General features: G+C 46.8%; 6 protein-coding genes across 10 annotated transcripts; 3 read left to right on the top strand and 3 right to left on the bottom strand.

Moving 5' to 3' along the window:
- Positions 1–5,492: 5,492 nt before the first annotated feature.
- On the bottom strand, positions 5,493–21,652 carry gripap1 (GRIP1 associated protein 1). Of its 3 annotated transcripts, none has more exons than XM_052054417.1 (29): positions 21,012–21,652; positions 20,462–20,528; positions 20,313–20,374; positions 20,212–20,238; positions 19,474–19,581; positions 19,231–19,393; positions 18,662–18,828; positions 18,549–18,582; positions 17,946–18,112; positions 17,769–17,816; positions 17,667–17,698; positions 17,110–17,157; positions 16,922–17,021; positions 16,752–16,829; positions 16,522–16,614; positions 16,067–16,201; positions 15,796–15,891; positions 15,155–15,265; positions 14,939–15,040; positions 14,762–14,875; positions 13,714–13,791; positions 11,638–11,733; positions 11,369–11,425; positions 10,667–10,766; positions 9,167–9,297; positions 8,971–9,087; positions 8,760–8,853; positions 7,800–7,972; positions 5,493–6,767 (listed from the first exon to the last, which is right to left on the bottom strand). In XM_052054417.1, the coding sequence occupies exons 1-29, from the start codon at positions 21,051–21,053 to the stop codon at positions 6,687–6,689; spliced, it is 2,721 nt and encodes a 906-aa protein (XP_051910377.1). In that variant the 5' UTR covers positions 21,054–21,652; the 3' UTR covers positions 5,493–6,686. The 3 variants fall into 3 exon arrangements, with proteins under 3 accessions (XP_051910377.1, XP_051910391.1, XP_051910386.1); XM_052054431.1 differs by having other exon boundaries at positions 17,946–18,016; positions 21,012–21,634; XM_052054426.1 differs by lacking the exon at positions 16,522–16,614 and having other exon boundaries at positions 21,012–21,646.
- An 831-nt stretch (positions 21,653–22,483) lies between these two features.
- On the top strand, positions 22,484–25,620 carry ptpn18 (protein tyrosine phosphatase non-receptor type 18). 3 transcript variants are annotated; one of them, XM_052055952.1, is made up of 5 exons: positions 22,491–22,607; positions 23,193–23,275; positions 23,698–23,855; positions 24,878–24,952; positions 25,469–25,620. In XM_052055952.1, exons 2-5 carry the CDS (start codon positions 23,214–23,216, stop codon positions 25,528–25,530), a joined length of 357 nt encoding a protein of 118 aa, XP_051911912.1. In that variant the 5' UTR covers positions 22,491–22,607; positions 23,193–23,213; the 3' UTR covers positions 25,531–25,620. The 3 variants fall into 3 exon arrangements, with proteins under 3 accessions (XP_051911903.1, XP_051911921.1, XP_051911912.1); XM_052055943.1 differs by lacking the exon at positions 25,469–25,620 and having other exon boundaries at positions 22,484–22,607; positions 24,878–25,267; XM_052055961.1 differs by lacking the exon at positions 25,469–25,620 and having other exon boundaries at positions 22,489–22,607; positions 23,710–23,855; positions 24,878–25,267.
- Positions 25,621–29,781: 4,161 nt separating this feature from the next.
- On the top strand, positions 29,782–72,353 carry plxna3 (plexin A3). Its single transcript, XM_052054116.1, has 38 exons — positions 29,782–30,063; positions 40,199–40,587; positions 40,658–40,848; positions 41,628–42,175; positions 42,849–43,013; positions 43,926–44,108; positions 49,397–49,537; positions 49,618–49,718; positions 52,749–52,872; positions 53,198–53,348; positions 53,410–53,509; positions 53,611–53,725; positions 55,560–55,760; positions 60,194–60,290; positions 61,311–61,501; positions 61,574–61,722; positions 62,403–62,523; positions 62,645–62,781; positions 62,861–63,031; positions 63,107–63,200; positions 64,050–64,169; positions 64,317–64,436; positions 64,505–64,648; positions 65,201–65,435; positions 65,530–65,672; positions 65,782–65,937; positions 66,095–66,195; positions 66,280–66,346; positions 66,542–66,688; positions 66,775–66,934; positions 67,053–67,156; positions 67,253–67,349; positions 68,068–68,145; positions 68,281–68,393; positions 68,499–68,668; positions 69,947–70,159; positions 70,419–70,569; positions 70,697–72,353. Exons 2-38 carry the CDS (start codon positions 40,274–40,276, stop codon positions 70,787–70,789), a joined length of 5,706 nt encoding a protein of 1,901 aa, XP_051910076.1. The 5' UTR covers positions 29,782–30,063; positions 40,199–40,273; the 3' UTR covers positions 70,790–72,353.
- Positions 72,354–75,464: 3,111 nt separating this feature from the next.
- On the top strand, positions 75,465–80,107 carry bcap31 (B cell receptor associated protein 31). The gene is made up of 8 exons (XM_052055699.1): positions 75,465–75,630; positions 76,083–76,178; positions 76,567–76,667; positions 76,764–76,908; positions 78,351–78,486; positions 79,096–79,222; positions 79,279–79,379; positions 79,698–80,107. The coding sequence occupies exons 2-8, from the start codon at positions 76,087–76,089 to the stop codon at positions 79,722–79,724; spliced, it is 729 nt and encodes a 242-aa protein (XP_051911659.1). The 5' UTR covers positions 75,465–75,630; positions 76,083–76,086; the 3' UTR covers positions 79,725–80,107.
- Positions 80,108–80,734: 627 nt separating this feature from the next.
- slc6a8 (solute carrier family 6 member 8) lies at positions 80,735–95,231 on the bottom strand. Its single transcript, XM_052054801.1, has 13 exons — positions 94,407–95,231; positions 89,638–89,769; positions 88,824–89,091; positions 88,104–88,236; positions 85,720–85,854; positions 84,883–84,986; positions 84,665–84,789; positions 84,464–84,576; positions 83,964–84,101; positions 83,784–83,886; positions 82,735–82,835; positions 82,489–82,659; positions 80,735–82,195 (listed from the first exon to the last, which is right to left on the bottom strand). Exons 1-13 carry the CDS (start codon positions 94,738–94,740, stop codon positions 82,061–82,063), a joined length of 1,992 nt encoding a protein of 663 aa, XP_051910761.1. The 5' UTR covers positions 94,741–95,231; the 3' UTR covers positions 80,735–82,060.
- Positions 95,232–96,437: 1,206 nt separating this feature from the next.
- slc35a2 (solute carrier family 35 member 2) lies at positions 96,438–106,204 on the bottom strand. The gene is made up of 6 exons (XM_052055371.1): positions 105,911–106,204; positions 103,946–104,128; positions 103,555–103,706; positions 103,106–103,228; positions 101,357–101,910; positions 96,438–96,608 (listed from the first exon to the last, which is right to left on the bottom strand). Exons 1-6 carry the CDS (start codon positions 105,969–105,971, stop codon positions 96,581–96,583), a joined length of 1,101 nt encoding a protein of 366 aa, XP_051911331.1. The 5' UTR covers positions 105,972–106,204; the 3' UTR covers positions 96,438–96,580.
- Between the last annotated feature and the right edge of the window lie 1,290 nt (positions 106,205–107,494).

Genomic DNA, 107,494 nt, shown 5'->3' on the forward strand with positions numbered 1-107,494 from the left:
GACTCCCATTTGCTTCTGTGGACTGAAACGGATTCTTGAAGACTCAAACTCACGCATACGGACTTGTAGAGACTCAAACCGACTCTTCAAGACTCACAATGACTCCTACAGAGTCACGCTGGATTCTAAAAACTCCAAATCAGATAAGACTCCCATTCGCTTGTGTGGACTGAAACGGACTCTCGAAGACTCAAACTCACGCATACGGACTTGCAGAGACTCAAACCGACTCTTCAAGACTCAAACCGACTCTTCAAGACTCACACTGACTCCTACAGAGTCACGCTGGATTCTAAAAACTCAAAATCAGGTAAGACTCCCATTCGCTTGTGTGGACTCAAACCGACTCTTCAAGACTCAAACCGACTCTTCAAGACTCACACTGACTCCTATAGAGTCGCAATGACCTGGCAAGACTCAAACCGAGGCAACGACACGCCGACCCGGAAAAACAAGGCGATTTGTACACATTCCAAGTGGCTCGCTCGAGACGAGATGGTATAGGATCAGCCGGGCTGGCCTGTGCTGAAGAGAACCACTGTAATAAATGTGACATGGGAGAAAAGTAAATCATAAAAGAATAAAAAATAATAAAAGGCCATGTTTGCATTAAGGCGGACGTCGCAGCGTTTTATGAGTTCCCCCCCCCCCTCGGCCCCCCTGGAGGATGCACAGACAGCGGCAGGCGGAGGAGAGGAAGGCCACCACTGCCGCTGAGATGATGATGAGAACACTTTCGACCGTCGACGAGCCGAGGCCTACCAAAGTCGAGGCCGGGCCGAGTCTAAATTTAGGTCCAGCTCGGGGTCCGAACCGAACAGTTTAGACCCCACTACAAGTCTTTGTCGTCGCCGATTCATCTGTCCCCTTTTGGCCCCCTGAAACAAGATAAGTAGAAATAATCCTAAAAGTCCATCTGAGCAGCAGTAATTGAGCAAATGTCTTAATTGGTCGTGACTGAGCGGAGGGCGAAGCGCATGAAGGTCGCATCGATCGTCAGCCGAGTCCGAGTCCGACTCATAAATAATGCATCGGGACGAGCGGGAGGAATCGCGCCGGGAAAAATCAACCGCAAGCGCTTGAAGCATCCTCGTGTCATTGGAGTAGATATTTATGAGGATATTACGATTATCGCACTGTAAAATGTAATGTAGTGCCGTTCTTGTTACTTGTTGCTCACGGTTTTTAAGACACTTTAGGCCTACAATATTCGAGGCAATCCAGGTCTACGTGAGTTCAACTAAACCGTCGGACTAAATCGAAAAGAAAAATATACAATACATGCTGATTTATATAGCGCTAACGCTAACACGTCACGCCACCTATTGTAAGTGTCAACGGTTAGCATCCATAGCCAATGTGTGATAAACGACAGATATCTGAACGCAAATGTAGACAGACACTATCGCAATGCATATATTCTTTATCCTCAGCATAAAAGGACTAATTTTTATTTTTTTATTGAGTCGTCGAGACTACCGGTGACTCTTTGTCTGTCTGTATGACTGCATTATATGTTTTGCTGTCTACTACTGCCAGTGTAGTGGTTCACTTGACAAGTAGAGTCACTGCTACCGCAGTGGTTCATTGCAAACATGTCACTGGTAGTTTAGCGGTTCGTCTGCCCGTAGTCTGTTACTGATTGTTGCTGTGGTCCACTTGCATGCGGGTCAGTACTGCTCGCGAAATGGTTCACTTGACTGCAAGTTGGATTAGTCCAGTTTTGCTAGTGTAGTGGTTGACCGCAACAGTCACTACTAGTGCAGTAGTTCACTTGACTGCAAGTTGCATTCGTCCAGTTTCGCTAGTGTGGTGGTTGGCTGCAACCGTCACTACTAGTGCAGTAGTTCACTTGACTGCAAGTTGCATTCGTCCAGTTTTGCTGGTGTAGTGGTTGACCGCAAAAGTCACTACTAGTGCAGTAGTTCACTTGACTGCAATTGGCATTCGTCCAGTTTTGCTAGTGTAGTGGTTGACCGCAGCAGTCACTACTCGTGCAGTAGTTCACTCGACTGCAAGTTGCATTCGTCCAGTTTTGCTAGTGTGGTTGTTGACCGCAACAGTCACTACTAGTGCAGTAGTTCACTTAACTGCGGTTAAGAAAGTGCCACTGCACTGGTTCTCTTACTCTTAGTGTTTGAAGCTGAGAGCTACTTCTTCGGTTAGCGATGAATAAAGAGGGCTACCCATTTGATATGCACTTTCGTTCACTTGGCTGTAAGTGACTCACTGCTATTGCAGTAGTTCACATACATGACTACAGTTGAGCCACTGGTGGTGTAGTGGTTTCACTTGCATATAGTCCAGTACTGTTCATGTCGTTCACCTGAATGGAATCATGTACCTACTAGTGTAGTCGTCTACTTGCATGGTGTCAGTACTGTTAGTATAGTGGTTCACTTGATTGAACTACTACTACTATAGTGGTTCAAACACCGATGCTGATGTCGGTCCACTACTATCGCAGGAGTACAATTGACTGCGGTTGAGGCAGTGATTGTTTTCGTAGTGTAGTGTAGTTTTCGCTCGCGTAGTGCTTCACTCGCCTGCGATAGATTCACTGTTAGCGTAGTGGTTCACGAACGCAGCAGAGTCAATAGTAGTGTAGTGGGGCCGTGTACTAACCATCAAACGGTGAGCACCTACTGCCGCGAGAGGTGGGAACAACCTGCGGGACAGGAAAGTAGCGTGGCGTGGGCGCCGTCATGTGATCGCACCAGCACTACTTCAATTACAGCTAACAACACACACACACACACACACACACACACGGGGAGACACGCTCACGCGCCGCAGTGCCACTTCTCCCTCTCCCACTCATGCTAAAAACAAACATAAAGGCTCTCATTACAGTCCGATCAATGCTCCTCGGCTGTGTGTGCGCGTGTATCTGGTTGTTTGTGCGCGCGCGCGCGTGCGTGTGAAGATGTCCACGTTGTGACGCATTCACGTCCCCTTTTCTGTTCAATGCCAAAAGTGTGTTTATTCGCAGCACAAGAAGATGAAACGGTTGATGATGTGTTCGCTGTCACTGTGGAAACGGGAGTGCCCTTTCCTAATAACAGTTGCCTGTTCGGGGCAGAGGAGGAGGCGTCGGTTATGTTGGGGGCGCGCGCGCGCACACACAATCTATATTTAGCTGAGCGATGCGAGAGAAAAACTCGTGAATTTTTTAAACTTTGGACTCCCGACTTCCTCTGTTGGCTGCCAGACGTTGGGAACGCCGCGGCAATCCTTCCCTTCGCCGTGCCAGTGACATCATCGCCGTGTTTACGATAACTGGTCACAGCCGCCATTTTGGAAGGCCCCCTTTTGGAATTGCTCGTCGTTGGCTCTTTTCGAAGCTTCCAGGGGGCGCTGCAAGCAACTTTTTCCCCCCTTCTTGATGTCCAACATCCAAATCAAATATAAAATTGAAAATAAGCATTACACACTACATTCTTTTTTTATAAACCTTTGTTGATGCACGTTGTTTGTCGGAGTCAAAACATTTTGTTTTATCTGAGACTAACTTTAAATACCGTAAGTGCAATTACGTAATATTTTGGAGCCATCTAGAGGAAGAGGGAAAAAAACTGAACTTCATGACTCAGCAAAAATGCCATCGTTCCAATTTTGACCTTTGACTATCATGACCTGAAAACACATTGATATGAAAGCTGTTTTTCGTACTAGTCTGTGTAGTCCTGAGCAAAAACACACACTAGTTGGAGTAACACAAAAATTGAATTGTATGTAAATAATACGATGTGTAACTTTCTCATTTAAATGTCAAGGACTTGCTCAGCATTTTTTTTTGTGGGTGTTTGTCCATCGTAACAGGGGGTTTGACAAACAACAAAATGTATGCTCCCAAAATTATACAGTGAATGGTTGAACTTACATCGTCATCCAATTTTCAAAATGACCCCGGGACATCGTTTTGAATATGATTGAGATCGCATATAATGATAAATACAGCAGGCTGCCGCAAAAAAAGAAAAAAAACCCCGAATTGTTTGATGTTGATCAGCATATAGCCCAAGTAAAAAAAAAAGTTCATATAGTTTGAAAGTTGTAAAGGTTAATGACATCACTGATGCATGCCGAGTATTTAGCGGAAGTGCAGCCTTCCCCATGAGCTTGCTTTAATTAACAGCGCACCCAATTAACCCTCAGCCAATCAGATGCCGGCGGACCAGGCGCGGCGCTCACCTCTGCAATATCGTGCTCTCGGCAGAACGGCAAGACGCGGATGGTTAATTAATGTCGCCTCCCCGCGGACTCCCGCCGCCGAACTTTGTGACTTTTTACTCCAAAATGTATGATGTACAGGAGGGGGCGGAGTCACAGTCCCCAGTATAGAAGAAACTTTTTCACTCAAATTGATTGGGAGATGGGTTGAGATTTTCTTGCCTTTCCCCAGCTTGAGAACATCTCGCTTGCCCGTGTTGTCGCTGACATCACAGAATTGATAAATTATCATGACAAAGGCAATGTTTGAAATAACAAATATAAAGTCATGTTTTTTGATGAACTAGCAGGTTTTTTTTTTCTTTTAAAGTGACCAAGAAACCTTGGATCGCCAAACACATGGTGTCCCGCAAATTAATAAAGGTTGGAAATTTTGACCCCGAGTACCCGCGCTGGGACTCTGAAACAAAAGACGCATGGAGCTGTTTGACAGCTCATTTTATGATGTTTACTTGTTGAACGCTCAAAAAGTTAATTGCATCGACATACATGTTTTGACAAAATGGCAGGGAGGGGACTCTTTCACATTAAAAAAAAAAACCTCTAACCCTTGATTTTTGTGGGTGATGGAAGTTAATGCAAGGAAAAATAAAAAGGTTTAAAAAAACACTTGGGTGTCAAACCGGGAGAAATAAAGCAAATCACAGAAAGGAAAAAAAACTGAGCATAACCATTTTATTTTTCTTGTTTTATGAATAAAGGCAAAAGAACCTGATTCAAATAGGACGAAAGATTTTTTGGGTGTGTGTGTGTGTGTGTGTGAATATTTTGAAAACGGCGCGTGACAATTGTCTGAAAAATAAAATCAGTTTGTGAATCAGACACAAACGCATATTCAACACAAGCTGGATTGAATATTTAAAAATGATACAGCCACGATAAATGCACACACAACATGAAAAAAAAAAAAACTCGTGAAACTCGCGCCTGTATTTGTGCATCTGGAAAAACACGGGAAAATCATGAATGCAGATTCACATCAAAGATTTCCTAGCTAGCTTTCCCCCTGGTTTACAATCGCAGCCGGTATCACAAAATATATCTGTATATATATATATATATATTTTTTTTTTAAATATCCGGTGGACCGATCAGAAGCAAGCATAACGACCACCGGTATTCACCATTGTTGTGAAAACGCTCACTTTACGGCCCTATCGTCAGCCCTAGTCAGAAGTGTCGGATACCAGGAATTACACCGTGCCCATGCAATAGATTAATTGCAGTTTAGTGTAACCAAAGACACAAAAGTACAAACGTGATGTTTCACTCACTTTATTTTTCTTTGTGATAGAAATCATCACTTTCCTATTTCATTTCAAATGACTTTCTTTCTGAGGCCTAAACCCCCCCCAAGAACACGTCAGAACCAAAAACCGAAGCCATTGGGGGATGTGACAGTCCAGGAAATAGTCTAGGACCATGTAGTGTAGAGTGATGGCAAACACTCCGTTTTCTTTTATAAATAAGACCTGAAACGGTAAGCAGGACATAGACTGAGCCCGACAACAATGAAGACAAGTCCATTTACAGGCGTGATATCGAACAGTTTTCAAAACAAAGACGTATGATAACGAAATGATAAAAGTAACCGGAAAAACTGTTCTTTTTCATATATATATATATATTCATATCTCACTCACATTCATTATATGCTTTTGATTAGGCGTAAAGAAAGTGCAACAACGCATGCTCTGGCAGAGTTGCAGCCACAAAGCAAAAGACTTTGATTGTAAATGTCACGTCAGAGCTCCTGCTCCTCGGCCAGCGCGTGGACGCAAGCCGACACAGCGTGAAGGCCTGAAGTGACGGGACCCTAGACACGACACACCTCAAACGGGGATTCTTTCTTTCACTGTAGGGGCTCTGTACAACGGATTCTTTGCAATGGAGGTCGTCGGGTCGTAGCCAGGGTCCAGCGCAACCGAATCACGTGACTTTTTGGGATGATTCAGTGACGGTACATTCGTTAAGAAACAACGATAGGCTAAACATTTCCGTTTCCTGCACGCTTTGGATGGATGGATGGATGGAGACATTCCAGCATTTAATCATAGCCCAAATCAGTGATTCCCAACCTTTATTGAGCCAGGGCACATATTTGGAGTTGGAAAAAAAAAAATAATCTCACGGCACACCACCCAACAGAAACGTCCCAAAAAGTGGCGACGCATGTCCATGAGATACTTTCTGCCATCTAATAGAAGATCATTTATTTGTTCTGCCCGTCACCAGTCACGAGCATAGATGGATGATAAACGATGAGAGTATTTTTTTAAAAAATCAATTATTTTCTGATCAATGACGTGAAATGTGCCTCGGCACACACTGGTTGGGAATCACCGGCTAAAATAACGCTCGAGGGCCCGCAAGACATCAGTGGCGGGTGCTCGTCTGACCTGGTCTTCCATCTGATATTTGGGGCAAATGGACGGATGACTCGGGAAGTAGTCTCAACCGGAGCCGGCTGAATTAGCATCAGGAGCTGGTTCTTTACTGAGACGGACTAATTCCTGGGACAAAACCTCCATATCCTGGAAAAAAATAAAAGACAGACAGACATTTGTCTTCTGTTTTTCCTCTGTTGGGAGGAGTGCGGGCGTGCGGGGAACGGCAAACTCTCGATCGCAGATGGGGGCCGGTGGGTGTGTCGACCAGTAAATGGACTACAAACCACAGTGATTTTTTTTTTAACCACCTCAAAAACACTTAGCTCTCCAAGTAGCATCATCATGTCTAACATTAAGATAAAATAGAGTAGGCCTATGGGGTCATAAAAATGAGATCTTATTTCTGAGCAGTCTATTTCAGATTATTGTGAGCCACTGTAGAGCTCCGATGGTGGGACGTTGTGAAAGTTACCCCCCAAAAAAATAATAATCTCCATGAAAAGTAAAAATATTTACTGTTCAGGGTTAAAAAGAAAAAAAATCAAAATCAAAAATATTATACCATGATGTGTGATTTGATCACGAACACTGCTCAAAGTTTAGGAAATAAAAATACTCATTGAATAATGATTCATTTGAAATGTGTCGCACGTAAACGTTAAATAAAAGCTATTCAAGACCATAAATTCTTCAAGTGTAGTCTTCCAAAGTTAAATATAACTGAAGTGTACTGTTCTTGAAAAGTAAAATGTAAATCATTACTGTACTCAATTAAAACAAATTTAAAAATGACACAATTATATTATGCAGTTTACATTAACACTCCATTGAAATGATAGAAAAACAAAAAATTAAGTCGTTAGCGAATCAGAGAAAATGTATTGAAGATAAAATAATAATAAATATAAAATGTATTTTTAAAATTTATATATTTTTTACAAAAATAAATAAAAATTGTACTTAATTAAATGTTTTAAAACTGTTTCAAAAGATTACATAGTTTAAAGATTAAATACAGCTGAACTGTACAATAAGAGTGTGCAACACAATCAGTCTTCCATCAGTGATCCTTTCCCATACCACTAGAGGGAGCACTTTGAGAATCGTTCCCCTCCAGCAGGTTCACACTAGCGCAGCGTTGAATGTTAACATTAGCACGGGCGCGTTGGATTTTACCTTGTGAAGGTGCATGTTCTTGGTCAGCTGCTCCTCCAGCATGTTCTGCAGCTTCTTGTTCATCTCGCGCAGGTTCTCGTCGCCAGATTTGACCAGGTCCCTCAAGACGGACCCCAGACCTCCTCGGTCAACCTGAGCCGCTCCGTGACCGCCCGCCGCCCCGCCTGACACGTCTGAGCGCAGCGGGGGAGAGGAGACGCGCGGTGAGGACACGACGCCGCAGTTTTTTTTTTTTTTTTTTTACAATTAAATGGTGAGTTGATTTACTGCAAATAATAAAATCAAATAATTAAAATTATTTTTTAATTTTAAATGTTTTTTTTTTACAATTAAATGGTGAGTTGATTTACTGCAAATAATAAAATCAAATAATTAAAATTATTTTTTAATTTTAAATGTTTTTTTTACACCATTCATTTTCAATTGAACAATTGGTGAATTAAATTATGGTAAATAATGCAATCACAATTCCATACTTTTTAGTACATTTATCCCCCCCCCAAAAAAACTTTCTCCAATACTTGGTTGACTTTTAATAAATACAATAAAAATATTATATTGGTGCGACAAAGACCTTTTTTTTGCGATTTTAAACCTTTTTATTTATTATGTAAATCACACATTTTTCATTTGTCAAATCATTGGTTTGGTTTGTTGATTTTTGGTCCATAACGAAAAATAAACAGCTTTAAAACCTTGAAATAAAAAAAATAAAATAAAAGTATTAGGAACAAACAACAATGTTTAAAAATTAAATACCGGTAATTGACACCATTTCAATCTATCATGAGTACCGTGATCTTTTGGAAATAATAGAATAAGAATGATTTTGTTAAAGAATCAATGGGTTCATTATAATTCATAAAAATTCATTAAAAAATGAAAGGTGAATAACGAAGCATTTTTCGTGGGCATTTGAACCGCGATTGTCTGCGTGTGCGTTTGTCGGCCTGCGGTCACCTATGCGGCTGTCCATGACGTAAGACTCGATGATGGCGCTCTTCCTGCAGATGTCTTCTGCCATGGACGAGCAGCTCACCTCCAAATGTTTGACCTGTCAATCACATTTGCAGTGGTCACGTGACGGTTTCTGATGCTGATCTAGCTCCGGAACTCAATGTTCTGTCGGCCTTGAAAAATGCGCCGAAACGAGTTAGCGGGCGCAACGGACCTTCTCCTCCAGCATCCACTTCTCCTGCTGGACCTCGGCGAGCCTCTGGAACAGCTCACCCAGCTCGTCGTCGGACAGCTCGGCGGCACGCTGACACTGAGGACTTCCTCCTCCCGACTGGCGACGACGACAGAAGGAGAGAGTTACACCCGCGGCTCCGACAAACGCAGAGTCGGTCGGGCAGGCCGCCGTCCACCTTGTTTTGACCGGCGCTCTGGCTCTCCTTCATCATGTCTCGGTAGGAGAAGGACGAGACCGAGGACGAGTCTCCCGTTTGCTGAGTGCGACTGGGACTGTTGATCTCGGACAAGACCAGCTCCTCCAAACCTGCGGGTAGAGCAAGGCCTTTTATTAATTACGTTCTTCTCAAAAGGAGCATAGCAGCAGGGAGCCATCTTAAGAGCATGGCAGACACAGCGGAAAAATATGCCAGGATGCAGCAATAAGTGCATTTTCCGGCTAAAGGTTTTGGAAATTAGCTAGTAGGTGACTTTGCCAATGCTGAGGGCTTTTCTGTCATCTGGAGTCAGCACACAAAGGCCGTCTCAACGCCTCCATTTTTTTTTTTTTTTTTTTTTCAGTAGGAACATGCCCATCTGAAGGCAAAGCTGACAAAGAAACATTTTCGGCCGGGGAAAAGCCAATTTTGAAAAGAGTGGCATTTAGGATGAGGACACACCCCTTTAGGACTAAGCCCCGCCCCTTTAAAGGCACACACACACACACAGATTGCACAAGGACTGCCCCTTTCACAACAGAGAGACCTTTGAAGCAGATTTATCTCTCTGGCATAAAGTCAAACAAATAGAATGGTCAGATAAAGTCAAATTACTCCTGTGGTTGACCAAAAAAAAAAAAAGTGTTGAAATGAATCTGCCAATGAATCGGCTATTGGAATCTCATTCTTTCAAATATTGAAATCAGCATCACCCTTAAAAAAAAAAAAAAAAAAACTAAAACTCCATATTGGTTGGACCTACTTGAGATTTCTGATTGTCAGCTTTATCCAATGTCCAGAAATGCTCTTTAATATTTAACTGTACTTATAGATTATACATGGTACTCTTTGTGTGTGTGTGTGTGTGTGTGTGTGTATAGCAGAGGGAATCAAAGCGCTCGATCAAATATTTAGGAGAAGGTTACAGAATGAAGCAGAATCTCCTGACGAGTTGACATGATCCTGCTGACCTTTTGGATTCTTTCCCAACTTAACACACACACACACACACACACACACACACACAAACGGCATCCTCCCTCTTTGGGGTCTTCACTAGCCTGAAAACTCATGTACTCTGGCGAAAACTAGGTCCTTCAGGGGTCCCCAAACAAAAGTCCACAAAGCTCACTCAGAAGCACCCTATAGAAAGAAAAAAACAAACAATTTGATGGGTCAACCTTAAATTGGTGGCACATGTCTGTTATTAACGGGATGCAGCAAAAACTGAAGAACCTGACCAGAAAGTTGGTCATCTGGGTCTGATGAGACCATTTTGGCCAAAGTCATGGGTTTCGGATCAGAACATTTTTTTGTCTGCAGCCATCCGACAATGTTAGCGCAGCACAACGGGCGTCAAAGTTCCGACATTATTTCATCAAGGATTTGTTGTAGAAGAGGAGGCGTGAGGTTGGCCCCGCCCCTTTTTGGCCGCTTGCGGCTTTAATGAAGCGATTGCGAGGTGGCTCAGAGCGGTACCTGTTCTGCTCTTGCTGTTGGTTAGGATTTCTTGAAGTCTCTCTTGCAGTTTGTCTGCTCGCTTCCTTTCCAGCTGCAACTGTCTCTTTAAGTCCTTCAACTACAAACGCACACACAACAAATCTGCAAATGTTGACTTTGTTTTTTTTATCCACATTGCTAAGGTATTTATTAGATATGGTTTTCAACACAGTGCCATAAATAATGCACAGATTGGCTCAGGTCCTTCCAGGTTCGACTGTAATGTCTCAAAATCAGAGCCGACATGATGCAGGACCAATGGCAAGGATTCGTGAAGGCAAATAAATTCCACGCACGCAAAGAATTAACAGCCAGAAAGTATTCACAGTGTTTGACTTTTTTCACACTCATCCTAAATTGGAATTCGTCCGATTTTCCTCCCACATTAACGAAAACATGTACGCTAGGTTAATTTCACACGTGAAATTGTTCCTTCGGTGTGATTGTGAATGGGTGTTCAAAAAAAAAATGTATATATTAAATTTTGGAATCAGCCTGTCACAATAAAACGCGGAAAAAGTCAAGCGACGTGAAGATGCATTGCGTCATCGCAGTCCAAACAAAAGCATGTATCTGCAAATCCGCTTTTTTTTTTTTGGTGTGACGCTTTTGGCTTTCGCGCATCCGTCTTATCAGTTAGCATGCGCGCGAGCACATGCTAATTAAAAAAAAAAGGCTCACCGCCGCACTTCCTTTCTTCTCTAAAATCCGCTGTCCATCCACCGTGTCTTTGATCTCCTGCGGAAACAGAAGACGAGTTCTCCGGGTAAACACTTTTGTCCGTTTGCGACGTGAGCATCACCGATTCAAGCACAATATTGTCCTCATCTGCCGGTGACAATTTCATGATACAACAATAAAGAGATAAAGAATACACTGGGGGGAGGAGGGGGGGAAGAATCTGCAAGGATACAATCAGTTGCAAGATAGATCAATTGTACGATGCCGACCTGCTTGAGTTTGGCGATGGCGCCGTAGTGTTCATCTCGCTGATTCTGGATTTCTAACATCTGCCCGTGGACGGCTTCCGCCTCGGCCTGCTTGGCCTGAGATGAGCACACGTGACAACAAGCCGCACTCAGTGCCCCGAGTAATTGCACTTTCGACATCATTGAATTTTGTTAAGGGGGAAATAAAATACCGTAAATTCCGGATTACAAGCCGCTACTTTTTTTTCAACACTGCGGCGTGTAATATGAAGCGACTTTTTTTTTTCCATCGCGGGAAAAACATGGACCAATAAAATGAATGAGTCTTTCACTGAGGTCCAATGAAATTGTATGATTAGCGGTCATCACAACTTCCTTCTTTCAGTCCTACCCCGTTATGTGTTTATATCTAACTAAATCATTTTTATATCAGTCAGAAAAGAAAAAGTAAGAAGAGTGTTTTGATCCGCGCAGCATCGGGCCTAAAGTTACGATATTCATTTTTAAGCGGCTGACTATAGAAATTAATTTCATATTTCATCTTTTCCCATTGCTATGATTTGCATTATTCTATTTAAAGCCTAGTGGGCTGCAGTATTTCTCCTCGTAATTATGCAAATGCACATCGATGCCTCTTATTATGCGTTTCGGCGTCATTCCGTTGTGCAAATGCATTTATCATGCTCATAAAAATATGGAGATTATTTTAACCTTAAGAAATTTTGCGGGTTTTTTTCTGCGGGGGTTCAGCGGGGGACCGCGTCCGCGGCCTCACCCGGAGGCGCTCCACGGCGGCGGGGACGCAGAAGCAAACGCCCGCCTACTCACTGGCCAGCGGTTTATAGTACGGTGCAGCGCATATAATTACTAAATTGATTTTTCTTCATAAATCTGAGAATGCGGCTCTTAATCAGGTGCGGTCTGTAGCCCGGAATTTGCGGTAATCGAAATACTCTGCGGGTGGCCTGGTAGTCCAGTGGTTAGCACGTCGACTTCACAGTGCGGAGGCACCGGGTTCGATTCCAGCGTCGGCCTCCCTGTGTGGAATTTGCATGTTCTCCCCGGGCCTGCGTGGGTTTTCTCCGGGTGCTCCGGTTTCCTCCCACATTCCAAAAACATGCGTGGCAGGCTGATTGCACACTCTAAATTGTCCCTAGGTGTGAGTGTGAGTGCGAATGGTTGTTCGTGTCTGTGTGCCCTGCGATTGGCTGGCAACCGATTCAGGGTGTCCCCCGCCTACTGCCCGGAGACAGCTGGGATGGGCTCCAGCACCCCCGCGACCCTAGTGAGGATCAAGCGGCTCGGAAGATGAATGAATGAATAATTATAAAGCGAACACAATCACCAACAAGAATGGCATGGATTGTATTTTCACAATTGGGGGTGTGGTTTTAAATAAAATACACATTATTTGGCGAATAATGCGTACAACACCTGAAATGGTCTTGGATGGGTGGATTACCTCGACTTTTATTTTATTGTGCGTTTTTTTTTTTTTTTTTTTTGCTTTGTTTTACATTTTACTCCTAAACAGATTTTATTATTCCAAAATCACTTTGCTGTTGAAACCGCAGTATTTCTAAACAGTTGCAGTACCGGTAGCTACCTCAAGAGATAGTTTAGCTATCTTTAGCTTGCTAGATAGCAGCGTACGTAATTTTATTTTATTTTTTGTTGCCCATAATGCAAAATTCCCTGTTGCGTTAATCTCCACCATGTCAACGTGACACAGCACAACATTTCATTTGTAATTGAAATCATATATCATATTAAATCATTCATGTCATTATTTATACATATAATAATCATAATAATAATAATCAAATGATGTGAAGTAAAATTGTAAATAGTACTGCGATTTATCCATTGTGTTCATATTGTATTTAATTGAAAGATGTTTGTTGTTGTTTTTTTTTTTTCTCTTTCTCCTTTCTTCTTTCTACATACATTCTTGCTGCTGGAGGCTGTAAATTTCCCCAGTGTGGGACGAATAAAGGATATCTTATCTTATCTTATCTTAACTGTACCGAGTTGCCTTTTATAGGCACTGCACACACACACACACACACACACACAAAGTCCCATTTTGTCCGTTACCTGTAGATCAAGTGTGTGTTGGTCCTGGAGAGTTCTGATCGCTTCCTGATGTTCCAGCGTCAACTTGTCTGTGTTTTCCTGCTCGTAGGCATGCACGCACATAGCGAAAAGAAACGGCGGTTTATATCGCAAGGCGTCAAGTTCTCAACCCACCCCCAATATCTTTTCATGTAAATTAGGTCGAATAAACAAATGAGGGACAGTCGGTAGCGTGCGGAGACGCGTGTCACCTCAGACTTTCGTGCTTTTCACTTCAAAGAAGCGGAAGTCAATCGGAAGTACGCCGCCCACAATGACATCTAACAGCCTATTTTACTGCAGGCGACTCGGCTCCTGTTCGCTGGGGCGGGGGCAATTTTTTTATTTTTCCTCGGACTCGCTATGCGTCAAGAATTCCTCCTCGGACGTCAATATTTACAAGCAGATGTCATGTCTCGTCACCGCAATTAGATTTCTGGTCGATTGATGGTGACCAGCAGTGTTTCCTCAATGGGGGTCGCTCGTTGCTATGGAAACCAGCACAACACGTGTAAGATGAGTAGAGCCCCATCCAAGTTATGGGTGCACGGTATCGGAAGATAAGAAAACCTTTATTAGTCTCGCAATGGATAGCGCTAGGAGAAATGACTTGTAACTACTTTTGTATTTTTTTTTTTCATACCATAAAATTGCACCATCGGAACGAAACAGCGATACGAGCATCGTCAATGTACACAAGTTGAGTAATAACACAACAACGTTTTTAAAAAATGGCGGCTCCGTTAGCTCGAGTGTTAAATACAGTGTAAATATCTCAGATTAAAAAAAAAAAGTATATATAATGTATTGAAAATTCGATCTGTATTGTGGTCTGTGTTCTATCCATGCATGTGCCTTTAAGAGGCGGGACCAGACAAGGTAGCGTGCGCTGTCGGGTGTGTGCAATCGTCTCGGCGTGACCGTGTTTGTATTTGACTGTTCTGTCGGCATGAAATGACCGCGGCTCTCACTTGTCGATTCATTATCACCCCCCCCCCCCCCCCGGCCCCCCGCCCCCTCCGATACCCACCTGGGCCTCATTGAGCCGCCGTTCAAACCATCCTTTGGTTTCTTCCATGGACTGTAGCTGACTGTGAAGTTCTTGCACTTTGGCCTGAAGACTCTCCAGCTCTTTGCTCCGAGCCTGAAGCGCAAAACATTGCATTCGTATCGTCCCTCAAAGCTTCTCATTCTTCTTCTCGTTCACCTTCTCGTCTCGGAGCTGTTGCCGGATGTCCTCCTCGGAGCGATTTTTCTCCTCGTGAAGACCTCGCAGTTCCTTCTCATAGCGCCCCCTCACGCCAAGCACCTGAATTTGTTAAAAGTATTACAATGGATGGCATTGGGGGAGAGTTTCCGCGTCTCGAGCGCACTGTGTAAAAATTCTGGAGGAAACTTTACGGGACTAGAGCGCAGTGCTCACCTCCTTCTCGTGCTGTAGTTTGAGGTCCGACAGCGCCTCCTTGTGGTTGGATGCCTCCTGGTTTAGCTGAATGGCCATAGTGTCCAACATGGCCTTCCTTTTCTCTGCCGTCTGCAAACAATCATCCATCACAGAGTACACACACACACACACACACACGTACACACACACACACACACACACACGCACACACACACACACACACACACACACACACACACGCCATTGTGACTTGAAGAATAGACCTGCCGTCGTTAAAAAAAAAAAAAAAAAAATACAATTAATAGCTAACTGCTCAAAACCTTCAATTCAGTTTTAGCAGACGTCGTCGGTTATCCTGTGTGAAGTTCGCTTGTTCCCCCCATGCCTGCGTGGGTTTTCTCCGGGTATTCCGGTTCCCTCCCACATTCCAAAAGCACGCATGGCAGGTTAATGGAACACTCAAAATTGTCTCTAGGGGGCGACTGTGAGCGTGGATAATTGTTCGTCTGTGTGTGCCTTGCGATGGGCTGGCAAGCGGTTCAGGGTGTCCCCCGCCTACTGCCCCAAAGATGGCTGGGGTATCCTCCAGCACCCCTCACTTTTTGAGGATCGGAAAATGGATGAATGGTGTGTGTGTGTGTGTGTGTGTGTGTGTGTACCTTCTTGCTCTCTTCCAGCTCCCTCAGCAGCTTCTCCTTTTCTTGTCCTTCTTCTGTTAATTGCTCCAGCAACTTCCGGTTTGCAAAACTTGACTCCTGAAGGCGGGGACAGTCAAGGACACAGGGAAGGAGACAACCGTGAGCCCCCTGAAACGAGTTTGATTTCTGCAAAATTTTGCTCAGAAAAAATGAGTAACGTTGCTTTCAAAGTAAGCAATCAAATGAAGCAGTGACGGCATCGGTGTCAAAGTCGAATGAAGGTCAAGATCACCTGCAGCTGCGAGTCCAGGTCATCCCTCTGGGCCAGGAGCTTCTCTTGCTCCGCTCGACTCTGCTGCAGTTCGGCCGCCTGCGCCTCCTGCTGCTCGCGCAGCAAGGTGACCTCCTGCATCTTGCTCGTCTGAATCTGCAATCAACGGGTGAGACCTGACAAAGCGCTCGTTCGTCTCCGTGGTTGAAACCGAGAGGATATTTGCGCCTCGCAGACTTTAGAAAGCACAATAAGAACTTTGAGGGATCGGAAGGAAGGTGGACAGAACTTGAAGATGCAAGCAACCGATGAGGCATTGTTGTGTATTTTCATCTCATCAGCTTCAAGGGCTCGGCCATATGCTCTTTTTTCTTTCTTTTTTGTGTTCCCTCCTCCCCCACAACTCCACTGTTTATATTTTTTTATATTATTCTTTTTGGAGTATTTCTTTAAAATAAAAAAATTCTACCTGTTACCTGTTCTAGAGCAGCTAAATTAGTTCTCAGAGCATCGTTCTCCTGCAGGATGTTGTCCACCTGCTCCTGACTCACCGCACTCTGACTTGCTACCTGCAGTGTAGGCGCATCACCAGCAGAGGGCAGCATAGAAATAGCAGAGAAAATGGTGGGCAGAAAAACAGAAGAAAGTCCAGTCTGGTGGAAAGAGCAGAAATCGAAATCGCTTGCCCAAACAAGTGACAACTGACCTGATCTCTGAGAGCGTTCACAGCCAGCTGGTGTTCTTTGTCGCTGGATTGAAACTTCTCTCTCAACTCTGTTGTCACCTGCCACGGAGGGAAAACAACCCGTATGACCCTTCGCGTCACCAAGAAGACAATCGTGACCCACGTCGACCATCAAAACATTGCCCTCGGACCTGATTGGCCGCCGCCAAGTCCGACTGAAGCTTCTGCATTCGCGTATTCATCAACTTGAGCTCCTCCTCTTTCCTCTGGTTGATCTCCTCAATCTTTGTCCTGTCGACAAAGTCGGCCACAAGTTCACCGTGGACGTGTCTTGGATTGGTCGCAGTGGACCCGTGTGACAATCACGTGTTGCTCTGACCTGCTGTCATTGTACAGAACCTCCTTCTCCGCATGAAGACGCTGGAAACTGCAGCATACGACAAAAAAAAAAAAACGTGAGTCCGGCAAGAATCAATCAAAACTTTTAAAAAATAATAAATAAATGAAAGGAGAAACCCATATTCGCCATTGGTTGAGTGCTGGCTAATTTGCAAAAGAAATTTGTCTCGAAACAAGCTAATTTCAGTCCAGGTCAAAGAAATGTTAAGTGTGTTGGGATTCTTCATCTTTGGCGTATTTTCACAGATGTTAAGACACGTAAGAAAAGTTTTTTCAATTGTGAAAAGAACTGCTAAGTAGGTTTCATAAGATAAGATAAGAAACCCTTTATTAGTCTCACAATGGAGAAATTCCAATTCACGGCAGCAAAGTTATGAAAGGAAGAAGTAGAACAACAAAATATAGGAGCTGCTGTAAAGCTAGCCACTCTCACGGCGCCATCTTGAAGTCAAAGAAACAAATTAACACGACACAACACACACAGACAAGACGTAAAAGCAACCGAAATAGGCCGAAAAAACGATGAAGACGTCTCACCTCTCCTGTTTCTTCCTTAACTTGTCCGACAGCTGAAAGACAAACGTTGCGTCAGCCCAGGAACGGTCAAAGGACCGGGTCGAGGCACAGGTGAGCATTTACCTTTGACAATTCATCCTGCAGTTTGGAGACTTCGGCCTGTTTGGTCACCTGCACGTTGATTGGACAAAGACTTGAAGTCACATGACAACAGACGTCGTGCTTACTCACATGAGCAAGCACTTACTATGTGAAGATGATGATGATGATGATTTATCAGGTGTGTGTGTGTGTGTTTACCTCCAGGTGGCGCAGTTGCTCCCTCAGCAGCCTCTTCTCCTCGGTCTGGGTGTTCAGGGCGACCTCCAGCTCTGCTCCAAAGCAGTGAGTTATTGGACACAGTGCAGCCGACCAGCCTAGCGCTGAGTGCTTAGCTACAATCTCCTCTACGCTCTTCTCTGACAGGCCTAAAGGGGAGGGGGGCGCCGCACACAGCAGGGGGCAGTCTGACAGTTAGTGTGCCAGACAGACAATAAACCATTTACACCATCCAAGGTCGGGATGCGTCAGCCCGGATGGAGAGTGTGTGTCTGCCTTTTGTGAAGGCTTCGCTTGTGGTACCGTTGCCGTCGTGCGCCGGCAGTGGTTCAGTCAAGCCAAATAACGCAAACGTCTTTGTCAGTAGAACAAATCATCGTACCGCGATAACAATAAAGCATATTGTTTGTCATTACAAGTCAATCTGAAGTCATACGGCTCTGTTTGTTTTGTCACCGCTAATGACTCTGGCGGTGGAATTTTAGCACCACCTGGTGGATTTGAACAACAACTACATGTTCTAGCCACTGTCCGATGAGCTTATGGCTATCGCGGGGTGTATTGAAATACTTCAAACGTTCTCACCATGTAACTGCGTTGGTTCCAGCTGAGCTTGGTTCTGCAAAAAGGAAGGAAACGAATTCAGTCTTCCGCAGTAACTTGAGAGCCAGTTGACTCAGACGGTGCCTGCCAATCACCTGCTGCCCGCTCACATCGCCCAATTCTGTTGCAGGCTCCTCCCCTTTGCCGTGGATATCAGACACGCCGTTGGCGCTCGCCGCCCTGTCTGGCTGTGAGGTAGCATTTTGGTCGCCCTGAGAAAGCGCAGATCTCGGCTGCTCGCCGTGACAATGCTCCTGAAGAGCTGGAAGGGAACGACACAGGTCACATATGGAGCTCCAGAGTCAAAAACTAACTGAATGTTACTGAAAAGGAGACGTAGTATACACTTTCAGACGCTTTTGCTAACGAGGCATCTTAGCTTTTGTGATGCATCTAACTAGTAGTTCATGTTGCAATTATATGACGTAAAACACGACATGCGTTGAACGACGCCTGCTATAGCGACCTGTCAGACAGGTCAATAAAGTGGCCCAGTCTGAACGCGGTCAATTCTGAGAAAGAAACTAAAACGAAGCATTTTAGAAAAAAATGAAAGTTACTGAAAAAATAAAAATGCCCTGAAAACCAATACATTTCTAAAAGATGCCCCTTTTGAAGACGAGACCCGAGTCCTCCGTGCGTAAAGGCGGCCCAAGAAACAAACCTCGCACTTTCTTCAGCAGCGTGGCGTTCTCGGCCTGGAGGCGCAGCAGCGCTTCATCGGCAGGACTGGAGGTGGCGCTGGGGCTCAGCCGGGAATCTGCGTCCTCGCCCTCTGCCTTGAGATGCCGGTTTTCCTGTTCCAGCTGCTCGATTTGCATACACAACTGGAAACGACGGAGACAACGGGAGCGGGAAATCTAGACCCGATCACATTCTTCCGTTTGAAGTCAACACGGGGCGGCACCTTGGAAAGTTCGGCCATGAGCGTGCTGTTCTGCAGTCGAAAGTCTTCTTCCTGACTGTGAAGTTTCCCCTGAAGCATCTCATTCTCGCTCAGCAGCGCTTCCACTTCCTGCGGATGGAATACTTTTGACTTCACGGGTCCTTAACTCATTCACTCCCAAAGACGTTTTTAAACGTCTTTTGAGACTTGGTCCGGAATTGGCTGCTACTGTTTGGCGAATGTTGCAGTAGTGTTGTGCTACCAGTGCACTGCTTCGGTAGCTTTGTGCTACTGTACTTTTGTAGTAGAGGTGACATAGAGTAATTGTGTAGTACCACCATTATATCGTGCTATTATATTTTATTCTCGCAGTAGTGTTGTAGTAAGTTTGTGACACTGTGGGACTAATGTTGACTGACACTGGTAATGCGTGGCTGTTGTGGTAGTGTTGCTATTGTTGTGCAACTATTATGTAGTGAACGCCTACATAATCGTATTTGTCCATGGGTGATTTTTTTTCCCCCTTAATCGTTGTAACAGTTCCCTACTTGCCGGTTTGTGCTCAGGCCAAAGTCATTGCTAATTAAAAAAAAGGAAGGTGCTTTGCTGCAATCTTGTCGCATTTGTAAGCAATTACAAAACTTTTTGTGTGGGCATCAATTACTCGAAAAGCAGAGGTTGATTCTGATATGTAGTGTCAGAGGTCAACCACTAGAGGGGGCACTGGTAACCATGGTAACAGTCGAGAGGAACACTTACCTGGGCTCTTTTGCTCTTATTCAAAGCCTACGGACAAAAAAAGAAAATTCAACATAGCTGACAATGATAATATCAATAATATTTATAATAAATAGAGTTACTTTCTGTGCTTTGACAAAATCTCTTTCCAACACCACATTTTTCTGACGCAGGTTGGTCAGCTCTGAAACACACAGCACGCGCATCGTTCTTCATCATCATCATCATCATCACCATGTCACATGCACAAAAGAGAAGCAGCTTTGTTTACCAGCAGAGTTCTTCCTCAGCTCATCAGACAGCTGGTAGTTGTGTGTCCTCAACTCCAGTAGCTGAGCCTGTGCGACACAAACGAACACGTCATGCCAAGTCATGTGATTAGCATCGAGCTACTTTGTCGCGCTAGTGTACAATCGGTTTTTAAATTTCCATCTTGAAATCATTTCAACACTTGGGCTGATCAGTGACATTGCATGAAACGGCATGTAGTATGTGACTGCTTTCTAATAATAAAACGTTTGAGGTTGAGTGCTTCCGTCATGCGGATGTTGGTTGATGCTGACACGGCTAGCAGAGACCGCAGCGTTGACCGTGCACGCCACCTTGTTGAAACACTATATGGGTCACAACAATGACAAGAAAACGAATGCCCCTTTGCGTGCGTTACGGGGTTACTAGGCTAAGATAACTACATAGTCGTCGTGCCACCCCGAGGGGGCTAACATTAGTTAGCATCCAAAACAATCAATCGGCGGCTTTGGGATAACGTCGTCCGCAAATCGGCGCGGCGTAACACGGGCGTGCCGTCGTGTTGTTCTTACCTGCATACGGTGAAACTCCTCCTCTGAAAGCGCCTGCGACATGATGCTGACGGCTAGCAGGTCGCTAGGCTAAGCTAAAGGGAACCCGTCGAGCTAGCAGCAGAGATGGGATGAGGGGGCGACCAAGAGACAGAGCTCTCGCTCGGTCGCTTCTTCCCGAGCGAGGCATTCACCTGCCGATTTATGTGACGTCATTTTGGTGTATCAAAATTTCTCCTTCACTTCGAAACAATCACATATTTGGCCATTTTCTGAAAGAAGACAGCCCCGTTTATTATCGCACAGCACAAAAGGAGCGCTCACCGGTGTGTAATTGGCGACGATAAGCACATGACGTCATACTTTCGTCACTCAGCATACACAAACAAGAATGACCACTGCTCTCCACATTTTACTGCTTTTGAATGACTTGTCCTCGCTTTAGTAAACTTTTCACTTTTGGCGTCCACTCACTTTCATCTGAAGCAAACTGATATGGGAACCCTGCCTGGTACTACACTATTTGTGCAACAGTAGCACAAGAGTATTTGTACCACAGCACTACCACAACAGTGCTGCGACATTACTACAACAGTAGTCTGGAAACACGACGCCAACAGCACCACAGCAGTAGTGAAAACCTACTGCTATGTGCAGGAATGCAGTAATACCACAATACTATCATGTATCACAATAACACACGACCACAACAGTACCCCAAGATCAGCTCAGTGGTAGAGTGGTTGTCGCCCAACCAAGACATTGCGGGTTCAATACACAGCTACCCCGAAGTGTCCTTGAGCATGACACTGAATCCCTAATTGCTCCTGACACCGCGTCATCAGTAAGTTAATGCGGTAACAGAATGTAGCGCTTTGAGTACCAAAGTTTAAAAAAAAGCACTTTACAAGCGACGGCCCAGCCCACAACTACAACCACAACCGCACTACAACAGTTCCATAACACGACTACAAAATTGGCGCAACACCGAGCATAACCGCCACTTGCTGCTTGTGAGCAGATTACATCAGCAGATTCGGGCAGTGCTGGATGTTTGTGTTATTAAGGACACAAGTCATGATGGCATTTAACTGATGCTTTAATAGCATGAAACGCAACTGACGGTAACGATGGCAAGCCGCACCTTGCCTCTTGGGTTATACCATTTTAACTAGCCCGGGGGGGGATAGTCCCCAAACACTGGAGCCTATCCCGGGTGACTTCGGGCAGGAGGTAGACTCCACCCTAAACTGGTCGCCTGCCAATCGCAGAGCACATATGGAGACGCACAAACATTCGCACCCACATCCCACACCATCACTGAGTGGTAACCGATCCCACCCTGCCCCCACACAAGCCAGGCAAGTGGACCCCGACACTATCAGCGACCATTACACATAAGAAGGGCCGCATGAAATGCAACGTTTGGCTAGTCCCTGATTGGTTGACAGTTGTGAGGGCAAAATGCGCGCGGCGGCACGGCCCAGAAAAGCGGAAGTGAAACTTCCTGTATGCAAATCAGACTGTTGGAGAGAAGTGAAGCTCCTGTTTGGCCAGACTTTTTTTTTTTTTAATCTTTAAGAACGACAAGCATAGAGAACGAAAATCCACTCACAGGTTGGTGTATTTTTTTTTCTTGACCTGCGCGTTGGTTTGTTTTGTGTGTGATTGTGAAGGTGAAAAATAAAATAAAAAATGGCGAATACGAACACACTCTGTAGTGTGTCGGCGTCGAAAAGGAAGAAGAAAGCATGGAAAGGAAACGAAGAGGGAAAGTGAGCGCGGAAAGGCAAGAAGCAAACAAGGACAGAAGGAAACGGGTCACAAGTCGAGAGGGTGAGAAGTAAAGGAGAAAAAAAACGGGGAGGAAACAAAGTGCGAAAATGGAAAGAACGTGAGGATGTAACAAAAGGTGACAAGGGAAGATTAACAAAGGTTGCTGAATAAAAATAACAACAATAATAATAATTAAATGATGTGAAAGAAAATTGTAAATAGCACTGCGATGTATCCATTTTGTGTTTATATTGCACTTAATTGAACGGTGGTTGTTGTTGTTTTTTTTCTTCTTTCTTCTTTCTACCTGCATTCTTGCTACTGGAGGCTGTAAATTTCCCCAGTGTGGGACAAATAAAGGATATCTTTTATCTTTAATCTCACTCGATTGCCTTTCGCATTGGTGACTTGTCGTTCTCACTACAGAGTTGCAACAGAAATGACAACATGAGTGAGGTGACGTACGCCGTGGTCAACAAGCCCAAACCGCACCCACCACATGAAAACAGGTAACCGCTTTCCTTCCTTTTTCATATCCTTCCTTCCTTCTATGCTTCCTTGGTTTCTTCTTTCCTTGTCGCCGCCTTCCTTCTGTTTTCTTGTCTTGTTCACTTGTCATCATTTCCGTCCTTAAGATCTTCTTTCCCTGTTCACATATCATCTCTTTCGTTTCTTTTTTTCCATTTTTCACTCGTGCCCTCTGTCGTTCTTTGTTCTAAATGCCACATTTGTCTTTTTTTTCTTTCCTTCCCTTGGAACATTCTTCTTTCCATGTTCACTCATCACCTTCTTCACTTGTCACCTCTTTCCTTTTCTTTTGTCCTTGTGTCGTATGTTCCCTGTTTAATTGTGACGGCATTATTTTCATCTTCCCTCATTTCCTCTTCACCTCTTTTTTTCTCTCGTTTCCTTTTTTTGGGACGTTCCCGAGAACACTTCACAGCTCCCATCACTATGACAACGACCCACCAACGACAACAGCGCCGTTGTACAGCGTGGTCGGAGCTCCGGAGGGCGCTGTGAGTTTGAATCCCGCTGCCAACCGCAAAGCGGGATTAGTGGTTAGCGCCGGTGTGGAGCGGGTGTCAGGTAAGGAGAAACCCACCCGGGAACACGGTTAGCAAAGTGTCATTTTCATAAAGTGTCCTCGATTCCCTCGAAATGAGTTCACAAATCAAAGTCCTGATGATTATGTGCAGGCAAAGTAAAGAACGACATTCTTTATATTTTATTATTCATTCATTCATTCATTCATTTTCCGTACCGCTTGATCCTCACGAGGGTCGCGGGGGGTGCTGGAGCCTATCCCAGCTGTCTCCGGGCAGTAGGCGGGGGACACCCTGAATCGGTTGCCAGCCAATCGCAGGGCACACAGACACGAACAACCATCCGCGCTCACACTCACACCTAGGGACAATTTGGAGTGTTCAATCAGCCTGCCACGCATGTTTTTTTGGAATGTGGGAGGAAACCGGAGCACCCGGAGAAAACCCACGCAGGCCCGGGGAGAAAATGCAAACTCCACACAGGGAGGCCGGAGCTGGAATCGAACCCGGTACCTCTGCACTGTGAAGCCCACGTGCTAACCACTGGACTACCGGGCCGCCTATATTTTATTAGTCCACTCTTTTTGTGAGTTTACTACAAGAGTTCTTAACTAATTAAAAATATCCCAAGATACTAAATATTCATACAATTGTATAAATTATTATTATCAATCCATCCATTTTACGATCCGCTTATTCTCACTGGGTTAGGCAGTAAGTTCAGGGACACCCTGAACCGGTTGCCAGCCAATCTCAGGGCACACACAGACAAACAACCATCCTCGCTCACACTCACACTCCGGGACAATTTAGAATGATCAATTAGCCTATTAGCCTGCCCTGCAAGTTTTTGGAATGTGCGAGGAAACCAGAGTACCCGGAGAAAACCCACACAGGCCCGGGGAGAACATACAAACTCCACACAGGGAGACCGGAGCTAGAATTGAACGCGGTACCTCTGCAATGTGAGGTCGACGCGCTAACCACTGGACTAGCGAGCCGCTATTTTTATTATTATTATTATTATTATTGTTGTTATTATAAATGATTACACGCTCCTTCTAGGCACACTCAACGATTACGAAGACTTGTCCACCTCGGTGACTGATATGAACGACACGAGTGTGCGCGACGGCCTCGGTCAGTGGATATTCTTCCTGTTTTTCGAGCTAGCTAGGGAAGATGTGACAAGTGAGCGAGGAAATGGGTGATCGGTGACTGAGAAAATAGACGAAAAGTGAGTGTGGAATGAGGTGATAAGTGAAGGGTGGAAAGAACATAAGGGAGGGCAAAGTGTACAAGGACAGAAGAACAAAATGAAAATAAAGAGGTGACAAGTAAACAAGCAAAGAGCTGAGGAAAACAAGGAAAGGGGTGACTGACAAATGAGCAAGGAATGCAATTTAGCGAAAGAAAGAATTAACGTGATGACGTGTGAATAAGGAAAGAGCATAATTTAAAAAAAACTGACAAGTGAGTGAGGCAAGAAGAACACAAAGAAGGAAAGGTAGAGTCGTTGAGCAAAGAAAAAGGTGGCGCATGAACAAGGAAATAAGATATTATGCTAAAGTGGGATATATGCTGAAGTAGCATGTTAACATTTCAATTGACAATTCATTAATGGTATGTGTGCATTTTATTTGGGTTCTGTTTTAGAATTTAATTACCGGGTTCGGAAGCCAAGAGGACCAAGAACGCCACCTTCTGGCTGGACCTGAAAATCGTCCATGAGGCACAACGAATTAGTCAACTTTGGAATGTGTATCATGTACGTTTGTCGTTGTCTGAAATAAAATGAATGTTGTAAATCTTCTCTGAAAGATGAACACGAATTTGGAGGAGCGTTTAATCTCTCATTGTAGCAACTAGAATTGGGAAAATAGAGTAACATCAACATTAGTTTTTTTATTAAGGAGACCCTGCACATAACATTAACAAGTGTCATAGTTTAGCGAGCATTCCATGAGTGTTGAGGACGTTTGAGTGTTTGAGCTTGGCAGCTAGCCCCGGAACAGAGAGGAAAATTCCTCTTTCATAGTTTAGGCAAATAGCTGATAAATATGGAGCAGCCTTCGGCGTCTTCATTTGCAGCTCCCTCCTGATCATAGAGGAGCATTTAGTGTCTTAGTTTCGCAACCGGTCGCTGAGAATTGAGGAACATACATCTTCTTAGCTTAGCTTAGCAAGTAGCGCCTAAACATGTTGGAACATTTAGCATCTTAGTTTAGCAACTAGCCACTGACATACTAGTACATTAATGAACCAGCCAGTGATGGCCGAGTGGGCGTGTCATAACTAATTGACATGTTGAGTGGGTGTGTCTTAACCTCCATGGCTCCACCGAACCCCTGAGACTGATTCACCGAACCTCTCAGGTTCGATTGAACCCAGGTTAAGAACCACCGAGTTAGCGTGTATCCTGTCTGCACCCGTACGCAATTAGCATCTTAGCTTAGCAATAAGCTGTAGCGTAGACCTAAATGTAGAGAGAAGCAGAAGTGAGACTGACAAAACGAGCGATGAGTGATTCGATTTCACGTGATGATGTGATTTAGAAAGCTCGAGCTTGTTGCTAGGCAACAGAGCAGCTCCCCTTTCAAGTTTCCCCTCCTTGTTGTTGTATATTTTAAACATTCAGGTCAAAGTGAAGCTCATAGGTAACCATGGCAACAACCTCATCATCACCGTTGCACAGCCTCCGTCCGGCCCTGCTGCTCCGTCACGAGTTGGAGGCGGTCTTGTGAGGTGTCCATGTTGCAAAGGAAGTAACCGGTCCTTGTCGCCATGTCATTTCCTGCTTCTTCCAACCACAGAAGCAAACATTCCTCATCTGTGGTTCTTTTTTTTTTTTTGTTCCTGGCCATCATTTTTGTCTCCGTCCCTCCTTCTTCCACTCTCAGCCTGCCTCCTCGTGAGTGTGTGTGTGTGTGTGCGCGTGTGTGTGAAAGTGGAAAAAAGATGAAAACATCAAGTGAAGAAAATGACAGGGGGGAGACGCGGTGGAATGATTACAGGCTTCCATGTTCAAACCTTAAAAGTCAGCAGACGTTATTTTGGGGCCCGGGCCTCCGCTGAGGAATGCTGCTGGTTCTGCTGGCTCACACCCTGTGACCACGTGACCCATCAGTCCTCACTCATGAGGAGGCTGTTGTCATAGTAATCAGACCTCCCCCCCCCCCTCCCCAACACACACACACACACATATTTTATTATCTTCGCATAAACCTAAAGCCCAATCAATTATATGTATAAATAAAACGGGGATGATCCAAGATATCCATGAGTCAGCAGTCTACTCTGAAATATGGACACTGTGGTTTGGATCTGGCCAAGACCGAGTCCGCCTTTCCAAGTTTGCTTTCCAGTCAAGAGGTTGCTGGTTTGAATCTCAGCTCCTTACTAGTTCCAGCTTGCTTCCAAAAACATGTTATCAGATGAGCTTTAGTGAAGACCCTCAACTGTTCATAGGTTTAAATGTGAATGCTTGTTTAACTATACGTGCGTCTTTTTTCACTCCCTTCACCCCCCCCCCCCCCCGCCCCACCACCGCCCGCTTTCCCACCCACTGGCAACCACTCAGTTGTTTGTCCAATAGAGAAACCTTAAGCATCTTAATCAGCAACTAGCCGCCGAACATAACAGAACATTTAGCGCCTTAATTAGCAAATCCTGAACACAGAGGAGCCTTTAACACCTTCATTTAGCAAATAGCCACCCTCGGCCCCCAGTATAGAGGAACATTAATCTTCTAAGCTGAGCAAGTGGCTGATGAATATGAAAAATACTTTAGCATCTTAATGAGCAACAAGCCTCTGAATATTGATGAGCATTTAACCTCTTTGCTTAGTTTAATAAAGACTCCAAATTTTCAATAGGTATGAATTTGGAATCTGTCATTCATGTGCACCTTGACATTTACTGGTGATCAGTCCATTTTTTGTGTCCATGTGTGGCCTGATATTTACTGGCGACTTGTCCAATTTTTTTATCTTGAATTGCCCTGCCATTAGCTTCTGATGAGCCCATTGTTTGTCTATAGGTGTCAAGTCAAGTCAATTGTATTTCTCGAGCACTTTCAAACAGCCATCGCTGCATACAAAGTGCTGTACATGGAGCAATTTAACATATACAATAAACAGTAAAACAAATCGGTAATAAAGACGGTAGAAAGCACCAAGCAGTAAAACCGAGAACAAATCTAAGTCATACAAAGTGCTGTACATGGAGCAATTTAACATATACAATAAACAGTAAAACAAATCGGTAATAAAGACGGTAGAAAGCACCAAGCAGTAAAATCAAGAACAAATCTAAGTCATGCCGAGTCGAATGGCAAAGAATACAAGTGAGTTTTGAGGAGGTTTTCTCTGCTTCTTCTGACCAAAGTAAGCGGCGATATGCTCCAGATGCCCTGATAACCAAGTTCTCGCCAGTCCTTCAGCAATCGGGTCTTCTCTAAGGATTGGAATCACTCTATTTGGCTGACAATAGGAATTCTGTCACAATGAAGCCATTCTACAATAACCGACATATTTCGGAATTCATGCAAATGCACACCGAGAAACACGATTGCCAGAACCAGTTCTCGTCAGTACTCAAGCAGCAATGACATCCATCGTCATATTTAGTGGCAGAAATGCACATTCTTTTTGCCAGATGTGATATATTTAGTGTTTTGTGCAGTTTTTGCCAGATTCACGCAAATTCCCTTGTAAAAGCTTTGTCAAGTCAAGTCAAGAGTATTTCTCGAGCCAGCCATCGCTGCATACAAAGTGCTGTACATGGAGCGATTTACCATACACAATAAACAGTAAGACGAATCGCTACTCAAGGCGGTAGAAAGCACCAAGCAGTAAAATCAAGAGCAAATCTAAGTCATGCTGAGTCGAACGCCAAAGAATACAAGTGAGTTTTGCAACAACACATTTTCATTGCTCGTATAGTGTTGTACTCTACGCCGTAGACGACTTGCAACAACAAATACACAATAAAGTATACTCGGGCAGACATCACTAACCGTGCAGTTTATTTGATTGTTTTGATCGTGTCTCCATTTTAATTACATCATCATCTCTCACTTCAAAAGGCAGATTGGTGTGATCAATTTTCCGGACTGCTTGTGCCATTCAGTGTTGCGGGCGAGCGGATGACTATTCTGTGACTTCGGGCAAAAGGCAGACGGCACCTTGGACTAGTCACTACTGAGCAGATGGCACAGAGAGAAAAAGACAACCATTGGCTCTCCCATTCACATCATCCCTGAGTGGCAACTAAACACATGACGCCTGCCCACAATCTAGGCGAATGTTCACAATGAGTTTGTTTAAAATTTCTTTTTCTTTGCATTTTGAATATCTGGAAACCCCGTATACAGCTCACAGCCACTAGGGGGCATATTTGACATGCTGGAAGGGAATTGCTATGATTTGCTGTAATGGTAGGCTTCTGTCTTTGGTGACATCATCACTCGGCATTCACACACTTGTGCGAAACCTCTTCGGGTCCGGTGTGTGTTCATCCACCCATTTTGCTGTCCTCATACGAGTTTTAATGGTATGTGAATGGGAGATGCAGTAGTGTGTGTGCGCGCGCGCGTGTGTGTGTATGTTTGTGTGTGTGTGTCGTCCATGTTGCTTTTCTCCATTCAAAGTGCTGCACCAATCTCTCCCTTTCGCTCCCTCTCTCCACATCTGCTTAAAGACGAGAAAAACAGCAGAATCTGGATGGAGCATACTAGTCACTGGCAGTTTTGGGGGGGGAGAACTTCTGCCTTGAAAGCATTCGTTTTGGATCAAATTTGTCATCACTTGACCTAAAATATCATTACTCGACGTTAACTATCCAACAGAGGATGTCATATTTCGTTTTATGGAACATTCAAATAGTATATCGTTAGGTAGGTCTCGGCAAAATAATTTATCACCCCTTGAATGAGCTTTGGGGTGGTACAGTCCAGATGGGGGGTTCACGTACAGACACACACATACACACGCTGAATCGAGCCGAGTTGAAGCAGGTCGAATGTGAACGAGCGGACGAGTCGGTCCCGTCTATCTTTCTCCTCCGGATTATCCGCCCTCTTGTCGTCGGTTTCTGGTACCAGGAGCCCGGAGCAGTTTCGCAGTCGACTTCTGCCAGTACCGGCTGGTCTCGTGAAGCCTTCATGAGAGGGGAAAGCGACACGAGACACTTTGGTTTCACGAGCTAACCGGACCTCTTTACCCTCCAACCTCCCTCCTGTCTGCTTCCAGGTATGTCCGCTAGCTCATGGGGGTGGAAGTGGGTAAGGTGGAGGGGGGGGGGGGGTTAGGTGGAAAATTGAAGGAGGGGGCTTAGTGGGTGCATTGAATGACTGTGTCTCGCTTCCACGCGCGCATCCACGCTCATCTCGTGCTGTGTTTTTGTGCGCCTTTTTTCACCATTTCTACTCCATTGGACTTGGAGGCAGAGGGGGGCGGTGGAGTGTGAGATGGGGGAGGGGAGCTGATCAACCCAGGTGGGGCTGCTCGCTTTGACCCACGACAAGCGGAAGGCTGGTGTCCTCGTGCCTGGTGGGGGACGGGGTCCCCCCACCCCGTCCAAAAAAGGGAGGAGGTTAAGGAGCCCATTAATGCCTGCCTGTGCGAGTCCGTGTGTTGGGAGGAAAAAAAAAGGGGGGGGCGTGAATACGTGTGTGTGTGTGTGTGTTCGGTGAGCAAGGGGTGTCCTCCAAGCAGAGGGACTCCAGACACTGATCCATTAAAGAACAAAGGGGGGGTCGAGGGGTTGGGGGTGGAGTCCAAGGCTTGGTCCATGTTTGTCATTCCACCTCCATGTGCGACTGGAGGGGAGGGAGGAGTGTTGCGCCTTATCAGCGGATCGATCGAGTCACGTCACATCGGATTGAAGTGTTGAACGAAAGCGAATTGCCCCGTGAAAGGAGCCTCTGATCATCCAGTAGATCGATCAATAAATCAATAAGTGAGTCCACTTGGTTAATCATCGATAAAGTGACTGATCACATCTGACGTCAGCGTCAATGATCAATTGAGCTCAAGGGGAAGTCATTTCTCTTGATCCATGAACGGAAACTTGTTGTGTGATGCGCGGTGTCACCATGTTGCTTAGTTGGGAATAATAAATGAGCGGATCGTCCGCGTTGCACCTAAAAATATCGGTGTGTTTCTCAGAGGAGCACCAACGTTCGCTGTTTTGATGCTCGCTTTTTTTCCCACCGACCTCATGCTTGAACGTAGAGATTAACAGGAGCTGTTAGTCAACATAAGGCCCGTGGGCCACAGCTGGCCCGTCCACAGTCTCGGCAGACCTTTAAGAAGTCAAACTGAAATGTCAAGTATGTGACTGCTTTTATTTTGAAGTGCATGTGAGTCAGCAGCGCAAGTGAACAAAAGCAGCGACTTGGGGCTGGGGGGGGGGCAGCGATTTCTCTGACCATTTGAGCAACTTAAAAAAAAAAATATATATATATATATAAACAACAAGTGTTGTCCTCATGTGAACAGCGAATTCTTTTCCTGCACATTTGAGGGAAGAGTTTGTTTATCAAATTGTGATATCACGTTAATATTTGGAAATACGTCATTTTTACGTGACCGATTAATAATAATAGTTTTCACCAGTTTTGAATTTTGATTTTTAAATTACAATGAGCTATACCAGGGCTACTCAAGTGGCGATACATTTGAGTGATTTGTGTGTGTGTGTGTGTATATATATATATATATATATATATATATATATATATATATATATATATATATATATATATATATATATATATATATATATATAAATTAATAATTAAAATACAATACAATACATGCTGATTTATATAGCGCTTTCACAACAGCGGCAGCTGTAACAAAGCGCTTAACAAAATGGTAAACACAACACATAACATAAAACACGGACAGTCGTGCAGTTCTAACCACTTTTCCATCACACGCTTTGTTGTTTGAAGCAGTTTGAGATGAAAGAGGAGAGAATCAAAGTTTCCTTTAACCAGTGGATCAGAGACGTCCTGCTCAAAATGTGCACACGTCGCCTACAAGCTAAGTTTCAAAGTCAACAAGAAGCTGTAGCATCCATTGACGAAAAAAGAGATTGGTTCACTTCTCCTCACCCATGGAAATCCACTTCAATTCCAAGCGGCGACTCACGGTTCCAAATGTGCATCGGCGCTCTGCGCCAACGCTCCTCTCTCTCTCCTCATCCTCAACTTCAGCAGCCATCCATTCAGCCGCACCAACGCCGACCGTCCAACAGCGCCGACATAGCCACTGAACAAAACGGGGTTGTGAAAAATGCTGCCCATTACAGGCGCAAAAAACACAAGCGCCCCAGGTCTGTCCAGCAACGACAGTCAATGGCGCCGACATTCCTCCCAATCAAAATCTGCGCTGGTGCAGGCGTGCTGCCGAGAAGGCGCAACCACCAAGCACAGATACTGCTCCTTTGACGAATGTCGTGGCCAAAAAGCGCTGAAAACAGTCCATATCAGGTCCGCATGATGAAACCACAAACAACAAGTGACAAAACAAAAGACAAAAACACCAAAAAAGAACAAAAAAAGCAAGGCTCTTGAAGAGCACTTGCCGAAGGCTGCCTACTCGGGCGCCATCTTGGGAAAAAAAATGCAACTGTCATAATTAACTTAAATTCACAAAAATTAATCGTGATTACTGACACATTTTTGATCTTTTTGAATTCCCTTTTATATTTTTTGTCCTATTTTTTTCCCCATTTTAATGCTCTCATTAACATGGAATCATGAATCAGTGCAAAATGCAAATATTTATTGCAATAACAATTTCGATTTTAAATTTTATATGAACATTTTTCACTTGGAGCATTTACTCTCTCACACAATATTACTGACCATCAACAACAGTGAAAAAAAATATTTTATCACACAACAGCTGTCTGGTGATAACGTTTATTTGTCCCACACTGGGCAAATTTGCAGTCAACAGCAGCAAAATTGGGGGTGGGGGGGGATAAAAAAAAACAAAGCGTTTATTAAACATGTATTATACTGATGATAGTCTCTCAAGGGGAAATTCAATTTGCATTGGCACACACAAACATTCAGTTTCTCTGACTGATCAATGAAATGATAATAATGAGCCCGATAAGGATTTAACCATGTGTTGGCCGCTCAGAGATCATCGCATGCGCTGTGAGAAATTATCCAATTTCACTCGATTGGTCCAAAATTCATTCATTCATTCATTCATCTTCCGAGCCGCTTGATCCTCACTAGGGTCGCAGGGGGTGCTGGAGCCTATCCCAGCTGTCTTCGGGCAGCAGGCGGGGGACACCCTGAATCGGTTGCCAGCCAATCGCAGGGCACACAGAAACAAACAACCATTCGCAACCACACTCACACCTAGTGACAATTTAGAGCGTCCAATCAGCCTGCCACGCATGTTTTTGGAATGTGGGAGGAAACCGGAGCACCCGCAGAAAACCCACGCAGGCCCGGGGAGAACATGCAAACTCCACACAGGGAGGCCTGAGCTGGAATCGAACCCGGTACCTCTGCACTGCAAAGCCGACGTGCTAACCACTGGACTACCGGGCCGCTGGTCCAAAATTATTTTTTAAAAAATTTATGACAAAATATTTCAATCCCGCTTTTTAATGTAGTTGGGTCGAAGGATGATTTTAAAAAGAATAAAATAAAAAATAACGTTCGGCGACAACATACATTCGGCTGTTTTGCTCCTTTCTTCTTTCAAGTCACTTCAGATGATGACCAGATTAGCAATCTCAAAAGTTCTGTTGCGTATTGTATCTAGTCATAAAGTTGGTCACATTTTGTGTCCATTCCCACTATTTTATTATTATTATTTTTTTAAATGTACAGTATTTAGTATTGTAATTTGACTTCAAGCACTTTTGCTCAATCCACTGTTCGATCGGCTTCCCCACACGAGGCTCGCTGGCACGTCGGAACCGAAACTGTTGGGAACAAGTTAATACAATTTTATGGACGTTATGAATGTAGGTCAGCGCATTTTTTCCATGTCTCGGCCTCAGACATTGAAGGCCTTCAGTGCGCGCCGATTGTTGGCAAAATTGATTAAATGTTCTCTTTCGTCTTCTTTAACCCGTAGGCTTCCTTCACTGCTCGGTGTGTGTGTGCGCGTGTGTGTACGTTCATGATGTCATCCAAGCAACGATAATGAGATTTCCTCTGTTTGCGCTCGAGAATATCTGCCCCATCATGCTCTTATGGGAAATATGCCGCTCCACAGTTATGTAATAATGATTGTGTATACATGCGTCTCTCAACTGAGCATAAGTTGCGGGGGCTGGGGGTCAAAGTTCATCTTGTTGCATGCTTATTGTCGGGGCTGTGAGGCTTGTAACATTTCATACATGCGCACGGAAGACAGGATGGGGCTGAACAACTGAAAGGAAACAATCACTTGGCCCTTTTCTTTTCCGCTCTCGATGACCCTTGACCTGCAGCCGTGTCGACTGGGAGTGTGCGAGAGTTTTAAAGGAGCCATTATGCATTTTCCCCACGATGTACGAGTTCACAGGTGTCTTTTTAGCACGTGCCCGCCCTTATTTTTGCTGAAAAACTCACCTGTTGACAGTTTTTGCGCTTTGATCCGAGATGCCACCAAAAGCCCCGCCGTCTAAATAAGAATGTGTGCGGGAATTATCTTGACGCGACGCATGGTGACTGAAAGGCAAGCTTTGTTTGTCCAATTAGTAATTTGAGATAGTGAGGTAACGAACGCGCTAACCACTTGCTCACCAGGCAGCCTATTCATTCATTCATTCATTCATTCATTCATTCATTCATTCATTCATTCATCTTCCGAGCCGCTTGATCCTCACTAGGGTCACGGGTGGTGCTGGAGCCCATCCCAGCTGTCTTTGGGCAGTCGGCGGGGGACACCCTGAATCGGTTGCCAGCCAATCACAGGGCACACAGAAACGAACAACCATCCACGCCCACACTCACACCCAGGGACAGTTTAGAGTGTTCAATCAGCCTGCCACGCATGTTTTTGGAATGTGGGAGGAAACCGGAGCACCCGGAGAAAAGCCACGCAGGCCCGGGGAGAACATGCAAACTCCACACAGGGAGGCCGGAGCTGGAATCGAACCCGGTACCTCTGCACTGTGAAGCCCACGTGCTAACCACTGGACTACCGGGCCGCCCCCGGGCAGCCTAGTTTGAAATATTCACAGCAGAGGTTATCTCAAGGCACTTTACACATCGAGCAAGTCAGGAAAACACACTTGTCACACATGAAAGAAAACCGCCGGGATCCCACATGAGCAAGCACTTGGCAGCGGAGCCTCGGAAAAAAACTCCCTCGAAGGAGGAAACCTCAAACAGAACCCAGGCTCTGTGGGGGCGACCGTCTGTCTCGCCCGATTGGGCGCAACAGCGGCCATATCGACAACGCGAAGAGTCCCAGGAACGCGCTCTGCATTGACGTGAACACAAAATGCTCTCGACGTTGAATGTTAAAAGGGCTTGAGCGCCAAGTCTTCCTCTCGGTGAACTTTCCTCAATAACGAGCGGCTAGCTCACGCCGCTCATTATTTCTGAACGCTACCTATTAATTTGCCAACTTAGATGGGGGGGGAGTTTGTGGAGCGTTCACCGCGCCGCCGAGACGGGCGTTTATGGTGTGCTGAATGTCGAATCACCTGCCGGTGGTGCGTTGAGGAGCAGCTCGGAAACGCCTGCGCTGTCTTGTTTGAAGTGAATTGAATTGAATTGTTTTCGCGGCTGTAAATGTGTCCGCATGCGCGTGAATGTGAGGCAAATTTAGACGGTGGGGGGGGGGGGATATATTTTGGATTGCAACTTCCTGATTTGCTTGCCCTTTTTATGGCGCTTCTAAACTGTTGCCGAGCTGATGCTGCCCTTCAGATATCTCATTCACCCCCCCACCCCCCCGGCTAAGTCAAACAAAACATTATTCTTTCCTAAATTATTTTTATCAGCAGATTTTAGGCTGAGTTACATAATATTTTAATCTTATCTACCTGAAATTAATTAGTTAATTAATTAGTTAGTTAATTTAATAATTAACATTAATTAAAAACGGAACTTTGGGGCAAAAAAAAAGGGGGGGGGAACCCGACCCCCTGAGTGTTTCCAAATCCTCGCGGCAGCTACCCAAATAAACGACGATGTTGTCAAGGTAAACCTCACAGTTTTATGGATGAGCCTTTGAAATTTGGCGGGTGCGCTTCGGAGGGCGAATGTCACGACGCTATGTTGGTAAAATCCATCCGGGGTCACAAAAGCGGACATTTCTGATGCATGCGGGTTAAGGGGAACTCGCCAATAACTATTTAAGGTCAAGTTAGGTAGGCAGGATGTGTCATATCTTTTTTTTCGTCTGCCTGACCCCCCCCCCCCCCCCCCAGCGTCTTGTGTGAACGGGAAGCAGTGGAAGCCGAAACAGGGTTGTGAACTTTAACACCTGACACTTCTCGCACCAACTGGCGTGTTGAAAGTCACGCCCCATAAACTCTAGTCAAGAGTGGCCGGAACAGGGGTTGCACATTTTCCAGGGGTGTTTCATTCGATCCGGGTTTCAAGTTTTTTGATTAGGTTTTGCTAGTATGTCATTGGAAAAAAAAACACACGTCGAAGGTTAAAAAGGGGGAGAGTTTGTCTTTGGACTACATCACCGAGCTCGAGGCACACTAATTTGAGACGGCACACACATCCTGCGGTTTCTCCGACAGCGTGTACTAATGATGTGTGTGTGTGTGTGTTGCCTGCGTCTCGTTTGCTGACCTTAATGAACTCCCTCGGTCACTGGTGCCATAGCAACAGTTGCCAGGCCTTCCAGAGAGTGAGATCACTATTATTAAAAAAACCCCAAAACTCTTCAAACTTTGCGCTTCAAAAATGCCCCACATAGCATAATTGGGTAACCATAACAAGCAAATGCACAAACACATTCATCAATTTTTACATAAGAATTAGTTATTGTATAATTTTTTTTCAAATAAATAATACAATTGAAATGAGAATGAGTGGTTGCTTTATGTTCGGGCAGTGGTTCTCAACCTGGGTTGGATCGAACCGCAGGGGTTCGGTGAATCTGTCTTGGAGGTTATGACACCCCCGACTCAACATGTCAATTAGTTACATATATATATATATATATAATATAGGCGGCCCGGTAGTCCAGTGGTTTGCACGTCAGCTTCACAGTGCAGAGGTACCGGGTTCGATTACAGCTCTGGCCTCCCTGTGTGGAGTTTGCATGTTCTCCCCGGGCCTGCGTGGGTTTTCTCCGGGTGCTCCGGTTTCCTCCCACATTCCAAAAACATGCGTGGCAGGCTGATTGAACACTCTAAATTGTCCCTAGGTGTGAGTGTGAGTGCGATTGGTTGTTCGTTTCTGTGTGCCCTGCGATTGGCTGGCAACCGATTTAGGGTGTCCCCCGCCTACTGCCCGAAGACGGCTGGGATAGGCTCCAGCACCCCCCGCGACCCTTATGAGGATCAAGCGGCTCGGAAGATGAATGAATGAATGAAAAAAAATATATTTATATATTAGTTATTAAAAACACTTACTGTATGTCTCGAAATTGTATTCAAGGTTTTTTTCTGCTTTTAATAAATGCGTTTTTTTAAAGTCTTGAATTTGTTTAAAAAAACGTTTTTTTTTTTCATGAACTGGTTGGGTTCGGTCCCTCTAACAAGGTCAAGAACCACCGTGTTAGATGGTCTGCCATGTTTGTCCCATTTTGGAAATCAAATGTGGCCCTTGAGCACCAACGCTTGCCCCCAGCTAGCTCTGAAACATCCAAGCTAGCAAGCCTTTGCTAGCCGACGCGTTAGCTAGCATATGTAAACCGCCACTTCCTGCTTACTTGCGTGGCAGCCGTGATGATTTGTGGTTAATGAGACGGAATCCACCAGCCGCGTCGCCTTAATAAAGTTGTGGAGTCCAACGCAGCAGTCATGGCCGACACGCAGGCATGCGCGCACACACCGAAGCCCAAAGAGGCAGTGAAAGATCAGCACATTAACTAATTAGCCTGCCGGGCTGAGGGGGCGACACCAGAGAGGAGCGCTCGACAGATGGACCTGTGTGTGTAATTCTTGAAGTGCTATTCGGTGTCATTTGACCATCCATCAACCTGCCAACTTCGACTTGTTATTTTTGTCTTCATTTACCTCCAGCGAGGGCATTTTTAGCCTTCGTATTCCGCCTCCACAGCAACAAATGTTCAGATGACAACGTTAAGAGTAAACGGTGGGGCCGGGGCCATATCACATTCAGTTCAATTGCAGAATACCCCCCCCCCCCCTGCCCCCACCCCGCAAAAAAAAAAATCCAATTTCTATTTGTAATCATTTTTTCCCTCTTTGCTACGCGAAAGCAAACGCACCAACGCTTGCCCCAGCTAGCTCTGAGACATCCAAGCTAGCAAGCCTTTGCTAGCCGACGCGTTAGTTAGCATATGTAAACCGCCACTTCCTGCTTACTTGCATGGCAGCCGTGATGATTTGTGGTTAATGAGACGGAATCCACCAGCGCGTCGCCTTAATAAAGTTAAGGCGACGCCTTCGTCATGGTTATTACATCGTCATAACCATGACGATGTAATAATAATAATAATATGAACATGGGCTTTCTCATCGAGGCCACTTTTATCCAGTCTGGAGGAAATCCAAACCTGGATGGCACTGAATTTCCATCTCTAGAAGGCAGAAGTGATTTAAGGATGTTTGGTCCCAGCGGACCTCGTGCATCCCAGCTTGCGGACTTGGGGCCCCCCTGGCTCCTTATCGTAACAGTTTCCAACTTGGGTCTTAAAATGGACAGTGATTTGAAATTGGTGCTGTTGTTAAATCCAGATTCCTTCATCTTAGGCAGCTGGCCAAAGTAAGAGCACTTTGAAACAGTCATTCGTGCTGGATTACTGTAAGGCACTTTGCTGTGGAGTTAGCCTGTCCTCCATGAAGCATCTCCAGTTGGTCCAAAATGACGCTGCTAGCTTCTTGACGGGTACTCGTAAGAGAGAGAGAAAGATAATCTGTTTCCTCGAATGAAGGACTACGCAAATCACGGTTAAAATGATTATCCAAAATCCAAAACAGAAGTGAGCTCGAACTCACTGCCCGATCGAAAATGGAAAAATTTATTAATTAGCCGCGCTATTTTTCCAGAGGGATTTTCCTTGCGAATGCACCCGTAGCTTCTACGGTACTCTTCTCTCCAAAGGTCTCGGATGTTCTTGAAATCTGCGGGGGCCACCCGGCCGGGTTTGGGATTCCCGAGAGCTCCGACTACCACGGGGAGGGGGTTGGGGGGTGGGGGGGGCATCGCCGTTGCCTCGACATACTTTCCACTTCTTCTGTAACTCCTCCTTCAGCCGACTTGCATGTTCCTTCCTTGTATCGCACCAAATGCATTTTTCATTCTTTAAATTGAGGCAGAGGCGCTCCCGTTGTGATTCACTCAACGAAAAAAATGTCGGAAAAAGTTTATGTGCTGAGATGATCGTAATCTTGTCTGGCTTTACTCAGTTACTTGAGTAAATTTTGGATCCTTATTAGTATTATAAATATTATAAATATTGGATCCTTTTAGTTGAATGCAAAGTGATTGTTCAGCAGTGCTAATTTTCTACTTTGAGCCCTGCGAGACTCGCTGATCAGAAAAGTATGAGTCCCATTTTGCATTTCGAATTCTGAAATGGTCGACGTCTTCAATCGCAGATGATAATAACACAAACGACAACAATATACATTGATGATAGGTTTATTTCTTATAAACAAATGCTGCAAAAAATGTAAATAATTCAGGCATATAAGATTATTATCGCAAAAAAAAAATATCCAACTTTAGCTGCTTCCTCTGTGATATCTCCGCCATAAACTTTCGCAACACTTGTTACACGACTTGCCAATCGTCTGCTTTCCACGCGGCGAAGGCCGATCTCGCCAATCGCTTCTCGCGAGAACGGAAATCTCGTCGCGCGAGATCAAAACAACAATGGCGGCGATTAGCAAGCTGCTATCGTTGCTGGGAAAAAAAATATTTTACCATTTTACCATAGCGTTTTTTTTTGGGGGGGGGGCTTTATTTTTATTTTGCGTCCCAAAAACGCACACGTCTGGCGGGAAAATGATACACCTCACCTTGGTAACGAGATGGCCGGTTCTGGTGCACAGATGGCAACGGATGCATACGTCGGTTCGTTGGGCCTTCTCGCATCCCCGTACGTCGCTGAAACAAAGATACGCTCTTTGTCGGGAATAACGGCTTTTGGACCAATTAAGTAAAGTTGGGCCATTTCCCACGGCACACCTTTTTAATCTTATGACGATGGCAGTTGGAAAGTAACTCCTTGCTTGCCGTCTGCTTGTTTTTTGCAGTCATGACCTGCTGACCCCCTTCATTCACCCGCGGGCAACTCCTCCTTCCTTTCCCCGTCTTGTCCACCTCCCAACATGCTACCCTCCCCCGTCCCCGCCCTCTGGCTCCTCTTGCTCTCCTGGCCCCTCCTCCTCCTCCTCTGCGCTCCGGCGGCGGCGCCGCCTCCCCCCCTGGTGGCGGCAGGCGGCCGAGCGGCGTACCGGGCGTTGGACGCCTCCCTCACCCACCTGACCGTCCACAAGAGGACGGGCGAGGTTTTCGTCGGAGCCGTCAACCGAGTCCTCAAGCTGTCGGCCAATCTGACCGAGATGAGGAGTCACATGACCGGGCCGGTGGAGGACAACGCCAAGTGTTACCCCCCACCTAGCGTCAGGGCCTGCGCTCACCGGTCCGTCTCACCCTAAAACCGTCTTGTCCGTTTGTATGTCCGGTCTGCTTACTTGTACGTTTTCCCCCAGCCTGGACTCTTTGGACAACGTGAACAAGCTTCTGTTGGTGGACTACGCGGGTAACAGGCTGGTGGCGTGCGGGTCCATCTGGCAGGGTGTGTGCCAGTTTCTCAGACTGGAGGACCTCTTCAAACTGGGGGAGCCTCACCACCGCAAGGAGCACTACTTGTCCGGCGCCAGAGAGGCTGATGGGATGGCAGGTAGGCGGGGCCTACCTCTCCAAAACGCCGCTCGGGTTTCGAAGCGGATTCGCGACGAGTGTGCGCGATCGGGTTGGAGGACTTGAACAGAAGTGACGGATTGAGCAAGCCGCGCGAAATTACGGGGAAGGCGTCGATTTACGAAGGAGTTCCGTTCCTGCGGCTGGCAACGTAACCCGAATTTCCGCGTAAATCGGATTTTACCGTTAAAGTTGAAATTTACGTCAAAGTAAAAAAAATATATAAAAAGAATATATATTTAAAAAAATATATATATATATATATATTAATATATATATATATATATTTTTAAATATATATATATCCATCTCTATATAATATATATATTAATATATATATATATATTTTTTTAAAAATATATGTTCTTTTTATATATTTTTTTTACTTTGACGTAAATTTCAACTTTAACGGTAAAATCCGATTTACGCAGAAATTCGGGTTACGTCGCCAGGCGCAGGAACGCAACTCCTTCGTAAATATATATATATATATATATATATATATATATATATATATATATATATATATATATATATATATATATATATATAAATATAAAATATATATATATAAAATAAATAAATAATAGGAAGACGATGCATCGCTGCTGAGAGCTCCGATTAGGCAGCCACTTCCAGAACGATCAACTTTTGATCAACTTTGAAAACTCGCTCAGCGAGATAACTCCGCCATTACATATTATCTTGGCTAGATGAGCCGTAAAAACCTGTGGTCACCGTAACAACCCTTCTCTGCAGGTGTGGTCGTCGGCGAGGACGACTGGACCGATGACCCCAAGAGAAAGAAAACGGCAAAGGGCGGCAGCCGCCTCTTTATCGGCGCCGCCATCGACGGCAAGTCGGAATACTTCCCGACGCTGTCCAGCCGCAAGCTGGTGGCCGACGAGGAGAGCGTCAACATGTTCTCGCTGGTCTACCAGGACGAGTTTGTGTCATCGCAGATCAAGATCCCGTCGGACACGCTGTCCCTCTACCCGGCCTTCGACATCTACTACGTCTACGGCTTTTCCAGCCGCACTTACGTCTACTTCCTGACGCTGCAGCTGGACACGCAGTTGACGCAGATGGACGCCGGCGGAGAGAAGTTTTTCACCTCCAAGATCGTGAGGATGTGCTCCAACGACACCGAATTCTACTCCTACGTGGAATTCCCTCTAGGGTGCACCAAGGACGGCGTGGAGTACCGACTGGTGCAGGCCGCCTTCAAACAGAAACCGGGACGGCGCTTGGCTCAGGCACTCGGACTGTCGGAGGACGACGATGTCCTCTTTGTCATCTTCTCTCAGGTGACCTCCCACCACCCCATTTAGTTATTTTTCTACTTTTAAGTACAATATTTTTTCATTTCAATTGAGAGTTTGCACTTTTGAAACTGCTCATAAGATATGAACGTAGCCTCGCCTTTAAACGGATTGTCGGTCATGCTGACTGAATCTGATTGGTTGTTCTTCGTCTGGCGCGATTTTTTTTTGGGGGGGGGGTGTAAAAAATAAATTAGAGGTACAGAAAGGGCTAAATTTTATGACTGTACTGCGGTCAGGTTATCCTGACCGTTTCAAGTAATATGAAACTGAAAATTAACCCATAACACTTATTAACTCTTATTTATAACACCTTTATTAACTCTGTTAATTAAAAAAAAATATATATCTATGCAGGAACGATTGATAATATTGACGTGCAATACAGTTGCATTGAATCATCATTGAAGAACATTTTTTCCGAAATTTAAAATAGTTAATGTATAGTTATATAGTTGTTATAATATAATAATAATAATAATAATAAAATAATAATAATTGTTAGCCATGGTAGTGGTACTTGGAGAGCTTTTTGATTTTCTTTGATTTTTTTTTTTTCCCAGTCATGCTCCGCCTCCAGGTGATGTCACTCCATTTAACTGGGCACTCTTTTGTGTGTGTGTGTGTGTGTGTGTGTGTGTGTGTGTGTGTTGTTCAGGGTCAGAAGAACCGCTCAAACCCCCCCAGAGAGACCCTCCTGTGTCTGTTTACGCTGCACGACATCAACCTGGCCATGAGAGAGAGGATACGCTCCTGCTACCGCGGGGAGGGCCGCCTCTCGTTGCCGTGGTTACTCAACAAGGAACTGCCCTGCATTCATACGGTGAGTCGCGTCGCTGATCCGATCAAACTGCAGCCACGCACGCCCTGATGTCTTACAGGTGTGCACTTATTTGCCCCGAAAAATTAGTTTGAGAAATAATGAACACGGCGGCCCGGTAGTCCAGTGGTTAGCACGTGGGCTTCACAGTGCAGAGGTACCGGGTTCGATTCCAGCTCCGGCCTCCCTGTGTGGAGTTTGCATGTTCTCCCCGGGCCTGCGTGGGTTTTCTCCGGGTGCTCCGGTTTCCTCCCGCATTCCAAAAACATGCATGGCAGGCTGATTGAACACTCTAGATTTTCCCTGGGTGCGAGTGTGAGTGCGAATGGTTGTTCGTCTCTGTGTGCCCTGCGATTGGCTGGCAACTGATTCAGGGTGTCCCCCTCCTACTGCCCGAAGACGGCTGGGATAGGCTCCAGCACCCCCCGCGACCCTCGTGAGGATCAAGCGGCTCGGAAGATGAAGGAATGAATAATGAACACATAAAACCCACAAAAAAAAAATCAACAAAAAATAAAAGTGTTTTCGGATGAGCATGACCAACCACGGACAAAAAAAAAAATTTTTAGTAAGTGCAATGGTTGTTTACAATTGATACTGTGAGCGTAAGTTAAAAATGACTTGGGCAGTTATTCTATTAGTTGAACAAAATTAGGTCAGCGCTTGTGATGATGTCCAAGTCCTTGCTAGAACACGCTGTCCTCTCCCCCAAGCCTATTTGGAAATAGTAAAAAACAAAAGATTGGCCGAGTGGTTTCATTTTTGCTAAACTGGCTAAGCTAGCAGGCACCCCAGACGGGCCAATTATTTGTACACAACACATTCAGAAGTCACTTGTGCACTACGTCACGTGTCCCCCCCAATGAAGAGAGCCATTGTGTGTCATGAAACAAAGTTGTTGTTTTTTTTTGTCAGCCCAAGCAGATCGGAGACGACTTCTGCGGCCTGGTATTGAATCAGCCGCTGGGGGGTCTGCGCGTGATCGAAGGAAGTCCCTTGTTCGAGGACCGCACGGAGGGCATGGGCGCCGTGGCGGCATACACGTACGGCCAACACACTGTGGTTTTCGTGGGGACGCGCAGCGGCCAACTGAAGAAGGTGAGCGCTTTTTTTGGGGAGGGAGCGGCGATTTGGATGCATTTGGGATCTGAAAAAGAGGGTGCAAGCCGTTTTAATGATCCTTCCCGTTCAAGATTATCATCAAACTAAACATCAAGCAAAGAGAATTAGACAGCCAAATGACATTTGCAGTCAAATTGTTAGTCAAAGCAAGTTTGGGAAAAGAAAAAAAAAAAAGAAAAAGAAATAATCGTGCGAATAAATGGTGCTGACAAGTCAAATTGATTACGTCTAATAGTGACGCAGTGGAGCAGTGGACAAATTAACTTGTCACGGTCGTGTGAGAAATCAGACCTGATATCGTTTATATCCACACCCGAAGTACGTGTGTGCGTGCGGGTCCACACACACACACACACACACACACTCTACCGTCAGCTGATTGGCTCAGAGAGAGTGTGTGTTTGTATGACTATTCTTGTGAGGACCACTGTGATTATCATGTGTGTGCGCATGCATTTGTGTCAGTGTGTGCGTGCGTGCACGCTCATCTTTTCAAAACAAACAGCACCGGGTAGAGAGGAGACACGCTGCACTAACCGCATGCACACACACACACACTCACACACACACACACACACACGTATTTGTGTTTGTGAAGGGCAACTGGGGTGAAATATTTTGTGTACTTCTTTTTTTCATTGCTGTCCAACACCCGGATTATAATGTGACTGTCATGGTCATGTCACTACATACAAACACGCCATGCGCCGGAAAGTTGTTGGTCGCTAACAAATGTTTACCCAGTAGAGTGTGTGTGTGGGGGGGTTCCCTTGGTAGCAGTAAGTGTCTATCATAAAAACATACATACAGTACACACACAGTTGCTTGCGTTCTTGTCGTCCTCTCGGCTCATTCCATTACTCTTTGTCCTTCTAACAATTTTTTAAAACCCGTAAACATTTTCCCCGAGGACACGCATACAAACACACTCTCTCATAATAGTGCGTGTGGTCTGAATGGAAAAATAACCCTTTTATGGCGTGTCCGTACTTGTGTGTGTGTGTGTGTTGTGCGTGTGTGTGTGTGTGTGTGTGGTCAGCGGGCTGACACACCCAGTCTAAATGTGAACATGGGAGGAAACCCAAGAGTGTGCGCCTGCCACACGCTAGTATCGCGGATGGCGTCGCCGCACCCACGGAGCAAACTACTAGCTTGGCGGCCGCGTCGTGCCGCCAGGCCGCTGGAGCTAGCGGCTAGGCTAGCCTCGGCTGGAAACGGACACGCAAAAGAAAGCAGACTTGTGGCCTTGAATTATGTGGTCTTTTTATTTATTTATATTTTTTTGCGGCGCAGTTTTATGCATCAATGACTTAATTTTTAGGAGCAACTTAGGCACAATTGTATTTATTTATCGATATATTGCAGGTTAATCCCGGCGACCTGAAGCTTGGCTTTTATTAACCGAAAAAAATATGACAGTATAATGAATGAGTAATTAGTTTCTTTGTTTTTTTTTGGATAATCAATTTTTTTTGTCTCTTAAGTACACATCGTGGATAGAAATAAACACTCGCACGGCGTACAGGAACTCACTTCCGTTTTCCGGTTCACTTTGGGTAGTAGAATTTCTCTCCATAGCCCATTTTTTAAAAAATTGCCTGTTTTCTGTGAAAAGTTGGCTGTTTTTTTTTTGGTTGCTGTTTTGGCTGCTTCAATGCAGTTTCAACCAGTCGTCTGTGAATAATGAAATCAATGACCCAAACACTTAATTGCGGCGAGAAACGTGCCAGCCGTGTCAATCGTAGGTTAACTGAGAAAATTAGAACGGCTTGACTGTCAGATTCGGACTGCACCAGCTTCGAGTGGAGAAGAAAATAAGCTCCTCCCTCCTGTTCTGAAAGCAAAAAAAAAAAGTTTGAATCGAGTGATCGTGAGTCAGTCAAGGGACTGTTGGTTGCGTTATGACTTTGGCTGCTGAATATGACCTTGATTGATCAGATCCGATCAACACTCATCAGATATGCCGTTTATTAAGTTTATTATAAGCTAACCGATGCTACGTAGCTCGCTACTCGAGCCCCCGACCTCCAACGACCTGCAGGTGTCACGAGTTGTGAGAGGCGCGCCCGGATCCTTTTTTGGAACGGCGATCGATTCTCATTTTTTGCTCTGACAACGTTTATGTTTTGATGAGGTTCAAAATGGAAATTTTTGTCTGAATTTCGGGTTGTTTTGAGCCTTGCAGTCAACGGAAAGCGATGGTGGACCAGTCGTTACCTCACAGTTCGCCGACATTTCTGTGTGCTACCCATTTCCAACACTTTAGGGTGGTCAGAAATGTGTCCACATGTGGACCGACCAACTGCTCAGATTTGTGGGGGGGGGGGGACAAAATTGGAATTGAGCAAATTGTGACATATGAGCTTTCAGCTTGCCACCTGCAATAGATGCCCTCATGTTTTTCCTTCATGTGCCTTCACATTGAGCGGCACCCAATCTATCCCCCCCGCCCCCCCCCCCCCCGCCCACCATTCCAGCATGAACTCCGCCTCTTGCTCATAATCAGCTGGGATAGGCTGCAGCGATCCTAATGAGGACAAGCGCTAGAGAAAATGGATGGATAGATGAATACAATTGTTGTTATCGTGATGGGAGCTGGTGTGTGTGTGTGTGTGCGTGTGTGTGTGTGTGTGTGTGTATTTTCAACAGAAACTTCTTTGTGTCTAACATTGTGTTTCCCGTTCCCATTGTGTGTGTGTGTGCGTGTGTGTGTGTGTGTGTGCGTGTGTGTACGTGTGTGTTTGTTTGCAAGACACCGTGTCTCAGCAATTGTGTAACTTAGTGTTCCTTGAAATTCCCTGCTGAAACACACACACACACACACGCAGAGAACGATTAATTATTATGCTGTTGTCATGGAGACGGCGGAAGAATTAGTGCATGTGTCAATGAAGACTCTGCACATCGGATCATGTTCCGTCCCTTCCGTACGTTACCATAGTAATGATGATGTCATGGTGGTGACAGCAGCGGCCATCAGCTTGACCTCTAGATCTCCGAAAAAAACTCACGTGCAGGTTTTGTGTGTCCTGGTGAAAATGTGCCATACGTCTCTTCGGGGGGGGGGGGTCGCCAACGCAACGGCTGAAAGGCAGCCAGTAGGAAAAAGGTTCGAAGAAAATGAGCCCCCCCCCCCCCAACAACAGTATGAGCAGGAGTCCTACTTTGTTATGAAAAAAGGGAGTGCCCCGATAATTTGTCTCCGCTTTTATAATCTTTTCCTCATGACGTGAAGGTTTGAATTGGCAGCTCTGGCACAGCAGTCATCCCGTTTTACGCAGACGACAAATAACTTACCAAAAAAAAAAAAAAGGTGCCGTGGCGTTTCGAGATCAAAGTGCTTCCTTCTTATTGAGAGAATTTGAAAAAAAACAAGCAAAAATGACAAAAAATATTTATTTTGTGACTGGAGGGTGGAAAGCATCAGTTGGTGGTCTTGCTATTATCCATTGTGTCTAGGTGTGTGTGTGTGTGTGTGTGTGTGCGCGCTCGGGGGATGGGAATGGGCTAATAAGCTTAACAGCCCCCCCCCCCCCACCCCCATGTCACCCCTCACTGGCCTTCCTCCTTCTCGTCTTCTTCCCTCAGGCTCAACAATGTGTAGTGTGTGTGTGTGTATGTCAGCAAAATGCACACACACACAACACAAAGAATTCCTTGTTTACGTCCATCCACGTTTTCCTGACGTGGTCATCGGGACGAGCGTCAACGGCATCTTGGTTTTTGGATTACGTTCCAGAATTTGCGGGTGTATCATAAATATGTAATACACGTGTATTCAAATGTGAAAGATGGCATTTCAAACGCCTGCCGACACCCTCAAGCTTTGTTCTTAAAAAAAAAAGTTACTTTTTGGGGGGGGGAATGCAAGTTTACTTCACACACACACATATTTTCAGGGTTAGGGGTCAAAGTTCACATGTCAGCGTGTGCGTGTTTTTCAGCGTGTGTTCAAGGTTTGAGTCACATTCACAGGTGAAAGGTCACCGCTTCCTGAATCAGGTCCTTCTTCTTGCATGGGTGGTGGTGGTGGTGTGGGGGGGGGGGGGGGCATGTGTGTAACGGGTGTTGACCGGGGGACATATCGGGTGGCAACTCCAGTCATGTCGGCTGCGTTGTGAAATTCGAATCTCATCTGCATGGCATCACCGATTGTACTGTTGTGTGTTTTGTTTTGGTTTTTTTTCCATTTGTGTGTGTGTGTGTGTGTGTGTGTGTGTGTGTGTGTGTGTGTGTGTGTGTGTGTGTGTGTGTGCGTGAGAGAATGAGCACGTGTGTGTATCATTTTTTTTTTTGTCTGCTGCAGTGTCCTACTTTCAAGCCCCCTCCTTTCCTGCTTCCATATCGTTTTGCGGGTGTGTGTGTGGGGGGGGGGTTGGGGTTCATCAGCTCAAATTAAGACCAAATACACGACAAGCAGACAGCTCATTAACACACGGACGACGACACACACTCCTCGCTCTGCCCCGTCCTTGCTTGCTACCTGCTGCCCTCCTTTCCGCCCCCCCACACGCTAAACCCCCACTTGACACAGACCTCACAGGCCTCATCCTCGTCAGTCTTTTTTTTTCGGTGCTGGGGGATCCATCCGTCCATTTTCCGATTCGCTTTAGCCTCACAAAAGCCGCGAGGGGTGCTGCAGCCTATCCCCGCCATCTTCGGGCAGTAGGCGGGGGGGGGGGGGGGCACCCTGATGAACAACCATCCACGCTCACTGTCGCCCCCCAGAGACAATTTAGAGTGTTCCCCGTTCACCTGCCGTGCATGTTTTTGGAATGTGGGAGGAAACCGGAGTACCCGGAGAAAAGCCACGCAGGCCCGGGGAGAGAACATACAAACTCCACATAGGGAGGCCAGAGCCAGAATCGGACCCACGACCTCTGCACTGTGAGGTTGACGTGCTCACCACTGGCGCACCGGGCCACCCATCACACAAAGTGTACGTTCAAAACTTTGACGTTTGATTTTTATTCAACACCCAAAATCCAACCAACCAATCAATTATTTTGTGTCACGCTCATTTTAGCCCGAGGTTGTTTTGTTAGTTATTTTTTTTAACACCCGTTAAATGCGATTCTGCAAACGGTTTGGGTATTTTTCACCATTTTGGGGGGGGGGCTCAGAGCCCTGCAAGCCACTCGAATAGATCTGTCCCTGCCCTGAGCAGTTTTCCACAGTCGGAACCAAAGCCAGGGTCAAAGGTCGCACAGCATTTGCCTTGCAACATTTCTGAATGCGCGTGCGCCGATGTGTGTGCGTTCAAGATCCGCGTGGATGGACTCCTGCCGCCGTCCCACAATGCTTTGCTGTACGAGAGCGTCACGGTGGTGGAAGGAAAGCCCATCCTGAGAGACATGATGTTCAGTCCCGACCGCCTCTACATCTACCTGCTCAGTGACAGACAGGTGTGCTTGCGCACGCAGAAACGCCCCGTTGCGCACCCGCGCGCCCTCCGGCATGTTCGTTATTGTTGTTTTTGTTTCAGGTGACCAGACTTCCCGTGGAGACCTGCGAGCAGTATCAGTCTTGCTTGGGCTGTTTATCTTCAGGAGACCCTCACTGTGGATGGTGTGTCCTCTACAACAAGTAAGACAGCCACTACAGTCGAACGACCCTTTGCGCTCACAATCGCACCTCGGCACGTGAATAGTTTTTGGAATCGGGGGGGAAATACCCGGAAAAAACCCACGCAGGCACGGGGGGAGAACGCCACGCGGGGAGGCCGGAGCCGCAGTCGAACCCTGCACCTGCGCACTCTGAGGTGGACGTGCTAACCAGTAACAGGGCTGGGTCAATATTGAATCAAGAAAGAAAGAATCCCCCCCCCCCAAAATTTTTTTTTAAATCAGCGAATAGGTGAATTGGCGGGTGCAGAACCGTGCGTATGCGGGGGCCCACTTTATATGTATACTGCACTTTTAAAGATGCTCCCTGGTTTCTCAATGGGGTTTGCTTTGATGCTCGCTTCTGATTGGCCGGGATCTTCTGCCGCGCATGTGTGCGAAAGGGCATTTATAGAAACATTAATGATGCCACATGGGAACGTACGCATACACACACTCGCGCACAGTTTGTGGGCCTACTTTGATGTTCAGAGTCCAGGTGGAGGCGTTTCCTCTTTGCTCGAAACATCAATCAAGTTGAGCCCTTCAAAATGAAAGAGCCTGAAAATTTCTGCGCTCATGAAGAAAAATGGCCGCACTCGTTCGGGCTTCGACGCGTTTTGCCATCACTTCCCTAATAAGCGGCGGAACGCAACACTGCGCCGTTGCTGATGTGCGCCGTTGGACGAAATGTCATGGGATTTTCGTGAAGACCGAATGAAAATGTCACATTTGTGCTGAGTCACTCGGTGGATGAAATATGTATGAACCCGTTGCTGTTCGTAGAGGATTGGGATTGAGCCCTGCTGCGAACGACAAAAATCCGTCAATATTTGACGCTCCCCGTAATGGGGGGTTATAATTACCTGCAGATGCCACAAAATGGCAGCAAAGCACTTTAAAAACGCCTTAAGTTACGCATTTTACAATTTTTGTAATGATGTATTTTGTGTTATACAAACATTCTTTTTTTGTGCTATCCATACATATATAGTTTTTATTAGTTCTTTGGGATTTTTTATTCTTTATTTTTTGCAAAAGGGAAAAAAATTGTGTCTGGGGGTCCCAACCAAGGCCTACTACCAATTCCGACCGGACGTGTTCATGTCAAATGCATTGGTTTTGAAGCCTCCTGCAAAAAGGCAAACTCATTTGCGATAATCTGACGCCACATAAAGTTGCAAAATTGGAATGATCTCAACCCAACAATGCAGCATGCTTACATCTGTCCAAGCGAAAACAAAGCGATTGACGTAAAAATCGCGTGAAATGCATGTTTACACATTAGGTTTACGATACATTCAAAAATAGGAATTATAATGGGTCTCTATGGTGCAAAATATGTAAATTGTGAAGATTAAGGTATCAAAACGTTTTTTTATTATTGCTGCAACGCCTGAGAATTATCCGCCGGTGACGTCATGAAATTTAGGCCATTTTAGAACCCCCCCCCCAAATGTTTCAGCTCTCTCGTGTTTTTCCGAATGCCTTTGCCTTTGATTCAAAGACATCATTTTACATTTATCGCAAGCGGTGCACTACGAGGGTTAAAATGGAGAGCATCATCCAAGAACACACTCATTTGGACCCGCTCTGGTTTTGTGACAACGCAAAGAACCAATCATCGCGGAGAATGTGAACAACCAGGAAGCCATGTTACCTCAATGACTCTGTGCAAAGGTAAAATTTATTGAACGCAAACAAACTTCACGTGAGGCTAATCGCTAGCTTTAGTTAGCATGCTAGCTTAAAAAAACAGTCAAGCACAACTTGATGTGACCTAACGTATAGGCTAGCGAGGATACGCACTCGCACTTGTATACAAACGCTAGCCAGTGCTCCCCTCGCTACTTTGCGGTTCAAGACCTGTCAAGAAATTTCTTCGGGGAAGTTTGTTTTAAAAACCGAGACCATGAATTTTATGGTCATATTCAGAAATTCACTCGGACGTCGGAGAGACAGAGCGCGCTGCCCTCTCATCGATTTTCGCACGCAGTCTCTATTCTGTGCCAATCAGCATTTCGTGCTTGAATGGTTTCCATTTGGACCGCCTGACGCACCGGTGCACCGTGTTCCCTGTCGGAGTGCGGAGAGCGCGCACCGGTGCTCTGTTTTTGGGTGCACGCTGGCACATTTTCAACAATGCTCTTGAGTTTTCCAAATGGTTGGAGTGACGTGGCGCGTCCTCTGAGATGATTGCCAAACCGGAGCACTCGGGCTTGCCAAAAATTCCATTCTCTCATCGTCGGAAATATTCTCCTGCTTCACTCAGATCGTTTCGGAAACTCGGAATGTTGTTCGGATGTGCCGCATTTACACACGATACTAAATGTAAGGGAATTCGGGCAAATTAGTCCCTACCCCCCCGTGAATAACAAATCATTGTTGACAATTCAACTCCATTAAGGTGATAAATTGAAACCCTCAAATTTTTCCCCAAATCGCTGGTAAGCACCCCATTTGCATTTTCCACCCAACCCCCCCTAAACCAGGGGGCAAAAAAACAGAAAAAAAATCTGTAAATATGTGAATTTGAGAGTATGTGGTCAACCTTTATTGCTTTGGCTTGACGACAAAAACTGAATAAGTGTGATTTATCGTAAATAATGAATGATCAGTGGGGGTAGGAATCGAAAATTTCACAAATGTTGCTGGTCCCTCTCTCTGGAATGACCGCCCACTGAACATTCGGCAAGCCTCCTCGCTGGAAAAACGGACTCGCTGGAGAACAAAGTGAGCAAAGAACATTTATAAGGAACAACAAGAAGATTTTTCCGTTTGTTGATCACGTCAAGATGGCTGCCGTGAAGCGGCCACTTGGAGACGGCCTTTCATCATCTCATCGTGCGTCCTTGTGTGACAGCCCCTCCTTACTCGCCTCCAATTGCTGTGCTGCAGCCAATGGGCGCTTTTAAAAATATGAAATAAACGGAGGGCCTTGTTCCGGCCCGCTCGGGCCCTCGTGATAATCGAGACGTTTCAATTGTGTTTTCTTACCTCCATCCGCCACCAGATGTTCCAGAATGGAAGCGTGCGAGAAATGGCAGGAGCCTCAACACTTCAACACCAAGCTTGACCAGTGTGTCAACATCTCCGTTACCCCCGGCAACATGTCCGTCACCGCCCCAGCAACGCAGGTGCGTCCCATCATTGACATCAAACATACATAGACTCTGCCTTTGGCGCGTTTGGCCCATCCGTTGCTGCCACGGACCGATGCGTCGACCATCTTGGATGTGGCAAATCTGCCCTCTAAGCAATTCACGAAATGCGTTTTGCTCATTCGTAGATTTGCAAAACATTCTCTTTTGTGATATTTATATCTTATACGATACTATTAAATGTATTATAACACAAATGTTTGGGAACTGGAACGGATTAATGGTAGTTTTATTCATTTCAATTCTGTCGGCTCCTCGTTCGACGACATCACACATGGAGCGTCGCGTTGTCTGTGTGCAGCTCAGCATACGAGTCCAGCACGTGCCGGCACTGTCGGGGGGCGTGTCCTGCGTCTTCGAAGACATCAGCGAAACCACGGCAGAGGTGGGGGCTGACGGTCAGGTGACGTGCATGTCGCCCACGCTCCGAGACCTGCCGCCACACTCCTACGGTGAGAGTATTCCCGTCGTGAGTGTGTGTGTGAGGCTAAATGCGCGGCGTTATCTCGGCAGGAGAGAAACGAGACGTCCAACTCAGTCTTCGATCCAGCGAGACGAGACGCACCTTCATCAGCACCAACTTCACCTTCTACAACTGCTCTGTGCTCAATTCGTAAGCTCGCCGTCCGCTCCTCCCCGTGTCCTCGTTTTGTCTTCTTTGTCTTGGGCCCCCGCTTGACCCCGCTTGATGGCATCTTCGCCTCCTGTTTGCAGGTGCACTTCCTGCGTGGGCAGCATGTTTGCGTGTCACTGGTGCAAGTATCGTCACATGTGCACCAACAACCTGGAGGACTGCTCTTTCCTCGAGGGACGCGTCAGTACGGCCCAGGTAAAAAAAAAAAAAAAGCATACTCGCACTGAGCATGCTCCGTAGAGATTTGTGTTTGGGTGCGCGCGGCCATTTTACTCTTTGAGCGCCGTTAACGTGAAATGCGGTCAATTCGACCTTTACAAGAAGGCTTGCGATCGAGTAAAGTGTCAAATCGGATGATAATGATTCTTTAAATTTAGCGTTAGCATTCATGATGTAACATTCATACAAACGCGCGCATACGGAGAACAATGTACACGCATACACTACGACATACTCATTCATTCATTCATTCATCTTCCTAACCGCTTGATCCTCATTAGGGTCGCGGGGGTGCTGCAGCTGTCTTCGGGCAGTAGGCGGGGGACACCCTGAATCGGTTGCCAGCCAATCGCAGGGCATACAGAAACGAACAACCATTCACACTCACACCTAGGGACAATTTAGAGTGTTCAATCAGCCTGCCATGCATGTTTTTGGAATGTGGGAGGAAACCGGAGCACCCGGAGAAAACCCACGCAGGCCCGGGGAGAACATGCAAACTCCACACAGGGAGGCCGGAGCTGGAATCGAACCCGGTACCTCTGCACTGTGAAGCCCACGTGCTCAGCACTGGACTAACGGGCCACCCCTACGACATACTTCTACTACTAAATACAATGCAAATAATTGGTAAAGTGTCTCAAATGGAACATTGTTGCACTCCTGAATATTAGTAAAAAACATTCTTTTGGCCGTCAAAAGCACAATTCCAGTGATTGTTGGCATTTTATAGAAGAAAAGGACCGCTCAGATGTCAAAAATATTAATTTGGATAAAAGGCACAGTTATACTGGTGATTTAGGTGAAACCAATCAATTCTCTACTCCTACAAAATTTAATGAGGGAGAAACGGCACATATTGTACGACCCCCACACCCCCAAAAGAAACCATGCTTCTCAATGCTGTTTTTATTTTTTTAAGCAGGGCATTCGGTCCAGTCTGAGTGACCAGTCTGTTGTTTGTCTCTATTTGTCCAGCCATTGACTGGTGATGAATCCAGGGTGTCCCCGTTTCGCAATAAAGTCAGATGTGATAGGCTCCAGCTCTCAGCCGCAGCCCTCGTGGTGACATCAAATAGAAAATGGATTGATTGATGGACGGACGTGTGTGTGTGTGTTTTGTGTCTTTTGTCCGTGGATAAGTGAAGACTCCGTTCAAAGCGTTTCTCCGTAGTCACTGCGGCGTGCCCGTGCTCCGGTCCACTTCCTGTGGTGCGAAGCGGCTTCCTGTCAGTCACAAGGCAATTAATTACCGTGCCGATACTCATTCGCGAAGCTTCGTCACCCCCTGAGAAATACTGTTGGAGTGTGTACGCATTTCATTTTCAGTCCAAGTCGCAAAGCCTTTTCGGCTGCTACTGATACGAGTTAATCAGCTGTGACGCAAAGTCAGAACTGACAATTGAAGTGCTTTGCGCTCGAGATGAAACGCCATGAAAATGTGAAAATCGACAAGCTTATCTGTCGGGCTTGGTGGTGGTGGGCGGGGTTTCCCGTAAAAATCTTACTTGCAGCTGTTAGCTGCTGCTGCTATTGCTAACGATACAAAAAGGAGCTAGCGATGGAGCTATTTAATCTTAATACGGTAGTGACGATAATTACAATCTAAAATGGTGACGCGAAGCGACCGTTTGAAATATGAAGCCTCAGGATCCCCAGCTCACACTCGGGCCACCGGTGTCTTTTCCATTTGTTGCAGGCGGTCAAAACCGATTCAGAAGAAGGCATTTGCACCTTTTATGAGACCTGGGGACGCTAACGCTAAACACAACCGCTAATCTTGCCGATTGTGTGACTTTCCGTTCCGCAGGGCTGTCCTCAGATACTGCCCACATCCGACATCCTGGTGGCGGCCGGTCTGGTTCGTCCGATCACGTTGCGAGCGCGCAACCTCCCGCAGCCTCAGTCGGGCCAGAAAAACTACGAGTGCGTGTTCCATATCCAAGGGAAAGTCCAGCGCATTCCGGCGGTGCGCTTCAACTCGTCCTGCATCCAGTGTCAGAACACTTCGGTAAGGCTTGACTGATTGCCCTCATTAAAGTCAAAGTCCGATTCCAAGTCATGACATTTAGTTAAAGCCAGGAGCTGCATATTAACCAGAATACATACACTACACACAATATGACGTAAAGCGGAAGCTAATGTAGCACCGAATTTAGCAAAGCATACCAACGTTGCACATGACAGGAAGGTACGACACCAACTTAACTGCGTCATCTTCACAACTCTACACACACACAGACACACACTAACACTAAATGGCAGCAATATGAATTTATTTCTGATGGGCACACACGCTCCGGGACAAGATAACTACCCTCAGTAATGCATGAAATGCGGCCGGCTGCTAAAGTGGGTAACTGTGTCACTTTCAATTCCGTAACTTATCGCTTACCACCCGCACTGATGTCATTCAAGCTACAGGGGGCATTCACCTGAAAACAAGAACAAACAAGAGTGTTTTTTTTTTTTTTTACACACTAAATAATATAAGATAGGCGGCCCGGTAGTCAAGTGGTTAGCACGTCGGCTTCACAGTGCAGAGGTACCGGGTTCGATTCCAGCTTTGGCCTCCCTGTGTGGAGTTTGCATGTTCTCCCCGGGCCTGCGTGGGTTTTCTCTGGGTGCTCCGGTTTCCTCCCACATTCCAAAAACAGGCTGATTGAACACTCGAAATTGTCCCTACGTGTGAGTGTGAGCGTGAATGGTTGTTCGTTTCTGTGTGCCCTGCGATTGGCTGGCAACCGATTCAGGGTGTCCCCCGCCTACTGCCCGAAGACGGCTGGGATAGGCTCCAGCACCCCCCGCGACCCTAGTGAGGATCAAGCGGTTCGGAAAATGGATGGATGGATGGATGGATAATATAAGATATAATAATACCACCTTTGTTGGTCCCATAATCTGCAGTATTCAAGTATGTGTGTGTGTGTGTGTGTGTGTGTGTGTGTGTGTGTGTATGTGCGCCTGTTTGCCGAGGTTATTTCCAAATTGATAGTGTGCTTCCCTTAGCGGGACTAAGGCTGGGGTTCTTTTGCCCCCCCCCCTCCCCCTTCCGTATGTTTTTTTTTTTTTTTCATCCACGCAAATGGGTCCCTGTAAAAGACGACCCTGCGGACTTGCGTTCTGTACTCCCCGTTGGTCGTTGTTTTTCTGTCTCTTCAACGTGTTGCGTTTGTGTTCCATTTAATTGCACCTTGTGGTGCAATGACAATAAAGCGAATGCGTGTTGTTCCGATTCCGATAAAATTACCAAGAGTCCTGTAATACTTATTGTTCTCATAAAGGCATTAAAAATAGAGTAAAATCGGTCAATTAAAATCAACTTCATTTTTCATTCATTAATTAACCTCATAACGGAATTTATTTATTGTAATGTGTGGTAGTGTGGGAATGCAGTGGTGCTCAAAGGTTTGCCCAATCGTATTTATAAACCTTTCCATGGGTGTCTGATCGGCTGTGAACACCCACACTACACCAACTACTGGGCGGCAGACTAATAACCCCCCCCCCCCCCCCAAATATTTTTGTCATCGTCAGAGTCTGAACGTGTGTTTGCACAAACCGTGCGTCTCGGTTCACAATCATTGCTCGTCGACTCGCACGCTGTGCTTCATACGCGGCGACGGACCCCGCGAATGAATCAACAAAGCCATCCCCAAACCGCTTCTGCACACGCAGCCCAAGGAATAAAGACAAGCTTTTGGAGTTTTTTTTTTTTTTTTTTGGAAATGAAAGATTAGCCTAAGACGTTAGTTGTGCTACCCCGCCCCACAACCCCCACCGTCGTCTCGCACAGCCTGCTTTTCCTCTGCCTGAGAAGCACAGTCGTCTTCCCGGCACAGTGACCTTCATTTGTCCTTGTGGCAGCCACCCAAGTGGAGTCGGCGTGTGTGCGCCTGCGTGTGCATGAGGGGTTTTAAATGAAGAGGAAATTGAGCATTTATTCCAATAAACCCAAAGCACGCGGACATCGCAGACGCATTCTTGATTCAAACATTTTTTTTTTTTCCGGGGCATTGTGTTCAACAAATCAATACAGAATACGCTGATTTGTGAATCATGTTTAATCAATATTTAATTGGATACACGACAAAACGAAGACGCTAAATGCTGATAAACATGATTGGTTTGAGCAAATACATTCGTACCTCGATTTTTGACCATAATCCGTTCCGGAAGGCTGTTTGAAAACTGAAACCAGGCTATTTTAAAAAAAAAAAAATCTTGATTGAACACCTCTGCTCGCAACGGAATGCTATACGAGGTCACTTCCTCGTGGAAGGAAGGCGAGAGGAGTCAAGTGGCGCATTCAAGTGCGCTCAGTTTAGTCGAGAACCGATTTTCGGTCGTAAGCCGAGGCATAAAAAAAGACAAACTTGAAATTATTGGTTGAAAACCGATTTGGTCAAGAACAGAGACGTTTGAAAACCGAGGTTTGACTGTAATCATAAACTTTTATGGCAGGAACATGCTGCAAAAAAAGCTTTGATGGGGTCGTGTTTACCCCTTTGTTGCATCACTTTTCTTTTAACAACATTCATTAAACGTTTGGGAAGTGAGGACGCCAATTGTCACAGCTTTGTAGGCGGAATTTTTTTTTCTATTCTTGGATGTACAGCTTTGACTGTTCAACAGTTTGGGGGTTTCTGTTGTCGTATCTTACGCCTCATTTGTCCCAGTGTGGGACAAATAAAGGATATCTTATCTTATCTTATCTTATCTTATCTTATAATGCGTCACACATTTTCATTGGGGAGGCAGGTCAGGACTGCAGGCAGGCCGGTCCAGGATAAGCGATTTCACAACGAAGCCACGCTGTTGACGCACGTGCAAAATGTTGTTTGGCATTGTCTGAAATAAGCAGAGGCGTGCGTCCATGGAAAAGACGTCGCTTGGATGGCAGCATGCGATTCAGCATCGAAGGTGCCTTCACAGATGGGCAAGTTAGCCATTGGCGCTAACGCAGCCCCGTACCATCACACATGCTGACTTTTGAATTTTGTGTCCTTAACGGTCCAAACGGTTCTTTTCCTCTTCGGCCCGGAGAACACGACGTCCACAATTTCCCAAAAACATTTGAAATGTGGACTCGTCAGACCACAGAAGACTTTCCCATCTGTGGTCTGTAGGGGGGGGGGCGTTTCTGGCTGCTGTTGATGAATGGCTTTTGCCCGTCATAGGAAGTACAGTTTCAAGTTTCACTTGGGGATGTCGTGGCGAAGTGGATTTACCGACCTTGGTTTTGTGAAGTGTTGCTTGAGCCCCTGTGGCGAGATCCTTTACACATGTCGGTTTTTGATGCGCGGACGCCTGAGGGATGGAAGTTGGTTTTCTGGCCTCGCCGCTTACATCGCCGGGATTTCCTCAGATTCTCTGAACCTTTTGATGATCATAGATAAGATAAGAAAACCTTTATTTGTAACCACAATGGAGACGTTTGCAAAAGATGATGACATTCCGAAATTCTATCGCAATTGTACATTGAGATACGTTGTCCTCGGACTATTTTCTCATGCAGTTGTTGAGCGATGGAGGGAAGCTCCTTTTCGAGCCAATCGACGGCACACACCTGTTCCCAGTTAGCCTCCTCAGCTGTGGGATGTTTAAAAAAAAAAATCGCTCTAATGAGCCCACCTCATCTTTTTTGCCACCTGTCGCAGCGTTTCTGGAACGACCAGCAGCCAGCAAATCGAAAGCTCATAATTTTTTGCCAAAAAAAAAACAACAAAAAAAACGTGATTTGCGAATCGTTGTATTCTGTTTTTATTTATGTTGAACACGTCCCGACTGCATTGAAATTGCCTTTTGTATTGCTTGCTGTGCTTTTGGAAAGAACCGACATTTGGAGAGCGGTTTTGTTGTTCCCTATTAAATGGGGAAAATCAATTGATCCCTAACCGAATCGTTACATCTGTGTACTTTTGTTCAAATTCAATCGCGTGTGTGTGTGTGTGTGTGTGTGTGTGTGTGTGTGATTCACTTGATATCCGATCAATTCAATTGACTTGATCTCATACCAAAGCGCCACAACCACAAGTCCTTGCTTAGAAATAACTCGCCGCTGGGTCTCGAATAACAAGTCTCATGAGGACGTGTGCGCCGAGGCTGTTCGCATGGGCTCAGCTGGATGATTTTAATGCTAATGGAAGCATTAGGCACACGCATGCAGAGAGTCACTGGCACAAAGGGATGGATTCAAATGCAAACATCACGTCAACAGAACACCCCCCCCCCTCCCACCACCACCAAATTTCCGTTGAAGGCATCGGGAGTTCCCCACGACGCAAAAACCCCCGGTGCTTTGCGTGGATTTTCCCTCTCCCGCATTTTTTGCTAGCATGTCGGCTTCGCTTAAGTCACTAAATTGCCCCGAAATGTAATTAAAAATGGAAATACGTGTTTCTTGACATGAACTAACGTGTTGCGTGTCCTTGTGCGGCGTAGTACTGGTACGAGGGAATGGAAGCAGCCGACCTTCCGGTGGACTTCAACATCGTCTGGGATGGAGACTTCTTCATTGACAAGCCCGTGTCCATGAAAGGTACTGTGCCAATTGACTTTTTAAATCTGTCCCCTATCGGGGCTGATCAGTTTTCCACACTGATGTCCACCAATGACTCCTTTCGCGGAGGACGAGAGAAATTGGGACTGTGCCGGCCTGCGAACAATGAAACGCTGAAACGGTGTCAAACTCATGGCTAATTGCAGTGGGGAACCCCCCCCCCCCCCCCAACATTTGTACCGTATTTTTACGGACCATTTCAATGAATGGGTCTACCGGTAGAACTTTTCATACATAAGGCTCACCGGCTTGGAACTTTTGTATGTTTGCTTTATTGCACGCATCCATGATCAAGACAAGTTCATCCGGAACAGGGTCGCAGGCAGTTGCTGGGAGTCTCTGGGCAGATGCTAGACGACACCCTGAACTGGTCCACAGTCATTCGCAGGGCATATATAGACGCAAATAACGAACCTGACCTCTGGTTCTCCCCGTGCCCGCGTAGGATTTCCTCGGGTTTTCCTCCCACATTCCAAAAAACTATGGTCACGAGCTATGGGTCGTGACCGAAAGAACGAGATCCCGGATACGAGCGGCCGAAAGGAGTTTTCTCCGCAGGGTGTCTGGGCTCTCCCTTAGAGATAAGGTGAGAAGCTCGGTCATCCGGGAGGGGCTCAGAGTTGAGCTACTTCTCCTCCACATTGAGAGGAGCCAGATGAGGTGGCTTGGGCATCTGATTCGGATGCCTCCTGAGCGCCGGTGAGGTGTTCCGGTCATGTCCCACCGGGAGGAGACCCTGAGGAAGACCCAGGACACGCTGGAGAGACTATGTCACCCAGCTGGCCTGGGAACGCCTCGGGATCCCCCGGGGAGAGCTGGACGAAGTAGCTAGGGAGAGGGAAGTCTGGGCTTCCCTGCTAAAGCTGTTGCCCCCGCGACCCGACCCCACCGGCGACTGGCGTGAGGATAAGCGCTTCGGATGTCTTCCTCCGACAGTGTTTTTACTCTTCCCATTTGTTCCCGCCTCTTCCCTTGCTTCGCGCGGCGTCGCGCGCACAGCGTTGCTCTACAAGTGCGAGGCTCAACGGTCGAGCTGCGGCCAGTGCTTGAAAGCGCCGAGCGCCTTCCAATGCGGCTGGTGCGCCGAAAGCAGGAAGTGCGTGCTGCGTCAGCACTGCCCGGCGCCGGAACACAGCTGGATGCACCACGGACGCCACAACCTGCGCTGCAGCCACCCTCGCATCAACAAGGTTAGGAGCACCCGCCTTGGCACCACCCCCCGCCCCACGTCCGCCATCTCATTCAAGTTGGTGTCCCCGCAGATAGCTCCTCTGACGGGACCTCGCGAGGGGGGGACTCGAGTGACCATCGAGGGGGAGAACTTGGGTCTGCAGGTTAAGGAGATCACACACGTGCAGGTGGCCGGTGTTCGCTGTACGCCCGTTCCCTCGCTCTACATCAGCGCGGAGAGGTCAGTGTCGGACAAACTTTTTTTTTGGGGGGGGGGGGGTCATCATTGGAGTGTGCTGGCTAACACCATTCAAATCAAAAGTCATACCTCGGTTTTTGACCATAATCCGTTCCAGAAGGCTGTTCAAAAAAGCAATTTGTTCAAAAACTGAAACCACGCTCATTAAAAATTAAAAAAAAAAAATATTGAACATGTCTGCTCACAATGGAATGCTACACGAGGACGCGTCACTTCCTCATGTAAGGAAGACGAGAGGAGTCAAGTGACGGATTCAAGTTTGTTTGAGAACCGAAATTCGGTCATAATTCGAGGCATAAAAAAAAAATCGAGATTTTTGGTTGAAAACAGAGTCGTTCAAAAACCGAGGTTTGACTGTATTGTACACGCCCAGTTGAGATGTGACCAAGACGGGACCGACATTTGGTAGATAGTGACTTGAGTGCAACAATCCATCACAAATTTCCCTGACTAAATCAAGCTTGCCGGAAAGTGATTCGAATTCCCGCTATTAATAGTCGACTCAACCGTAAAGATTCCACAAATGATCATCTCAAAACATATTATTTGAAACGCTCGCTTGAAATTTCGCTTCCGAAAACTACGGGAAACCTACGCACGTTCAATGTAATCAATGTCCAGTTACCGTGTGTGTGTGTGCCTGTGCCTGCATGCACCTACAGGGTGGTGTGCGACATGGCTGAGGCGCTGCTGCCTCACTCTCCCGGCGGCGCGGTGGAGTTGTGTATCGGCGTGTGCAGCGCCGAGTACCGCACCATGTCCACGCAAGCGTACGCCTTCGTGGTGAGACTCGGGTTTCACGTCCTCGCCTTTTGTCTCTTCTTGTATTGTTGAGAGTGACTAAGCAGACTCTTGATCCCCCCCCCCTCCCACCCCCACCCCTCTCTCTTTTTCTCTCTCGCAGAGTCCCAGTTTGAGCAACGTTCGTCCAGACCGAGGTCCGGTATCCGGAGGGACCAGACTGACGGTGACGGGTCGGAACTTGGACGCCGGCAGCAGCGTGTCGGTCTTCATCGACAAGGACGAGTGTCTGTTCGTCAAGTAAGTCGCGAGCGCGGAAATCGTTGCTCACGCAAACGCGCAGTCCAAGTGGAACGTTCTCGGGATTCTTCTCATCCAGACGCATCAATCGGGAGGTGGTTTGCATAACTCCCGCCTCAGCGTCCGGAGTTGGCCCCGCCCCCATCCGCCTGATGATCGATAAGGCCGAAGTGACCAGCTCGGAGATTAAATACGCATACACGGAGGACCCAACCGTCACCGCCGTAGAGCCTAACTGGTCCATCCTCAAGTAGGCCCCGCCCACCTCCGCTGTCCGCCAATCACGGCGCAGATCTCTGACGCGTGTGTGTGTGTGTGTGCGTAGCGGTAGCACAGTGATCACTGTCATGGGAACCAACCTGCTCACCATCCAGGAGCCCAAAGTCAGAGCCAAGTATGGCGGCGTGGAGACAACCAACGTAAGGCCTCCCACATCTCGATCATATCGCGTGTTATGAAATTGAAATCACCTGGCATGCCGATGACGCCACATTATTATGATTTGACGTCACTTATTATTATTTTTTTTTCCCTAAATCAAATAGCGATGGCCTCACGTTACTTGGGCATTACGTGATTGTAATTTCACACGTTGTGATTAAAATTGGGAATAGACCGATTAGCGTCCGGGCCGATTCGCGGCGCCGACGTTGGGCATTATAACAAATATCGGTATTGGCTTTAAAAAAATAAAATAAAATATGACGGCCTGCAAGAGATCAGTTTAAAACTGTGTGAAACTTCAGAGAACTATTTCTTTCCATTTTAACTATTATTATATTATTATATATTATTAATATTATTATAACTATACAATTTTAACTTTCACTAAGTGAAAGTTGAATGTTTCAGTTCTTTGGACATTTTGGAAAAATGTATTGTTTAAAGCTGTCGAGAGCTATTGACTTGTTTCTTGTGAGCTCTTTGACATTTTTATTTTATTTGAATTTTACAGCCAACATTTCTATAGTTTCAGATAAACAAACAAACAAAACAACATTTTTACAATTCGGAAAAGTTCTTCAATAAACAGAGGCTTAAAGACTTTTCGACAAAGCTAAGTCGGAGGTTGCCGTTTAAAAAAAAAAAAATTGACACCAATATTTTCCCTTTGTTTGAAAATAAATTTCGGCTCCAAATATCGGTTATCGGCCTCCTTGATTACTAATAGATCCGTATCGGCCCGCAAAAAGACACATTGGTCTAGTTCTTATATCGTTAGTAAGTCATGTGGTGATTGGCTCCCCACTCTGGTGTTGTGTCCTCAGTTCTGCACGGCGGTCAATGACAGCGTCATGACGTGTTTGGCTCCCGGCCTGGTCTACGGCAAACCCAACCCGCCGGAGGGGGCGCTGCATGCCGACGAGTTTGGCTTCATCTTGGATCAGGTGATGCGTGCCACGTTGCTACAACTTTTTAATTCCTGAAGTTTAATTTTTTAGCATAAATGTGATCGCGTTCAACTTTACCTCGAGTAAATCAATATTGTTGACGTTGTTATTCATGGTTTGGTGCGATGATATTTTAACCGTCAGGTGTCATCTGTGCTGGTGCTTAACTCCACCTCCTTCACGCACTACCCCAACCCGACCTTTGACCCCCTGGGCACCTCAGGAATCCTCGAGGTCAAGCCGGGGTCACCCATCATCCTCAAGGTGAGAAACACCCTCGCAGAAAGTCCCGACTTGGAGCGCCTCGTGTGTGAACTGCCTTCGCGTTGCAGGGGAAGAATCTGGTCCCGGCCGCCCCCGGCAACAACCGTCTGAACTACACCGTTCTGATTGGCGAGTCGCCGTGCTTGTTGACGGTGTCGGAACATCAGCTGCTTTGCGATTCGCCGGAGTTGACCGGAGAGCAACGGGTGCTGGTGAGCGAGCCGAGCCCTTCGCCCACCTCGTCCTCTCCCATTAACCAACAAAACTGTTTTCAGGGAAAAGGCAAAGTCTCACAATTCAGTCAATTCCACAGCATTTGAGTTCATTAGTACAGTGAAACTCCTCTACAACGAAATTGTGTTTGCGGCAAGATATTTTTCACAACAGGGGGCTTTTCACTGTAGCAAATTTTATCTCAGATGTAAGCACACACACACACACACACAGATACTTCCTGGACTACTGCGCATGTGTAAACCAGTGCAGTGGTTCCCGAATGAAGCAGCAGAGGTCGCTGTGGCATGCTGAGGTTGGATTACACTTTTGCGGAAGTCTTGTTTTTGTTGTAGTGAATCTCGTGGCGAGAGAAAAAGACTCTGTATAACTGAACAGGGGGAGTTTTCATCACAGGGGGAGCAGAAAAGTGGGCTTTCATGCAAGAACATTTTGTTTCACACTAGAGGGGGTATTTTTGCCCATGTGGATTTCGTTGTAGAGGAGTTTCATCATAGTTGGCGTTAACCTCCGGCTGCAATTTCCCATAGATCCTGGTCGGAGGTTTGGAGTTCTCCCCGGGAACGCTGCACATTTATTCGGACAGTGCCCTCACGTTGCCCGCCATCATCGGCATCGGCGCCGGTGGCGGCGTGCTGCTAGTAGCCATCATCGCCGTACTGATCGCCTACAAGCGAAAGACGCGCGATGCCGACCGCACGCTAAAGCGTCTTCAGCTCCAGATGGACAATCTCGAGAGCAGGGTGGCGCTGGAGTGCAAAGAGGGTGCGCACACCCACGCACGACCAACGCGCATACACGTGCGCGCGTGCGCATGTGTCTATTTGTCACCGTAACGCATTGTGTTCGTGTCGTGTAGCCTTTGCCGAGCTGCAGACCGATATTCAGGAGCTGACCAACGACATGGACGGAGTGAAGATTCCCTTCTTGGAATATCGCACTTACACCATGAGGGTCATGTTCCCGGGAATTGAAGAACATCCTGTACTCAAGGAGCTGGATGTACGTCACTCACGAACACAAAAAACCTTCACACAGAGCAAGTTTTAAAAAAAAAAGCACAGTCGGTGTTGCCAATTGAGTGACTTGTCCCGACTGCGTGTACTTTCAGTCGCCGGCCAATGTGGAGAAAGCCCTGCGACTTTTCAGTCAGCTTCTCAACAACAAAATGTTCCTGTTGACTTTCATCCACACGCTGGAGGCTCAGAGGTCCTTCTCCATGCGGGACCGCGGGAACGTGGCCTCGCTGCTGATGGCCGCGCTACAGGTACCGCCTCCTCGGTGCGAAATGCTACATCGTGCGATACCTAAGACGCCTCGGTTTCTCGAAGGCCAGGGTAGCTAGCAAGCTAACGTAGCATTTTGAACGCGGCCTTCGGGCTAGCGCCGTGGTTGCTCTACTAAGAGGCGTGGCTTTACATCAGGGTCGCATGGAATACGCCACGGTGGTGCTCAAGCAGCTGCTGGCGGACCTTATTGAGAAGAACTTGGAGAACCGGAACCACCCCAAACTGCTGCTGAGGAGGTCCGTTGGCGACCATTGACCCCAAGCGCGCGCCCGGTTCAACCGCTCTGACCTACCGTTTGACCTTTGGACTGTGCGTTGCAGAACGGAGTCTGTGGCTGAGAAGATGCTGACCAACTGGTTCACCTTCCTTCTGTATCGCTTCCTCAAGGTGATCGGCATGCTGGTTGTTTGTTTTGTGTGCGAGGAAGTTAAGATGCTAATTAGCTAACGTAGCCTCACGGTCAACCACAAGAGGTGGGCGGAGCTCGCGACGCTTTCGATACGATTCGCTACAATTTGCCGCCATTACAATGCGCTTCTCTTCAATGTGTTTTTTTTTTTTTTCTCCCGCTTTTGCCGTCAGGAGTGTGCCGGCGAGCCGCTGTTTATGCTCTACTGCGCCATCAAGCAGCAGATGGAGAAAGGGCCCATCGACGCCATCACGGGCGAAGCGCGTTATTCCCTCAGCGAAGACAAACTCATCAGGCAGCAGATTGACTACAAGCAGCTGGTAACGCCCACGCGCGCGTATGCTAGCACTCGCACGTGCGCGCAGTCGTGCCTCCGCAGATCCATCCGTCATCTCCCCCTTTTTAGACGATGATGTGCATCCCCCCGGAGGGCGAGGCGGGAACGGAGGTGCCGGTCAAGGTGTTGAACTGCGACACGGTGACGCAGGTCAAAGACAAGTTGCTGGACGCCGTCTACAAGGGGATTCCCTTCTCGCAGCGACCGCAGGCGGACGATATGGATCTCGGTAAGGTTTTAATGAATGAGCGTACGCGTGCCTAACATTCTGGGACCGCGCGTTCGATTGTGATACATTTCGCATGATAAGATTCATTTCAAGTGTGTGTGTGTGTGTGTGTGTTCAGAGTGGCGTCAAGGTCGGCTGACCAGGATAATCCTGCAGGACGAAGATGTGACCACAAAGATTGAGAGCGACTGGAAGCGACTCAACACGCTTGCTCACTATCAGGTCTGCTGTTCCGTCCCCCCGCACCCCCCCCCCCCCCCCCCCCCCCCGCGTCAGGTGACCAGGAAGCGGCTTAGCTGAATACTGATGTGTTGCCAGGTAACAGACGGCTCCCTGGTGGCCCTGGTCCAGAAGCAGGTTTCTGCTTACAACATCGCCAACAGCTTCACGTTCACCAGATCACTCAGCAGATATGGTAGACACACACACACACACACACACATACACGCACACATACCTTAACCGGGACCGCGCCTGCGGAATTAGGCTATATTTAGTGACTTAGCATCTGTGCGTTACCTGTGCACTCGTAGATGGCTCTTAGATTTTATTCGCTCGCTGATGAATTGAATTCTACAATTGTATCATAAAAGTAGGAAATTGTATTATGACGGTAGTGAATCATTTTGTCATTGGACTGAGTTGTACGTTAATGAGCGTGAATCATAATTGAAACGTAATTGTCGTGAATAGTCGCATAATCGGCATGAATTGTATCCTAATTGCGGTGAATCATATAACAATTGGCAAAAAACAAAACAAAACGTATCATAATCGGTAAATTGCGTCATAATCGGAGCGAAACAAATTGTTTCGAACCTCATCACAATTGTCGTGGTCCGTATCGTGCTTGTCGTCACTCGCGTCGTAAGCGGAGTGAATTTTGATCAGAATCGCCGGGGAAACGGATCGTACTCGGATTCATTCGTATCGCCATAGTAGTGAATCGAAAATTGCAGTAAATTGCTGTAAGGAATCGAACGGTCTTCGGAGTGAAATGTGTCTGAATCCGAGTTATTTGTTTCGTAATTACAGTTAATGGTCTCCTACTTGTCGCAAATCATATCGGAATCGGTATTGTCAACGCTCGACCACGCGCACACAAACTAACCACAGCGTGCTTGTTCATGCAGAATCGTTACTGCGCACATCCAGTAGTCCTGACAGTCTGAGGTCCAGAGCGCCCATGATCACGCCGGACCAGGAGACAGGTAGCTGCCATTTTGTGCTAACAGTGAGCTAGCACAAGTGTACATATGCTACATTGTCGGTATCCTCGACGCAGGCATAGTATGAAAGTCGGAATTTGTGTACGGTGACCAGGCTAATCTCGCGTGTGTTTTTAGGAACAAAACTTTGGCACCTGGTCAAGAACCACGAGCACAGCGACCAGCGGGAAGGAGATCGCGGCAGCAAGATGGTGTCCGAAATCTACCTGACGCGCCTGCTGGCCACCAAGGTGTCACGATAACGCCTCCGATATTGAGGACTACGCGAATCGCGCACGTCGTTCGGGCGGTTCGGAATTCAACGCAAGCGTGTGCTTTGCTCCACCCGCCAACAGGGGACGCTGCAGAAGTTTGTGGACGACCTGTTTGAGACGGTCTTCAGCACGGCCCATCGAGGCTCCGCTTTGCCGCTGGCTATCAAATACATGTTTGACTTTCTGGATGAGCAGGCTGACAAGCGACAGATCAGCGACCCGGACGTGCGACACACCTGGAAGAGCAACTGGTAGGATTTTTGTCTCCCGAAATGGATTTTCGATGCTTAAACGTTTTTTTTTTTTTTTCGAGCCCCATCAAGGTTTTTGAGATATGTGTTTTTGTTTTTTGAGCGAGGATATGTGGTTCTGAAAATGGCTACATGGGGGTAAGTGAGATCTATAAAAGCTTGCGCAATACGGATTTTACGATGCGTTGTAATTTATAGAGGAATAAAAAAAAAAATCCTTCAGTTGCTATCCCTAACCCTTTAATACATAAATATTACCGTGTATTCCGCATTAAAAAGTACACTGCATTATGAGGCGCATCTTCAACGAATGGCCTATTTCGTAATTTTTTTTTTCATATCACACCGCATTATAAGACGCAATCTGCAATGCAGCCACTAGATGGAGCTATGCTCAAGGAAATGCCAACACTACACTACACCCTGATTTAAATGGCGCCGATCAGATGTCAATAAAACGTGTTGAATAAAGCAGCGACGCAGTTCACTTAACCAACAGCAAGTTGGAACATTGACTCGTTTACGTCGAACTCTCTTGCCGCTGCTCTAGTTCCGTGTTCAACTGCGAAACCGATCGCCTTAAGTTTGAACTCTGCGTTGTCAGCATGTCTCCAGCAAGGAGCCATTTTGGGGTCGAAATATTACCGTAATGACCATACACAAGGCGCATGGGATTTTAAGGCGCGCTGTGAGCTTTCAAGAAAACGGAAGGCTTGTAGGTGCGCCTTTTAATGCGAAAATACAGTACAAAATATGACAATATTGTTGTATTGAAACCTAATGTGCTAGACAAAAGAATTAGCGCCCAAAAAGTATCCTCAAAAGTTTCTTTGCATCTGTGAAGATACGATTCACTCTGATTATGATAAAATTAATCAGAATTAGCGTTTGATTCACTCCGTATTCAGCGATGGCAACTTTTGTTTTTTGCTATTCCGATTGAAATCATTCGGAAAGAAGAACTCTGGTCACCAGTTTCCATGTGACCGCATCTCTTCCGATCTGCCGTTTATATGCGCCACTCTGTTTTTATTAGTTCAGCTTTGCGACAGCCGTGTGACACGCGGAAAATCGATGTCGACGCCACGCGAGTTATCACGATGGAGTTCGTTCGTCTATTGAGCGTTCGTTTCGATTGGTTTCAACACTTGGATGAACGCAACCTCTTGATTAAAAACAATCAATCGTTTACAATTCAAATATATGATAATGACGTCTTACACTCCACTCGCTATACTGCGCGATCACGGTCTCATGATTGGCCGTCTGCGTGTCCAGCCTTCCTCTTAGGTTCTGGGTCAACGTCATCAAGAATCCGCAGTTTGTTTTCGACATCCACAAAAGCAGCATCACCGACGCTTGCCTGTCGGTCGTGGCCCAGACCTTCATGGACTCGTGCTCCACGTCGGAGCACCGACTTGGAAAAGACTCCCCGTCCAACAAGCTGCTCTACGCTAAAGACATCCCCAACTACAAGAGTTGGGTGGAGAGGTACGGCGGCTAGCTAACATGCCGACTAGCTAGTGTAGCCCCAAAGCTAACTATAAGAGCGACGTAGAAAGTCGGCTCGTACACCAAGTCGCTCGTAATAGTCGCTAATAACCGACTGCACGAGCTGCGCGCGCGGTTAGCAAACATGCTAACTAGCCAATATTGCCTCAAAGAAATGGATGCTGACGTTACATAGCTAGCAAGCGCGTTACTAGCTGTCCATCAAGACAGGCTAAGTATTTGATGGCGTTTCTTGCAGGTACTACAGAGACATCGCCAAAATGCCGAGCATTAGCGACCAGGACATGGACGCCTATCTGGTGGAGCAGTCGCGTCTGCATGGCGATGAGTTTAACACGCTAAGCGCGCTCAGTGAGCTTTACTTCTACATCAACAAGTACAAGGAAGAGGTGAGATAAGAACGCTCATAATCATTTTCATTTTCATACTTGCGTAGTACGAGAATTTGGTCTGGGTGTAGCTAATAAACTGACCAAGCATATGATGATGATGATGATGATGATGATGATGATGCAGGTTCTGACTGCGCTGGACCGCGACGCCTACTGCCGCAAACACAAACTGCGCCACAAACTGGAACAAGCCATTAACTTGATGTCAGGAAGCTGAGGAGCGCAAAACCGAGACGCCTGCGAACTGGGGGAGGCGGCGGGGGGGGGGGGGGTCTGATTTCTTTGATTTGTATTCTGAACTGCAATCAATCAATTTGCTATTTATTTGCCAAGCGACGGGCTGGGACCCATTTGTGGAATTAGCATCGGGAGCTAAACGGGGGGGGGGGGGGGCTTGCGAAGGACCCTGGACGCCATGTAAATAACCACAACAGGGCAAACGAGCGACCACTAAAGTGAACATCCAATCACGCCACGCCTGCTGACCGACCACAGCTGTGTCCCCCCCTCATCCCTCATTGGTCAGCCACGCTGGCCTCCGATTGGCTGGGAGAACTCTTTTCGCGTTTACTGCCCCCTTTCTATCTGTCCCCCCCACCCCCGACTACTCTGGACTGCACCACTTTTGCGGAACATTCCGGCGCCGTTCTTGCCCTCTTTCCCGGAGTGCCATATAAAGATACTGAAACCAAGACCGGAACAAACTCGGACCAAAGCCGAGATCAAAGATCGAAGCTGAAACGGACTCGATTTCAAAGACCCTTGTAAAGTTAGAATTAAAGAGACAAAACGACGACGTTTACATTTGGCATGGAGGGGAAGCTGCTGATTGGCTCTTCACAATGAAGGAAGGAAAGCCACCACTGGACCAACGCCACTGTGTGAGTGTGTGTGTGTGTGTGTGTGTGGGAGGAAGCAACAGACTGAAAATGCTCATTTAAGCTGTTGGGTCAGGTCTAATTAATGAACTCGGTCGACTGAAAATGTTAGCTCGTATTTTTGGGTCGGGTTTAATGACTCAAACGGACAGACCAGGCTCGTTGATGCCGTTGAATTAGACCTAATCCCTGAAATCAACGACTTGATAATCTTATTGCTGTTGGTTTAGGTCTAACGATTGCAATCAACAATCGCCCGTTCATTTTGTTGGGTCAGGTCTAATAACTGATATCAGCAGACTTTGAAAATATTGGCTCATGATGTTGGGTCTGGTCCGGTGACTGAAAATGTTAGCGGGATGGCTGTGGGGGTCAGGTCTATTTACTGAAATCACACATGCACACACCAGGGGTATTTATTGATGAACTTCTTTTATTTAAATCGTTGTTTACACATTATTTATTACGGATGCCAACCAGCCAGGTGTTGATGAACTTGCTGCCGTCGGTGATGGTGGCGGCATTTGACGGGAGCGTCGGTCACACACATGCTTTATATGCCTTGCCATGCAAATGTGGTTTGTAGCGCCGTCGCGATTGGTGAGGGCGCGTGACTCATGTTTGATGGCGAGAAGACAGTCCACGGGGAGTGGTCTAATGCCTGGACGAAAACACTTGACCGGGAAGATTCTCCATGATGTCATCAGAACAAAAAGAAGGAAAAGAAACATGTTTATTTATGAAAACGTGTTGGAGCATTGCCTTGTTTGATTTTTACTTTGAAATGTAACCATGACCACCATGTCCATGTAATAGCCTGTGTCCTTTTTTTTTTTTTTTTTTTTACATCGCCATTGCCTTGGTTTGGACTTTGTTGACATCCTTACTAAAGTGTAAACCACACCTGACTCTGCCTCTTAACTTGGCACCTTTGCTGTCTAACAGTCAAAATGGGTTTAGGTTTGCCGCATGCCAGCAAATAGACTGCGCCACTACAAAAAAAATGGATTCAGAAAGTATGTGTGGGACGGCAGCAGTACAGCAAGTTCCGCTACGACTTGTGATGAGAGAAATTCAAACAATCCAGCAAATGGCGCCCATGTTGTTGTTTTTGGAAAAATTGACATAAGTGTCTCCCATCAAGGAGATAATGTTGCAAAGGTGTTAGTTTTAGGTTTGCAACATTACAATAATCCAGCAAATAGACATTTTCACTTCCATGGTGGTTTGACATAAAATTAGTTCAAACTGAATTTGGCCAAGGAAAATTCCGGGTTCCCAAAGCATGGAAAATGGTTGACCAATTTTCCACGGAGAATTACATGGAAAACAAAGCAGGGGGGGGAGGGTTGAGTGGTTCCGAAAAAGCTTGAGTTGTCCTACAAAAAATCTCCCTTTGCCTCTCTGTCTTGTGAGTGAACACAAACGGGTTCAACAGACATCTCTGTTTGGAGCTGCCTTCAATGGCCAGCATAAAACGGTGGCGCTTTATGTTTCAGTAGAGCCGCAGCAACCATGACGACTGTGTCGAGATTGCGACTATTAACAGGTCGGCAGACTGGACCACTTTTCATACTTTGCTGCTTTACCCAAGAGCAGAAACCGCAAATATGCGACTGAGGGAAAAACTGCACAGAGAGCAGCGCTCCGACTTGTCGTGCAGTTTTTAGCAAGTGGTCTGTCCCTGGCTGTGGCAAGTGCCACGGGTGCTAGTTTTGGCTTTGGCCTTTCTTGCTCCCCACCCATCCCGTCACCGAGCCATACTTTTGAACGGCTCTTTTGGGGGGAAACAATGAGAATCGATTTGCAGATGTGAGAGTCGTTGGTTTCTTTTGTTTTTTTTTTTTGGTCAATTTGGTATGGTATCTGGTAAACATTGAAACAATTTGGTTAAATGTACAAAATATTAAGTACAATTGAAGAAAATACCACTTCTCCAATTCCTGTGGCGGTGGACTTTATTTGTGAATGTTATGATTACTTTACTACTACTGTAGCAGATGAAAAAGTCCTGGGCAATAAATTAAAGCAAAGAATGGGAACCCTGATATAACACACACACACACACACACACACACACCAAAACAGAGATTGGATTGAAACAGAATGTCTACATGTGAATGGCTTTAATCCACAAATCAATAAGTGTAGCCCCGGTGAACAGTAAATATACGGTATCTTTCCATTGATTTTTCAATCTTTGTGACAAACCTGTAACCCAGCAATTAGACAGTGTCACTTTTGACATCGGTATCAGAACTTCTACCACAGCTGCAGTCCAGCAAATAGGCAATGTCGCTGGGTGCTGACATCATCATCATCCTCTCAACGGAGCGAATCGGTTACCATGGTAACCTGTATTCCATGAGGCATGACATCATTTCAGCACAAAATACTGACGTTGCCGAGATCTCTCACTCGGGCAGAAAGTTACACGGTACTTTGACACTATGACGTCATTGTGGGCTGACGTGTTTTAGGGGGGGTTTAAAAAAAACTCCCATCCTTTCGAGGGATTCAAGTGAAAGGACGTTAAAGGATTGGCTACTTTCTTTCACGGTTAATCCGCCTGGCAACAGCCAGGCGGTCCATCTTGTGCATCATTTATGATTGGGTGGCGGACAGTCACGTGACCACAGCTGCCATGTTTAATAAATGATAGGCAGCCTGCTTGGAAATGGAGAAACAGAAGGCCAACAAGGCTAATATCGTTAGCATGTCAGCGGGTCTCCTGTCTGTGTGTCCTTCGGATGTTTCTTAATCATTTGAACCAAGCACCGTGACACCCCCGAGCTCCACGCCCCCTCCCCCAACACGAAGGCATATTAGCCTAAGAATGAACTGCCAGGATTGGGGTGCTGCATGTTGCTGATAACAGCACTCTGGGGAGGTGGGGGGGAACGGATTATGGAAGGATTGGGGGGGGGGGGCGGGGAGGGGGTTGTTGAAAAGAAGCCAAGCTCAATAAAAGTGGGGCAGCAACATGGCCGCTGTTTCACGCTGAACAAAATGTGTCCTAAAAACCACTACCCATCCTCCCAACACACACACACACACACACACACACACAACCCGTAAATCAGGGTTGGCAAACCTTTTCTCAACTAGTAAGGTAATAATTATCATTTTTATTTGCATTATTTATGTATTTATCAACAAAGCAACCATTTCACAGACAAATACATAAATAAAATATTACTGTTTAATGTAGATATAAATTTGTTTGTTTTACTATTTTTATGAACTTTATACTTTAGCAATTAAGTACAGTACAAATGCAAACTTTCTTATTTTGCTATTTCGTTGTTTATTTACAATGAAAACATTAAGCAATTATGTAATTCGGATCATTAAAATTTCATATTCCAGATTCTTTATTTTACTATTTTATTGCGTTATTTATCATTCATAAATTAACCACTGTATTGAAAGCAATTTAAAATGCGAAATACAAATACATTTCATGAATAGGAATTTAATCAAATGTATTTTAAAGACGATTTGTTTAGCTGTTTTTGTTTAGAATAAAGGCGGCACGGTCATCGGCTGATTAGCACGCACGCCTCACAGTGCAGAGGTGAAGGGTTCGATTCCAGGCTCTCACCTTCCTGTGTGGACTTTGATTATTTTCTCTGTGCTAACATGGGTTTTCAGGGTGTACCCCGCCTTCTGCCCCAAATCAACTGGGATTGGTTCCAGAACGCCCGCGACCGTCGTGAGGAAAAACAGTTTTAGAAAATGGATTGGTGGATGGATGGCTACTTACAGGATATGTGTGGACTGTGGCTCCCTCTGCTGATCGTCAAAGGAATTTAGTCCCGTGACGCTCTTTGACGCTCTCCAAACGTCGACTCAGTGTCATGTGACGTAATGTAAAAGCGACGCGTAAGTGAACAAGTGAAAATATCCATCAGGTTACACGTACATTCTATTAAATCGAAATCCTTGCAATTCTGATATTGACGCAATACGAACGCCACAATTGTTGTCGCGTGTAGCCCCGCCTCTTTTCCCGTACATAACCAATGACATGGCTCCCTCGCGATGAGCTGGCATTTCTCCCGGAAGTAGGAAGTGTTGACTCCATAACAAGCCTCAATCCCCAAGCTGTAAAAGGGCTTGAACACTCGTATCACATTTGATTATTACTTATTAGCGAGTATTAGTGATACTACTGCAGGTGAGTGTCAGAGATTAATCTTTGCTTCTTTTTTTTCTATCACCGTCTTCTCCTGTAGCAAGTTTAGGGGGTTTTACCTCCACTCTCTTCCAGTAAATAGACGGCGCCCGTTCAGCGCAACTCAGCACGTAGATATTTTAAAACCTGTTCTTAGTTGTGGGCAACATAGTTAACGTTTTATGACGACTGCTTGTGTGTACGACGGGGCAAAAAGAGAGCCTGTTTCGAGTGAGTTTTGATCTGAAGTCAAACAAATTTTAAATCAGGTCTCGACTGTATTTCAAATGCCTTTCAGATCAACTTGTGCCACAAATGAGTTTCAATCAGGTTTACAATGCGTTTAGATTAGGTTTAGACGGTACTTCAGATGAGCTTGGCTCAGGTTTATGCTGAGGTTTAGACAAAGGCGTGTTGATGACACTTCAAAGTTAAAGTTTCTGTGTGTGTGCCAGAGTGATGAGTCTCCAGTGGACCGCAGTGGCCACCTTCTTGTATGTGGAGGTCTTCTTGGTGCTCCTCCTTTGCATCCCCTTCATTTCCGCAAAGAGGTACGTGCTTCCACACACGTTAGCGGGGTGCGACGTTAAGCAGTTTTTTGGTGCTGTCCTGCGTTTATATTCAGATTAAGATAAGATTAAAAAAAACTTTATTAGTCTTGCAATGGAGAAATTCCCAATCGAGCAAATGTGAATGGAATGTCGCCAAACATTCTTGTCCTAACTATGACAAATTGTGGCGAGGGTAGCAATCACGTGAATCAGGAATCAGTTGGATTTTGATAACATGACCAGAAGATTCACACCGACTGTCATCCGATTCACCTCAATACAATGCGGTTACGTTTTGATTCTGATATGGTGGACTATCTTTCCAATAGAAGTCACTGCAATGACCATGCATCCATGTGTGTGTGTGTGTGTGTGTGTGTGTCTCCAGGTGGAACAGCATCTTTCGATCCCGGCTAGTCCAAACCATCGCCTTATATGGCAACACTTCCTTCTTGGTGGCCATGGCCATCCTCGTCTTCCTGCTCGTCGGTGAGTGTGCGTTTTCGTCGTGTACGTGACAAGAAAGTAGCAGGAGTTGAGTCGGTTCTGTCCCCCTCTGCGGTTGGGCTTTGTCGCGTGGCGTAGATGCCTTCCGCGAGGTGAGGAAGTACAGTGTGACCGAGAAGGTGGACCTGACCAACAATCCCACCGCCATTGAGCACATTCACATGAAGCTGTTCCGAGCGCAGAGGAATCTCTACATCGCTGGATTTGCACTCCTGCTTTGCCTGTGAGAGCGCACACACACACACACACACACACACACAGAGTCCATCTTTGTTTTTGCAATCTTGAAACGCATTCCAAACCAAATTTAAATGCATTTGAAACCCGGTTTGAACCGGATCCGAACTCATTTCAAACCCAGTCCAAACTTGGTCTATGCACAGAATAAATCTGCTCTACTCTCAGTCCAAACTGGACGACCCCCCCCCTGCCGCCCCTCCCCCCATCCAAATGTGATCAAAACTCACTTGAAAAGCCGTCTAAACAGGATCAAAATGCATTCTGAATTGAATCTGAATTTCGTCTAAACCGGATGTAAATGCTTTCTAAGCAAAGTTTACTTTTTTGAACTCCGTCCAAACTCGGCCTAAACTGGATCATCACGAGATCACTTCTTTTGCCGCAAAACGTGATTCATTAGTCCGTGGAATTCAATTAATAAGTCTTGAAATGGGCTCACGATGAGCAAAACAAGCCCGACGTGTGATACGTAATGGCAAGAAGCGGTCCCTGGAACACGTGTTGGTGTACTAAGATGGGCTTCCAGTAGGGGGCGATGTACACTCACACTCACAAGCTGTGCTTGAATGGACGATGCCTGTTGGATTTCCATGTTGGGACTCGCGCAAGTTAGCGGAAAGTGCCGGCAGCTGATCGGATATTTCCGGACCGTCTATGACCCCCTGCGGCCATATTTGGACGGCCCGAGTCACTTCCTCCCGACCGTTTGCGTCTCATCGATAAACGTGACCCGGGAACGCGCCGTCCCGCCGCCGCGCTTGCCCTTTTTTGTTCCGTCTGCGCACTTGACGTGGACGACATTGGGCCAGGTCACGTTACTTGAACCTCACCAGCGCCACGTGGATGACACCACGAGCTGCGTCCGCGCGTCTCGCTAAATATAAGTTGACGAGCCACGGAGCGTTGATCTCGCTCAACTCATAAACTCTGTCGAAGCCTCTTTTAAACCATTTTCAAGCAGCCCTGAAGAAAAAAAAAACTCATTTGAGATGCGGTCAAACCTTGCTTGCTCTCAACTTTGAAATGCAAAGTGAAATGAGTCTAAACCCGAATCTGATCTCAAACGCGGTGTAAACCCAAACCATGGTTGAGCTAAAATCCGTGTCGGGGGATGTCGGATCCGTGCAGACCAGGACTTCTTAACGTCGTTCAAGGTACACAAATGTACTGCATCATCTCGCCCTTCGTAATCGGAAAAACAGAATGTGATTTTTATTTTGGGGGGGGGGGGCACATAAGATACTTGTTAGCTCAGCACACAAAAAGTACCAGTCTAAGGTTTGTTGTTGCTTCCCAGAGGGAAGTTGAGCAATCAAAATTTTGATTTTGGCATCGATGGTCCGGCGATGCCAAAATGCCGAGTCCCAAATCGTAATTGATTAAGCGATTTTGTGTGTGTGTGTGTGTGTGTGTGTGTGCGCGCAGGTTGCTGCGTCGCCTGGCCACTCTTCTTTCCCAGCAGGCCTCCCTGATGGCGTCCAACGAGGCCTTCAAGAAGCAGGCGGAGGGCGCCAGCAACGCCGCCAAGAGCTTCATCGATGAAAATGAAATGCTGCAAGAAGTGAGTGGGGGGGGCGTGGGGGGGCTTTATTTTGCGCCACTGCTCGATTCTGCCCGCACTGCTACCTCTACTTTGATCAGTGAAAGATGCTCCGCCAAGGTGTTGTTGTCGAATGATTTCCGAGTGACTTTTCAGCAGGAAGTCAGCATGTTGGCTTTCAAAATAAAAGCGTTCGCCTTTTCGCTCCAGTCAACACCTTTTACTTTTTCATCCTTTCCTTCACCCATCACTTTTTTTTTTGCAGTCTTGTAAATTGAACTCTCCACTTTTTTCTTTTTTTTTTCCGCGACCAACTTCAACTTTATTTTTTGGGGGGTGGGGGGGCTGAGTCCCGGTGGCGTCAGTGCAGGAAAGTGAGATGATGGGTGAAAACGACGCCTTGGCAGCCGTTTTGATTCCGTCGCCGCTCAGCTGCTCTTGTCACTCGTCCTCGTGGCCTTCATTGACCTTTTTTTTGACACTCGATGACGACGTGGCCAAATCACAAGCGCCCGTCGCGTCGCAATAACGCCTCGCGGGCCCGTTTTTTTTTGCTTTGAGGCTTGCCCGCCATCTTTCTCGCCCTCTTTCAAACATGACCCCCGGCCGGGGCTCCTCTTCTTCCGACAGAAACTCCGAGAAGCCGGTCTGGAGGTGCCGGAGGCGGGAAAGAAAGGAGGCGGAGTCCAGCAAGAGAACAAGACTCTGAAGGAGGAAGTGAAGAGCTTGACGGAGGAACTGGAAGCCGCCAAGAAAGGTGCGGTTTTCTTGTCTTGTCTTCTTCTGGCCTGGACTGACGTCGTGTGTTTGCAGCTCTCCGCAAGAGTGACGGCGACGTTTCTGCCATGAAGAAACAGGCCGCCAACTTGACGCTGGAATATGACCGACTGCTGGAGGAGCACAGCAAACTCCTGGTGCGTGCGCTCTGGCGGCCATTTTGTCACGCTGTTCACTTGTTTCCCCTCTTTTGTCCAACTCTTTCCGTCCTCTTTTGGTTTTCTTATCGCTTGACTCTTTGCCTTCTTCACTCTTTCTATTCTTTATTCTTTCTCACCTTTGCTTCTTTTCCCTCCCCTGTCCTCTCTCTTTTTTAATTTTCTTCCGTCTTGCCCCTTTTCTTTCTTGACTCTTTCCGATCCCTTTCTTCAGTCTCCCTTCCACATTCACATGCACGCCGTTGTGAGTACTCCAGCCTTGATATTTTATTTTTATTTGTATTTTTTGGTCTGTAGGCTAGTGGTGACAAGAAGTCCGACTGAGGATGACGAAGACGGACGCTCTTCATATTTATGGGCCTGCTTTGCGGTGTGATGTTATGTCCTGTTGCCGCCTCAAAGTTGTTTTTTGTTTGTTTTGTCTTTGTTTTCTTTCAAATATGAGGTCATATTCCTGTTATTGAAGGTCCCAAAAAAAACCCTCCAATAACAAACAAACAAGTCGGGGTTGCACAAAAAGGGCACCAGCCAAGCGGCCCGTCGACTCGACAGGTGTTTCGCTCTCTCGGCTTTCACGTAGCCTTTAGCATCAACTGTTAGCCGCGCTCGTTTCTGTGACGCTTTTGGGTGACTTGTGTGTCACATTGCCATGGAAACCGCAAACACAACCTGTAATGTGTCACCGCCAATACACAACTTGACACAAACTGGTGTCTTGTGTGTGTGTGTGTGTGTGTGTCATTGTGAGCGTGCGTTTCTACGAGAGCGTACGTGCGTCCAATGTGCACGTGGTGGCTGGAAAAGGGAGCGGGGGGTGTTGAAAGGCAGCTGTTGGCCTTCTTTTAGAAAGGACTTTTTTTAGGTACCCCCCACCCCACCCCACCCTGGATCTTGTTCCTCAAAGTGCTGACTCGAACCGGCCAACGGAGTTATATTTGGCGTCGTCATCCCCCTCGCCGGTGACGGCGCTGCCATATTGGGAAAGAAAGCGACACTCCGGCGTGGACATTCAACGTCTCCCGGACAACTCGACTTATTTGCTTTGATTTGCTGAATAAAACTGAAATCACTTCTGCAATACTGGCGTGATAGTGAGTTATTATTATTAATATTTGGTAGCCTTGTGGGCTACCAAATATTATGAGTAACTGATGGGCATTGAAATGCGTTGGGTGGGGCTATTTGTTTTCCGTGAAAATTTCAGTTGGGTTTGTTCAACAGTAACAAGAAAAAAAATCAAAACCCGCTTTTATTAATAATATGAATTTTTATTTGTTGATTTGGTTATCGATACTATCTGTTAAGGTTTTCATTGTGGTTAACCCTCCTGTTAAGTTCCGGTTTAAGCAGAGCCTTTTTTTTAAGTAAATAACGTAAAAAGCTCTCCAGTTGAACCTCGCTTCAACGTTTTCACCGCCATAAAGTTCACATTTCAGAGTCCCGATTTCACGTCATTCAGTTTACATTTGCCGATTTCTCTTGTACTGTGAATGAAAACGACACGATCTTCGTTGCGACGAACCTCCGGCGGGACCTTACGAACAAAATGTTCGGCGCGGGATTCGCCTCCCATGCTACGTTGTAACGAGTTTCGACTGAATTTGTTATGGCTTGGTTAATGTAATCATCTGTAATTATTGCTATTAATTGAGTTAATCATGAAATGCAAACAATGTTTACCGAGACTTTTTTTTTTTTACACTTGAGGGTAATTAGCACGCCCCAGCAACATTATTGCTATTCCAGACATCCAAGAGGGTTAAACACCAATTCCTGTCACATTTTCACAATAAAACAAAATTATTTACAACTTGTTCACATTTTCTTTTCTACTTACGGATTTCAAGTGTTTTTGTTATAACTGCCATACCACTTGCTGGTCATGTGTAAAAACTTTGAACAGCAAAAAAAAAAAAAAAAAAAATTGGGGCTACGTCATCGTGACGTCATTTACAGACGCACAGGTGACCGGAAGCATGAGGTGATTGGCTCTCCAATGTGGAATTCGTGGAGAACCGATATCGGTCTTTGGTACACTTTCTGATTTTGGTGACGGGTAATTTACAAAATGAAGTGCACGAAAGAAAATTAGCGAGCTAACATTATTCAAACACTGAAAAAGTTTTCAGCACTTTGAACGCTAAGGAAACGCAACAAACCAAAAAAAAAAATCCCTTTGAGTCAGTAGTGAAAAGAGGACATATGGAAAAGCGCCCTACTAATGTTATCATCCAAACAGTTAATAAAATAAAATATGTCTCTAATTATTGTTTCAAGGGGCCTTTTGACAAATTTTCTTTCAATGCAGAGGAACACTTTTCAATTGTGTGTGTGTGTGTGTGTGTTGGGGGTGAACATATGTCTCCTTTAAACCAACAACAACAAAATCCCTTTTTTGCATCAACAAAAGAAAAGTCTGCTGATTGGCTGGTGAACAACGAATGGCATTAAGACAACATCATAAGGCAACGCGCACGACCACTCTTTTTGTCTTCCAGTGCTGGTATTTTCTTTCTGGGCTGCCGGGTGGTGGGGGGGGGGTCCCGGTCCTGGTTTTGGAGCAGGACCGGATGCTTCACAGTGTTTTCAATTTGGCGGGTCAGACAAGAAAGACGAGCGTGATAAAGTGCGAGTGAGCGAGCAGGCTGACGTTCGGGGGGTCACATGACGCTCTCGAAGATGATGACTTTGTCGTCATCGCTGGCGGGCGAAAGCGAGCCGAGCGGCTTGACGTCGGGCGCCATGTACTCCAGGTGGTGGCTCCCCCACACCGGGCTGGTCAGACGAGCCCAGCGCTGTACACACAAAACGGGAAGTCAACAGCTGACTGAATCTTTTTTTTTTCAGTTACGTTCCATTTGAAATCCATCTCTGATGTGCTGTATTAGCCTCATGCTAGCTTAGCAATGAGACAATGCGCCGTGACCACTCTGACTTCGAGGGGAAAATTTGCACTTATGTTTCCAAGGTCAAACTGAGGTCGTTTCACATTTGGCGCAGTGCATTGTGGGATGTCGAATTGCCCGACGCAGACCCCGCCTCCCAAAACACGGGATTATTTGGGTGACCCCGGGTTGCGAACTCTGACCTGTGCGAAGGAGCCTTTGGCGCGGAAGAGTTTGTAGGCCACACTGAGCGGGATGCACAACATGGACGAGAGCGCCAGACACCAGCCAATGACTTCTCCCCACCACGGGTACACGTACGTGTTGTTGTACGTCAGCGCCTTGTAGTTGACCAGATGGAACAGGAAGATGCCCTGCAAAGCGCACACTCGGTGAACTCCCGAACGGAGGCGCGCTTGGAATATTTCGTCCTCCCGGCTGTGACTTACCATGCACACGCACGGCGTGATGAAGGACCAGCACCACTTCATCCAGGGCAGCGGCCTGTAGCCAATCATACGCGCGATGTCGTCCATGAAGCGGTCGGCGCCTGCCGCGGGATGACCACGTCGTCAACAATCGTGCCAAAACATCAGCCAATTTGCACAATTCATTGGAAAAAAAATTACAATTAATAGAGTATATACAAAATGTCTAAACATGTGAATTTTACTGATACATTTTCATTATTTAAAAAAAAAGGGACGCATTTTAGAGTCTTCAGAGACACGAAATCACGACATAGGCCAGTGGTGTCAAAGTCAAGGCCCGGGGGCCAGATCTGGCCCGCCAGGTCATTTTATGTGGCCCGCGAAAGCGAGTCAACTTGCTCAAATCCGTCCCTAAATGTCAAATTAAAATATATATATTTTATATTATTTATAATAATAATAATAGGGCGGCCTGGTAGTCCAGTGGTTAGCACGTGGGCTTCACAGTGCAGAGGTACCGGGTTCGATTCCAGCTCCAGCCTCCCTGTGTGGAGTTTGCATGTTCTGCCCGGGCCTGCGTGGGTTTTCTCCGGGTGCTCCGGTTTCCTCCCACATTCCAAAAATACATGCATGGTAGGCTGATTGGACGCTCTAAATTGTCCCTCGGTGTGAGTGTGAGTGCGAATGGTTGTTCGTTTCTGTGTGCCCTGCGATTGGCTGGCGACCGACTCAGGGTGTCCCCCGCCTACTGCCCGGAGACAGCTGGGATAGGCTCCAGCACCCCCCGCGACCCTAGTGAGGATCAAGCGGCTCGGAAGATGAATGAATGAATGAATAATAATAATAGAAAAATATATCACATAATTCAATATATTTATATTTAACTTTTTAAAAGACTAAAATGAGTTTGACACCACTGGCATAGGCGTTCATGCTCGGAGGCAAACGATACGCTTAATCATTTGGATGACGGCCTCTGACTCCCCAGAGCATAAAATATATATATATATATATATATATATATATATATCCCCTGTGTGTAATGCCATGATGTATTGCGCTCGTACCATAGACCCACGACACCACCATGCATTCCCAGAAGGCCTGCCACAGGAGCGTCATCCCGCTGGCTGAGTAGTAGTCAAACAACTGGAAGACGTACATTCCTCCCTGCGAGCGCAGCAAAGTCGACTGTTGGACCATGCCGGGCGGACGCCGGGGCGAGGCCGACGTGCCTGCTCACCCACCTGCGTCACCATGGAGATGTCGATGATGAAGCACAGCAAGCAGCAGAGGGCGACGGCGATCTCCCTCTTGTAGCGGTGTTCGTATTTGCCGGGGAACAGATCCAGGATGCCCGTCACGAAACCTTCGACGCCCACGAACTGAAAGAAATCCGGCGCACACGTACGGTACACACCATCCCGGGGGTGTCAAATTCATTTCCCATTGTGGGCCGCAAACGGCCTCAGTAGATGTCAAGTGGGCCGGACCGTTAAAATTATACTCTGCTATGAATAACCAAAATAAGACTATTGTTGTCTTCTACTCTAATCAAAACAGTGTGTCCCCCTAGCGGATACTCCACGAATTGCACCTTATTAAAAATATTCATTCCGTGTCTTTTATGCATTTTTTTTCACTTTTGAATGATCCTGCGGGCCTGATCGAACCTCCTACTGGGCTGGTTCCGGCCCGCAGTTCCATATGTTTAACACCACTAGTGTGTGTTGTGTTTGTGTGTCACCTGACTGTCCAGACCAAGCAGCAGCAGCATGAAGAAGAAGAGTCCTGCCCACAATGGCGCCACTGGCATCAAACTGACCGCCTTTGGATATGCGATGAATGCCAGACCAGGACCTGGGGTGCGCGCACACACACACACACACACATGCTTGACCAAACATTGAGCCTTTAGCATCAAGCTAATGTGTGAGCAAGCGGTCACCTGACTCGGCGACCTGCGAAATGTCCACGCTCTGCTCGGCCGCCATGAAGCCCAGGATGGAGAAGACCACGAAGCCGGCAAAAAAGCTGGTGCCGCTGTTGATCAGCGCCAGCACGAAGGCGTCTCTGAAGGGGCGGGAAAAGGCAAACGCTAAGCGGCGGGTCGCTCCCCCCTTCTGTCCGTCCCCCCCGACGGCGCACACTAGCGCCCACACGCACTTGTAGCAGTCGTTGTTGAAGCGGTTGTAGCTGCCCAGAGCCGTCAGCGCTCCCAGACCGATGGCGTAGGAGAAGAACACCTGCGTGCCGGCGTCGATCCACACCTGCGGGGTTCAAGCCTCATAGTTGAGCAGCTCTGCAACTTTTCCCGTCCCCTCACAACTCAAAACAGACTTTGGAATCTGAACTGCCCTCAATAAAAAAGTCAGGACCCCCCCATGTGAAAATCTCCATATTGGGCCCAGTGAGCCATTTTCCCTCCCGGGTGTCATCATGTTGAGACTTCATGAGTCCCTCTCTGGATTCGAACCTTCTGGCACGGCTAAGACCTTCTCGGGACGGGTGTCTTCTCATTGGACTGGAATCTCCTTTCAGGAAAAGAAGCTTCTCTGGCCACTAGTAGCTCCTCCCTGGACTCAAACTTTCACTCGGAACGACATCACCCTCTCCAGCCAAGTACTTTCCCCAAGACTTGAACCATTTTCTTGGGATACGAGGACCTTCTCACAAGAGTTCAACCTTTCCTGGGGACTCTCTCTCTGGACTGTAAACCTTCAAAAAACTTCATTTCAGACTAGAACTTCTTCTCTCAAGACCAGAACCTTGTCTCAGGACTACAACTTTCTCTTAAGACCAGGACTAGCACCTGTCCCCTTTCGTTGCTTTGGCGCTTGGTAAAAAACCTTGGCGATCATCACGTCTTGAATAATGAGAGGCGTTCACTCTGCGCGCTTTGCAAGTTGAGGCGATCCTATGACTCGCGCGAGTTGACGAGGCGCATCCGCCACATCCAAGATGGCAGACAGCGTTACGCGTCACAGAACGCCCGAGTCTGACCTGAGCCTCCTCCAGCTTGGACCAGTCGGGCTTGATGTAGTACATGATGCCGTTGTACGCTCCGGGCAGCGTGACTCCGCGGACCAGCAGGATGATCAGCACCACGTACGGGAAGGTGGCCGTGAAGTACACGATCTGAAACGCAAAGCCCCCCCCCCCGCGCGCGCGCGATCAGATGTCTGCCTGCGGAAAGCGGCGAGGGAAAACCAAAACAAGACACGCGGGGAGTTGAGGGGGTAGGCAAACATTCTTCCCGACTCTTGCCATCCGCCCCCCCCCCCCCCCCGATACCGAGTGCAACGGGTGAACGATTGGATGGGAACCGGGGCATATGTGGTGGGAACGCAGCCGGCCAATCAAATGACATCATCTTCAATGTCGGGTTAATTTCAGGGTGAGCGACGAGAAGTGAATTTTCATTCGGGTAAATGGGTGAGATTTAACGAGCTGTTCACACGGTTTACTCCTTTATGACTTTCTTTCAATGTTATCTTTTTTTTTAATCAACATTCAGTTTTACTGCTCTCGTTGTCGTGCGGACTTGAATGAACCCAGTGAACTTGAACGCCTCATATAGTTTTGTGCCGCCTGCCGCTGAACGCCATCAGAGATGTTTGTCTTGAGAGCTGAGCTCCGTGAGAGCGTGCACGCGCACGCACGCCTCCCCCCCCCCCCCCCCACACACACACGCTTACACGGCATGATGTTGTTATCAGAGGATTGTCTTACTCACCGTTTGACGTTCTAGATAAAGCCGCTCACACCCGGCCCATTCTTGGATTTACTTTGTCCCACTTCGCATTTGTTCAAAAGTCGCATTCGTTTTGACAATTTTTGAACCCTGAAAATGTGTTGATGGAATCACATTGACAATTCCTGAATTTAATTGTTGGATTGCCGGGGAATAGTTGAGTTCCGGTCTACGATTTTGTTATTTTAAATGAACAGTTCTGTCAAGCGCTTTTTTTGATGCAGCCGCGGCGGTTGTGAAAGCGCTTTATCAATACACTGATGCCTCGCTGTTTCGCGGTTCAGTGCATCGCGGATTTTTTTCAAACATATTCATTAAAAAACTAAAATGAAATTAATATACGTGGAGTTCATTTAAATGGGATATTGGTCAATTCGTTAAATACATTTTATTATTAAAATAAACAATTCTACATCTGCATTTTACACGCTGCTGGTGTTCATTTTCTTTCACCATCGGTTCAATGAATTATTTGGAAGTACAGTACATCTTTTTAAAACGACAATGATGATTTTAATTCCGAAGCCAAACACACACGCACACACACACATTTAATATTGTGTGTTTTGTGTACTCAATGATTGGTAAATTAATGGAAACAGAATTTACAACCCCAACGCACGTCCGGTTCACCGTGCGGAGGGGCAGCGTCGTGTGGAATTTGCATGCGTGCTCTCCCCGTGACTGTGTGGCTTTTCTCTGGGTACTTCGCTTTCCTCCCGCATTCCCCAAAACATGCACTGGAGGCGAACTGAGCACTCCAAATTGTCTCTTGCGAGTGTGAGGGCCAAACGGTTGTTGGTCAAAATGCGCATCCTCCATGCGGAAGTCCAAGCTACTTTGTGTGATGCCATCACAAAGGCGGACCACACTTAGCATCTTCATGTGACGCATTATGTAACACACACACACACACACACACACACACACTTCTCTCAGTCACGTCCCACTGCAGGGTAAATGACCCCTCCCCCTCTCTACAAAGGACAAATCACAGGCCGCCACATCACAGCCTGGCCGTGTCCCTACTCGGGCCTCCTCCCAGCATCGTTACCATGTGAACGCTTAGTCTGCCATGTGACCGCGTGCGTAGCATGTGTGTGTGTGTGTGTGTGTGTGTGTGTGTGTGTGTGTGTGTGTGTGTGTGTGCTGGTGCGGTCCGACAAAGTGCACGCCCACGTTGCGAGTTTGATTAAGGCTCCTTTAGTTTCATAGCTGACCATGTGACCTTTGACCATGGGTGCACCACAGCACACACAAGCGTGCGCGCACACACGCACACGCACACACACACACACACACACACGCAACACACACATAGACTTCCATGCAAAAACATGCTCACCAAGACGCACGTTCACTCTCACACATTCGGACGCTGGGACACCGAGACAAGGTGAGCACGATTTAGGCCAGTAGTGGGCAAACTACGGCCCGCGGGCCAGATCCGGCCCGTTGGTCTTTTGAATCCGGCCCACCGAAGGTTGGTCCACAATTAAGGTTCGATGTGAACGATTGCATTCATTTCAATTGGACAAAAGTCAATGCGGCCCTCGAGCCAAAAAGTTTTCCCACCCCTGCGTCATGCGTCTGCGTCATGTAGTCGTCTGAGCGTGCGGCCTACGTGCTTTACCTTTCCGGTGGATTTGACGCCTTTCCACACACAGAAGTAGATGAGCAGCCACACGGCCATCAGACACAACAGTAACTCCCAGTTGATTTGACCCGGATCGTCCAAGCCCGATGAGATGTTCAGAACCTTGTTTCTGCACACACGCAGACACACACACACCGATATTATGTGCCACATCACCTTCGATATCATATCACTTGTCACGAGGCAGGCAGCATGTTACAAACTGCCACACACAGTGCATTTGACAAGCTACATGTGACGTGTCACATGACACGTTACACGACACGTTACATGACACAATACCCCAGGTGACACATTACGACACGTCACGTCACAGCGCGCACGACGTCGCGCCGCGTGTCCCGTTGCGAATCACCACGTCATACGTGGCGTTTCATCTCTTGTCACATGACACACACACTCTACGTACTGTAACATGATGCTACTCGTAACAACATGCATGACACACAACTCGACACACATGTTTGAAATGCTACTTTTCGGTACCTTGTAGATCACGTGACACAACAATGACATGCAGGACAAGATGCGTGACACACTACGTGACATTACGTGCCAGGTGACATATTACGCAATATACGACGACACAGCTAGGCGACACTACGCGACACACTGCGTCACACGACACACGCGGCACGTCGCGCACTACGGGTCGGGTGACGCGTTCGAGTCGCAGGCGGCGCGAGCGGGACTCACTCCCAGAATTCAATGATGGGCGATCTGGCCTGGGCCACGTGGGCGCAGGTGAGGTTACTGCCGGCGACGGTGGCGTTGCCGCTGGCGTTGTTGCATTGGTGGAGGCTGAAGGCGTCCACGCAGCTGTTGGTGTTCCAGGGGTTGCCGCAGGAGGACCACGGCAGCTGGCTGCTGAACGACTTGATGAGGTAGTAGAAGGCCCACGCCAGCACCATGATGTAGTACGTGTTGCAGAAGAACACGATCACCATGGACGCGTAGCCCAGACCTAAACACCACAAGCGCAGGTTGTCCGACTCTTTACGCTTCCAAAAATGTTTGCCTTGTACGTACGGACCCCCAAATCAACCTGAAAAATATTTCTGACCCCCCCCCCCATCCCCTTGCGTTTAAGACAGACCCCCGATTGATGGTGTCTCTTCTGGTCAGAACACGGACGGATGAGGTGGCCATTGGCAATTTTAGGAAAATTGCCAAAATTTTCCCAAACAGCCAGTGTATTACAGGAACAGTGGTGGCCATTTCCCCCCCCCCCCACCCCCCACCCCTCATGCACCCCTGCCAATGATGAATACTTGACTGCATAAAAAAAAAATAAAAAAATCGAAGCCATTGTGACATTTTGTACAGTTTGATGATTTAATTCAGAGATTCTTTTACCTACCACCAGGGGGAGCCCACATGTCACGAGTGGGACTCATAGCACATTTTGCTCACCTACAACATTTATGGCATGACATGATGATCTCCAGAAGTGTGTGTGTGTGTGTGTGTGTGTGTGTGTGTTTGCGCCTGGGGGTGTGGGGGGGGCTACCTTTGAATAGTGGTGCGATGTTCCACACGTTGATGCTTCCCGCCTTCATGAACTGACCCAGTGAGATCTCCAGGAAGAAGATGGGCACCCCGCCCACAAAGACGATCAGCAGGTACGGGATGAGGAAGACGCCTGACCGGGAAGGCGGAAGAAGCACAAAAGAGCTCCTAAAACACCTCGTCAGGGTGAACCATTAACCTGCTCTACTTTTTGTCACGTACGCCCTTTTCGCCAGCCGCCCACAACGGTTACGGCGCGACAAACGCCTGCACTTTGTACACTAATAAGACAAAGACATGATCGTTAGCGGAGCTGGTGTAGTACTAGTGCCTCGCCGCTGCGATGAACGCAAAGACATCGCATGGTGGCGCTGATGTAAGCGGTACGCTATTAATGTATGAAGAGTTGAAGTTGTAAAGGACAAATTCAGGAAAAACAAAATGGACGCCAAAAGGACGCAAATGGCCAGGAGCGGACAACCTCGTTGATATCGATGACACCACGTCGACGGAGTTCAGCCGCCCGCTTGGCCGAGAGCAGAAAATGAGACGCATCGGCGCGCTAAGCCGCGGACGCCGCTGCTACAGTTAGCAAGATAATCTGGCTAATCCCAGCTAAATGGCTGTGCTCATTGAGTTTTTATTTTTAGAAAAACACCATTTACAAGACAAAATGAACAACCGGATGTCGTTACAACCTGACCAAGACGAGCCACCTCAGCAAAAAAAATAATAATCTTCAGATGATGAAAATAAACTGGTGGTGGGTAAGAATAGCGATTAGCCTAGCTAAGTTCTGCTTCCGCTTGCCTCGATTCGTGAAAGATAAATAAGGACCGGCGGCGGACGAGGGCAGCGCCGCAAAAGTGAAACGCCGTCGTCGTCGTCGCCAAAATGTTCTGATGGATAATGCGCCGATGGCTACGTGCTAACGAGAACTTTAGTCATCACATAATGCAAAGCAGTTTAGCACATAATGCAGCCAGTTTAGCCCCTCCAACATTTGATTTAATATCCCATAATATAGTTCGAAATTACTTTCTCAGCCCCCCCTCACTCCCCCTCAATGGATCAGTCAAGCTCCCCGCCGCTTAACCCCGGGAGAGAAAAAAAAATCCTGTAGCCATCTCTGGATAGTTAGCTAGATCACACATCAACATCGCAACGTACACAGCACTGACGTTAGCGTCCAAGCGTACGATTTGACCAAAAGGGACATTGATTCGCAAGTAAGAAAAAGCACGAGTGAAATGGAGCAAATCTTTTTGTTTTGGGGGTGGGTGGGGGCTTGTCCTAAAGTGATATAAGCAGCGTTAGTTTGTGTTTTAGCTAATAATGTCTATGAGCAACAATGTTCCCGTTAGCACATAGCGCTTGTCTGCGAATAACAATTAACAACAAAGATGGAGTTTCACTTTGTGCCCCCCCCCTTCCCCTCCCCCCCATGCGCTAGTCTGAATATTTCAAGATTAGCAGCGATCATCACATCCGCCGCTATCAAAGCTAACGACACAGGACAGGATGCCCCGGCCTTAGAAATATGCCGTTGTGTGGAAACGGTCCGCCGCGCAGAATCGGTCGGCTGTGGTAGACTTGAAAAATATCAACGACGTCATTGATGAATCGACTTCCGCTCAACTTTCATCAGATTGTCGCGCACAACAAACAACAACAACAAAAAGTCGTACGTTCTTCAACTTCTATGTTGTCATGCACGTAAGCTAGCCGGGACAGCGCTAGCCGGGATAGCGCTAGCCGGGATAGCGCTAGCCTGGGCGCCGGTTTGGAAACAATCGATCCGATTTAAGTAAGTGGTCGAGCCAACCTGTGTGACGAGTCAGCGATAAGCGTTCGACTTTGATTTTTTTTACTCCCAAAAGTAAGCGGACAATTTGATGGCGTCCCGCTGAGCTGTCATGGATGCCATCGGACGCCGACGTCGGAACTCCCCGCCGGCAGGTGGCGTCGGTCGGCCGACTTGCGGCGGCGCCACCTGGGCTCGGCCGATAGGATTAAAGGATTATTGTCAACTGGCGCTAAACTGCGACGCACGTGGCGTCGGGGATAACCGCGTCACGCTCGTACACGCTGAAAATATCCTACGCCTTTGAACCCGACGAGATCCCGGGCCGCGTCGCCACGGCAACGGAACGTCAATTGACGGCGGAGGCAAGGGACGGGTTACCCTGGCAACCCGACTGATGACTCAGCCGAAAGACTCCTGGATCCTGGAATCTCTCCAGAAACACGTACGCGCACGCACACACACACACACACACACACACACACACACACACACACACACACACACACAAACATCCACAAACAAGTGCACAAATGCAACATCAACTCACAAAGCACACCCACACAAATACAAACACACATATTTTTACATAAAACACACAGCACATGCCCGAACAAACACAATTACCCCCCCCCCCACACACACACACGCACGTACACAAAAATAACACGCAAATGACAAAAGTACATGCCGCAAACACAACGCAGAGATTATTTCATGATCTGCAGGCTTCAAACTGACTTCAGCTACATCATCCAAACTGTGTGTGCATGTGTGTGTGTGTGTGTGTGTGTGTGTATTTAGAGGACAAGAGAGATCGTTAGAAGAAAAAAAAATTCGGAAGGAAACGAAAAGGAGCGCAGAGTTTAGCCGCTACCAAAGGTCCGAGCCGAGTCGCTGATATACGGCAGCGCGACCTTCAAGGGCAGCGTGACCTTCAAACGCCGCCAAAGTCAGCAGGGAGGCAACTTGAGGCCTCTTCGTTGGCGTGAACAGGCTGTAAACGACAGCGGAGACGACGGCTACAAAGAGAGAAAAGAGTGACCTTCATCTTTGTCCCGTGAGAGCGAGCAGACCTTTTCATCTGCCACCCCCTTCCGTCCCCCCCCCCCCCCCCCACACACACACACCGTCATCCCGTAACACCTTTCTTGTCAAACGCCGCTGCGTCAGCACATTGTGTGTGGATGTGGATGTATTTTTATGTGACTGGTGTGCGCATGCGCGTGCGTGTTTGAGCACACACACACACACACACACGATTCAGGCGGGGGGAAAAAAATAAGTATAAAGCAATATTTCCAATTGTGAAGAATTAAGAGTGTCGTTGTGCTTTTTCGATATGATTCCGATGAATGAGCCGCTGATCGTCGAATGAAAAATGGCGGCAGCCCTTTGATAGATCGCGAATCCAAAGGCATGAGATGAAAGTAGACGAGTAGACAATTACATCAGATGGCAGATGCATGACCCCCCCTCCACCCCCCTCAGGGTGTTTTGTCATCCCCTGACCACTCTGCTGAAGAATGCTTTTTGCGCATATGTTTTTGTCCATGCTTGCTTGCGTGTGTGTGTGTGTGTGTGTGTGTGTGTTTACATACATGGAGGACGGGGGGGGGGGGGGGGGGTGGAGCCAATGGGGGCAGAACAACTGACAACCGACACTGTGGTCACTCCCTGTCAATCAATCATCCAAGTCCTCAAAGATGACATATGACCCAAAATGGCCGCCGCTGGTGGGTGGGATTAAACGTTTTTGTTCAATTCCAACACACACTTGAACTCTTCATGACCTCCAACATACGCTTGGCCTTTGGCTCTCACTTTTGTACAAGCGTGCTTGTGAAGATGATCCTAAAAGGTCATCTTGTAAACGTTTCAACAAGTTAACACCCTGAACCGGTCGCCAGCCCATCGCAGGGTCCACATTGACAAAACATTCACAGTCTCACAGTCACAGGAGAATTTCAAGTGTTCAATCGGCCTGCCATGCGTGTTTTTTGGAATGTGGGAGGAAACCAGAGCACCCGGAGAAAAGCCACGCAGGCCTGGGGGAGAACATGCAAACTCTACACAGGAAGGCCGGAGCTGGAATCGAACCCGGTACCTCTGCGCTGTGAGGTCGACGCGGTACCCACTCGACCAGTGGACCAGAAAGCAACCAAAAAAAAAAATCAGACTTTTGCACATCTAACTATTTGCTCATCGTCTTGATATTGTTCTTGTTTTATTAAAAGTCTTTATTTTGGAGGGGGCGGGGGAAGTGGTGTCTGGGAAAAATATGACTGCTTGTCTTGTTTTATTATGATTTTTTATTTTAATTACATTTTTTTCAAATAAAAATGTAATTTGATCGAGGTAGCATGATGACTTTTGTCTTGTTTTCTGCTCACTTTTTATCTTGGTAAAAAAAGGGATTTATTCTCTTATTTTTGATTTTATTTACGATGAAGTTTTTAAAAAAATAATTAAATGCAGCTGTCGTGGCAATGTATGTTTTTTCCGGAGGGGAAAAAAAATCCTTGATGAAACACACATGACTTTATTCTCTTCATACTGAATTTTTATTCATGCTTTACTCTGAACTGTTCTCGTGTCTCGTGATAAAATACATTCTTGTGTTGTCATCACTTTTTCCTAAAAAATAAAATCATTTTTCTTGTTTTGTTAAAATTGATTTTTTTTTAATTGAAAAATTAGATTTTTTTTCTTCGATAAATCTATGACTTCATCTCAGCTTTTAGTGCAAACTCTTATTTTGAAAAAAAACGTGACTTGTTTCACGGAGCATGACGCTCTTTTTCTTGTTTTATTGCATTTTTTTGTGCTTGTTGGTGAAAAATATGACTTTATTATTTTTATTTCACATCTTGTAAAAAAAAAAAGACACAAGCTCCTTTGGTAAAGTTTCTGTTCGCCTCTCCCGTCACCGTCACTGTTTGCGAGCGCTCGACTTTTTCGCTCACCTCCTCCGTTCTTGTAGCACAGGTAGGGGAACCTCCAGACGTTCCCCAGGCCGACCGCGAAGCCCACGCACGACATGATGAAGTCCATCTGTCTGCTCCACGTCTCGCGCTCCTGGCGCACCACCGGCGGCGGCGGCGGCGGCGGCCCCACGATCACCACGCCGCCTTTCTTGCCCTCGGCACCGGCTCCGGCTCCGTCCGTCCCGGGTCCGTTCGGGCTGGCCGCCGCAGCCTCCGCCGCCATCGGCCCTCCACCGAGCTGACTCCCGCTGGTCTCCTCCGGGGGCAGCAGCGAGCAGGTGGGGGAGACGGGCGGCGCAGTCTGCCTGTTCATCAATTAAAAAAGGCGCTCGGTCAAAAATATCCAAAAGCTTTTCTTTTTTTTTTCTTTTTTTGCCCCCCTCTCTCTCTTTCTCTCTCGTTCTCTCTTTCCCTCCCTCTCTCTATCTCCTCTCGAGTGTCAGCCGTCAATCAAATCAAAGTGGCAACGTTCCAGAAGAATCAAACCCAAACAAAACGTCCAAAGTGTCCCGAGTGTCGAGATTCAGAAACAATCCACAAAACACTTGAACGTCAGCTTGAAGAATCTCATCGGCGGGCAGACTGATGGGAGGGAAGGCGGGCGGGCGAGGTGGGGCGTTCGGTCGGAGTGTCACCGCTCGACGAGCATGGGTTCGCCGAGTCTTCCTTCCAGTACGAATGGGGTGAGGGGGAGCGGGGGTCCTTCACCGGAACGCGCACGTCTTCACCGAACGAGACGCGAGCAGGGTGGGGGTTGTGGCTTATCCCGCCGCTGATCCTGTGAGCGGCCGCGCGGCCAGCGCGAGCCTTTTAAAGGGGGGGGGGGGGGGAGGATGCTGCGCAAGGTGGCAGTCGCCGCGCCGCGCACGCCCCGCCCCAACCTTTTTTTTTTCCTGACGTCACAGTCAAGGGTCTCCCTCGCACGGTCGCGCTCCGGAATGAAGGGCGGCGTGAATGAATGAGCCTCATTATGAATGAATGAGCCAGGGATTGTTGTCATGCGCGTAGTGGAGCATGTTTGGATAACACGCACGCGCGCGCGCGCACACGCACACAAATCAAGTAAACATACAAACAACGGTCACACACGGTCACATATTACAACAGTCACTGGCGCAAACGTACTCAAACCATCACACACACAAACTCACACGAGCACGAAGACAAACGACCCCCCCTCCCCCCGACACACACGCCTAACCGTCATGGAATCATACACTGCACACAGTTGCGCACGCACGTGAAAAAAATCACTCTCTCACTTAGATTCAATCACCCGCTCATGCGCAATCACGCACTCATGCACTTGCACTCACACGCTCACACGAAAGACACACACACACACACACGCGCGCGATAGACACAAATACGCGTGAAAAACTACTCAAGACGACTCAAACACAACACTCTCTCACTCACGCGCACACGCAGACACCACACACACACGCACACAATCGCATGCGTACACGCACACACACGCGCGCACTTTTTTCCCCCACTGGGTGTGTTGCTTCTTTTCGAAACCTTTCCACTTTGTCCTCAGGTCCCTTGAACGACGTTACATAAATCGATCTTATCTCAATCTGGGCCACTTGATAAACATTGAATGAATATAATCGTGTCACCAGCAATCAAAAGCGCAGCTAGCGACGTAGGGGCGGGACTTAGACATGACGCCACCAAATGGTTTTGCTTTCCTCGTCCTTCAAACAAAGTGTTTGTCTCCCTCGAGTGGTCGGAAGTGGAAACTACAACCGTGCGATAATATGACAGGTCTTGCCAGGATTCAAAAAGTAACTTGAAACCCTTCGTTCAACCCCTAAACTTAAGCCACGCTTGAAACAATAAAAATAACTCCTAACCCTTGTTCAGCATGAATCCCTAACGGCAACTTTTAGCGTATTTGAAAGATGTAATCCTTTTTAAAAATCCCCCAACCTACCTGAAAACATTCGTATGGGGGAATTTGCGCTCCCTTGTGGAGCGTCTATCTCAACACAGAGTCGTGTGTATCGAAATCTTACTTTTAATTTCGTTTTGAAATGGTGGCGGAGCTAAATTTTCAGTCATTTCAAATACTGTATCAAGTGAAAAAAAAAAGTAAGACAAGTCCTCCAAAAGACCACGAGGGGGCAGTGCTCTCGAGTCTCGTCTTACGATCCTTTCTCCTTCGTGTCGCACCTGCACGATGGAGACAGAAGAAGAGGAAAAGGAGGAACGAGAGGGTTCATGGTTAGAATCCTGGAGGGAAGCAGGTATAAGGCGTCACTAATTGATGTTAAAACATATTAGTAAGCAGTTTCTTGTGACTGGATGGGACGTGTGAGTTGGACTGGAAGAAAATAACAGATTCTTGACATCTACCAGGAGTAACAAACGTGCTAACGGTGTAACATGACACATTCCTGCTTTTTTATCTAACGCCCTCGCTCCCTATGTGTGTACAAATCCAATTGCAATCAAGTTGGGAGCGTGTGTTAAATAAAATACACTGATTTGCGAATCATGTTCAACCGATACTTAATTGTACGCGCTACAAAGACAAGCTATTTCATGTTCAAACTGAGAAACTTTACTGTTTTTAGCAAATATTGGTAAACTTGGAATTTTATAGCGGGAACATGTTGTGATAAAAGTTGTGATAGGGTCATGTTAACCACTGTGTTCCATCACTTTTTCTTTTCACAACAGTCAATAAACGTTTAGGAACTGAGGACGCTAGTTGTCACATCTTTGTCGGTAGAATTCTTTCCCATTGTTGCTTGATGTTCAGCTTCGACTGTTCAACAGTTCGGAGTTTCCCTTGTCGTATCTTAGGCCTCATAATGTGCCGCACATTTTCAATGCGAGGCGGGTCGGGACTGCAGGCAGGGCAATATAGGATAAGCGCACCCTTTCAACAACGAAGCCACGTTGTTCTAACACGTGCAAAATGTGGTTTGGCATTGTCTTGCTGAAAATAAGCAGCGGCGTCTATGAAAAAGACGTTCTTTGGATAGCAACAGGTTTCTTCAAAACCTGTATGTGCCTTCGCAGGTGTGTAAGTTACCTACGCCACACGAACACAGGCCCATACCACCGCGAATGCTGGCTTTTGAACTTTGTTCAAAAACAGTCCGGATGGTTCGTTTCCTCTTTGGCCCACAGGACACGACGTCCGCAATTTCCCAAACCGATTTGAAATGTGGACTCGTCAGACCACAGAAGACTTTTCCTCTTTGCGTCAGTCCATCTTAGAGGAGCTCGAGCCCAGAGAAGCTGCGGGGCGTTTCTGGCTGGTGTAGATGAATGGCCTATTGCCTGTCATAGGAAGTAGAGTTTCAAGTTTCACTTCGGGAGGTCGCGGCGAACTGGATTTACTGACTGGATTTGGTTTTGTGAAATGTTCCTGAGCACACGCGGCGAGATCCTTTGCAACAAGCTGATTTTGGGGGGATTTAAAGTTGGTTTTGGGCCTTGCCGCTTACATGCGGTGATTTCTCCAGATTGTCTGAACCTTTTGGTGACTATAATGAAATTCCTGAAGTCCTTGCGATTGTACACTGAGGTACATTGTCCTAAAACTGAATATTTTCTTAGGCAGTTGTTGACAAGGAGGTGGTGAACCTTGGCCTATCTTTGCTTTCAAACAGCCATCGCTGCATACAAAGTGCTGTACATGGAGCGATTTAACATACCGAATAAACAGTACAGGCGGTAGAAAGCACCAAGCAGTAAAATCAAGAACAAATCTAAGTTGACTTGACTTGACTTAATTGATGTAAGCACCTCGACTCTCAACTCAAATGTATTTCTGGAGCACTTGTAAATAACCACCACTATATACAAAGTGGAGCAAATATCATATATACAAAAATATACAATAAATGAAGAGCGAAGACAGTAGAAAGCACAAAACAGTCAAACTCAAAATCAAGTCTCACGTTGAGTCAAAAGCCAAAGAATAAAAATGAGTTTTGAGGCGAGTTTTAAGTTGGGCATCGAAGCCAGGGGCTTGCCTAACGTTCAGCGGGAGGACGTTCCAAAGAGAGGGAGCGGCGACGGAAAAGCCTCCATCCCCTCGGAGCCTCCGCTTAGTTCTTGGTACCTCTAGTAGTGTCTGGTCCACAGACCTGAGGGTAGGTGGCTCAGGTCTGGGGAGAGAGGTAAAGTGGGGCCCAGGCCATTTCAAGATTTGAAAACAAATAATAGGATCTTCAAACAAACTCTACAATGTATCAGGAGCCAGTTATGCGCTCCCTCTTACGAGCAGCAGCATTCTGGAGCAACTGGAGACGCTTCATGGAGGATTGTGGCTGACTCCAAAGTAAAGTGCGTTACGGGCAATCCAGCTGGGATGTGACCAAGGCATGAATTACTGTCTCAAAGTGCTCATGAGAAAAAGAGGGTTTATTTTGCCAGCTGCCTAAGAAGAAAGAAGCTGGATTTCACAACGGCACCAATTTGCCTTTTCCCAGTCGAGCCCGTTCAACTGTGGGATGTTTCAAACAGCTGTTTGATGAGCATTGCACAACTTTTTGGGGAACGTTTTGCAGGCATAAAAATCACAAGTTCATTTTTCTTTGCTTAAAACAATAACATTTGTCAGTTCCAACATGAAATAACTTGTCTTTGGAGGGCATTTAATTAATTATACTAGGCTGAACATGATTTGCAATTCATAGTATTCCGTTTTCATCTTGAACACAACGTCTGCGCGCGCGTGTGTGTGTGTTAAAAAGTTAAATTAAGTACAAATTCATTGATCCCCCCTTCCCACAACAGCATTCAACATTGACAAAATCCGTTCATCTCTGCGACTTCCTCAAGAACTTGGAGGTGGCGACCGGCTTTTGTCCATCCGCAATTTGCTCGTGTGTCACTCAAAAACATTCGACACCGATTGTGACTTTGGATCCGAATTCAACAGGATTTCATTCCCTTCAGCAAACAACCCTGGGCGAGTCATGACAGATTTTTTTTTTTGAAGCCGCTTCCACTAAAATGGCTGCCAAAGAAACTGGTACGAGCAGGACTTTTTTCATAATGTTGTGGGGATGAGAACAAAGGAGCCCAGCGGAAGGCAATTGCGGAAGCAGTCGCTTGTCTACATTTTAAAGATTTGACCCGAGGTATGTGCAAACAAGTCAGAAGGGCCAAGGCCATCCATCTTGTCTTACTTGCAAACTTCATGGGGGGGGGGGGGGGGGGTCGGTTCAGTTTCACACGGGAACATTTCAAATAGATTCAAATCGGGAAAATTGATTACTGTGTGTGTGTGTGTCGGGGGGTGGGGGGGGGGGGGGGGATTTCAGGTTTAGGCCCAGTCTGACGTGCGCTTTGTTCTTTTCACCCACACACTGAAACACAAGCTTGCATAAAATGCAAATCATACACTTACAAAAAAATCATAAAATAAAGAATCCCTCCTCCTTCAATGACACCATTTTGAGATGTTTTAACCTTCATGTCAGTCACTTGATAGAGATTAGTTGTATGAAAATAAATCAGGATTTTGTTTGATCGACGCATCCATTTTTTTTTTTTAAATGTCCTCATTTGGGTCGTAGGTGAGCTGGAGCTCATCGTCGCAGATGATTGCGTGACAGGTGAAGGACCGGTCGCCAGTCAATGTTAGAGCATATGAGAAAAACAAAATGGCAGATGCAGACAAAACGGGGGGGCAGGTTGCTGACCAAAATGTCTGCCGGTAAACGTCACATTCAAACAAACGACCGGTCGGCAAAATATATCAGGGGCAGAGAAATGAGGATTTCATGCGGACAGCTGGTGGGGCGCTCGAGTTCGTCGCCACTTCATGCTGTGGCCCGGAGGTCACGTGACTCAACGGGTATAGCTCGCGTCCGGACGAGAAGAGAAGGCGCCGGCCGGTCTCAAGTCCGCAGGCGGTGCCGCCTTTGTCCTTCCTCGGTCCAACGGACTGCTCGATAATCAAGCGATCGATCCAGCGTAGTGCATCGAGTATCGACAACAATAAGGCTTCTTCCTTTCCCCGCCACACTTGCGCCGCTTTCTGCGGCCAGTTAGTGGGTTAGGCGGAAGGTCGAGAGCGGGCAGGAAGTGAGCGGGCTGTGATCGAAAATCACTCCCCCCCCCCCCCCCCCCCCCCACCCTCTAAGTTCCTCGTGAAGAGCCAAATCACAAATTCACATGCAAGGTTTCCAACTTTCCGGGATTTTTGCTCCGCTCTAGACCAGGGGTACTCAACATGGTGTCAGCGGGTACCAGGCGGCCCCCGCGGATCCCATGTGTAGCCCGTGGGCCCATTATTTAAAAAAAACAAAACAAAATACACACACTGACTCCGAAGAGAGGGGACGTTGTAATTTCCAAGAAATGCCCGTCTGAAAATGTAAACTCAACACTTGCTTATTTAGCCGTCTCTTTCTTTGTTCAATCCATCTTAATTATTTGCGAGAAATCGCGATCACGATTAGAATCGGCGAATGATTGCGTGAGTAGAAACGCCAAATAATTTCTTATTTTATAGGTAAGAGCACGACCATCCAAGTCGCTACTCTACGTTCGCCTTTGCATATCAATGAGTCGTCATACTCACGGTATCACCGATACCCGATACATTTTTTTTTTGGGACTCGTGGGACCGATCATCTACAATTTGTTTTCAAAACGCACATATTTGCTCTTTTCACAGCCAAGAGGAATATAAAAGTATTGCTTTGGCGCCGTCGCGCGACATCTATTACGCGACTCCAAGCGTCTTTGGCGGAGGGTGTGAATTATTCGCTTATTTGAATAATCGACAGCACGGTTCGGTCGCCCCCCCCCCTCCCACCTCCCCCATCTAACGCAGGCTAGCGATGAGGGACGAGGGAAAGAGTGAAGGTTTTCCGAACGCAGCCCCGCGAGAGAAAAAAGGTAGAAGAGGAGAGGGGGGGGGATTCGAGAGTCACTTGAGCACCACTGACTTTGTCTGAAAGGTCTCCGCCACGGCTCCGTCCTCAGTTCTCGACGTCGAGGGAGACGAATTGAGGTTGGCCGACGATTTCGGGAGGCTGTACATGTAGACGGCGGCGATGACCAGCCCGGCGCCGGCGGCAAACAGCCCGTCCACGCGGAAAGCAAACAGGTAGATGGACATGACGGTGGAGATGATGATGGAGAAGGAGGTGGCGAAGCCTTTCAGGATGTTGTCGGCGTACTTCACCACCACGGCCACCAGGAGGCCGCCGAAGGCTTGGTTGAGGATGACGCCCCACACCATGTAGGTGTAGCCCGAGAAGAAGCCGCTGCGGGCCACGGCGGCGCCGTCGTTCAAGTACAGCGCCAGGGCGCCCAGCGTGGTGCCGAAGATACCCAGCTGCACGTTGCGCACCCACACCGACGCCGAGCTCCCCTTCAGGATCTTCTCAAAGTAGACGCCGGCGAAGCCCGACGACAGGCAGCTGACGATGACGGCCGTCAGGCCCGCCGCGTAGTTCTGATCGGCTCTGTTCGTCTCCTTGCTGGACCCCTGCTGCACCTGCCGAGCGAGACGTGGCGAAGAGGTCTGGGTCATAGAGGAACACCCGCCATAGCCCCTTCACCCCGCCCCCCACCTAGAAATTAATGGATAAACTCTCATTCAATCATTTCACATCTCAGTCTGTGTTACGTCTCTCCTTTTCTAGCCAAGCTGCTTATAACACACAGCTCACTTGTTTTCTGCGTTTTGGTCATGTGACGTTCGCGAGCCAAGCTCTTTGGACAACTGTGATGTCATTTTCAGACGGGCAGCAAGCGGAAAAATGGCTGAGAAAAAAAATAAAATGAAAAAAAAAGGCCGATTTGACTACTTGATTTCTATTACTACTGCGTTTAGATTCGTGAGGGCACAAAGCAAATACTATGGTGAAGGTTCCCCCCCCCTCCAATTTGAATTCCCATTTACCGGTAATAGGCTCGTGGCGGGGCCTCGACTTCCACCGGAGGCTGACCTGACCGCAATCACGCCGAGCGAGCCGCAATACGCGTCAAACGGAAACGCACGCCGACATCGTTGAATCCGTTACACACAAGATGGTATTCATAAATACTGTATAGTGAAACTCCTCTACAACGAAATCTACATGGGCGAAAATAATGTGGGGAAAAAAGGTAATGCATGAAAGCCATTTCCATTTTTCTGCTCCCCCTACAATGAAAAATTTCGTGACACGAAATCTTTTTCTCTGCTCTTGCCTCGCGACGGGATTCGCTACAACGAAAACAAGACTTCCGCAAAAACTCTAACCCAGCTGCTTCGTTCGGAAACGGCAACAGGCAACACCAAACTGGTTTACACGTGCACAGTAGTCTGGGAATTATTTGTTAGTTTCAGACGCCGCAGGAACGTTGCATTGCTAAAATGGTAACAAAACGGACCTTTGGATGTCAAGCAGCTAAGACAAGAAGAGCTTTGACGATGGAAGAAAAGTGAACAAAATGAAAGACGAAGGAAGCAAAATAAAAGACATCCAAGAAATTGAGACGCATAAATGACTTTATATATACACGTTTTGTGTGTGTGTTTACATCCGAGATCAAATTTGCTACAGTGAAAAACCCCCTGTTGTGAAAAATGACTGCAAACGTGATTTTGTTGTGGGGGAGTTTCACTGCACCCGTGCGCTGCTTATGCACCCCTCCCCCTCCCCCATTAGTGGAGTGTCAGAAGACGAAGGCGGGGGTTGGCCTACCTGTACAATCGCAACGCCAACGAAGAGCAGCAGTAGTGAAAACCACTGCACTTTGGACAAAGTCTTCTTGAGCATCAGGACACTGAAGAGCGCCGTGGTCAGGATCTTCAGTTGATACGTCACCTGAGAACCCACCGCCAGATTGACACCCATCACCATCAAGTGTTATACTGTTCCTTTGTATACCTTTGTCATTCGTTGAGTAACTCAACTTCTGTTTTGTGTGTAGGCCAATCCATGATATAAAATCCATCTTGGGGTAGTTTGTTGGGGAGAGTATACAGTGATTTGCTGCCATCTTGCAGCAACTAAAGGCTATTATTCACTTTTTTTGGAGGGGAGGTGAAGAAGAGGTCTATTCCTGGCTGATTTTGACGGAACGGCGATGGTAGCAAACCCATCGTCATTCATTCGTTTGCATGTGTCTTGTGGTCGTTTCATGTAGTGACCTGGAAGGTGGCGGCGGGCAAGTTGGAGATGGCGATGTATTGCAGGTTGTTTTGCAGCGTGTAGATGAGAGACGGAACAGCCAGCTTCAGCGTGTCCCTGTATTGTATGAAGATGGCGTCCACCAGGAACAACGCCATCTCCTTTACGTTGACTGATTGACCGCATGGCGTGGGCACACATGAAACGTGAGACATTAGTTTCATGACTTGACAGGAATAAGACCATTTCCTTAGGAAAAAAATAATAATAACAAGGCGGGGTTTGCCGATTTTATATTTTGTGGCATTCGAAACCCAAAGTCAAATGTTCTCCAATGATTTTGCCAAATGTACCTGCAATTTTTCTCGGTGACAAAACCAATAATTGCGCTCAAAGGGACACGACACTTACATCTCTTCTGCAGCAGGATGATGAGGAGGCACGCCAGCACCTTGAGGACCTCCGCCATGACCACGGCCGACGTGGCCAGGAAGCGCTCGCCCGGCAGAGTGCGCACGTAGTGGATGCTGAGGATGAGCGACGCATTCTGGACCACCAGCACAGCCAGACTGATGTACTTAAGCTTGTGGTTCACTGACACACCAAAACACACACACACACACACAAACATGTGATCACTGTCTCATCACCGGGACACCAACTGTCCTCATAAAAAATTCTGTAAGTTCAGTGACATGCAGACTTTGATTTCCAACACACAGGACAAAATTAGTCTTGAGGAGAACGTATCCTTTTTGCTCAGCGGGATCTTACTGTCATCCACAAAGCGGTGGAAGGAAACACCACGTTTTGTGTGATGGAAAAGTGGTTAGAACTGCATGACTGTCCGTGTTTTATGTTATTCATTCATTCATCTTCCGTACCGCTTGATCCTCACTGGGGTCGCGGGGGGTGCTGGAGCCCATCCCAGCCGTCTCCGGGCAGTAGGCGGGGGACACCCTGAATCGGTTGCCAGCCAATCGCAGGGCACACAGAGACGAACAACCATTCACGCTTACATTCACACCTAGGGACAATTTAGAGCGTCCAATCAGCCTGCCATGCATGTTTTTGGAATGTGGGAGGAAACCGGAGCACCCGGAGAAAACCCACGCAGGCCCGGGGAGAACATGCAAACTCCACACAGGGAGGCCGGAGCTGGAATCGAACCCGGTACCTCTGCACTGTGAAGCCCACGTGCTAACCACTGGACTACCGGGCCGCCCCGTTTTATGTTATGTGTTGTGTTTATTATTTTACTTTATGTTAACTGTTTTGTTAAGCGCTTTGTTACAGCTGCCGCTGTTGTGAAAGCGCTATATAAATCAGCATGTATTGTATTGTTTTGTTTTTGTAGGATGGAACCGAGGGGAAGTAAATATAATGAAAACAGCAAGGGCCCCAGAACAGAACCTTATGGAACATGACGTGTGTCTTCTGCCTATATCTCGTCTAGCCTGTATAGCTTTCTCATGCCCGCGGTAAAACAAGGTGTGTCCTTGTCGCAATCCGTTCAGCCTTGATACGCTGCTTAATGGAAACTTTGTGGAGAATGCATCGAGCGTAGGAATGCGGCAGTTGATACAAGATAAGAATCCGTTTGGGAGAGACCAAAGTCCCGATGCCGCACCATAAGTTTCGGTACCGCCCTTTCTGATTATATCAATAGGTTGTGAACCCTATGCGTGCGCGCACTTGTGATTGAAGGCCGTTGTCTGTAATTAATTTGTGCCCGGAATATTCTGCAAACCACCTATATATATAATTCTAATTGGTGAGCATACATGTCTATGTGTATTTCTATCTTGGCTTGAGAAAAATCCGACGCACGGTTTTTTTTCCGAATGCAGTGCCCAAGTATCGGATCGGGACGAGTTATTGGCAGATACTTAAAACCAAACACTCGGTAATAACTACGTGAAAGTGTTGTCGAAAGCCATGTAGTGTTCGCCACAGACTGAATGGCACCGTGTTTCAAGAAACCGTTGAAATGGTTCTCCGGTGAAAAACAAAAGGCCCTTTCTAGTAATATTGACTCAGCCCATGTTTGCACTGGGAAAGCGACGGCAGCATCTCGCGTTCACTTCCGCGACACTCCTCGCTTGCGTGTAACACGTCACACAACTTGTACTGTACTAGTAGTACCTGCTCCACGTCCGCACCTGCTCACCTCACTTTTTTTTTTAAAAATGCGAACTTCACGAACATTTAAGTGACATTCAGACTGAGCCACTTGTAAAAGTGTTACACCAACAACGGGCACAGCTAAAGTCACTCATGCCCCTGCCTCACTTCTAAAAGGGGGGGGGGGGGAATACGACTAACACGGCTTCTATAGGAACAGCAAAATCTTTTTTTCACACAATCTTCTCTTACTTCCAACGTGTCGCAGTCTCGTCGTCCTGTCTTCGGCCACTAAATGTTTTCCATCAGCCATGCTAGCGCTTGCCCGGCTAACGCCCCGCTAGCAGGGACTCGCGGCGTTAAGAAAAACGCAGAGCCTCAACCGGGGTGACGGACGAGCGCTGGGTCCAAGAGACAGCGTCTTAACCAGGGAGAAGACCAACAGCAGTACCGGGGAAGTCACCGGGTCTGCCGGAGGAAGAAATCCCGCCGAGGAACTGTGACGTTCGGATCGCAGACAACACGTTGGACTGCGAGACACCTGATGAAGAGGTATCACTTTAAGTAAAGAAAGTCTTTGGACAAACCTAGGAATATCAACAAGGTGGGCGAATTCTCTACAAGAGTGAGACCTCTTTTCTGATCCTACAAAAAACGTCCCTTCTCCGTCTCAGGGAGGAATTCTATTGGCTACTGACCTAGAAAGGAATTGTATTGGCTGCCCGGCGGGTTCACCTGACTTCTCAGATTTCCGACTAGGAAACGTCTTTAAGGTGGAAACATATGGAAGAGACACAACATGGCATCGACTACCACCATTTTAGGTTGGAGTTGTTATTTACACTGGACGACAGGTGCAAATCCGCTGCAAACAGGAATGCTGCAAATATAATAAGAAAAAATGCAAATAAAGACAATCACACGTGCAAACTAAAAAAAACACACAAAGCGACTGCAAAACAAAAACGCCGCAGAAAGAAATGTTCAAAAACATAAAATCAAAAACACATCAACTCGAAAACGCAAGAAAACATGAAAGTTCACGCCACTAAACAGAAGTTTAACCATGCCACTAGGGGGCATCACAGGACCAGTCATGTGAGACCAGGCCCTGCCCACTTTCTCGTCTCACGTGAACTTCCATTTGCTGTACCACCATCCTTGCTCTATCGTCTAATTGTACTTCCAGCATGTCTTGGGTTAATTAGATATCTCCAAACTTTAATAAACAAACATGTTTCAAGCCATGTAACGATGCTGCTCTATCATAATATCATGAAATAATAAACGACAGCGTCCACGTTTAAAAATACAGGACGTAGCCCTCAGTGGCCTGGCAAAACGTCCATTTTTTGTCGTGAATTTGCCTCACTTTTTTTCTTGCCGTACCTTTTCAGTTGGTGTCTTGGATTTCCGCAATGTTTTTTTTGCATTTGTTTTGTGATTTGTAATAAGATATCTTTTATTTGTCCCACACTGGGGAAATTTACAGCCTACAGCAGCAAGAATGTAGGCAGAAAGAAGAAAAAACAAACACCGTTCAATTAAGTGCAATATAAATACAAAATGGATAAATCGCAGTGCTATTTACAGTTTGTTTTCACATCAATTAATTATTAATGTTTGCTTCCACTTTGTTGCTGTGATATCTGCAGTTCTTTCTTGCCTTTTACTTTTTTTTCTGTATTTAAGTGTTTGCATCATTCGTGTATTTGCAGCATGTTTTTCTTCACCTTTGTTGGATTACATCATTAGGTCGAGGAGACGGACGAAGTGGAGCTGGACGAAGTGGCTCGGCTGGAGAAAGGGAAGTCTGGACTACTAAAGGGAAGTCTG

The sequence above is a fragment of the Hippocampus zosterae genome, chromosome 2 (genome assembly GCF_025434085.1).
Source record: "Hippocampus zosterae strain Florida chromosome 2, ASM2543408v3, whole genome shotgun sequence".
NCBI lineage: Eukaryota > Metazoa > Chordata > Actinopteri > Syngnathiformes > Syngnathidae > Hippocampus > Hippocampus zosterae.

Coding starts and splice junctions, on each gene's coding strand:
- gripap1 (XM_052054417.1), bottom strand. CDS start 21,053: ATGTCGCAGGCGCTTTCAGAGGAGGAGTTTCACCGTATGCAG. Junction 16,615..16,751: donor TGAACGCTCTCAGAGATCAG/GTCAGTTGTCAC, acceptor CCTACACTGCAG/GTAGCAAGTCAGAGTGCGGT. Junction 11,734..13,713: donor AACACACACTTGATCTACAG/GTAACGGACAAA, acceptor TGCTCATCTCAG/GCCAAGCAGGCCGAGGCGGA.
- ptpn18 (XM_052055943.1), top strand. CDS start 23,214: ATGAGTGAGGTGACGTACGCCGTGGTCAACAAGCCCAAACCGCACCCA. Junction 23,276..23,697: donor CACCCACCACATGAAAACAG/GTAACCGCTTTC, acceptor GACGTTCCCGAG/AACACTTCACAGCTCCCATC. Junction 23,856..24,877: donor CGGTGTGGAGCGGGTGTCAG/GTAAGGAGAAAC, acceptor CGCTCCTTCTAG/GCACACTCAACGATTACGAA.
- plxna3 (XM_052054116.1), top strand. CDS start 40,274: ATGCTACCCTCCCCCGTCCCCGCCCTCTGGCTCCTCTTGCTCTCCTGG. Junction 60,291..61,310: donor CAAGCCCGTGTCCATGAAAG/GTACTGTGCCAA, acceptor TCGCGCGCACAG/CGTTGCTCTACAAGTGCGAG. Junction 68,146..68,280: donor CACGCCGGACCAGGAGACAG/GTAGCTGCCATT, acceptor GTGTGTTTTTAG/GAACAAAACTTTGGCACCTG.
- bcap31 (XM_052055699.1), top strand. CDS start 76,087: ATGAGTCTCCAGTGGACCGCAGTGGCCACCTTCTTGTATGTGGAGGTC. Junction 76,179..76,566: donor CCCTTCATTTCCGCAAAGAG/GTACGTGCTTCC, acceptor GTGTGTCTCCAG/GTGGAACAGCATCTTTCGAT. Junction 79,223..79,278: donor ACTGGAAGCCGCCAAGAAAG/GTGCGGTTTTCT, acceptor GTGTGTTTGCAG/CTCTCCGCAAGAGTGACGGC.
- slc6a8 (XM_052054801.1), bottom strand. CDS start 94,740: ATGAACAGGCAGACTGCGCCGCCCGTCTCCCCCACCTGCTCGCTGCTG. Junction 84,790..84,882: donor TTCAACAACGACTGCTACAA/GTGCGTGTGGGC, acceptor CCGCCCCTTCAG/AGACGCCTTCGTGCTGGCGC. Junction 84,577..84,664: donor TTCGCAGGTCGCCGAGTCAG/GTGACCGCTTGC, acceptor CGCGCACCCCAG/GTCCTGGTCTGGCATTCATC.
- slc35a2 (XM_052055371.1), bottom strand. CDS start 105,971: ATGGCTGATGGAAAACATTTAGTGGCCGAAGACAGGACGACGAGACTG. Junction 103,229..103,554: donor TGCCCGCCGCCACCTTCCAG/GTCACTACATGA, acceptor GTGGGTTCTCAG/GTGACGTATCAACTGAAGAT. Junction 96,609..101,356: donor GCGGAGACCTTTCAGACAAA/GTCAGTGGTGCT, acceptor TCCATCGTGCAG/GTGCGACACGAAGGAGAAAG.